At 38.6% G+C, this 144,179-nt stretch overlaps 5 protein-coding genes and 1 non-coding gene across 10 annotated transcripts in view; 4 read left to right on the forward strand and 2 right to left on the reverse strand.

Annotated features, from left to right (window-relative positions):
* ncl (nucleolin) overlaps positions 1-2,507 on the forward strand; it is an 8,399-nt gene extending 5,892 nt beyond the window's left edge. For both annotated transcript variants that reach the window (XM_023279722.3, XM_055016097.1), the window contains exons 13-16: positions 34-176; positions 404-530; positions 894-1,183; positions 1,757-2,507. In XM_023279722.3, the coding sequence (XP_023135490.2) occupies positions 34-176; positions 404-530; positions 894-1,183; positions 1,757-1,818 (622 nt within the window). In that variant the 3' untranslated portion in view covers positions 1,819-2,507. The remainder of the gene's footprint in view (positions 1-33; positions 177-403; positions 531-893; positions 1,184-1,756) is intronic.
* Positions 567-693, forward strand: LOC111574904 (small nucleolar RNA SNORA75). Its single transcript, XR_002746676.1, has one exon. It is a non-coding gene; the product is annotated as a small nucleolar RNA SNORA75 (small nucleolar RNA).
* Positions 2,508-23,489: 20,982 nt separating the features above from the next.
* On the reverse strand, positions 23,490-40,137 carry b3gnt7 (UDP-GlcNAc:betaGal beta-1,3-N-acetylglucosaminyltransferase 7). 2 transcript variants are annotated; one of them, XM_055016103.1, is made up of 2 exons: positions 39,997-40,137; positions 23,490-26,117 (listed from the first exon to the last, which is right to left on the reverse strand). In XM_055016103.1, the coding sequence occupies exon 2, from the start codon at positions 26,114-26,116 to the stop codon at positions 24,863-24,865; it is 1,254 nt and encodes a 417-aa protein (XP_054872078.1). In that variant the 5' UTR covers position 26,117; positions 39,997-40,137; the 3' UTR covers positions 23,490-24,862. The 2 variants fall into 2 exon arrangements, with proteins under 2 accessions (XP_054872078.1, XP_023135488.1); XM_023279720.3 differs by lacking the exon at positions 39,997-40,137 and adding an exon at positions 27,623-28,147.
* Positions 25,987-63,439, reverse strand: LOC111574896 (lisH domain-containing protein ARMC9). Of its 3 annotated transcripts, none has more exons than XM_023279717.3 (26): positions 63,219-63,439; positions 62,712-62,866; positions 62,347-62,472; positions 61,707-61,877; positions 61,158-61,313; positions 60,934-61,026; positions 59,733-59,757; positions 58,840-58,997; positions 58,384-58,482; positions 57,603-57,638; positions 55,458-55,492; positions 55,241-55,352; positions 54,484-54,576; positions 52,243-52,333; positions 51,454-51,577; positions 50,895-51,034; positions 50,020-50,096; positions 49,288-49,362; positions 48,690-48,780; positions 48,269-48,321; positions 47,143-47,241; positions 46,039-46,154; positions 45,056-45,225; positions 44,382-44,487; positions 39,997-40,181; positions 25,987-26,117 (listed from the first exon to the last, which is right to left on the reverse strand). In XM_023279717.3, the coding sequence occupies exons 2-26, from the start codon at positions 62,784-62,786 to the stop codon at positions 26,113-26,115; spliced, it is 2,511 nt and encodes an 836-aa protein (XP_023135485.2). In that variant the 5' UTR covers positions 62,787-62,866; positions 63,219-63,439; the 3' UTR covers positions 25,987-26,112. The 3 variants fall into 3 exon arrangements, with proteins under 3 accessions (XP_023135485.2, XP_023135484.2, XP_023135486.2); XM_023279716.3 differs by lacking the exon at positions 25,987-26,117 and adding an exon at positions 36,265-37,465 and having other exon boundaries at positions 63,219-63,434; XM_023279718.3 differs by lacking the exons at positions 25,987-26,117; positions 57,603-57,638 and adding an exon at positions 36,265-37,465 and having other exon boundaries at positions 63,219-63,434.
* Positions 63,440-63,626: 187 nt separating this feature from the next.
* polr2h (RNA polymerase II, I and III subunit H) lies at positions 63,627-66,035 on the forward strand. Its single transcript, XM_023279726.3, has 6 exons — positions 63,627-63,819; positions 64,296-64,388; positions 64,918-65,001; positions 65,144-65,237; positions 65,386-65,469; positions 65,667-66,035. The coding sequence occupies exons 2-6, from the start codon at positions 64,316-64,318 to the stop codon at positions 65,782-65,784; spliced, it is 453 nt and encodes a 150-aa protein (XP_023135494.1). The 5' UTR covers positions 63,627-63,819; positions 64,296-64,315; the 3' UTR covers positions 65,785-66,035.
* Positions 66,036-69,497: 3,462 nt separating this feature from the next.
* mfsd8l1 (major facilitator superfamily domain containing 8-like 1) lies at positions 69,498-79,691 on the forward strand. The gene is made up of 12 exons (XM_023279725.3): positions 69,498-69,857; positions 71,291-71,476; positions 71,675-71,737; positions 72,048-72,167; positions 72,337-72,416; positions 72,529-72,877; positions 73,456-73,529; positions 74,682-74,895; positions 75,127-75,249; positions 75,455-75,585; positions 77,110-77,229; positions 78,255-79,691. Exons 1-11 carry the CDS (start codon positions 69,782-69,784, stop codon positions 77,218-77,220), a joined length of 1,527 nt encoding a protein of 508 aa, XP_023135493.1. The 5' UTR covers positions 69,498-69,781; the 3' UTR covers positions 77,221-77,229; positions 78,255-79,691.
* The last annotated feature ends 64,488 nt before the right edge of the window (positions 79,692-144,179 follow it).

Below are 144,179 nucleotides of genomic sequence, written 5' to 3' on the forward strand. Positions count from 1 at the left end.
AGTATGTTGACAATGTTATGCTTCTGTCCTTAGTTTTGCTTTTATAGAGTTTGAGAGCAACGATGATGCTAAGGAAGCTCTGGAAAACCTCAATAACACAGAAATTGAAGGCCGGTCAATCCGACTGGAGTACAGCCAGAACAGCGGTGGAAGAGATGGGGGCAGGGGAAACTCGGGTATGTCTGTAAACGAGGTTGATGTGAAACCGATTAGTTGTGTTATCTGAAATTCACTTAACCAGATGTGATGAAAATTTGACTTCCTGACACTCTGTGACGATTCAAAGATAGTCAAGTCCTGATCTGGTCTAAGCATGAGGCTTCAGCGTGCTGAAGCATTTCTACTTATAATGATCATTAGATAAGATATTACATTTTATTGATGGTTTTTCTTTTCATACCAGGTCCAACAAAAACCCTCTTTGTCAAGGGTCTGTCTGAGGACACTACAGATCAGACCCTTAAGGATTCCTTTGAGGGTGCTGTAGCAGCCAGGATAGTTACAGACAGAGACACAGGGTCCTCAAAAGGGTAAGTTTCGAGAGGTGCAAATACTCCTCTTGTTAAGTCTTCTCGTGAGCACCGCTCTGTCTAACAGTGACAGTGTATGGATTCGCATGAGAAGTAGAGCAAACTCGCAGTTAAACAGGCAGCTACCTTAGTGGGAGTTGCCCATGTCTGATGTGAAACACAATAATATGGAATGAGCTTAAATTTTGTAGAAATATATTGATACTGACTCAGTTTACATATCAAAGGTTTTACGATGATAGTTTGACAATTTTGGCTGCAGGACCTAGTACTGATGGGGGAAATTCAGATGTTTAGGTGTTAAAAATCAATTGTTTCCATGATTCTTTAAGTGAGGTATAATTAACCCGTGTTGCTCTGCAGCTTTGGCTTTGTGGACTTTGACAATGAGGATGACTGCAAGGCAGCGAAGGAGGCAATGGAGGATGGCGAGATCGATGGCAGCAAAGTGACCCTGGACTATGCCAAGCCCAAGGGTGAAGGCGGCTTCCGTGGAGGTCGTGGTGGCGGCTTTGGAGGCGGCTTTGGTGGCCGTGGTGGTGGCAGAGGAGGCCGGGGCGGTTTCGGAGGCCGTGGTGGCTTCGGCGGAAGAGGAGGCGGAAGGGGCGGTCCTCGTGGAGGTGGACGCGGAGGTGGACGTGGTGGTTTTGGAGGTAAGGATTTATCTAGTTAGAAAAAAGTTTTAACCGTGCTGTAATGGTGTAATAAAATGTTTAGAACATGCCATGAATGAAATAAGCAAGTCAGTGCCATGACTAACCAGTATTTTTCTTCAGAATCTGTTTTGATTGCACATATTTATGGTTGAATTACTAAAATGTTACAACATGCTGTTGTGTAGTAAAGAGTATTGTTAGTGCTTCAGTTGAAGGCAAGTAGGCATGTTGAAGCTGCAGGCAGTGGAAATGGAATTGAAGACCAATTTGCATAATTGTAGATCTGTGCATACTAAAGTATGCAAATATGTAGAATTACACTGAAGCAGTTGAAAGCTTAAGTAATTATATTCATGGCAAAACCTCTGAATATCAAATTTTTATAAACAGGTGAGTTTAGGGGGTTAATTAATGCTAGAAACAGGAGTTTAACTGCATGGTGTGTTTGAGCAGTAAGAAATAAGATTTTGGACTAATGAGAACTTGGCAATACCTGGACAAAGTGAGGGTTGGTAAAATAAATGTGATAATGCTAACCAGTAAACTAAGCTGCTTTTTTTTCCATTTAAGGTGGAAGAGGTGGAGGATTTGGAGCCAAACCCCAGGGGAAGAAAATTAAGTTTGATGACTAAAGCCTTAGTCTATTTTATTTTTTTGAATGGACTCTGGTTTCATCAATTTTCAGAGCTTTTGGACATTCCAGAAAGCGTCATTGGTATATATTTAACTGTTAATGGGCATTTTAGCCCTTTATTTAGACCCCTCAAACCTTCCACATCCTTCTGTGCCAGAATGGTACTTTGACCTTTTCAGCTTAAGTGCTACGTGTGAGTAATGAATGTCCCGAATGCAAACCTGCACCTCTTGCCCTTGACAGCTTACTTGCTTTTCTGAAGGAGAAAAATGGAATGGGTCTGGCAAACAAGTTTGCTGTGAAAATATGCTCGTCTTGTCAGATACATTGTGTAAATTTAAAACAGTTTGTATGATTCATTTTACCTTTTGTAAAAAAAAAAAATACACCTGTATCCATGTTTTTGTTTTTACTTTGTCATTTAGTTTGCTTTAGATGCCAAGTTTTACTGTAATGTGCAAAGCATATTTTGATAGATTTGAGCCCATGCTCAAACGAGTTGGGTGTTTAGGATTATGGCAAATATGTTTGTGTCTGTTTGTTCGGTAGGACACAGTCAATCTTTAAGTTCAGGATGGAAGACCTCTAATCTATGTAACATAAAATATTTGTAGTGCATTGACTAATTTTTCTCCCATCAAGATTTTCACGTGAATAAATAAAACCTTGTAGGTGGTGATTTTTAAATGTCTGTCCTGATTATACTTAATCAGTCTGAGGCATTGATAAGAATCAGCAGAGTCCCACTGGCTTGAAGTATGATATGGAACTGTCAGGGAACAGTTCAAACAAAGAAGACATTTTGATAAGTTCTTATTGCTTTTGAAACATTACAACATCCCCACCATGAAGTCTACTGATATGCAACTTGTTGAAGTCTACTTTTATGTTGAAAGTAGTTTGTAATGGTGTTCAGGTCAGTGGCCTTGGATTGGAATGGACAGATTTTTAAAAACCTGCCATAAAATTTCTTAAACTTATAAATTCTGGAATAGATGGAAGATTTTCATTTTAGCCAGAAACTGAAGTATAACCAGAACCTAGTAACTATGCCAATTCTTCAAAATGACATTGGATTGGCTCAAGATGATGCATTCTGGAGTAGCAGTTCTCTGTTTGGGAATATATAATGCAATATAGGCTACTAGCCATGTAAGTAACAGAACAGCCAATGGAAAGAGAGAGGAATAAGTCTAATTGAAATTACATGAAACATTCCCTTATTTTTTCCCGTCTCACCAACCGTGAGTCCTGATTTGACAAATACATCACTGTTATTTCGAATGCGTCCTACATCATAAAAAGGCAGAATGTTCAAAGCTTTCAGTGTGTTTTTTGGAGGGACTAATGTTTTGAAACTGCTTTTAGGAGGAAGATTTTAAGTCTGGGTTTTCTAGGATATTGCCGCTGATATTGGTATTTATAGTTTGGAGGATTCTATTTTTTCCTTTTTTTTCCTTAATTGAAAGGCTTAACAGAGAGCCTGATATCTATATTAACTAACAATTAGGTGAAAAGTAAAATTTCTAACATTTACTATATCACACACATTGCATTGTTAGACCAATTTTACAGCCTTATTACATTTTATTACTTAAATCCACCCCTCGGCTAGAATCAAAATAATCCCTAATAATGCTTTATTTGAATCACAAAGTTTTGACTTGCACACATTTGGGGATTGATCCAGATCGAAGCCACGAATGGATTCATGATCTAAACTGGTTACAGAATCATTTTTTCTTGTTTGAAAAACAACCTATTTTTCTGATCCAATCCAATAGCTGAGATCTGATCAGGTTACTTGTTACTAATAGGGACCTTGTTTTGGTTCATGAAAAGGCTTCATCACTCTTACATAAACTGAAATAACTTATGGATGGCAAACCCTGTTTTCCACCTGGGGGCAGTCTTCATCAGGCTGCCTTTTTGTGGGAAGACAATGACCTCTGTTCTCCAAGACTCCAGACTTCACTGTTCACTTTCAGAGACTAGACAGGCGCATGTATGAGAAGTTGCTGAGGGCTGTCTACAAGGGAGCGGGGTTCATATTTCACGTTATGAATAAGAATGTCTAAGGGCAAAGGTTGTCTTTTTTTTGTCTATCTGGTGTGAAGAATCTCAACTGAGGAGTTTATTTGTGTCCTGTATGGCAGCTTACATAAAAGGATTTATTTTTTTGTGCATTCTTACTGTTATGTAATGCAGCAGACCTGCCAGCTGCCATTATCGATACCATATTAAAGTGTTGAGTTACAGGGATAGGGAAGTTTAATTCAGCTCTATTGAATCACTTGAAGTCTTTTACATGTCATTATGTGTTTCATCCCCTGAATCCTCACAAATCTTGGTGATAATACATAGTCCAGTGAAGCTCAAGTCCTGAGGTGGCCAGTGACATTTGGATGCCACCTGAACAGGGAGCTCTGCTTACTAAGGCCTACCTGTAAGCAATTGATGATACTCACACTGCAGCGATCATTAGATAAGCTCCTAACTGTCATTATGACTTTACAAAGCAATCTCCCAGGGCAGACTGTTCATAAAAATGAGATCCTTACCTCAGAAATGCAGGTTTTCCTATTCATGTCTCGCAACTCTCACAGGAAAATTGTGCAAGCATAGGTGTCAACTATAACTGCATTAAATGTCACATAAGAGCTCTCTCATAGACCTTAAAATACATCTGTCTTTAATAATGAACTACAGGCAGCTGAGAGAATTTTCTTTTCAACCGTGCCTGACTCAGTAGCTCAGTTTGTTGATGGGCGAAGCAACTCAAGCGTTTCATGACAGAGCTGCAACACTCAAGTGTGTCTTTAAACCTTGTCAATTTATTTTAACCTATTTCATATTGAGCTGGTGAGAATTTATTTCACTAACATCACCTGAGAGCCTGTAGCACCTGTCTGCGTGTGCTGCTACTAACACAATTTTTACTATGGGAGACATTTTTGTAATAATAAAATGACAGTAAAATTTGTAGTTAATAAAATTGTATATTTAAAATGCATGGATAATATATTTGAATAGCAATGGACTACAAAGCGGAGATAACACAAGGCAAAATATGACTGCTTGTACCATTTTTTCAGTTACAATGGTTACTAATGTTAACAATGTTGGTCTAGCATCTTGGAAAGCAAACCTTTACTGACACTAATTAGTACTGACATACACTGATGTTGATGGGAATGGGATGTTTTGGAGTAAAACAAAGTAGTACACACTGTATTTTGGCCTCATGATGGCGCTAAAGACAGAAAATCAAAATCACCACAATTCATCCTCCGAGGACCATTTCACAACAATCCCCCTAGTAGTCATTAAATAACTAATATATCGACCTCATGGTGGCGCTGGAGGAAAAGTCAACTGTGACGCTAATGATGCAGATCAAGTGTGATGAATTTGCTCTTGGTGCTAAAATAGATAAATGTGACCATCAATCATATCAGCACCTTAAAAATAATTCTCACCATCAGCTTAACTGGTCAAATTTGCTTTGGCATACAAGGAAATGAAGTCCAGTAGTTTACACTTACACTGAGTGCCATTGATAAATGTACAGAAACCAAGGAAAACAAAGCAAGCATTTAGCAGTTATGTTCCGACAAGTAGATCTAAAATGATATTAATGCTATAATATAATATGTAACGAACAAACTGTTAGTGTAAACTGTGATGTGGTGTTGACACACTTAGTCTGATCCTAAACTGAGTCTGAACTCTTCCTGCTGTCTGATTTGTCACTCGTAGGAGGACGCTGTGCGATCTGATAAACGCCGACCCTGAATCTGGACAGGTCTGTGTTGTCAGTGACACCAGTGGACAGGGGACAGCAGTATGTTGTCATCTGACGTCTCTGCTAGCTGAACAGGGATCTTTGTTCGTGAAGGTGCCTGGGCGGGAGGCACTGATGATGGCACCACTGAATACCTCCATTTAGAGATTTGTTGCCCCCCGCCTTGAACAGTGGCAGAGGTCATGCCAGCTTGTCTCTGCGGCGTTATGTCAGCCGTCTCGAATGACCTGCGTGCCTCTTTTTCTGGGTTCACCTTTGAGTGGTGATTTCATGTAGACGTAGCATTTTTTTCCTCCTGCTTTCTTGCTGTTTTTGAAGGAGAAGACAATGAAGAAGTTCTAAAAGGATATACATTTAATAGCATGGTAATGGTTAATACAGGAAGCAATGGAGGAGAGCTGATATCTTACCCCCAACTTCCATGTTTTTGACTTGTAAATATCAAACTACAAAGCTTGATGCTGAATAAATAGGGCTTTGTGAAGAGGAGAGAGGACAGCGACTGATACCTATCTCATTTGCTTGGTAGCTGAGCTAAATAGGGCCCTCTTTACATGGGAGTATACTGCTCAGAGTCCCCGTTCACAGAGGATCTTTGTCATTGTCATGTGCAGGGTGTACTATAGCACAGATGTACTGTGGAGGCACAATGGCACGGGTTTTGTTCGAGTGTGATATGGGGAGTCTTGGACAACACTGTCCTTTTGCTGAGTGGACGTATGAGTAGAAATTTATCATCTATACGTTTCCTGGATGTTCATAATGGTTAACCCACTCCACTTAGTTCCATCAATGCCAGACTACAATGCATGTTACACCCTTACACAAACACTTTGGTTAAGTCCAGGCTCATGGATTATATGGGAACAGATAGCTCATGTCTGAAGAGCATTAGATCTGAACTGTTAATTGTTTGTAGTGTACAACTGTGGAATAGCAGGAAGTTTTACTGTGATGTTAACATTTGTATGCATAATGTGAGCACCAGTGGCAAGATCATTTATTTGTGGTTCACGTATGTTTCAGGAAGTTACATGTACACATACTCTGTTCAGGTTCAAATAGAATTTACTGTTAGACTATTTAACCCTCCTATTATCTTTTGGGTTAATTTGACCCCATTCAATGTTTAACATCTCTAAATAAATGATTGACATAATTTTTTTTCTTCATACTTAATGACTTTTCCTAATTTAATGGGGACAACTGGGTGAATATAAAATTAATATGATGATATGTTTTAAATGTCCTGTACACATATTTTACACATCAGTGTTTTTTGGGGTCAATTTGACCTTAGTAGTAGAAAACATATAAGAAATATCAACATTGTACACAATTTTGTTTTGGCTGTTTTGGATGATACTGAGTCACTATAACATGCAATTTTATAATCTTCAAAAAACTTCAGGGCCCTAAACTTTTTTGAAATTGTGTTCATTTTTCCTGAGGTCAAATTGACCCCAAATATGTTGCTATTCTTGATAACAGAAATTGTTTTTCATACCAAATGTTATAGATAACAAAAATATGTACTTTGAAATAATTTAAAGCCACTGAAACACCAAAACGATATATCTCTCTCCAATTTTAGGTCAGTCAGTGAGATTTTATTCTGATCTATATAGTTATGTAATAGGTATTCTGGATGTATGAAGGCAGTGGGTGGGAGTTGTTTTATTGAAAGGGCTATTTAGGGAGTCAACAAAAAGACATAAAGTACCTGACACATAGACATTGGGAACAATTTTAATTCTAATAATTTTCTGGAGGTTCAAATTGCTGGACTCAAACTGACCCCAACGATAAAAAGATGTTAGTAAATTTGAAGTTAATAGGAGGGTTAATATTTTTTAACAGGATGAGTTCATTTCAGTCAAATATGTGTATATCTTGTAGTATCTCACTAGACACAAAATCTATTGGTATTAAGATGTATTGTGTTATATTTTGTCACCTTCAGCCAAGATGATTAATAGTATTGTTCAGCTATTTTTTTTCACTTTCGTGACAGTTTTCTGATTGACTGATTTGCTTTCTTGCTGAGAGATAAAAGTATTGCTTCCATTTGCATGTCTGAGGTAAATATGTGGCTAGATAAATCTGTGGCTAGATAGCTCAGAAAATTAAAAACGAGGGAAAAAACTAAATGAGCTTTTGGTAAAGTTAAATACTGAGCTGTACAGGTGCATGAAGGAGATTTTAGCTTAATGCTAAGCTAGGTGGAAGCTTGGCTTTATGCTAAGCTAAGTGGCTACTGACTGCAGCTTCATTACTTGCAACCAAACGTCACAGTGGTATTGGCCTTCTCTGCTAACTCTTGGCAACATATGCGTCTGTTTTTTGTTTTTTTCGCTCTTAGCACGGTGGTAACATTAAGTTTGTTGTTCAACATAATTCTGTACAATGGGCATGCTGCTGTCATTGAGTTATTTCAGTTTCTGTAGAGTACTAGAGCAGACGGTGAGGCTGAGTCAAGTGGTGTCTTCACAGTTAGATGCTAGTTTGTTATGGAGTCACAGGAGTGCCACAATAAAATATAAATAAAGAAATAAATGTGGAAATATAAAGAGAAATAGATAAATAAATCAATGTGGAAATATAAAGAGAAATAAATAAATAATGTGGCAATATAAAGAGAAATAAATAAATAAATGTGGAAATATAAAGAGAAATAAATAAATAATGTGGAAATATAAAGAGAAATAAATAATGTGGAAATATAAAGAGAAATAAATAAAAAGGAAAATTTTGTCTTTGCTTTTCCCTTTTCGCTGTTTTTCCTTTTATTTTTCCATTTTATCATTGTCTTTTCCGTTTTGTATTTGCTTTTTCATTTTGTCATTCCTCAGTCCACCAAGTAAAAGCAAAGACAAAAGCCTTTGCTTTTAATTGGTGGACTGAGCTGTCAATCAAATGGCTCTGGGCGGGGTTTTCTGTCCAGGGTGGGTAGTTGTACACATAGATATACAGACCCTTTCCAAAAAATTTGAATACCATGGAAAAGTTTATTTATTTCCATAATTCAGTTTGGTTCAATTGTCTCAGTTTGGTTCAATATGGGGAAGACTGCAGACTTGACAACTGGCCAGAAGACCATCATTGATACCCTCCATACCCCCCAAATTACGTAAAAATAAACAAATAAATACTTGAAATCAATTAAATTGTGGGCCCTGAATCTATAATCTTTGAAAGTTTAACTTTTTGAATGGAATTATGGAAATAAATACATTTTTCCATGGTATTCTAATTTTTTGGAAAGGGTCTGTATATAGAAGACTAGATACGCTAGCGCGCTGTAGCAGCCGGCTAAGCTATGTGCCTACGTGGTGGCCATCTTGGAGGGGGCAACATTCCCATTAAAAGCAGTCTATGTACATTGAAAATAAATCATAATTTGCTCTTTTCTCAACCGATTTTCATGTGGTTTACTTTATTGTCAATGTCAAAACATGTGCTATTAATACAGAACATTTGATTTAAAAAACGGAAAGTCTTTACATTCAGTCATTACATACATAAATGTAAAATTTACATTGTAAATAATTAGATATATAGCTATATGAACAAAAAAAGAAAGATAAAAAATATACATATATAGAAAATATGTTTTTAGATCAAAAGATTTAATAGTAAAGGTAATCAAATAATAATTTATATTTATTTATCTATCTATCTATCTCTACAGCTATAGGCTGTTATATACATGGAGATAGAATAGAACAGAATAGAGTTTATTGCCATTTACAAGAAACAGGTACATTGAACTGAATCATTAAGCATGACAAAAATAATTTAAAATACTTAGACATATACACAATTGACATATAAATGCTAATAGCATGAAAGCAGGAATACAAGCAGATAAGTATTATTTATTTAGATACAAACACAAGTAGGGTGAATAATAAGTGTGCATTGGGTCACAGTAGGTTTTCTATAAAGAAACAGTAAAAGTGTAAATTTTCATGAAAATAATAAAACTCAATAAAACTGAGTTGCTGCATCCTTGTCAATGATGCACCTACTCTTCCAAGATGAGCCAGGAAGTTTGAGTCCTAATCTATGCCTGTGTGTTTTCTTCTTTACACCGCTGTTAACAGTTTAGGCTGTTAGATTGTTCCAGATAAGACAAGTAAAAGATTCTTCAGAGCCGTTCTACCACGAGCCTGACAGGAAGAACTCCAACAGCTACTGAATGTTCCTGTGGTCCCCTCAAGGTTACAGGAGGAGTCCTACGAGGACGAGCCGGTCCACCTGATGGCGGCCAGTCACTGTGGTTCAAAGCCAACACCGACTACGTGGACTTCTACTGGACCACACGGAGGCCTTTAAACTGGACCAACAAGTTCACCGACTCCCCGACTCGTGGGTCTGAGGACGCCGCCGAGCCTCGGTCCAGCCGGCCTCCTGTCTGTGGGTGTTTGAGTGCTGAGAGGTTTGTGGAGGCATGTGAACATGTCTGTGTTGAAACAGCAGCTTTGGACTCAGTAACGCCAGGAAAAACCAAGAGCTCCTTTATTTGTGACTTCCACTAAAAAACTGATGAAAATAAGTTTGCCAGGGTTCTGACTGATCACAGATTATTAAATAATGAAAATAATAGTTTAAATATTCCTTTAAACAATCCTTTTAGGTCTACATTTCCTTTACACTGACTTCTTGGTGTATGTACAAGTATTTTGGGTGGAATATACCAATAAGCCCAATGTTTAAGGGTTCTTCTGGGAATATACCATTAAACCAACCTTTTAGGTCTACATTGGAAGATTTTAGAGTAGAATATTACTCCAAACCATCCTTTAGGTCTACATTTAAGGTGGAATACTCCTTTACACCAAGATTTTTTGGTCTACATTGAAGAATTTTAGGTGGAATATTCCTTTGAATGAACTTTTTAGGTCTACATTGGAGTATTTTAGGTGGAATGTTCTTCTAAACCCTCTTTTAGTCTACATGTAAGGATGTTTAGGATGGTATATTCTTCCAAACCAACTTCTCAGGTCTACATTTCAAGTGGAATATTCCTCCATACTAACTTTTTTGGTCTACATTGAAGGATTTTTTCTAAACCACCCTTTCGGGTCTATATTTGAGGTTTTAGGTGGAATATTCCTTTTAACCAGCCCCTCAGGTCTCTTTGAGGATTTTGGATGGAATACTCGGTTAAACCAACATTTTAGGTGCATGGCTAAGGATTTTTGGTGGAATGTTCCTTTAAGGTGGATGTGTGAGGACCTTGTAGGTGGAATACTTCCTGAAACCAACCTTTTAGGTCAACATTCAAAGATTTAAGGTGGAATATTCCTTTAAATCAACCTAAATTTCATGTTTTTGATCATTATCGAGGGAGAAACCTCAATCCAGACTCCTCATAATGACGTTTGAGATTTATGCTGCTGTTATTTGTTTAGTCCAGACTAAATGACAGAAATCCACAACTGTAATTTTATTTCAGGACTCGGTTATTAAATGTCAAAACAATCCATGTGACTCTAAAAACTCAACAGCTTTACAAACTCTACGATTAAACTCTCCACAAGGGTCCAAAATAAGTTGGACTTCTACATGAGAGCTTTAATTATTCTTGATCTACTTCCTGAAATGTTTGGTCAATAAAAAAGACAAAAACTAATATTTTCAACTGAACTAAAGACAGACTTTGTGATTTTTCTGCTCACATGTTGTGTTGTTGTAAACTTACTCTTTCAAATAAATATCCTCCTAACCCCCTGGAAACCAGCGTTTGTCCTGTTTTTGTGTTGCTCCCCTGCGACCCTAGACAGCCGGGTCCTAATGTTTTTTGAGCAACACACCATACTATGACGTTTTTACAATGATGGTTCTACTATGGAACCAGTTTGACATGTTCAGGTGTTCTTTGTATGAAAACTCAGAGATTTCAGGTATCAGAAGGTGGTTTTCAACTTTCTTTGTTAACTTTCTGCTTCAACTTTAAACTAAATTTACTTCAGTAACCCAGCCCTCTGGACTCCCAGTAAGCTGTGATCCTATTGGCTGTCCAGGTGACTGCTTGGTATTATCAGGAACACCTGAGCAGCTCAGTGTCTTCCTGCTTTATGTGGCTGCAGACAAACATTTCCTCTGCTTCCTTCACCACTGAACCGGGTTTAGCTCCATTGCTTTAGTTTGTTTTTTAGGCGTTGGCTTGCAGCTTCCAGCAGTAAAATCGTCTTTAATGTGTTTCTTGGTGTGTTTTAGGGCTTTGTACTGGATAGTTGTCTTGGTGAATGTGGTTCTTTAGCCACAGTTAGCACATGGTGCTAATGCGTGCAGTAATTAGTGGATTTGCTGCAGCTGAGTTGTGTCTTTATCTTGGCTGTAGTGAGTCTTTAGAGGTTTTTGGTCAGACACATTCTGTATTCTTTTTTGTGAACCAACGTTGGTTGTCCAGAAGGTAAGAGTTCCTGTCCTGATTCTCTGTTTAAAGAGGTTCTCTGGTAGGCTGCAGGAGACTTTAGCATTTGGGTTGTGCTAGTTTGGTTTTTGTACGGTTTCATTTGGACGACTATCTTGAGGCCCCTCCATGTGGTTTAGTGAGGTTTTCTGGAACAGTTCTACAAAGCAACCTGCAGCAGAAGAGACTTTGAGAGTTTTTAGGAAGTTCTGGAGACCAGACTTTAGAGCAGCAGAAACATTTGTCAGCAGTTTGAGAAGGTGAGCTTCAGAGTAGAAATGAGATGGACACCTTCTTGACCCGTGTGGTGAGGTCCTGTACCAAGAGTTTGAGCAGGTTGTGAAGAGTCTGTAGTTCTTTGGTCTGAAAGCACAAGACGAGTCGACTCATGAAAGGAGAAAACAGGAGATATTGTTGGTTCTTCTGTCGCTCTGCAGTTCCCAGTTTACTTAGACTGAATATCAAGTTTATATTTTAAGTGATTTCCCATGTGAGCCCAAGAAGACTTCAATAAACTCCCTCCATCCCCTGGACACAACATATTTTATTATCATGTTAATTTTTTTTTTTTTTTTAATGTTTTTGAGTTTTAATCATAGTTTTAGCAGTTTTTTCTCTTTGCTTGTTTAGTTTTGTCATCTGTGTAAAAGGTGCTCAACAAATAAAGTTGAATTGATAAACTGAATAATTGACTAACTCATGACTGTGACAACAGAAGTATTTTCATTGTGATTTAAGGGTTTATTTCATTTTTAAGGTTGGGGTTAAAATCTTGACAGAAAAAGAAGATTAAAGAAATAAACTACATAACAAAAAGCAATTAAATCAAAGGGAAAAAATGTAATACAATAAAACTGTGTGCATGTTTTGTATCTTGTTTAATTATCTCATTGAATATTTTGTCTGTTTAATATATTAAACATTAAATACAATTACATTATAGTAAACAGACAAAATATTCAATGAGATAATTAAACAAGATACAAAACATGCAATCATGAAATTAAATAAAATTTTGACAATAAAAATATTAAAAATTACAGATAAAATATTTTAGATAGTTAAACATTTAAAAAATACAATTACACAAGAATATTAAACATTAAAAAATGCAAAACATTTAATTAGATTATTAAACCTTTAAAAAGACAAAATATTTAATTAAAAAATGAAATGTTTAATTAGAAAATTAAATCTTAAAGACAATAAAACTTTAAATAGGAATTAAACAGAAAATACAATGAAGCATTAAAAAGAAAATTAAACATTAAAAGGTGGTAAAACATTTAAAAAGAAAAACCCTAAAGATTTAATCTAAAAATTAAATACTGGGAAAGAAAAAAAAAATTTCAAACAAGCCAATAAAACATTTGAAAAACAATTAAACATTAAAAAGACAAAACATTTCTAAATCAAATCAGACATTAGAAAAGAATAAAAGGTGAGAAAAGAGCAAAACTAAATGTTTAAGAAGAATCAAACTAAAGACGAAACATTTCAAAAGACACCAGTTAGACTTTTAAAGATCAAATTAAACAGAAGAGACAATAAAACAATCAAAAAGAGCAAAAACAGATAAAGGTCTAAAGTGTTTTCTAGTCTGAAACGAAAACATCAAGTTGTTTCTTCAAACATTTCCTCTTTCTATGTTTTTGGTTTGATTGTGGACAGATTTACTAAGAACTCATTTCAGAAAACTGCTTTCCAGATAAAGTCTACTAGTAGTTGAAGGCATTTATCAAACTAATGTTACCTTCTGATCTCCACAAACTTTACTGTTCAGTGAAGAGAATCAAAGTTTGTTGAGGATTTCTAAAAAACCCACAGGTGAAGGTCTGAGAAGAACTCAGATGGATGGTCTAAATGTGAAATCAAGACTCATGGTCACAAGTTTTAAGGCTTCTGTTAACCAGAAAGTTCAAACTAACAGAGAAGTACTGAGAAACTTTTAAGATTTCAGTCCTCAGACTGTCTGAAGGTTCAAACTAACAGAGAACTACTCAAGAACCTTTAGGTTTTCAGTCCTCAGACTGTCTGAAGGTTCAAATTAACAGAGAAGTACTGAGAAACTTTTAAAACTTCAGCCGTCAGACTGTCTAAAGGTTCAAACTAACAGAGAACTGCTCAAGAACTTCGAAGCTATCAGTCCTTGGACTGTCTGAAAGTTAAATCTAACAGAGAACTACTGGGGGACTTAGAAAACTTCAGCCCTCAGACTGTCTGAAGGTTCAAACTAACAGAGAACTACTGAGGAACTTGGAAGATATCAGTCCTTGGACTGTGTGAAAGTTCAATCTAACAGAGAACTACTGTGGGACTTAGAAAATTTCAGCCCTCAGACTGTGTGAAAGCTCAGGTCCTGAGGACTCGGGAGGTGTGGAGGCTTGGAAAGTCTTGAAACTGAAGGTTCAACCCTCCAGCACAAAGGCCGAAGTCCAACCCCCATGAGAAAAACGGTCGAGTCGAGACTCGAGTTAAAAAAAACCTCGAAAACGACAAAAAATAGATGATAAATGCGCAAAAAAAAGAAGAATTAGTATCTGAGCGGATAGCTCAGGGGATAAGAAGAGTGACTACAGAGTGGAAGGTCGCAGGTTCAAGACCCACCACCGGCAATTTTCTTTGTTTGTCTTTGTCAGGATTTTGAGAAAATTTAAGAAGTGTCTGGTCTTGAACCAGCGACCTGCAGCTCCATAGGCAAATCCTTAACTCACTGAGCTACAGATCAGATGAAAAGAAATAATTTCGTCGGCCCTTTGGCATCGTAGTTCCTCAAGTGACCCATGGGTGGAGCTGAGGCGGAGTCTGGGTGGAGTCAGGGCGGAGAGAAGGCGGGGAGGTGGGTGGCGGCCTCCCCCCTCTACTCCCCCACCTCTCCCCACCACCCACCACACCTTCCCCCGCCCCACGAGTTCTTCGAGTCGCCACGAGTTCTTCGAGTCTCCACGGGTTTTCCCCAGTTTCTGGAGTTTCCACCAGGTCCGAGGCACAACAACTCGTCATGAAGAGGTGTTGAAGTCAGCCAGGATGGACTGACTTTTTACAGCCACTGGAAGGAAGACCACTAGAAGAGCAGGTCTTTAACCACCATCCAGAAAATCCATGGAGTTGGTCAACTTTTATCAACCTCCATCCACATGTTCAACTTCATATCTTTGAGATTTTTAGCACCACAAACCTTTAGTATCACACTTTATTATCAATTATTAGGACTTTAATGGAATACACCAGCAGATTTACTTTTTCTTCACAAACTTTATTCTTGTCGTCGTGGGACTGCAGTATTTAAAACTCTTCCTTCTATTTGACCTCATGTTTATTAGTTTTAGTGGAGAAACTTGTTTTAATTGTCCATTAGTCTCTTGAAAACCAAATAATAAATTTGATTAGTAAAGATGTTTAAATTTCTTACTTTGTCATATTTTAAATATGACAAAAAAATATAAAAACAAAGCGTCTTGAGACAATTTGACCTGTAACTGGTGTTATATAAATAAAATTGAATTAAAACTGTATGTATCTTGTAATGTTGGAGTAATTCAGCCATATATGTTGGAAAACACATTTTCTTTGTCCATTAATCTGTTGATTGTTTTCTCCACTAATTCATTTCTTGTTTTGGTTTATAAAATGTCAAACCCAAATATATTCAGTTTACTGTCATAAAAACCAAACAGATTTACATTCATGATGCAGGAATCAGGCAGTTTTTCACTTTTTATCTTAGTTTAGTCAGAAAGATAGTTGATAATGTGTGAATTGTTGCAGCTTGTGAGCAGTAAAAGGTTTTAATCTTTGGGGCCAAGTGTCAGAAAACATTTAGAAACCAACATCAACAAAACATTCAACAAAGATTTGAACATCATTAAAGGGAAATCCAACTTTTGCATGACAATGTCTAATTAAAGGACATTTATTTCCAACGTAAATGTGTGATATTCATCCTCTGGAGCTTTCTCTTCACATCGTCTTCCACCTGGACTGGTTTGGTCAGGAGCATGTGCAACAAACATTTGAAGAACTGCACTTTAACATCAATGAATGACACTGAAGTTTAATCTCTACATAAATGAGACTGAGTCTGGATGTGCTGCTCTGTCATTAACTCCTAAGTTTAGGGAAAGTTCAAACAAAAGAGGACAGTTCAGATCAGACTTGAGAATGAGCTGATTTTGAACAAACATCTCAGACTTTCTGAGCTTCAGCACCTCTAGAAAGATATTTTCACAACAAGCAACTCAAGAGATCCAGAAGTTGGAGAGAGTTAGCTTTAGCTGAGCCAAAGAACATGGGGGACGCTAACCTAGCAAACATTTCAGACTTTTCTCTGTGAATTCTGAGAAATAATTTCCTATTTAATGACAGAGCTGCACATCTTAACTCAGTCTCATTAAAACAGACTCTAATTCAGTGTCATCCATCCATATTAAAGTGCACTTACCCAAAATGTTTGTTGCATGAGCTCCAACAAAACCTGTGCAGGTAGAAGGCCACTTTGACAAACAGGAAGTGGAAGATTCCAAGCAGATTTATAGAAGGGGGAACTGGACTGTACTAAGTGTGGTGGAGTATAGAGGGCTGTTTTGTGGGTTTCTGACAATTTATAGGCCATTACCATATAAATCAGAGAAGGTTGGTAAATTCCACCTCAACCATCACTTTGCTGGGTGATATACACACTAAGAATAAGAACACTAAGAATAAATAATAATAATAATAATAATAATAATAAGAATAATAATAAGAATAAAAACACTAAGATTTTTAGTGAAACATTTGGAGTAGATATTCATTTGCAGTAAATGAAAGGATTTAAAACCTTGGAGTTAAACTGAACACAAACTCTAACAGAAAACTTTGTTGATACGTTTTGTTTTTGGCGCAAAAAAACGCCATAGTATACTGTCGAAAAATGTCATTTTTCACCATGTTGTGAAAACGTGCCATATGATGAAATAATGTAAAGGAGGCCGTGAAAAACACTCCAGAAAGGTTTTCTTTGAAAAAAAAATCATCATGAATTTTGGCGCAAAAAAAACACCTTACTATACTATGTCGAAAAATTTCATTTTTCAACATGTTGTAAAAACGTGCCATATGATGAAATAATGTAAAGGAGGCTGTGAAAAACACTATGGTAAGGATTTCTTTGAAAAAAAAATCATCATGAATTTTGGCGCAAAAAAAAGGTCATAGTATACTATGTCGAAAAAAAATGCGATTTTTCAACATGTTGTAAAAACCTGACATATGATGAAATAATGTATAGGAGGCTGTGAGAAACACTCCAGAAAGGTTTTCTTTGAAAAAAAATCATCATGAATTTTGGCGATATTTGGCGAAAAAAAAAAACGCCATAGGTGGAATATTCCTCCATGCTAACTTTTTTGGTCTACATTGAAGGATTTTTTTCTAAACCACCCTTTCGGGTCTATATTTGAGGTTTTAGGTGGAATATTCCTTTTAACCAGCCCCTCAGGTCTCTGAGGACTTTGGATGGAATACTCAGTTAAACCAACATTTTAGGTGCATGTCTAAGGATTTTTGGTGGAATGTTCCTTTAAAGTGGATGTTTGAGGACCTTGTAGGTGGAATACTTCCTGAAACCAACCTTTTAGGTCAACATTCAAAGATTTAAGGTGGAATATTCCTTTAAACCGACCTAAATTTCATGTTTTGATCATTATCAAGAGAGAAACCTCAATCCAGACTCCTCATAATGACGTTTGAGATTTATGCTGCTGTTATTTGTTTAGTCAAGACTAAATGACAGAAATCCACAACTGTAATTTTATTTCAGGACTCGGGTTATTAAATGTCAAAACAATCCATGTGACTCTAAAAACTCAACAGCTTTACAAACTCTAAGATTAAACTCTCCACAAGGATCCAAAATAAGTTGGACTTCTACATGAGAGCTTTAATTATTCTTCATCTACTTCCTGAAATGTTTGGTCAATAAAAAAGACAAAAAACTAATATTTTCAGCTGAACTAAAGACAGACTTTGTGATTTTTCTGCTCACATGTTGTGTTGTTGTAAACTTACTCTTTCAAATAAATATCCTCCTAACCCCCTGGAAACCAGCATTTGTCCTGTTTTTGTGTTGCTCCTCGGCGACCCTAGACAGCCGGGTCCTAATGTTTTTTGAGCAACACACCATACTATGACATTTTTACAATGATGGTTCTACTATGAAGCCAGTTTGACATGTTCAAGTGTTCTTTGTGTGAAAACTCAGAGATTTCAGGTATCAGAAGGTGGTTTTCAGCTTTCTTTGTTAACTTTCTACTTCAACTTTAAATTTACTTCACTACGTCACATTAGTTTTTTTGTTGTTTTTTAGCAACATATAAGAATTTGAACAGTTTTAAAAATTACAATACTTTTACTTGTGCAATGAAATATTATTCTATGGCATTTTTTAGACAACATATTATACTCTGATGTTTTCTTGAATAACATACTATTTTGACAATATACTGCACTATGACATTTTTGAACCACATCACATCACATGACAATTTTAGCACTTTTTGAACCACATAGTAATCTATGGGGTTTTTTTTGCCGACATGCTACACTATGAACTACAGGCCATACTATGTTATTCTTGAGTAAAGTATACTATACTTTGACATTTTCTGAACTACATCCTATACTATGGCATTACACACAGAGTGCTTTGGTCACATGTTGATTTATAATCTAGATTTTTTTCTGTTTTGTTTTTTGACAGGATTACCACAGACCTGACCATGAACACTGTCGACACCCACCTCAGGGAGACGCTGCCTAAGATCTCAAGGCTACTTGGTCGTGGTCTTTCTGGCACGTACTCTTCCAAGATGAGCCGGGAAGTTAAACACTGATGGAATGACACCAGGTCTAAGCCGACAAACCTGCCCAGCCCTGTCAAACTCACAGGTTTAAAATGATCACTGCAGAGCACCCACTCATCATTTGCAGCAAACCCCTGTCTCCTCAGAGCTACTTCCCACGTCCTCGTCAGCCCATAGTCTTTGGGAAACCTACATGGAGTTAAAAAAAGTAGACAGAGAAGTAAATAAGTCTGTACACAACATATTTAAAAATAAATCATGCTAATAAATTAAGTACAAAGAACCAAATTAGCCAATATACTGAAGACCAGTGTTATTTAATTTGATAAGTATAACCTTGTTTAGTAATATTTCAATAATTTGAGAGCAGTCCTAAAGAATTGTCTGTAATCCCAATTATACAATGGGTTTGGAGGAAGAGCATAGATGGTAATCTGGATATATATGAATCAGGCTTTTTAACTACTATTAGTAGTACTGGTGGTAGTAATAGTAATGCGACTACTACTAGTAGTAGTGATAGTACACCAACTACAGCTGCTGTTACTGGCACTGCTACTACAACTTGTAATACTATTACAAATGCTGATACTACTTCTACAACTCGAACAGCTATTTATACTACTACTGCTGCTTGTACTTTTAGTATTACTACTACTGCTTGTACAACTATACTACAGCTACTATTAATCGTCTGGTATTTGGTTGTCAAGCTGCTAGCTCGCGTTAGTGTTTTGCTAGGGGATAACTAGTTAGCTCTCATAGACTGGAAGCTCTCAACAAGATTTAATACTGAAAAAAGAGCCAAAAACTATTCTTACCTATGAAAAGTCATTCCAGGTTTACTTGTCTCAATCTTACGGCGCAGTGTGCAATTGTATGCAGCACAGTGAGAAGGCATACTTGCTATTTCCTTTACCACGCTGTCAACATCAACTGAATGCACTGAAACTTTGCCCCCACTAGCTTAGCCTCACTGCAGGCAGGCAGCTCAAAGGGGCGTGTCCTATCTACTGATTCATATCTATGGGTATGACTACCCACCCTGGACAGAAAGCCCAACCCAGAGCCATTTGATTGACAGCTCAGTCCACCAATTAAAAGCAAAGGCTTTTGTCTTTGCTTTTATTTGGTGGACTGAGGAATGACAAAATGAAAAAGCAAATGCAAAACGGAAAAGACAATGATAAAATGGAAAAATAAAAGGAAAAAAGCGAAAAGGGAAAAGCGAAGACAAAATTTTCCATTTTATTTATTTATTTATTTAATTATTTATTAACTTATTTATTTATTTCTCTTTATATTTCCACATTTATTTATTTATTTCTCTTTATATTTCCACATTAATTAATTTATTTATTTCTCTTTATATTTCCACATTTATTTATTTATTTATATTTTATTGTGGCACTCCTGTGACTCCATAGTTTGTTGCCTGGAAAGTTAAAAAACAAACAAACAGTGGCCTCACAAATCCAATCTCAGGCTCTGCTAAATTCCATGTCTTGAAACCTGCTTTAATATTTGTGCAGTCCGTTGACTGAACTGTTCTGTATTTTGGGGTGTAAAATCACACTCTACAGTGTAAGAATTGTGTGTTTAGTTAAGTAGCTAGCAGTAATGTAAACCACAGTATACAGTACATGGTTTGGAAGAAGAGAGAGGCCTGTGAGAAGCCTCTAGGATGAGGAATATTATTTTTAATTTTAGCCGAAGCAATGACATTCCTATCTGTAACCATGCCAGTGATACTGCTCCAGAGTTCCTTTGAAGAAAATAGAGAGCTAGCGTGAAAGCTTACGTCTCCATCCAGCCGACCCACTGACCGCACTGACATCAAAAGCTTCCTCCAATTAGTGTCAGCAAATATGAAGCTCCTGGTCTGTAGGCAGGCTAGAAGGCTGGCTGTGTACTTGCATACAGCCAAATATCATCACTGCAGTGGGAAATTTACACTAGATTATAGTCAAATTTGGCTAATGGTTGATAAGTCCATTCTCCCAGCCACAAAGCCAGTGTTTTTCAATCTTGCCCCTTTGGCTGGGAAAAATTCAGAATGAGTGTTAAAAGTTCATCTGCTGTGTGAAGACAGAGCACAGATTGTTTGCGATCTCCTGACCATGTAGCTCCTTTCATCTTTTGTCTTTGGGTTTTAGGTTCCTCTCTACTTTGAGGTTTGACGATGACAGCTTTAAGGCAGGAGGTGAGAATCAATTGATGTTTTTTTATTGGGTAACCACTCCCTCTACCTCACATACGCACAGTACACACTTGAGTGATGGCCATTAAAAGTATGACTTCCCACCATAAAACTTAGTGCATCCTAATGTACACACATGGGAACTGCTTAAAGTTCAGTGAGTGCAAATTCAACTATACGTAGATAGTGAGGGATTTTTACATTTATTTTCATCCCAAATACACACCAAAACAATAATAAATATGTGTAACTCAGAAATATTTGTATAAAAAAAATTAATGATTTGAACTATGAAGAACAATGAATAAAATACCAACTTAGCAGTTCCTGTATGTGAAGGATAAGAAACCAATGTTTTTATGAGATAAACAAGATTATGAGACGTCTGTATTGGTGGAGACTGCTTTAAATGCTGCTTTAAAAACTACCCTACTCATGATTTGTTGATGAGACAATCCTTGTCATGTTTGCCATCTTAGTTTATTCTGTTTGCATGTTACCCTTTGCAAATAAGCACTAAACACAAAGTACAGTTCAGGCTGAGGGGAAAGTCACCCTGACAGCATTTCATGAACCTGGAGGTCATCGGCAGGTCTGTGGCACAATCTTGTCACGTGAAACCAGTTGAAATGACATGTAAAGCAGCTTTTGCAACATTGCAACATGACCTCTATTCAGATTTCATATTGGCGATATTTTTTTTTTTAAAGCTCATTTCATTTGGTTGAAATGTTTGCATTAGTTTTGCAGTCACTGGGTGAAAAAGCAAAGTTAGAGGCAAACAGGACCACAACTTATCCCAAGTGATCCTGGTGGCACCATAATTCGTACATACATTCCATGTAATAGGTTGTAGAATTATTTTTGTTCAAAGTCATGGACTGACAAGCTGATAATCCAGTTCTCAGAGCCATGCCACTAGTGTGGCGAAAAAGCAACGCAGGCAAAAGTATTTGAGAAGTGTACCAGATTGCGTTCTAAAACCACTAAGATATGAGGTTAATGCTTTCCTTGATCCCATGAATAATAACAATAACAACACTGCTTCTGAGTCCCTCTGGCCTAAATTCCAAGTAAGCTACATTTTTTCACTAAAAAGGCTGAGTTAAAAATCATTGGTTACACCTCAGCACCGCATCCGCTGGTATGAGCTTAACTACAATGGCACTGAACTCACAAGCTGGGTCTGCAGTTGCAGCGTGAAAGTAAGATTCAGTGCTTTTTCACACAGTAACATCCTGTTGTACCTTGTGTTTCTTGGAACATGGAACTGTAACTCACTTGTCATCCCCCATTAACACCCTCATATCAGCAGTGTCTGACCACTAATCCCAGCTCACATACAACAGTGGAAATCAAGGTGCTTATAACTGCTAAAAAAAAAGATCTTCATTAGGTTGTACTTTCTTCCTTTTTCTGCAATCTCTTGTTCCGTTCTGTCAGACGGTCTTGGCAATGCTCGACTTGAATAGAACCATTTGTAGTAAATGATGGTACATTCTTTGCCAGGTCGTGTTGAGTAAACCACACTGATAATTGATACAACAGTCCAACAATGGAGACTGTCGAGCTCGTTTTCTTCATAGACTTGACTTCATATCACTTCTACATTGTGCCTAACAAAGTGAACAGCTGAAAGAGATAAACCTTAAGCTGTGCTTCTATGTTGGCGAGTGTACCATTATGAAACACAATATAGAGACGATCCAGTTTCTGTGCGTCTCTCGTCTTTGTCCAGAGAGAGATCGTGAAGAACAAGAGGAAGGTATTTCTTTTGTTTTGCGATGCCCTCTTTGTGTTTTTGGGCCAACTCAAAGCTCCATATTGTACATTTACTGTTAAAGTACAGTATCAGTCTCAGCAGCTCTACTTGGTGAAAAGACACACAATATTTGACGGGGACACTTAACATAAACAGTGTGAAATGTCACACCAAGTCTGGAGTATTTGCAGTCGCTTTCTGAAAACAAATACAAAATAGACAGTGGGTGGGCAAAGTTACGTCGAAGTGGGAAAATTGTGTGGTTGTTTTGTTGGTCTTTTTGAAGATTCTTTCTGAGATTTCGAACTCATACATTAAATATTCTCTAGTAGCTGTAATCAAACAGCCTGTCATATTTAAATAGTGTATGAATAATGGAAATGACAGTTTGTTGATAACTTATCACGGGAAGACGCTATTGTTGAGAAAAATACTGTTATCAACTAAAACATCAGTAGTAGTTGAGTGTTTGTTTGGACATGTATGTTCTCTTTATTGTTCAGTTGCGTAACCGATACTCACATGTCAACACAGGACACTATTGTTGGGTGACCTGATGTAGGTTTTCACATAGATGTTCGATGCCGATAAGGCAAGACAAAAACAGCCCATCTAGGACAGATTTTTCAAAGACAACTGTATTGTCAAGGTGTTTATTTACAAATAACATTCTATGTACATATTGATTTTTACATATATTTACACCATCTACACATAATCATCACACACTACACCCACAGCGTTCAGATTTATAATCATTTAGCATTCCATTAATATGTTCATCTGTTGCTTTAAATTAAATGTAAGAACCCCAAATTTGCCCCCTTTTTACTGGGGGGCAGTTAAATTAACATGTCATATTCCAGTACCAGCAATAGTTTTAGTTCACAGTGTCATTGTAAACCCTCTACCAAATCCATGTCAAGTATATCAGCACATTCAAACTTACGGACAGCACATGCATATCAAGTGTGGGGTTTTTTTTTGCTTTTTTCCAGTAGTGTATATGCAGTAGACGTCCAGATCAAGTCAGACACATTTCAAAACAATGAGTGCAAGGACCTCTACAATACAGAAATAGTGATTTAAATGTTACTTTAGCAAAATGTACTGCTTATGTAAAAATAACGATATTGTAGTTCGAATGGTGATCAATGAATGATAAAATTAGAAGTTTCTGCCCAAATCGCTGAGGTAGAGAGAGTTGTTTCTTTCTCCAGCTTGAAGCCATTTGAAGCCATTGCAGCATACTGGTCCCAGTGCAGTGGCTTTCAAACCCAAGCTTCTGGGGCACTCACTAATACTAACTGCTCTTATATTTTCAATATCGATCTAAACCAAATATTATTTCCCTCTGATCTATCTGAAAGCACAATATGTTACAGCAGATAAAACTAATTTATGATTTAATTAACCACCTGTCCTGGTAATAAATTTTACCTTAAATATTCAAAGTGTATTCACATTTATGGGCTCACTATCATTGGTGATTCGGTGACAGGTCTCTGCCACGAGGATCTTGGTTCCTGATTCTCAACCATATAAAAGCAGAAGGAAGAGGAAGAATAGGTGTTGGCCACAGAGGGTGGGAGGACTCTTTTCAAACATTTGCATCACATTAGAATATTATGCAGAATAAGACTCCTTTAAGTGTAGAACAAGCAATTGTCCTCCTTAGCTGACATCTAGATCAATGCAGCAGCTCCACTAGGTTGTCGTCACTGAATCTGCATGCTGACAGTGTGAGTCCTTCAGAATGCCAATATAAATACGTAGTTCTAAGTCAATCCTTAAAAAATCTTTATATAATTTACTAGACTTTAGAAGAAGGTCCTCCGAAAATTGCATAAATGTTCAGGAAAAGCATATTCAAATATTATCCTGGCACCTCTCCACATAAAGGAGAAATGGGGAAGTCTGCCTCTCATGTAATGTGCTGTACTTCCTATTGGCATTCACCGAGGTAAAGCTCAGCCAGTTGGTGCCGGCCTTACCTTGGTGTTCTCGTCAAGCTATAGGATCTCCACTTTCTGCGAGCACACCAGGTCGCTGTTGACCAGATTCCACATGTGCATGAGGTCCGACGGGAGCAGCTTGTGCACCACAATCATGCTCTTAAAGAAACAAGGTTCTCGGTTCAACTTACTGGTCTTATTTTTCACCAAGCCAAACGTCTTAAAGGCATTGTGTTTCACAGGAGTCACCTGGAGCACCTCAAGACACATGCCCAAGAAAACATCGTCGATAGGGTAGAGCTCCAGGGTGTCTGCAGCCCAGTAAAGCCTCCTCGCCAGGGTCCCATCCATCAGGAAACCCCCTCCCCCTGCGTATGGAGGGTAAAGCGTCTTATTGTACATAGCCTGGGGGATGTAGTATTTGTTTTCCTTTCTACGAATGGGCCTAGCTTTGAAAATCACATCCCCCACAAACAGGTTCTTATTGTGTTTGCTGCTATCTAGGAACTCAAAGATGTTGTCCACGCTGACAAACACGTCATCATCCCCCTTGAAGACGTAGTGCACGCCGGGGCAGTAAGTGTGGAACCACTTGAGGAAGTGGGTCTCCTTGAGCGTCAGGTTGAAGAAGCTATCTAAGAAGTCCCACTGGAGAATATCCCCATAGATGTAGTCTTCATACTCCACAAGTTTCTGATGGTTCGCTCTTTCCGCCTCATTGGAGGACTTACCGAGAAGGAAGAGGGTCTTTATCCTCTTGCCATCCACCACCTGCTCTTTGCCCCAGGTTTTCCGAATGACCTCCCTACGGTCATGCTGGGTAGCCACCGATTTAATTACCATGAGCAAATAGATCTCCCCCGTGCACTTCTCTGGATGGTTGAGTGTCATAGGAAAATACCGGCAGTGGCGATAAAGCATAAACTGCTTGAAATTGTCCTCCAGCCCCTTGAACCACTCCTGGCTCGAGAGGTTGTGGTTGGCGCTGCAGTTGGAGCTGGTCACATCCCAGGTTCTGGGGCTGCTGTCGTCGCTGATTTCAGGCTGCTTCGTGGCGGTCCGAGCTTTAGGCTGCGGTGGGTGTCTGCCAGCCTTCCAGAAGCCTTTCATTCCCAGGTACGAGTCGGCGTCCTCTTCCAGAGCAGCTCCGGGCTCGGCTCCCTGAGAGGCATGCATGCGAGCCTGCCTCTCCAGTTCAAAGGGAGCCCCCATACTGATGCTGCCTCTTTGCACAACAGTCAGCGCCACCCCGGCCAGGAAAAACATGACGCTTGCCCTCTTATACACCCTCCAGCGATCTCTGTTATTCATTCTGCGGGAAGACGAAGATCAGTCAGTCAGGCTGGACAAAATGATCTAATGTTGTTTAATAGAGGGAAAGCTAAACATTATATTGTATTTAATTCAATTCAATTCAATTTTATTTATATAGCGCCAATTACAGTCAAATTGTCTCGAGACGCTTTACAGAACCCATATGCCTGAACCCCCAGTCACCACAGTCTGCAGATTACACCCATATAGTGCATACTGGGAATCCCTCCAGGTCATTAAAAATATCAAACAATGAAACTTAATTAGAGTTGAAAGGCCTTGACTTGTTCATGTTTGAACCACAGCTATTTTAATTGTGATAGATCTAAGATTAAAAACAGCCTCACTAATGAAACCCTAAAGTTTTAGTTTTTCTATTACAAGATTTGCTAAATAAGTTGGAAAATATAGAGGCAGAAATTCACAAAAATCAAAAATGATTCCTTAGAGGTTAAACAGTATGTTTAAATTACCCACCTGGGGATATTTGCTGTTTGTGGGAAAACCAGTAAAACCAGAAGGAAAGACTGTTAACATAATAGATTTCCATGTGTTTGTATAACCTACAGGTACGTTTGCTGTTTTATGTGTACACAGCAAAACAAAGAACAGCCTCAGAAAATACTGTAATTCCTCATTAACTATTTTTTTGGCTACAGAACCTGTTACACAGAACAGTGAATGTAAAATGCTAGTATTTCCTCTCATTGTATTATGGTGACTTTATGACTCTAATTTACTCCAAAACAAATTACATTCAGCAGAAACATGTTGTTTCACTGTTAAAGAATCAGTCCTAAAACATTTCAGCTATTATTCAACCAGCATCAGTACTCCTGTGTTCTTGGAGGAACACGTGGAATGTACTTCAGATTCTCACATTTCCATCATGTCATGCCAGGGCTCGTTGAATTCACAACCACTGAGGAGACCCTCCCATGTGGGCCCCTGGGAGAGTTTTTTTTCCTCCCCCCAATAACCACCAACAAAGTGACCAGTTCTGGAGGCAAGTGAAACCAGCAGACAGGCACAAAATTCAGTTTTTAAATTAGACACAAGTGCACTTGTTGCCAATGAAAATTCAATTGACTTTTCTGCAATCACATTCTGAAACACTGACAGAATAAATGGCCACTTGATATAGTAAGAATGATCATTGTTTCATCTCCTTTTACTAAAATGCCAGTTTGAAGATCCACAACATTATCTCCAACTTTTGGATAAAATGTGAATTATTCTCACTTTTCTCCTTTACTGTTTCTTGTTCTTGTTTACCCCCTAAACAAGCTTTAATGTGGCTTAATATATTGTTTCCATTATTGCCAAAGGCATTCCATGCATTCCTGAAATTAAACTCTTGATGAAGGATTAAAAAAAAAAAAAAAAGATTAAATATATTGAATGGTCTCTAATATACAGTCAATCAAACAAATGAGAACTGTTTAAAAAGGCTGTGAAATTAATGATCTATACTTGAAATGTTAATTAAAATATGCCACTTACATTTTCTCTTATGTATGAGCCGATCGGTGATTGAAGTTGAGAAACACCTAAACCAGTGGTGCTGATTATCGAGACCAGAAAAAAAGTGGAATAACTTGACTTTTATGTCTCCTCGGATTTAAGACAAAGTGGTAAAATAATCCTTTCCATCGAAACAATCTCGAGGCAACAAGTGCTGTGAGAAACGAGAGGAGGAGTGCAGGTTTCTGCGCGCTGCGGGGCAGATGTTCGCTCTGCGATCTCCGCTGCGGAGGACTGATTTTACGCACAGACGTCCGCTTTTAAAGGCGCAGCCGCTGCTACGTAGCGCACAAACCACACACGTGGATCAGAGGCGCTGAGAGGATGTGAAGCTCTGGAGGCTGAGCCCAGCACGGAAATCTATATTTTACGCTGGAAACTGCAATATTTTCGAGATATTTCGACGGAAAATTAATATGAAATCTAGGATGCTGTGCTGTGGGCAAGGACCACTTTCTGTTTCACATTATATTACAGTGGTAGTTGCAATGGTTCTCAAACGGTGTGTCTTGGAATTAGTCTTGTTTATGTAATTGCGTTCAATGTAATAAATAAATAAATAATATAGTGTAAAATTCGGGATTTTAAACATCTTATAAATGTACATCATAATTAAAATACATTTATTTAACATTTATGTTTTAAAAAATCTGCAAATAACCCATTTAACAAATACATCAACGCAAAATATCTAATTTCAGAAATACATTTACACAATTAAACTTGATTTGAACAGTTTTGATGTATGTATTTAAACAAGAAAAATGTTTATGAAATAGAAATTAATATGTGAATGTATGTTAACTGTCTTTTTATGTTAAAAAATCATTTATTTTTTCAAAATTCACTGACATTTTAAATGTTATTCTACATTGTTCATGTAAAATCAGTCTGTGTGATTGTAGTGACATTTTTGCACTTTTTTTTACAGCACAGCTATAATCATATGCAAACATGTTTCTTGGAAATACTTGTTCACATAAATGCTGTGCTTTGTCACAAAAATATTTGAGAACCACTGAGCAAGACCCATTTTGTCAAGTTTTAGCCTGTGTGAAATTTGTGTATCCTACAGGTTTTTAACACTGTTTTTTTAAAAATTGTTTTTACTTATTTTATTGAATAGTAATTTGGGTGATCTACCCTTTGAAAAGTCCAGTAGATGAAATTCAGGTGTTCACCCAGAAGTCCTATAACCCAATACATAAAATAAATAGCCTAATTAATGATAATAATAATAATAATGATGATAATAATAATAATGATAATAACACCAAATGTTCTGTCCGCATTGCTGACAAAAACCAATGACATTCATGTCTATGTTTAGCCCAATGATAACATCTAACTGCAGCAACTCACAATCAAGGAGCAGAAAAGTGAAGCCAACAAACGAGTGCAAAAAACCCCGCAATTCCTTTAAATGGCCACTTGAGGCTGACTCGAAAGGTGAGTCAATCTCCATAAGCCTGCATGTTAAAATGACCAACTATATAGTAGAAATAAGTTTACAACCAGGTACAGAACACAGGTTTAGAGCTGATTTTCTCATTCATGACGACTGTACAGGAAGTGAGTTTTTATAGAACTCCCACATTTAAGTTGTGTTTAGGAAGCTGGGGAAAACCCACACATGCACAACGAGAACATGCCAACTCCACACAGAAAGATCCCAGGCCTAGGCCGGGACACGAACCGGGGATCTTCTAGCTGCAAGGCTAACCACCAAACCACTGTACAGCCCTAATAAAATGTCATAACACTGAAATACGAAGAAGACAAGTTGAGCATACCAAAGCAAAACAGAACAATCTTCAGTCTTTTTATTCAGTGAACCAGTGCTTAAAAAGGCCTTTGAAAAACCAGAAAAAATCATTTGTCAAGGTTCAGTTTCCACTTATGTAATTTTATTGAAATGCCCAAGATATCATATATCAAACTCAAGTCACAAAGACCATAAAACAACTGCACCCCTGTGGCTGTCTACTACGATTACCTGGTTTTACAACTCATGCTGACATTCATCTCCTTTTACTATGATTTTAGATATTTTTATTTTATATTATATTAATTTTAGATAGATAGATAAATAGATAGATAGATAGATAGATAGATAGATAGATAGATAGATAGATAGATAGATAGATAGATAGATAGATAGATAGATAGATAGATAGATAGATAGATAGATAGATAGATAGATAGATAGATAGATAGATAGATAGATAGATAGATAGATCAAAAACGGGGCAACTTGGAGACCAACATTCATCTGATTGTCAGCAATGTGAATCAAGAAGAATGATGATGTTGCTCAGTGTGCTTTGGATGGTCAGTTGGACAATAGTTTGGTAGCACTTTACCTGTAACTGGGAATATGATGAAGCCTACCCATTTGTTAACTTGATTTGATTTTCTTTTTGTGTTTTTTTTGCATTCTGGTGGCCACAATTCAAAAAACAGCTTTAAGTGAAGGTAAATCGAAACAAATCATTTTAAATCAAAGGTTATAGGAAATGTTTTACACATATAAATGATACAATATGGAAGATATTTTCAACAACTAATTAAAGATGGCGATAGAAATTTGAGGAAATGGAGTAAATTCCTCAGGCTTATAAACCTTGTGTAATAATGGCCTTCAGAACAGCTTAAATGATTGGCTAAAGTGTCGTAGTATCATTTTCCCGTAAGCCACTGACGTCAACAAGAGGTCCAGCGTTAATGAGTCGTCACAGAGCAAACTGGATGGTCTTTATCAGCTCTCTGGCCTTTCACAGCCATTATGTGGCTAAGGATTTCATATGCTTTACAACCTATAAAAGTGACAACAACATGTCACAGTCTAGTGTTGGAAACAGTTCACATGGAAGGTTAGCTTGCTTTTGATGCACGTATTCCTCCAGCATGACTCCCAAATCTCACCGACAGCTACTGAATGTCAAGAATGTTTCCTCATAAGTGATACAATAAGAGAAATCACAAAGACGCTACTCATGCACCACGAGATGGCATGTTTTCTTATCATTTATGGAGGTAAAACAAGGTTTAATGGCAAGAAAAATGAGTTGATGGTCACTTTTAAATATCTCTCCAACTTGAAAACAAAATAAGACCTGTGTTTGCTGAAATGCTGGTTGCATAGCTGTCACCACCGCAACAGCACTTGACCCTTGCTGTGGCAAACCGTGCCCTTCCGCCTCTTTATGGTCTGGGGAAAGAACAACTAAATGTCTCTCCGCGCTTCAAAACAGGAATTTTTCAATCCGAAACGCAGCTGTGATCCAAAATCTCTCCTTCCTCTCCTTCTCTCTCCATTTCCTGGATCCAACCAGTCATCCTTCTCAGGGCCATGTGCATCCTGTTGCCTACTGGTCCTGTTTTTTCCCGTTTTGATTCCCCCCCCCTCTGTGGATTTGGTCTCTGCAAGTTCTGGAGAGGCGTGAAGTGGTGACGGACATCACAGTATCTCGCACTTGGCTGAAAGACAACATTTGTCACTGAGGTCTGACAGAAGCTGGAGCCAGTGAGAAAAAGTGTAACTCACTATAATGTGATTAGTGTCAGTATATGACTGTTGTTACTGCAGTTGTGTTTACTTTCACTTCTAATTTAAACATAATCTTGTACAAGTTGTGTCTGCTGAAAAACAAGCTTCAAATTACAGTGTTTGCAGCAACAACAGCAACATTAACGCTGCACTGAGCAAAATTTTTATTTCAACAATGGAACATATAACTACGTATATGAAAAATATCGCTTGTAGTGATGAACCGACAGAGAATTATCAACTGTGCCAAGATATTAGAGATTAATAAACTATTTAATCTACTGAAACAACAAGGGAAGAGGCAACATGATCATGCTTTAAAATCTAATTTAATAATAATCGTACTGAATTAGTTTTTGATTGCTCCTTCGTGCCAAAACGCCCACTGCATTCTTTTCCATGTATGATCAAGTTAATAAAAGTTTGCTGAGAGGATAATAGAGTGAGTCAGACAATGAATATTAATCACAAGATCGGTATTGTTCTCCGAGTCCAAGCATTCAGATAAGGATAATGCAGGTTAATAATTACAGAAGCTGACAGATTTGTTTCCACAGCTGATGCAATTTTACAGTGTTACAATAAATGAGCACCTCTGGGCCAGGAAATGGAAACAGAGTGGTGAAATCTTTGTCCCCAGGTGGTGAAATTACACAATTTAACTGACATCTGTCCCCCACAGTACAACGTCTGTGTTAATTTTCTACTCAACAGCTTCTTTTCAACTTTTGTTGTAGTTTATTCTGGAAAGTCAAGGTGAGTTGAACGGCTGCAGAGTTGAAGTGGTAAGAAAAATAAGACTGTTAATCAGAAATGGAAAAAAAAAAAAAAAGCTGCCACTGCTTTTGGCACAGAGGAAGCTTGTGCTAATCCCATGTTGGGTTTAACACACCTGAGGGACTTGAAGGAGGATTACCTTTGGTCTGTTTGACTTTTGTCAGCTGACTGACTGAAAAAACTCCCTCCTTCTTTGAATAAGCGTGAGGCCGTAGCTGCAAGCTCCTCGGTTACTGTGAAAGAATTTACTGCTCAAGAAGTTTAAAAAAAAAGTGGCTCGAGGGGATATTTCCCCCTCCTTTTCCACTCAGCCATCGACTGAGGATCTTTCCCTCTGGAAAGGCAGATAGAACAAAGGAGGTGTGATCAAGCCGTGTTATGAATCCCCCTGTAAGGTGAGGCTATAGGCAAACACTGGCCTCTTTTCTAAACCAGCCAGTGATCTAAAGGTTTGGTAAACACATGTAAGGTCACCAGCACCTTCCTCTCACTCAAAAATACACTTTCTTCATGCTTTGCTGATTTCGCCGACCAAAGTTTCCGGTAAGACTATGGTAGTGCTGACACACCTTCCTGTTTTGTTTCGAATACATGACTGAGTTTGTCCTTCTGAAGTGTCCCACAAGCAAAGTTGTGTAATTAATATTAATGATTTACTTGATGTTATTTTGGGAACCCTGCTGTGTCCATTATGTGATTAACCTACCGAAGCATCAAAACAACAGAAGTAGAACTTGACAACCACTTATGTAGGTTTTGACCCCACTAGCATCCACTAGATCCAACAATGACCCTAAACTTCAACAAGGGGTGAAAATGTGAGATTAAGCTTTGTTAAAAGTGCTGTCAGTCAAGTCCTAAAAGTGCTCACACTAGTGGAAAATGTGAACATCCACAGTTCCATCATCACTGAGCAAATTCCATCTGACACGGTCAAAAGCTCCAGAACAAGCAAATAATTAACCCTTGAGTTGAGACTTTTTTTTTTTGTCTTTAAAGGACTGTTAAGCTCAAAACCAGAAATGCTGCGGTCATCTGACAGATAAATCAGCTGGAGTGCCTGCAGAAAAGCATCTCTCACTGCAAAAGTGATGCAGAGTTCATCTGTGACAGTGATTTATGTTTTATCGCGTTGCTGTTCAACCATCTGCAACCTTCGACCAACATCACGGCGTCCCCTCAAACCTCCCAACCCACAGCTGGGATCTGTTCTGGTGTACACACAGGAAAAAGTGTAAGTGCTTTCATGCTGAAGGTTAATAGGTAGTTTGCGAGGACATTCCTGAGAAGGTCAGAAATGTAAAAGGCGAATTCCAAATAAGCTTCGTCTGCTTGATGAGAGGCCTCTTTGACCTTTAACATTATAATGTTTTTGAAAACATCCAGAGCTTTGACAGGAATCCTTCTGTCAATATGTAGTGTGTGTGTGTTGTTTTTTTTTTTATTCTTCCCCTTTATATGGTGCATGCATCAAAACTGAATGCCATGGTGTGAAAGGAAAGATGGAACAGTATGACAAAATGTGGGGGTTGACTTGGACCTATTTGTTCAAAGGGACTAGACAAGAGGAAACAGGAGGTTGGGGAGACAGACACTGAGACATTGTCTCTTCTTGGTTGGCGTCACCTTTTATCAGCAGTGCACATGGCTGTCTACTGATAAAGACATGGGTGCCAGTGATTCTCATGACACGTTGGGCTCCTCAGTAGTGTCCCTGCTTTGCAAAACATTTCTTTTTAGCTCTGCAAGCACAAAACTGAAATAATTAGTCTTAAAACAGATTTTGACGGGGACCCAGTTCAAGACAGAGCCTCAAGATGATGTAGTGAGAAATGTACGTAACTTTCAATTAAATTAGCCAGAATCTTTTTTAATAAGTTTGTGGTCTTGTGGGATCCCGCAGAAGCTGCCACAAGAACAGTTCGATAGTTTTCCATATCAGTAAGCTCCATCCCTAGTCTTTATCCACATTTGTGTTTTGATAGAAAGCAGCAGCTTCCTCTCTGTCGCCGTTACAGCTGGACTGCTCCAGCGTGGCTCGAGCTCAGGGTTAAATGGCCACCTGGCTGCAAGTGCGTCAGTCTGTCATGTGTGGCCTGTTTCCTCACATTGTGCTGCTCCATGCTGGCAGCGTCCACAACATTAATTGCGGAATATGTCATTCCTCTGGGGACGCCATGTGAGAGTTAGTAAGACTTACTCAGCCAAAACTATCAATATCCCTCTCGTAGCCTTTTTTTCTATATTTACACTGACTGACCATCTGCTTGTTGTCATGCAATGTCCTTCCTGCGTGTTACCCAGTATTTTATGGGCCTGACATCTTGATCTGAAGGACTTAATTTGTAGTTACTAGTGACATACAACAGATGTTTAAGTAGAGATTCTGGTAGATTGGGGCATGCAAACGAAGACATAAGATCTTTTTCATAACATATTTGTAATAGTAGGAAAAGCACAGGTGCAATAACATTATTGATGGCTGTGTTGCATTCAAGGGCCCCCGTAAGCCATGACAACAGTGTAGCAGTGAGCCAGCATGCATAATACCAGGGGGCTGAAACCAAAGCAGCAGCTAGTGTGAACTGGTCACAGTCCTGAACTGACCCGAATACGCAGAAGAACAGGACGTCACACACAGCAGGCTATTGTACAGATGTAAACAGGCCAGTGAAACCAGCCTTTATGGCTTCATTTACAGGCTGATATGCAAAAATATTTAGATAAAAATGTATATAGTGCCCACGCAGCTACTTAGGGGGTCTGTCTTGCCGCTGACTGTTGTAGCCATTCTCCATGGTTGCAATCACCAAGTGCGATGTGTCCGGCTAGCACAGGGTTGTGACCAAAGTTGATCTAGTGATGTAAACGTTACAGGACCTCTGACATGACTGTTCGTACAGGGGTTGCTCTGGATCTGATTTTGTACCACATATGAAGATGGCCCAAATCAGAATCAAAGAGGTCAGATTATAAGTGGTATGTTACATTTGGGCTGTTCACAGTTATGGGATGGGGAAAAAGTAACCAAGAAAGGATCTGAGTCACATACAAGCAAAAAGATAAAACTTTGACCACTTTTGCCTGTGGTCTGATTTAGGCCCAAGACTGCCCTCATATAAGAACAAATTCTCAGATGCCTTCCTCCCAGGTCATGAAGACATTATGCACTCACGAGGGAAACCAAAGTTCTTATAAGCAAGTTTCTAATACAACAGCCCTATGATAATTCATGCATTCATTCATGAAAATTTTACAGCCAGTTTCCCAGACGTGGAATGAGCCTACTCCTACTTCACTGAAATAAACTTAGAATCTAGGATTAAACTTTACGTTTTGTTGTCATAAATGGAATTGTCTAAAATGAAGCAGTGCTTACTGAAGAAGGTGACTTACTTGACCCCGATTATGCAACTGGATACTTAAATGAAGTCTAGTTTTGACAGGCAGCCAAGATCATTTGGAAAGCATTTCGGCAATGCAGGCTCTCGTGCGGAGAAGTGTGAGCCATCAACACTATGTACTGTAGTTCCTTCAGAGTACATTTCAGATCGTTACACTCCCTTCAGTGTTCATATTAATAGATTTTTCACACCAGACCTCTTATCATAGCAGTAAAAGCACAGGCATTAATGATAGCTGCAATCCGATTAAGGGAGGAGCCATTCTGTTGCAATCTTCCCCACCTACTTCACAATGCTGACTGCTTTTGAGAAAAAAAAAACAGCTTTACAATATCAGACATAAAACTGCCAAAATACTGACACCTGACCTTTTCAGTCTCAAAAACAGAGTCATCACATGCACAGCACACACCCTAGCATACGACACCGATCACCCCATCAATCAACACCTCACGTTACTTAGGTCTGGCCACTGATACAAGACTTAAAAATAGATGAGAGTGTGGTGAGGAGGACAGAGCAGGAAATAGTGACTAAGTATCTTCCAGTAATGAGTAACAAAAATGATCTTGAATGCTAATGCCAATCATTCAGGAAGATTTAAATGAGGACTTCATTATGCATCCTCTGCAAAGGTGCACATTTCAGGTAAGGTGGCCAGGGTAATGTAAATTTTAGTTTACAATATGAGAGCAGAAATCTTCCTGCTGTGAGACACAATATGCCAACTATGGGTTGTAAAATATGTAAGGGAAGGTGATTTATGATTCAAGACTTACCAGGTGCCTACGGAGATATAGCCTGGATCTAAACACCCATAAGAACTGGAAAAATTAGCAACAGTATTATAGCAGTTAATAGGACAAGGAAACAGAATACCAACAAAGAAGTGACACGTCACACATGTATTTAAAAACATATAAAAAGTATCATCTATCAAAATGCATTACAACAAAGAATGGAGCATTTACCATAAATACACATCACCACATCAGGAAACATTGCAAATGTACAATGCAAACAATGCAGAATTTAAGACATTCACACAAATTCAAGTCTTTTGCCAGATGTTGTGTCCATGTAAGTGTATCAAAAACAATAAGAGACGCATGCACTAGCGTGACAAAGTCATACCAGGACCTGTGCATTTCCTGAAGCATCAGTTAAGCAGAAGCAGCTACTCTGATATGAGTGAAGTGTTTGTAGAATGGTACAATCATTTATTTATTTATGCGGAAAGATATATTCCACCCTATGGAAAACTCAATACATACTGTACATTGTGAAATCCAGGATATTGATTTGTACAATCAATATGAGAACTTTGAAAAATCCCTTTTGTATCACTCTTTCTTTAATGGCATTTTATTAAATGCAGTTAGTTCAAAGATAAATTAAGTCCTATAAAAAGTCCTGCTGTATTGATAAACTCTAAATCCTCCATTTACATTTAGTAAAACCCTGACTATGCTAAAGTCTGAAACCTTAAGCTCATGTTCACACTTATGCAGACACAGTGAGGATAAACGCACAAAAAGGAGCATCTCTGGAAATCTATTCATCCCTACCAAGGAAAAGACAATGACAATGTAACAGGAAGAATGAAGAAAAAATGAAGAGGAAGGTGATATAATATTTTATCTTGGGGTGCCCTAACTAAGATCAATGCTTCTGACTCAAAATAGTTGCATTTTGTTGCACATACATTTTTCCATAGCTGGAGGACTTTCCACACATGTAAGTGTGCCAAGTATCACCTTGCGGAAGGACTGCAGAAATTCAAGGCTAAATGAGGCTACGAGGGGCATAGGACTGCATGGCTTGGGGGTTGTGATTACTGTCTGACTTCATATTGTGTTACAGAAGTCGTCTGTGCTGAAGCCGAAGAGGGGGGGAAATGCAGAACCACAATCCTGCACATTGTTCCACACACTCCTGCTCCTCCTCTCGCTGCTGATCCTCAACCATCTCTGCTGCCCTGACCCTGATCACAACCTGGGAGGATGATGTTACAGGAAGCCTGATGCTCCTGGGGAGATAGTGCTACCCCATGGTGACAGCTCCCTCTTCACCTCCTCTTTGACTGCCTGCCTGAAGACAGAGAGAGAAGAGCGAGGGATGAAGGGAGGGGCGTTTGGGTGGGTGATAAAGGGGATTATTGGAAAAGGGAAAGTAGGGGAGAGTCAGATTTCAACTTATCAATTAAAAAATAAATTCAAAAAACTTTACCCCAGTCATGTTTTGGTATTTAAACACCTAAAAATACCGAGCATGAAACAGTACTTTATGTCAAATGTTGTTTTTTCCACACAAAAAAAGTTAATTTACCTTGCTAAAAACTTAACATTTACTCGCTGTCCTTCACAGTAAAATGCTGAATCTATTAATATGTTGATTCCAAAGATTTTGAATGAAAGGCCTATTCTTTGTGTTTGGGCACCGCAGCCTTCAAGTTCCAAGTTCACAGTGTATGAAAAGGAAAGTGTACTTCCCGGCCTATTAAAGAGGGAAGCAAAAATCAGATTTCCTCATCACAGTTATCACTGAAGACCAGATCGTCAGTCCTAGGAGACACTGCTGCACTTCCTCCGCCTTCTCTGGTTGCACAGCAACATAACGGAGATCTGTCATCACATGAAGTCAGCGTGCTCGACTGGACTTGGGTAGGATAATGCAGTGTTTCCATCCTTCCAATATGGCAGGGCAGCAGTGGCTCCCGTCTTTGTTTGTCCTGGCTGAGTGGGTGGTCCAGTCAGCCACACAAATGCCTCTTCTATCTCTCCTTAGTTAAAGCGAGCGTCTCTGTCAGTTACACCGGATGTGTGAACCAAAAGTGGGCCTGAGTGGAATCTTGCCTCAGTATGTGGCTGGTGTTCCCTGCCTGCAAGCCAAACTCCACCAAGCAGCAAATATTAGAGCTAATAGCACTTGACAGGCAGCAGAAGCTCCACTCAAGTCTAAATAAATTGAAAAGAGAGTAGCTCAAGAAAAAAAAAATACTGAAAAAAGAGCCAGCCTGGAACATGCCATTAAAAGCGATCAAAGCTCACAGTAAAGCTGCAAAACTTACATTGCTTGCGATGCCATGTGTGTCTGCTTATTGCCCTTTCAGCTAAGTTATGTCAGACACTTGCAGACCTCAAAATTACAAAACACTCACAGGATGATGTGGTGACTTTGAGTGACCATTAGCTGCCATTACAAGCTTCATGGTAAGGGCACCCGATGTAAAAGCCGGAGGCAATCGCTCATCAAATGCAATTAAGATGCATGAGAGCATGGAAAGATGTTATCATCCAACTAAGAGCACCAGAGCTTCTCTGCAGGGACTCAAGTTGTGTGTAAGATTTAAAGTTGACAGGAAATAAATATGGACTGATATCTACCATATAAGACTATCCATTCAGCTGAAGGGCACTGGAACCAGCCTCATTCTTACAACTGCTGCAACATTTTTTTGCTTGTACAGTTAGAAAACACACTATTCAGGTGTGGGAGAAGTTTGATATCTTGTCTTTGGCTCTGCCAACTGTGAGCGACTGAATGAACGGAATCAATGACATGCTACTTTTTGTTGCCTGTACTCAAGTGTCATCAGTGGCAAAACACAATTCCGTAAACACATAGTTCTGCAGAAGTCTGGAAACAAAGTAATGGCAGATTTTGTTACATATTTCCCGTTAAAACTCTTGACATTATAACGAGTAACTCAAGATGTGAGCTCAAGGAACTGGAGCATGATTTGTCACCTTCCAGTGGTGTTACCACCATGTCTGGTTTTATTTTGAGACAACCACTAGAGCGGACAGGTATGGTAAAATTTATAAAAATAAATGTTTGCAAACACCAGAAAAACATAAAACAGGTGGGAGAAAGAGAAGAAGACTGACTCCACAAGCACTCACACCTCTATAGCAATTTATGAAGTAGTACGTGGCATACACTCCTCAATTCCAACTAAGAGCAGGGTTACACAGGTAAATTTACATAGAGCACTCCAACACATGACATTTGCCTGGTGGAGGTAGTTAGTTTGGTGATCCTGCTTCAGCTGTTTGCTGTGGTTGGGTGACACATGACAAGATCTGTATACTCCAAAGATTTTTCTATACTCTATACCTCTGGTTGTTTTAGGTCATTGTGAACAATGTGCCTATTCCATGAGCATGTCTGCTTATGGTCATTTTGCACTTGGAGGACTCTCTTTCATCATTTAGAAGAGCTATCCTTATTTTTCAGGAATTTAATGCATTGGATTAGGCAAAATTAGCCACATCTTTCTTAATTAAGTTGCCAGTGAAGTTTATAGATTCATTATATCACAGTATTTGTATACTCCATATATTCTACTATTTATTTTTCATGTAAAATTAAAAATTCAAGCTGCAAAATAGATTAAAGACCAAAAAAAAAAAAACACATAAAAGTTGTCTTTTGTCAACTCAAACTGCCCAGTTCATCTTAAACTACAACTGCGGGCTTCTGAGCCAACTTGATTTTCTCCCCCAAATCATGGTTGGCTATCTTCCAAAGTGCCTAGCAGGGCAGATCAAGTAACCAGCTGGTGCCAGAATTTGCCAACACTGTCTGATGTTGAGTTCCCACTCTTAGTATGTGCCTACCTCCACTTCCCACTCCTCCGGTGGAGTTGGCAGAGCCAGGCCGGCTGTTCTGCTGTGGCTCAGACTGTGAAAACTGGGGCGCCAGCGCCGAGCCTCGACTCCGGTGAGCACTGTTCTGGTTGGCTGGCGTGTCAGGTGTGCGGGGAATCTTCGGCTGGCTGGCAAATTCAGGAATGTAATCAACACTGATGACAAGAGGAAGCAGAGGAAAAAAATAAGGATGAGTTTTAACGCTATTAAAATCAATACCACTAAATAAACACCACGATACAAAGAGGTACTGCGAAAACAAACAACTTGTCAAAAATCCCAATAATAAAAGCAGTTAGACAAACACAGTTTACCAGTTAAACTAGGTGCAGATCGTCTACAAATTAATATTCAGGCTATATTGACTAACTTCTGCTAATGGGGGGACAGAGCCTTGTCCATATCTGCCCCCACACTCTGGAACTCCCCGCGACAGCACAGACCTGACCACCTTCAAATCACTCCTCAAGACCCACTTGTTCAGAACTGCTTTTAACACAAACTTCTTTTTATGATATATTTTATGACTTCTTTTATGATGTTCCTTTATTTTTAATGTTTGCTGATTTTACATGTAAAGTGTCTGAGTGTTCTAAAAGCGCTATACAAATAAAATGTATTATTATTATTATTATTATTATTATTATTATTATTATTATTATTATTATTATTATTATCATCATTATTATCATTATTATTATTATTATTATCATTATTATCATTATTATCATTATCATTATTAATATAGCCTTTTGAGAAATAACAATTTTCATTTGTACATTTTGCTACAATTATTCTGATGGGTTATTTGCTCATGGTTAGAAGAATCATTCAGGAAGAGGTCATCTTTTTATCTGATAAGCTATTCAGTCGTCATGACATGCTACAGCCATGAACAGATCTAATTTCACAACGATTTTCTAGGCAAAGAAATCATGGCTGCCCTGTACAAGATCAACCTTGCACAAGCCTCTTGCCCTTGACATTAAATAGCGTCCATTTCACTTGATACCCTTCATTTCTGGTAACAGGGTGCCAGACTACACTATCAATACTTTCAAGAATGACAAGTTTCTATTGTTTTCAGTGATGGTTTTACATTGACTTATTATCATTTAAACACAGCTTGGAAATTCATAAAGGGCACAAGCTTGAACTTGTGTATCACTATCTTTTCTGAATGCAATTCCTTTCTGTTCATCCTTCACACACTGCTTTGAAAACAGCAGAAAAGTAAGAATCATTTTTTTCTTAAGACTATAATAGGCATGAATACAAGTAAGTAAAAAGAAGGCAATACTTCATTACTGTCAGTCACACTGTGATATTATGCATAAATGTACTAGTATAATGTAAGTGTGGTAAAACTGTTCAGTAACTCTATTCACGCAGAGCATTTCACACATGATAAGAATAGTTTCTATTTCCACTTTATAGTTCTATCCTCAGTGTAAGTTCTTTGCATCTAATTTACATCAGCTGACACAATTGTTTGCATCTATGGTGCCACCAAAACCACAGAGGTGGAAATTTGTCATCATGTCTCTGTGAGCCCAAGAAACAGGATCATAATGAATAAATGGCTCTTTTGCATCTAGTCACATTGATAGTTCAAACTCTGCTAATGCCCTTATCAGGCAGGAGCCAAATGACCTACATCATGTCGAGCAATCGTATACCATATCAAATGGATGGATTTCATTCTTGTTTCTGCTCAGGACAGCCCACTGGCTCGACAATCCCTGCTATCATCTGGTATAAACTGACTGTCACAAACTGTAATTGTATTTCTGTGAACTTTGGTGGTGGCACTATACTTGCATGCTATCCCCGCGGAACAGCAAAGTGAAATTTGCGTACACGTTGCAGAAATCCAGAAACCACAGCAGGGGTGGGGTGACAAGAATGTAATCTTTAAACACTGATGTCTGAATAATGTCTGAATGGGAAACAGCCTGACTGCCCCCCAGGTGTTACCTTGTGTAAGTCAATGAGTCTGAATCAGAGCTTTGTTTAAAAAGAGAAAAATGTGTTCATTAGCTGAAAAACAATAATAAAAATATACATCTGTTCACTTGACATTTGCCAAATTGCTGTGTTGCTAAGATTCTATTCACCTCAATATGAATGCCCATTTCATCTCACTATAAAAGCTGTCGTCCAAACTGGGGTGAAATGAGGCTACTGAAGTCAGACTCAGCCAGGTTGTATTGTAGAGGTGTTTTACGTTCCTGGGGGATGGGGGGGGGAGGGACAAGTGAAGCAGTTGCCTGGGACTCATTACTGTTGGCGGGATTGAGGAGTCAAGTTCCTCTGGGATTTAAAGGAGAGGAGAAGCAGGGGAGGTTTGATTGAATGGGTTTCTTTGTGGGCACTGCTCGTTTAAACGCATGTCACAGTCTCACAGACCAGCTTGGCAGTGCTGAGTCACCCATCGGTGTCCAGCAACACTCTTGCCAGCTCTCCGCATAGACACACACACACACACACACACACACCGGCACACATCTCTGGACTTTACAGTGATGCTGTTTATTTTTATTTGCATTGCTCCTTAACAGCCGCAATTCTAATCCAGTTCCTGACCAAATCAAGTAGCAACTATAGCGGTTCAAGGGTGTAACCAGTGTGGAAGTATATTAAACTGCAATACCACCCACAGCTGTTAGACGCTGGCTCTGAAAAAAAAAATAAACAATGCTCCAATTGACTCCCATTCAAAAAATGTCCCTGTTTCTCAATAGAAACTCTGCGTCTGTAGTTTTTCCAAAATGCCATAATAGTCTCTATATCTAAATTCTTAGTGGTTTTTGCTGATCAGACTATTGGAGCAGTCTTATTTGTGCAACACCATTTTCACAGTATCTTTTAACAAACCACTTTATAATATACATACAATATAAAATCTAATTACAGAGTACCTCTATGTGCTGTCCATTACATTAACTTAATCAATTAATCTAAATCTGTCCAAATAACTCTTTTCATGCTGTTTAGACATGTATGTTTATGCTTTCTCAAGTTGCAATCTGATTTATTTATTACAGTAGATATTTGTTTAAAACTGTGCTAAATGTGTTCTTCTATTGATTAAATACCAGTTTATCTAATGTTTAATGAAATAACATTATACATCATGGATCATGAATGCTTTTTGATACCTCAACTGTCCAAATATTTTATAAGCCCACGGTATCTCCTCTCATTTTCTTATCCCACTTTTCACCCTGACTGATTGCAGAGGTTCTGATAGAAAGACTGTTTGCTACAGAATGAGTCTGTAGCAAAGGGAGACAAAAACATATGATGCTGCTGAGGAATTGCTCAGATTGATTTCACACTGGCCTTACTTTACAACCACCAATAGGCTTGTCCACACTTCTGCTGAGCAGTGAACTGAAAATTTGCATTTAGAACAGACCACTTTCAGCATGGGCTATATATATAGCCACTGTACCGTAACTTATCACCCAGCTTCTTTCAGCAAATGAAAGTAACTGAACCAGCCTGCGGTCAGGATAAGCATTCTCTCCTGTTTAGAAGTGTCCATGTCTTTGTTGCCACGGCACTCTTACATCAGCAGATTCCCGTTCCAGCTGCGATGCCTGTTCAAACATACATCTGCCGGAGGAGTTCTATGTGTACAGTAAATTTAACGTTATGTGTGGGAGATAATTGGAGCACTGAACTGAAATGCACTATTGATGCATGTGACATGAAACATGGGAGTATTTTTTGGTTGAGGAGCTTCACTTCTCCATATGCCACTATAGTGCACTTCAGAACAGGCAAACGGCTCACATAGAAGGACTGTCAGCTGGTCTAGTTCATCCAGGCCTCACAGGATATAAAAGCTGGCCCATGTGCTCTATGTCTTTCCCCTCCTAAAGCTGACATACACTGAATTAATCCAAACATTGCACTTGAAGAAATTTTGTGGCTTGGGCTTTTGGTTTGGCGCTATTTTTTTTTTAAGTTAGTTTTTTGGCCTTTTAGGCTTTATATAAGACAGTGAAGAGACACAGAAAACGTGGGGAGAAGAACAGGGGAAGGGCCTGCAGCAAAAGGCCATGGCAGGATTCGAACCCATGACCGCTGCTTGGCGCGACTTTTTAAATTAATCTTATATCCATACGACTACAACTGTATAATTAAGTTCAGCAACCCCTTTGTGACTGTGATTGTGTGTAAGGTCTCAAACTCATCTAAATCTACGTAATAAAATACATGAATTTAATAAACTAATCAGGGAATGTTGTAATTGAACCACTAAACTGAAGCAACAATGTGAAAACACACATTATGCAGCATTACGTGCGTGTGTATGTGCAGTTAGCAGCTGCGTGTCGGTTTACCTGGCAGAGTGTCCATTGTGTTCCTCCTGGGAACGGCCTTTCCTGGCTCTACCTTCGTATGGCTTGTCCAACTCAGACTCCTGGGACAGTCGCCCACACTCTGAGTCTGAATGTGTGTGTGACAGAGCGCACGGTAAGAGATTCATGACACTAATTTGGAATTTCACCAAAATGTCTGGCATTCAAATTTAAAGTAAAATCAAATCTATATACATATATATCCCAAACAAAACACTATGTACCAGTACAGTTACACATTTTGTCACAAACACATGAGCACAACCTGATGCCACGCTGACAGTATTTTTATGGGAAATCAAAATAGGTTATTCGTCATTTGGTGCTCATTTCTGAAGAGTTTTTATTCCTTATGCTTTTTCAGGAAGTTGCTGGGCCTTCCTTGCCTGGAAGTGCCTTGTGTTCCTTGTTGACACTGGGCATCACATCAAATAGATCCAGTACAAACCAAATAAAGGACAGCCGGTGGAAGGGAAATTAGATTGTTCCACATAAATGCAGCTGATTTTCAATCTGCACAGAATGTATTAAGTATGAGTAATATGAATGGAAATGCTTGATGAACAGTCACATCATTGAGATGCGTTCAAAGATTCAGTATTTTGCTCGTAAATCATTTCTGAAAAACACCAGAAATGTAACTGATAGCCACCCACCGATGCTGTGACGTAGGGAGTCTGCAGTACTGGGGCGACTGCCAGAGCGTGTCGGAGGTCGGGAGTTGTACCGGGAAGGAGGTAGACTTCCTTCCCCACTCTTCTGTCTGCTCAGAGGGTATTCCCTGTCCCTGCTGCTCTCACCTCCTTCAGTGTTGGCTCGATAATCCCTGCACAAACACAAACAATACATCTCAGATTTCTTACTAAGAACTTCCTCGAGAAGTATATATATCTCTGTGGTTTTACTGAGCTTCATCAGGACTTTTTTTCATAGTCATACAATAATCTTTAAATTTATATTCAAATGTGATATATAAATAAAGGTTAGTAACACTATTGTCTACTGTTAGTCATAAAACTGAAGCAACAATTACTTGCTGCGAGTCTCTTATTTCCAGGGCCTGGTAGGACACCTCAAAGCTGTCGTACTCATTACTCTAAAATAATCCCTGTTCTTTTATTCTTGCTGTCTAACTTACAGTTTTCATTGACAATGGTCTACTTTCAGCATTAAGTGATTCCAGTTCTAGTCTACTAGTACTGGCTCATTCTTTTACAAATCAGGCTTTGTGATCATTAATGACAAAATGTATTTGTACCCATTCTTGTGTTCACCTACTGAACTAGTTCTACTGTCTGTAGATGGCTGTATCCATGTGGATGAACAAAGGGGGCAGCATGATCACTGTCAAAATGACCTATAGGTCAGACTACAAGCTATGTGTGCTGCTGTAAACTGATCGGCCTTGAGAGAAAAGAGTCCAGATCTCAGGTGTCTTTATCTAAATATAGATGTCTCTGGTAGCCTACAAATCATTTGGAAATGACTGTCTAGTGGACAGTGCACAAGTCAAGGAAAAAAGGAAAACTATGTCTTGCAGACTTCCTGATACACTGACACTCGACACCTTGAAGAATGTTGTAACTTAAGAGCAAACTCCAACTTGGACTTCATGACATTGTGTGTGAAATTAACTTACCCTACGCTGGTATTACGATGAGAACTAGGGGTGACTGGCCGCTGTAGGGGCTCATCAACACTTGGCTGTGGCAGAGGGGTTGATTTCCTCTTCACTTTTGCCATGTTGGTCATAATCTACACAAGCACACACACAAGATTAGTAGCATGTAGCACCTGAGATCATGGTAACACTCATGTAAAACAGGGTAGGTGACTGGCAAGAGCTTGACAAGCAACACAGAATAACTATTTGAAACAGGGATATCAAGAGTCATTAATCCTGATGTTAAAGTAGCCCAGTGTTTTAGGCTGAACGCAAGTCTTGGGCAGAGTAATTATGACACCACTAATGATGTATCACAGTGACTCACTGTGATATGGGAGTATTTTGTTATTCACATCTATGAACCTTGCATTCAATTCAAGCTGACTTTATAGAACGCATCAAGTAAAAAAAATCTATAGTTACTTCCTAAATCAGTGGCAGTGGACAAGTCCCACTTGACATCTGTCTTAATGATTTAACTTCCAATCTATGATTTGCAGATGCTGATGCTCTTCAAAACTGTTGGCACTGCATAATATACATTACACTGTAGGACACTCCCTTTAATGTAGGGACCTGTGTAACAAAAGTGGCCGCTTTAACTAGCATACTTTATACTCAAAGGGACCAAGAAGCAAAGATATGTGCTGGATCTTATTGAACCATTTGTTAAAAATATCTTCCATGCTAGTATTAAGAAGCACAATGACATAAAATCTTCCAACTCTCTAGGGGCTCAAATTGAGTGTCTAATATCCCTGCATTACGCACACACACACACGCACGCACGCACGCACGCACGCACGCACGCACGCACGCACGCACGCACACACACAGAGCAGTGCAAACATTCTCTGTTCTCCTTGTCTCAAGCATTGTTTCCTTTTGTGGCTGCATGCTTAACTAGCTAGAAGTGTACATCAGACACAATAATCAGACTCCAACAATAAATAGTAAGCAGTGAGCTTGTCTACAGTATTAGTAAAAAACAGCTTTTTTTGTGCTTAGTTGATCTTGCAGAGAATTTGTTGTCTGCTCAGCTTCCAGCAGCATTTTATTTCAGTGTATTTTGCTTACTCCCAGGTACTCAGTGGTGAGTAGACTCTCTCCAGACAGCTCCCTGTGCTGTGGTTGGAGAACTTCTTCTTTATCAAGGTCCGTCTCCATTAAATCCTCCTGACAGGAGATAATGATCACAAATGAGCTAAAATTACATAATTTGTGCTTGACAAAGTGTACTTCAGAAAAATCTCAACCATAATGGTAGTATCATTATCAGTACTTCGAGGACGTTCTATTCAAATGGTTGAGCAGTCTGGCTTTGGTGACAGCACGCATTCAAATAACAAAGTCAACACAGCTGTGACATTATGACCTCTGCCTTGTTTCTGCAACTCTTCTAAAACTCTTTCAAAACAAAGCACCATTATATAAAACGCTTTTGAGATGTGCTGATTGCTGTGTCTGTGGTGACTCTGGTGGTATGTTATTTGCCGAGCCATAGTGAAAATGTACTTGTTCCCATTAAGCATTGGTGTGAGTATACAAGTAGGTTAAACACTAATACAGTGCTTGGCACCAATTCACAAGGTTCTGACAAGAGACCAGTGTAGCCTGCACGTTTGGGACTCACTTTCAGCAGTGGGGAACATACTGTATATCAGCTCACCATTATCAGCATGGTAAATGGATATCGGCTACAAAAAACTCAAAGATCACAGGCAATGGAACAAGGGCACCCACACTCAAGGAAGTGTTGAGGGGAATAGGGTACTCACATACTGTACACATACTGTAGGTATACACACACACACCTAGGAGACTCCAGTCATTCACACTTGAACTTACCACTGTATACCTTATCTTGATAACCCACTTTCCCACAAAACACAATCTTTCAAGCCCATGACTCCTTGAAAAGCGCACATGCAATACAGACATGTGAAAGACATCTAATATCCGTGTCATGGTGAGATTGCCATCTGCAGGTTTGGGACACGTGTCAAATATCAGGTGTTCCTTTTGGTCGCTCTTCCTCCTCTCACTGTCATTTTTGATTTTTTCTTCTTATTTGTTAGTTTGATCTATCTTGATTAAAATATTCCCACAGCTACATTGAATAAATGTGGAGATGGGAAGAATATAATATGATAATGAAAAATCTCAATATATTGATGTCTAACGGGCTGAGAGGCAGCCTTACGTCATTGTCATCCTCTTCCTCTTCATCATCTGACTCTGGTCCCTCCTCCTCAGCTGAGTGGAAAACAGTAGAAGGATTATAAAGTCTGGAAAAGCTTGTTGAATAACAGAAGCAACATTTTCAAGAACCAAAAAACAGCAGTCCAGTTGCCTTTGTTTTGAAGCCCTTAGGATCAAAAAAATCTGTAAATCTGTCCTAAATCACCATGCTTTGCAAGAAAAGCCATCACATACTGTACTTCTATAACCTAGTATGGAATATAATTATGAAGACTCACATAACGCCTGGTAACATGCAGTGATTTGATTTAAGAAGCATCACTGTTACATGTAAGTATAGTTATTCAGTAAAGTAAAGCATTTACTTTTGGATTACCAGGACAGTATCTGTTTATTGTACCAGAAAATTTGACTTCACTAACCTGAGTTTAACTGTTTAATGATGAACTCAAACTGTCTGTTGAGGTCTGGGTTCTCCTCTCTGCTATAGCAGCGAAGAATCTCCTCTACACTCTGCACACATGAGGGAAACACAATTACACCAGGTTACAGCTTAATGGCAAAGATAAACACAAAGTTTATAGTTAGTGTCCAAATCAAGAATTACATGTTAAATGTTCAAAAGAAGTATGCACTGCAACTATATTTGGAGGTCAATCATGCTCATTTAGAGACATGCTGGTACAAATATTCAAATACATTTAAATTGTAAATAAAATAGGGGTTGCTAGCATCAGGGATATCTGGTGAAATGCAGAACACATTCAACTCCATGAATACTCTCCAACTCCACATGTTATGGTAAAAGGGGGCTATTATATTTCCAATTCCAGTCTATATGAAGCTCTAACACAAATGCAACCCACAGGCTCACCAGTATCTGTGAGCAAAGTTTGTGTGTCTCATGACTGAACACCTGTCGTTTCCGCTCCAAACACTGGCTGTGTGCTGACATAAAGGAAGCCAAAACAAACTGCGTCTGTTTCCTACAAGCAGGTGAAGACATTTCTGTTATCTCACCATCTCTTTGGCTTCCTGTCGCACAGAGGGGATACACAGGATACTGTACAGGGCTCCATTCACATATGGTCGAATCTGAGGAAAGCAAAGTGACAAAGACACCACACGGCCTCTGTCTTTATGATCTCAAATCAAATAGTAACAGCTTGTATGAACATGCAGCAATTACAAAATCTGGATACAAAGAGTAAAGAATGTTTATACACTGGATCTCAAACAATAGCGAGGAAGCTGTAGACAAGTCATGATAAAAATGGTGTAAACATAGATAGTGTCATAGTGTATTTCTGTCAAGACTGTCGAATGTTCAGGAAGGCTTCACTTAACTTGGCTTTATAACAAGCCTGGATGCAACTGTTTGGGTTATTCTGGTATAGACATTTGAATTCAACAGATCAACCAGTAGAAAAGCTGTATTCATGTAATGCTAATAATTAATAGACAGTGTAGTATTGTCCACTTCAGTTCACAATGTCAGTTTGGCACTTAGAAATGTTGCCCATTCTCTTCTGTGGGTTTTTTTTTTTCGTTTTTGAGGACAAGAAGATTTTGTTCTCTCTATACTGTATTAACAATAATTCTACACATATTTTATTTTCTGAGTGTTTACATATGTACTTCTACTCCATTTGTCAGTATATATTTCAACCTATATGAATGTGTTCTGTGAGCACATTACATGCGTTGTGCATATAACATCTGTGTCCATGGGCTGACAGATGCATGTATCACCTCGTGGTTTTCATGTCCAAGGAGGTCGGTCAGAACCTTTAGCACATGCTTGCCGTTCTCTGCACACTTCCTTTTTCCTGTACAAAGACAGTCATTCAACACACATACACAGACTTAAATTTAGCAATGCAAAAGTCCTTTTTGAGCGAGACAAACTGACTCTTTTGTTTGTTTTAATGCGTCACTCAGATAATCGGTAATTATTGGTTCCCTCCAGCTTATTCATTCTGCTTACTTCTGTTAAAGTTTTGTCTTCTTGTGTCTCAAATAAAACAATCACTAATAAATCCAATATGTGACAGTATTTTAGTCTGATACTGTATAAAAAGCGATCTGAGACAAAAATAAGAAAGGTCTTGAGAAAGACAGAGTGCATCATTGCTCACTGTGTATGTGCGCTAAAGGGAGCTGACAAAGATCCACTCCAGATATGATGATACGCATTGTTTGCAGAAGAGGCTGTAGAAGATAAAACTTTGAATTGAAGGCCCACCCAGAAAGTAATTGCCTTTAGTCTATCCATAATGAAATCATCCAAGAGGAACAACGTTAGACAGAGAGCCTATTTGTCTTTAAAAGAGATAAAACTGATTTGCATGACATCATGGACTATTTAGAAACTCAGATTTTCTTCTATGAGAGACATTTTGGCCTCTACCAGGGTTGGAAATCTTCCAGTATAAAACTTTGTATACTGAAGAAGCTGTTCTATTTTTTTTTACTGATCAGTGTGAACAAATCCATCTTCAATGTACTCTGAATCTGTGTTGTAACACAATAAAACATCCAGAAGGAAGGACAGGGGGTCTTAAAGGGGCATCCTACTATTTTTTTGTGTGTGCATTTGACTTCTATATCTGTTTTGCTTTGCTTACCTTTCGTTCGCAAACAAAGGTTCATGAGCAGAGCTGCAGAGTACTCCAGGGTGTTGTCACTAAGGCAGTCTGAGTCCTGCAGTTCATCCACCAGCCATCCAATCAGATCATCTGCGATCATGGCTGTCTGCTGGCTCCTCCTAAGAAGACATGTTTATAAATGATGGATGTACACTTGATTCTAGACCATTTTTAAGTTGAAATAATGAGAAATCCATTTGTTGAGATCATAGTTGTTTCATGAATTAAAATACCACCATAGTAACATATGGGAAAGTGAGGATATCTGTTCTTTGACAGTGTAAAAACAATCACACTCAATTGAAAACATGTAAATGTAGCTTAAAAAAGCCTCTTCATTCATGTGAACTTGCATAGGCTGTGTCCAGTTGCCTTAAAGCTGCCTCTTAGGGGGCAATATTGTTTGCATAAACTTGTTTGCAATCTGGTAAATAAACATGAAATTTAAGCTTAGGCTTTAACATAGATTAGGGGTGATGACTCTGAAGAAAATGCAAAAGTAAAGATTCATAAAAGCCCTGGTGATGTTGAAATCCACCTGAGGCTGAGTTTCTGCAGAGCCACTAGCACATTTTCTCTGGTCAGGGACTCTTTATCCTCCTTCCTGAGCACCTCTGTCAGGAGTTTCAAAAGAATGGGAATCTGGGAGAGGTAAGCGCGACCTATAAGCATCAACACAACATGGAAAGAAAAATCAAAGAGGACACAGGCATTTTAAAGTTGGACTTAGCAACACAAACAACACAAAAATACACCTGTTTTGTCTAAGTTATAAATAGTGTCTTTAAAAAGGAAAAACTATACATTTTCCAACAAATTTTAGGCACACCTCGTGATTGTAGCTACACTCATAAAGGTATAAGGCAGTATAATGCAACATGTAAGAATTATGAAGTGTATCTCCTTAAAACCAAAAGCTGACTGAACCCATAAGTGATGGGTAAATCAAAAGCAGAAATATTTCTACCATCTCAGTCCCTACCTGTGACTGAAAGGTAACTCCAGGAGCACATTTATCAGCTTCATATTGATACAACTGCTTACATTTTGCTTTGTTGTTGAGAATGAAGTAACTCCTGTCTGTAACATTAGCATTTGTGCCATCACAAACAATGTTTGGCTTTACAGCACTGTCTCCATACAAGCTGCCCTCCATAGTTACAGGCATACTGATGTGGAGCATCATTAGCGGTTTTATTCCTAAAAGAAAAGCCACTGAAAAGTCCTTCTATCAATCTACTTTCTCAAGTGCATCCAGTCAGACAATGACTCATCTTAGAGAGAAATAATGATGCTTGAACATATTTAATGGCTTCTGAGAACTCACCCTCTGCAAGGGAAGCAAATGCATTGATGAGACGAGCCATGTATTGGCGGACGATCTCGTTTGTTGATCTTAGCAAATGAAGCACGATTTTCTATGACAAGACAAAATATAGGGCAGATTAAAATGAAATCTACTGCTTTCAGGTACAATAGATTATAGACAATAGATTACAGATAACAGATTTTGAACAAAACATAAATAAAATTACTTATAAGCAGCAAGTGTTACTGATACTTGTGCTAATGTCAGTGTTTGTGAAGGTACTTTTCCTGAACTATCCACAGATTATACCATATTGAAATGGTTTCTACAAGCCATTTCGATATTGTAGCATCTGACAGGTGGAGGAAGAATATAAAAACTGATGCACTGTTAGAATTATGTATGTTAGACAGCTAAGCAACGTGTACGGCTGCAAAGGTTGCCACATTTCCAATGCTTTCTTCTAATTTTATGAATCCTGTCATCTTGTTACTGTGCCACTTTGTTTTAACAAAACCTTTAAAATAACAGTAGAAGTAGTGTAGAAGCAGAACAAAGCCACAAGCTACCAAGCAGTCTGGGAAAACTCACGTATTGTCATTTACGTTTTTTTGCCATTGTCAAAGACAGAAAATTTTTGTTTTTGATTTCATTACGAGAAACTGACACCATTCCACTATTATTGCGTCTTTTCACAGCAAACAACTTCATTGTCATTTACAGGTGGCTTGGAGCACTGTCAAGGCAAGTACATAGACAAATGAAACCAGCTCTGAGGAGATCATTTTCTCTCTTGTATAAAGATTGTCTATAACATAGCGCCTGCAGCTAAAAGTGAAGGGAATGTGAATAGAAAAAAGCAGAAGAAAACAAAAAAAATCTATAAATTGCATAAAAAAGTCTCTTGAGAGGGGAATGCTTGGAATACAATCTGAGTTTCCTGGCCTTGCCTTTGTTAAGTAGAAACTAGAAATTGCTAGAGAATGTTACTTAATCCTGGCTAGGACCATTTTATAATGTACCTACAGTCAGATTAAAATGAAATTATCAAAATTAATTATTTTAAGTACTTAAATAGATACGATTTTGAGAAGTTATGTTTCAGCTCACAAGAACTATCAAGACAATATTTGATGCTTTACTATAAATATACAGTATATGACTCAATTATAACATCCATCCATCCATCCATTATCTATACACCACTTAATCCTCATTAGGATCATGGGGGGGCTGGAGTCTATCCCAGCTTACTTGGGGCGAAGGCAGGGGACACCCTGGACAGTACGCCAGTCTGTCGCAGGGCTACATATACAAACAATCACACTCACATTCACACCTACGGGCAATGTTTTTGGACTGTGGGAGGAACCGGAGTACCTGGAGAAAACCCACACATGCACAGGGAGAACATGCAAACTCCATGCAGAAAGATCCCGAGAAAGTCGGGACACGAACCGAGGATCTTCTAGCTGCAACGCAAAAGTGCTAACCATTATGCCACTGTGCAGTCCACTATAACATATATATTCTATCAAATCAATTTGTCCTATCAGCCTTTTCCAGTTCATTGAAATTTCAGAATATGCCAATGGCAAAGACATTGCTTGGAAGCTAAATGTTGCAAAATGTAGTGAAATTGAAAACAGAGTAATATAATGTCTTATTACTTCAATGCTCGCTGTTGATAACTCTATTGAAATCAAATAATGTATATCTGATTGAGTAAACGTGTTTACTATTTGTATACTATATTTATATGCAGGTTTTTGTAATTAAACAAAAAACATTTATCTAAATGAGACCGACCCTAGCTCGAAGTTGTTCATTCTCAGCTTTGTGGAGCACATTGACGGACCAATGATAATAATTAGACAACAGCCAGATAGCAAAGCTAAAAGAGATAGGATGTGGATTACGAAACATCTGAGAAGCAGTGTCCACTTTGTCCACAGTCAATGCTCTTCACCCACTTTGCAGCATTAAGGAAACAGTGTGAAAAAAACTGTGTGCACCTGGCAGATGTGCCAATTCATCAGCTACAACCCGCCTGAACATAAAGTCTTGGGATTAATAAGGCAGTGTGGAAATAAGACATCAAGTTCTTTTTCTTTGTCTATAATAGTTAAAAGAACAAAAACAAATTTACTGTCATAATTCAGATCATTAGTCATTCTTTAATTACTAGTCTACCTTAACAAGTGCTTTGTAGTGTCAATACAAAACGCAATACAATTACAGTCAAAGCTATAGACCCACCTGTTTAGTACTGTAGCGCTCCAGCAGATCATTGCTGATGTAGGCCTGAAGTACAGTGTCTCTCTGTTCACCAGGGAGTGAGCGTGTGAGTCTCTAAAAAAATTGGAAACAGAGCCAACCATTAGGACTCAAAAGTCGAAACATGCAATGTGAATCTAAACTGTATGCTTCTTTTCATCATGCTCACAAATTGCTGCACTTATGAATATGCCCCAAAATAAAACCGAATCATTATTCTCACCACAACGCTCTAGTGAAACTCCAAAATTGAAGACTACAGATATTTTGGTCTGCTGTGTAATAAATGACTTTTCTAAGCTGATTTTAAAATGTAACGCTAAGCACACAGTATAGCGTATATGAAAGTAGCCTTTCTATACTTTCTACAGTAATAGTAGTTGTAATAAGGGTACAGTCCCAACAGATAATAATAGGTAACACTATTTTGCTTTCAAGACCGGGGATGATTCACAAAGGCTTGTTGAGTATTGCATGGCCCTTAGTATCCGCAATGCAGTTATCCTGTAATGCTAATTTAGGAGGTCAGACACTGTGATACAGATGTAAGATTATACTTTAATCAGCTCTCAGTGGGAGCGGGCGTTTACTTTAGCAGCAGACAATGGCAAGCAAGATAAAATGAAAAAGCAAGGGCTACAGTTAAAGGCAAAGACTATCAAGAAAAAGTGCATTTGAGCCAATCATGATCAAACTAAATATGACTCAGGACATCTGTAAGGGGACATAATATTCTCACCCAGCGCAGCGCCTGAAGCAGCAGTGACTTGAGTCTGTCTGCGCCGTCAGCCAGGTCTTTCTTTAGCTTCTCATAGTCTAATGAGGGCAACATTGGTACGTCCTTAGGTCTCCTGGAGATTAATAAAAAGAAAAAATGGCATGTCATTTCTGTAGTATCATGCCAATAGCCAAACTGTTGGGATTAACTGAAAAAGTTCTTCAAATTTAAGACTTACTGTGGTGCGATGGAAAATCGCAGCATGGAAGAGGCCTACAACAGAAAGAACAATCAATGGAGAAGACAATTAGGAGTAGAGTATATTTTAAAGATTATTTCAGATGACATTTACCACATCCTTACTTTGAGCTGTACAAAACATAACCCATGCAACCGTTCAAGTAAATCCCATATTATTTAATCATTCCTTTTATTATCATCATTCTTTTATGGTCTCTCTTCTTAGCAGGAGGGTCCTCCATCTACAACAATCACGCTATCTACTGTCTAATACGTCATTATTGATCTTTTAGTCATGCATTCATCATGCCTTTGTTTACATGCTGAACACTGGGACATACAGTGCAGTACGTTTGGTAATATCACCCATGCAGTAAATAACAAGTTGGCTAAGAACCGGTATCAGAAAAGGTGGGTTAGTATCTCTGCATTTGTTACACCTCAGTGCACCTCTACTATGGGCCTGTATGCTGTTATTTGAGACAAAAGGAAATAGAGGCCTCTGAACAGAGAAACACATCAATGAGGTAGTGGTGTTGTGTGTGTATGTGTGTGCAGAGGAAGGGTAAAACTTATTATTAAGGTTTTTAACCAGTGAAAGGGGATTTTAGACTCTGAAATCCAATCTAAAACTTGGGAGGTGGTTTTACCTATAGTGGGGGCAGCCTAAGGTCAGGAGAGTGATCCGTGTCGTCTGAGGTATCGGTTGGTCTGGCCACATATTTGCTTTGGTGTGCAGCAGGTAATAGGCAAAAAGAGAACAGTGATTGGATTCTTTCCCAAATTCCTTTCTCTCTAAACATTTGTTGCCCCGAGGAATGGTAAAGGACATGGGGACATGTTTTCTTGTAACATTTGACACTGGAAGGATTGGATGTTGGAAGGCCTCATGAAAGGTGACATCCAACTGAGCACTGACACACATATACTGTTTATTACACAGAGGCAATAATTATCAAGAATAGTTGGATTCAAACAAAAAATACTTTTCTGCAGCAATGGCAGAAGAATTTCTTTTTTTTTTCACTAAACTAAAAGGCCACATTTATTCTCAGATTTCAGCTGAGCACTGACACAAAGCAAGGACTTGACCCGAATTCCCTGACAATATGCAGTTTACATAAGAAATTTCTTTACTCTTTTTACCTGTTTAGTGTGTCAACTAAAGATCATCTATTGTTGATGTTATTGTCTAACTTGCGAGCTCTACTCCCTTGGCTCATCCACCTTTACCCCAGAGATCAAGATAAATCATAATGGATTAGGCAAAAACAAAAAACAATTAAGATCTTTAGGAGGCATACAGGGCATAAAGACTGATAATTATGGTTAGTTATGTTGTTGTGATGAGTGAAAGGTTGCTTCATAATACTTGCCTGAAAACAAATATAGTCCTGACAAATATTTTATCCAGGTTATCAGGAACATAGTGTACCAGCTCTTGGTAATGAAAAAGCAATTAACCATTAGCCACCATTAAAACGCAGGTAAATTCTGCTGTGGGTGCTGCATGCAACGTATCTAAATTATAACAATTATATGTTTAGCGTGAGCACCTGCTATTAATACTGTTAAGAACAATCACGATTATATAAAGTGTTCTGGCTGCGTCATTTCACATGGCTGTAACACAATCTCCTGTTTGACAACCTCAGCGTGGGAGAAATGTTTGTATATCAAAGCGCCTTGTGTTGGCTATACTTGTCCTGTAATGGAGTCTAGCTAAATCATTTAAAAGCTGTACCAATAAACATAAGGGAAGAAAACAGAAACTGACAAATAGCTGTAAAAACACAGATAGTCAATAAGGAGAATTGAGAGGCAGAACTACGACTCTGGTCTTTGGGAGCAAGTGAATTTAATAATGAGTTGTGCCCTGAAAGACGCTCTTGTTCGGCTTAATAATTGGCCAAACAAAAGAGGTCATTCTTACTAGAAGTGAAGCCAAACATCCTTTTAGAATAGGACAGTCGAGTACGAACTAGAAAAAAGAGCAGGCATAATAGACTGAAAACAATATCAGGTGGGGAAATGCATATATGATATGTTGGGGAGGGGGGGAACCTAAAAACAATGTGAGACATGGTGAGGCACAAGCAAGATGACAAGTGGAGAAATAAAGATGAAAACATATGAAACTTACATAGCCATCATCATAGGGACTCATAGAGTAATATCCCTTTGTGGACAAAAGCATCACACGCAAAAACACAGACACACAAGAAAAAAAGTTGTTCAGTTCAAAACAGAAGGAAACAAGATTTCACAGGCCAGAGTTGAACACCACAATGAAGGCCACTGGCAGCAAGCATGATTGTCAAACTGTGGACAGCTTTGTATCAGTTTAGTGTATTTCTAAAGTCTCTTGATTATCTGTGCCACAGAGTAACGCTGTAACAGTAATGACACAGTAGCAACAAGGATATTAAACTTTTTCCCATTAACCACCAGGATTATTATAATCATTATAAATAGAGTTACATTTCAAAGGTGGTTGATTGTGTGAGCCACTGTGATTGCTTACTCTGAAACTGTTTGATTTCTGTGTTTAGAGTTGTGTAATGTGTATTTAACTTTCCACCAAGCCTTCCACAAGAGTGCGTATATATGCAACACCAGGATGTAGTCACCTGCTTCCAGGATATACACTGCAGAATACTTGGGCTACAACTGACTGCATAGTTTACAAAGGACAAAGCAATACTTGGCAGAGAAATCGTCTATCTTTAATATATCCTTTTCAAACACAGTTTCAGTTTGACCAACCGTAAGTGCAGTTTCCCCCTGACTATGGCTCCTATCAGCAGCCCCTCACTTGACAATTTCCATGCTTTTACTGAAATCACACTGACTTGAGGTCTTGTGTTGCTATTCTTCTGTCAGTGAGGTGTGAAGGAGAGAGAGGGTTGTGTGCTTTGACTCACAGTGCCAGGCCTGGTGAAGTCAGTGCTCTGCACCACGCTCTGCCTCGTCTGGCTGCTGAACAGGCGAACATATACACTCTGCAGGTACTCAGGGGAGATCTGCAAAAACACAACGTGCCTCTTGAGCTTTAAGACACTCTGTGTGGGAAGAGCAGGGTTATCATTTGGGTGTCTGTTTAACAGCTGTGTTATTAAATGGAAAGAGTGCCCGTGAGCAAATATTAAACTTGCTCCAGTCAGTTTTGAAACTATACTGTGTATACCGTATCCAGTTTTGTTCACGTTTGCATGTACACTTGTTAAGGCTAATGAAAGCCCATTTGTTTGTCTGTCTAGTGTTTGTGTCACCACTCATTAGCTTGCTCATGTTAGTGTGCACTCTGCTCATCTACTGTATGTAGTGTGTACCTGTAGCTTGTCTGTTGGAACTGATGTTTGTTCGGTAGCCTAACCTACCATTTTTCCGCTGACAGTGGCCTCCAATGAGTCGACCAGCTCAGCAGTGATTCCAATCAGGTTCTGGTAGTCGGCCTGCATCTTGCTGAACTTCCGCACATAGCTTGTTATGCGGCGGTCTGATTCAACCAGCTGGAGCTGTAACTGCTGCATAGCCTCTGTACAGCAACACAAACACACGCAGACCAAGGTTACAGAAATAATGACTGACATCATTTATACCATTAACATAAAATGTTTGTCACAACACCTAAAATACTTATTTAAAAGTAATTTATTTATAAAAATTAGCAGATGGATGTTTATAATTGTAATTGAAAAATATTGTTCATTTTAACTTTGCAAATTAAAATGTCAGTTGATTCTATCTATAATGGAACATTAAATAAGTATTTATCTTTATAAACTTCTGTTTGCAATCATTTGTAATATGGATGGAACTTTACTCCAGGGCAAATCCTTGGGAAAGCCTAATGTAATCTAGTTTGTCCATTACATAATATTTATACATTAATCATAACAAATTGTATTTATTACAGAAAATCCAAATTATGTATGCAATTACACAACAGACATAAGATAATTAGAGTTTGTAATTTGTATTTGTGCCTAGATAAAGAGTTTTCTGGAATATTTGTCCACCACTGATGAGCAATGAAGTCATGTGGTTGCTTGAGTTTGAAACTTTTGCTACTTTCAGAATTATGGATTGAAGAGTCAGTTTAAAGACAAAAATTACAACCAGCACTGGAACAGTTAACTGGTACTGACATGTTGCGCAGGCAGTCTGCAGCTGGTATCTGTATTTTCACAGTAGAAGTAGTTTAATGGATGGACAGTTTTGACAACTGCAATACAATGTAAAAGATAAATTCTTTGATTGGAATATTTACCTTTAGTGCTCCTCCCACCCTCCTTCTGCATGACGCCTGTTAAAGAATGAACTCAAATCAAACATTTTAACTGTATTTGTTCCATTAGCTGGAAGGTTCATCTAGAGTTGCATACAATGAAACAATATAGGGAGATAATATGTCAAAAGGATATTAGACAAACACACAATATGTTTAACATCCTGCTTGTAAGTGGACAAATTCGTCACAGCCATTTGTTTAGCATTTAGCCAGTCCACTTCATTGTATATAATGTGATCTAAGAGTTGGGATAGCATTAATGCTTGTTTGTTTTAAAGGGAGGGATCGATACATTTCAAAAAAAGACAAACTGACCAACACCCTTGTGCTGGCAAACAGTGCTGTCATTCATTGTGCCTACATGCACTTAAGTACATAGGATACAGTAGAACTGTTGCTCTCTCTAATGTCATCTGAACAGCTGTATATGGACACTTCACCAGGAGTTAATTTTCATGTGGATATGATGCGAGCTGTCAAAAGTTACTTATTAAAGTGGTTTCAAATTGAAAGATTACGTGTTAAATAACCTTGATAAACCCTTCAGATAATAGTTGCTATGTGTACTTTGACCATTTGCTTGTAGGGATGGGGCTTAGTTTCATGAATGTGCCTTTCTGTGCTTAAAGGGTTAGGGTGAGATTAGGTGCTGCCATGCTCAAACACTGGCATTTAGAAATGCAAATCAGATGGGATTTGTCAGCAGCATTTGAAAGAATCAGGCCTGGGCAACAGTCTGATCATCAATGAATTCTTTAGTTCCATACAGAAGGGATTTTTATTTGAGATTCAAATGTGTAGCTCAGCAACAGAAAGAAACAGAAACCACATTTGAAGCCAATTTCTAGAGGCATTTGTCTCCTCTGACTAACCCCAATAATTTTTTACTTTTTGTTAGGGACGTTTGTAAGTCATCCCAGTGAGGGGTGTCCATTAAATGTCTAATTCAGTGACAGTGTAAGAATTTAAATTGAGCATTTCTTGACAAAACCTATTTTTACACCACAGCTATCAGCTGTGGTGGAAGTTTAATGTGACTTTTGTGACATTTAGATTTGCTATTCAGACAATGTAGCTGAGATCAGAACAAGACAGGAACAAACTGTTTGTACATCTGTACTCTGATTATTTCATGATCTTCTCAGCAATTACTCCTAAGGGAGGCATAATAAAAGGATACATATAAGGTCATCAGCCTCGGGGTGTTGGATGGCTTCAATGTCACAGAGAGGAACTGCTCCAGCTTATCTCTCAACTCTGGTATCCAGGAATCCTACATACACATAACGTACATTGGGAAAAAAATGGAAATGATTATTATCCGCACTGTCACAGTAGTCCATGGTAATGCTTTTGACACATGTAATAACTTGTAGGCAAAAACCAAAGTAATTTTCTGAGCACCTGAAAAAGATTTTTGAAGGAAGGGTGGGCGGTGGGATTGGGAACAAACGGCAAAGCATAGTAAGACAAAAACTCTGTGGTCTGGCTCAGTGCTGCTCCCCGAGTTTCCAGGTACTGTTTGAAGTAGGAAATCCTCTCCTCAAATTCAGCTCGGTCCTGGAGGCACATTGAGGTTTTCCAGTGAAATTATTCATTTTACATTAATGACAAATTGGCATTATCATTTAAAACACATGAGTTCTCCTGTATTATTTGATTGTCTCTTGGCCTGCTACCACCACTACACGCTAAAGAAGCTTCTACTTTGAAAAATAAATAAATAAATAAATAAATAAATAAATAAATAAATAAATAAATAAATAAAAATTTAAAACTTTACATACATAGATTATTTACTTGAACTGCTGTGGTATACATAATGCAAGGGATATCATGCTATAGAGGTTAGAAAAGACTATAGCGCAGCTTAGTGGACATTCTGCAAAACAGCACATATTTTTTTGTAGCTTTTCAAAAAATGAATAAATGAAGAAACTTGGATTTACATACGTGTCTACCAGGGTGCCTCCTCAGTGGGTAGATGGTAAAATGAATGTGAAGGTAGAACTCCAGGCTCAGGGCCTCAGCATCTGTGTCTTTCACCTCTGAAGGAATATTCTCTGTCCACAATTCAAAGAACACCTTGTGATCGCCATCATCAAAAGAGCTAAGGAGGTCTTTCTAAAAAAAAAAAAAAAAAAAAAAAAAAAAAAAAGTCACATTAAAGAAGGAGTGAGCTGGGGAAAAACAAGAACTCTGGGGAGACATCATTCACTAACAATAACAATTGGCCAGTATTTCTGAATACTACACAGTATCTGTAAATTACACAATGATAACTGATGTCCAATAACATCTGCATGACTGTTAAAAGATCTTACAATCTCTGTAGACAAAATAGATCAGAAATACAGAAAATTGCAAACAAATATGCATACATGTTTTGAAAACAAATGAGTTTGCCATTCTTGACTCCCAACATTCAAGTACATTACTAACTTACTGGACCACAAAGGAACTTGATTTGTTTCACAATATCAAAGCTTAAAACCTCCCTCCCACTCTTTCTGCCCATCCCTAGCTGCAACCTTCACAAATAAACGACACACCTATCTGCAGGAACATCAGATTTTAAAAGTGAATCATTTACCTGAATAACACGAGTCTTTGAGTCTCTGAGAGCACTTCCTCGAGGCTTTGAGACAAGCTTCCCTTTGCTTTGGCACTCCTTGTCAAAACTGTGAACTGTCTCTTCAAATTCCTCAAACTTGAGATACTACATGAGAAACAAACAAGTGCAAATGACATTACGTCCACCTTAAGCAGAGCGAGATGCGGTTATGTTTTAAGTCTTACACATTAAACAAGCTTGTCTTAACAATTTCCCAAATATCATGCAAGTACACTTTATTAGAGAAAAGTTGCACATTTTGTTTGATTTTTATTGAATTCTACTGATGCCCTCTTAAATTTACACATTGCTGCATGTGCATTCTCAAAATTTGAATGTTTCACCTCTTTAATCATCCCAAGAAGATCGGCCTCTGTTGCCAAGATGTCCCCCATCTTGGCTGCCTCCCTGGAGTTCATGCGAGTGTCTAAAATGTTCACCTACTGACAGCAAAGACTTCTGCTCTCATTCAATAACGTTTGTACTTCGAGGGAGCATTCTGCAAGAACAAGAAAGCGTATGGTATCAATAAATGGTCACACGAAACACCCAAAAAACCTTAATACAAAGGAATTCCTTTTCACTGGGGTGCAATTAATTCTGCAATTTCAGTATTTTTAAATGCATTTAGTTACTTTTAGAGTCTAAGATGGAGTTGCAATACAGGTTACTCTTTTTTGGCCAAATGACACGTAATTTTACTGGCGTTCTAAAGCTATGAAAACATATTTTCGACAGTCGACTTCAGCCACAGTAAAAATGTAAGCACAAATGGGGCAAGCTAGTACTAGCTGGTAAGCTAGCTAATCGGGTAACGTTTTCTGACGGTGGGACAACAAAATTATTATTACCTCAATCCCTCATCGTTTACTCTGTGAATACGGGCTTACGGACATGTCGAGACGTTCATCCGCAGCTAAAATTTATAGAATCCATTTTCAGTATGACTTGTGGTTTTAATTACACTTTATATCCGTTAGGTAGCCATTAGCTAGCAACCGTGCACAGATAGGACGCTAAAAACACCTAGCAACCGAATAGCTGTAAAATGAGTGCTGGAAAGTTAAAGGAGATGTCGTAAATACAGACAAGCGATAAAGCGACAAATAAACTGCTATATTGTTGACTTTTCTCGGAACACTATTTATTTTTTCAAGTATAGGTAGTAATAGTTCGCCCATATATATTTTTTTATATGTATATTTCTGAATAACAAACAGTAGCTCGTTTTGTACACTGACTGTATACAGTTTTGAACCGGAAGCAGTTCTCATATCAAAGGTTGAGCACATTGTTTCTGCGCGGTAGTCTGTTTCAGAAAATAATGAAGGAAGCTTTACTCAAATCAGAAATTTAGCGTAAACTTTACACAGTTGTTCTCTAAGAGCGAAACGTACTGAAAGCGACTCCACGGTCTTCACAATATAATAGAGGAAGTCCATCTTATTTGAGGTAAGCTTGAGCAATTGTCTGGATAACACGCTAAAGCTAGCTGCTAACCTGACCAGGAGACAGCAGAAGTTGCAGTTAATGCAGTGACAGGACCCCATAACGTTGGCTAATTCTGAAACAGTCATGCTTACCAGGCTTGTTGTATTAATGCTGTGTAGGCTGGAGATGCACTGAACATTCACTAAGCTATGAAGCTTACTGCAGGTGGAAAACAGTTTCAGGGAAAATCCCAGATACTGCTAACTTTCTTTCTATATTGCTTGACTCAACATGCATAGATTTGGCCAAAATGAAGTGAAATAACCAACAACAAGCGAACATTTTCGTTATTTATTTATTTATTTATATCAGCACCTCCAAGTTTAGTGTAATTTCTAGTTTGTTCAGGTTATCCTACACAGTGTCGGTTCTTACCATATGACAGTCCCTTGAGTCATACTGGCATTTTTGTTTTTGTTCCTCTTTTTTCCTTACAGGTGCATAGACTGGGACAGAGATGGCAGGAATTCTGTTTGAGGATATCTTTGATGTAAAAGATATTGATCCTGATGGCAAGAAATTTGACAGAGGTAAGTGAAATGTGATTGTACAACAAGCGTAAAAAAGGTGGAAAGTTTTAACACCAGACACTGGCAAAATACTTCTATGTTGTAATTGTTTCTGGTCACTACTTTTTTATTGGTAATGCCATCAATCACCTTATTCCTTTTTTGTTTTTGTTTTTTTAAAATGTGGCAATATTTTTTAAATGATCAAGCTTAGTATCTATCAAGCTAAACACTCATGCATTTTTTATTGGTGAAAATCTAAACAGATGTAAAGGAGGAGTGAAAATTGCACTTTATTTATTTATTTATTTATAAGACGTGGCACCAAATTAATACCAGTGTTGCTCGTGGTTTGTCATTAATCCATTTAGTGCAGCCTCAGTTATCTGGGTTTTAGTTGTTGCTGATCTTTCTTCTTTTATTTGTGAGTTATATTTTTATTTACATTTAGTTATTAAATATTCCGAGTGGTTTTCAATTAATGCCCTTCAATTTTAAAGTGTAAAATAACTAATACAAACTCTGCTATGAATTATTTTTTTCCCTGCAGTATCTCGCCTTCATTGTGAAAGTGAGTCTTTCAAAATGGACCTCATCTTGGATGTGAACATTCAGATCTATCCTGTCGATCTTGGTAAGAAAACAATGTTTTTGTACTTGTGTATCTTTGTTTATTTTAAGTTAAATATTAATTACTTGTCATTAATGGATGATTTTTTTGATATCACAAACGATGATATGATGAGCCCAATGTATTTTTATTTAATTTCATTAAGGTGACAAGTTCAGGCTGGTTATTGCCAGCACGTTATATGAAGATGGAACACCAGATGATGGAGAGTACAATCCTCAGGATGATCGGCCTTCTAGGTACTTTTTCTTTTAAGTGCATATAACCTTGCTAATAACTGCTTTCTGTTAGATGTATTTATTAAATGATACACCACCATTGTGAGAACACTGTATTTTTTCGCTGATTGAGATTTGTCTTCTCATTTCACTTTATTTAAACTTTCAGAGCAGACCAGTTTGATTATGTGATGTATGGAAAAGTGTACAAGATTGAGGGTGATGAGACTTCAACGGAGGCTGCCACACGTCTGTAAGTGAATTGTCTTACCGCACAGTTTTCTACAAATAATCACATGCATCATGTATTACACAAATGGAAAGTCATCAGCTGCTGGAAAAAAACTGTGTGTCAATGTTTGTAACACAGAAGAGGGAAAGCACATGAAAATAAGATGGCATTCTAAAATAGCATAATCATCAGTTCAATGTATGTGCTCCTTCTTTCAGTTCTGCCTATGTGTCTTATGGAGGCCTTCTTATGAGGCTGCAGGGAGATGCCAACAACCTTCACGGCTTTGAGGTGGACTCCAGAGTCTACCTCCTCATGAAGAAGCTGGCCTTCTGAAACCAACTCTGCACACTCACCCATCTGTTACTGCCACAGCCTTAAAGTCCTATTGAACTGGGTGCTGGAAACATTCAAATTCCCAAGTGTGGAGCACATAGATAAAACACATGGAATCTGTAGAATACATATTTTGTTTTTTATTCTTATTGATTCATAGTGATTCCTCTGAGGAGAAGGACTGAAGACTGTGACATGTAAGAACTGCTGCAACTTCAACTGTAAATAAAGATTTCTTTTATACAAAGTGATTCTTAGATGGGCAGTCACCTTGGATCATATTTTTATTACGTTGTGTTTTGGCATGTTTTTTCTTCTGAAGATTTGTTTTGACCACATACCTTAACTGCTGCTTAGCTGAGCTTTCCCACATGCCGAATTAAGTTTTATTGTACAGCACTTGGTATCAGCAAGAATGGGGAGTCTGTTTAACGTTATTACACAGGAACACTGTGTGCTGTAGTTAAGAAGGTCAGATAAGGTTTTAGAAAGAAGCTGATGTTAACTAGGTCATAAAACTCACTGGACAATGTTTCTGGTCTCAGGTGTCCAATTAAAGTTCCAATGAACACAAGTGAGGATGGTTGGTTCAGAATAATTGGAACACAATGTTATGCAAAGTGCTGCTTGACTTTTATGTGTAGTTATTGAAGTAGCTGACCGAGTAAGCTTAACCTCATTTGATCTTAACCTCTACTCTTCTTTTTAGCTTCTTTTTCTATAGTTCCACAGCGTACTTTAGCTAACCCTAAGCCCAGCTTTTAGGAAATTTTGATATTTTAATCCCAGCTCAGATGGAACTTTGTTATCTGGAATGCAGTCAGCAACTGTTAGATAGATGGCAGCAAACTAAAATATGGACACTTGGGACAGAAAATTGAATTAAGGGCAAAGAGGCAGCATTTGTACAGAAAACAGGGTCCCTCTGTCAGTGGTAATGGATGTCACAGGATGGAGAAGAACACTGCTGGTGACTCAGACCCCTGATTTGCATTTGGAAAGCCTTAAATGCACTTGAGTCTAGTGGCGCTCTAGATAAGCTTGTAGCTTTATGGCATTTAACAAAGTTATTTTAGGAATATTTATTTCTATAGTCCTACTGGAGAGACATGAGGTTTGAATAGTAAGCTGTGTGTTTTTCATAAATCAATAGTGTTGCTTTTGTAAAACAACTAATACTTTTTTGCTAATGATCAGTTATTTAAAATGTAATACACGTTATTCAAAACACTCAGTGTTTTGCATTAGTTTGTGCTTATCTTTGTAAACCATTTCCAGAGTGACTGGACCTTGTGTAATTTGCATTTATGCCTCTGACACAGTATAAACAGTTGGGACTTGGGGTTTTTTCTTCCATGTCCATCAGATTAATGGTCAGGGTGTACAATTTTGAGCAGTACCCATTAATGTCTTTAACAGTGGCAGCTCATCTATTATGGCATCATCTTGAATGCAAATGGGATATGAGATGTGACTTAATTTCCAAGTGACAAGGTGCAACTGTAGATTGCACATTAGTTGTGCCATAATAATGGAGCAAACTTATTTGGTGGTGTCCTTATGGCACACTGCTATAAGATTTGCTGGCATTCATTCTGGACCTTATGTAACCTAAGCTGCTTATTTTAGGTGTTTTCTGTGCAACATGTTACACAGTCTATTAAAAAAAAACAGATTGTTGTAGGCCTGACATTACTTGTTAGGATTTATTAACTCACAAAGGCACTGCTAGTTGAACACTGAAATTGTTGCCACATATAAATATTACAATGAGATTTGGCTTTGCTTCACAGAATATCCCTATTTCCTTGTAAGGTAACAACTAACTGCACTGAAACTGGTAACTCAAGGCTGTTTAAGGGTGGAAACCATAGTAATCCTCCATATGAGACACTTGCATCTTCCCTATGAGATACCACCAGAAGCTGCATCCCATCACAGCTAACAAAGGAATTGATTGACAGAGTGTGAAGAGGGTGTTAGGAGGGTTGTTTTTTACAGGTTGCTGTTCTTGGAGATTGGATGAATCATGTGCCAAAAGATATGGACACATCTGTGCACCAACTAAAGGGAGAACTAAGTGTAAACGCGGTTTATCCCCACCTTCATCCAATCACATTTCAATATTTGAATTATATGTTTGTGTTCTATAACCAATCACACTTCAGCATACTAAATAAAATGTTATGTTCATATCAGACTATATCCTTTTCTGGGAGGCTGTTCCAAACAGAAAAGGTCCTTGTTCAAGATTTTTGAGACACTGATATTAGAGAATAAACAGCCTAATTGGAGGGAAGTAGTTTGTCTTCTATCTCGAACAACGAACACTCGTTCTCACAGTCTTCAACGCAAAACTAAAGTGTACAACAAAGTTTTCTCTACATTTTACTCTCAGGTATGAAGAAATTTACCCAAAGTCCTCATGTAAAGTCTGCTGTAGTGAGGTGTTTATCAGTATTCCAGGACAGGGTGGGCGTACCAACACGGAGCGTGAGTCTCTGAAGGTAAGCTGACCCAGAAGATTTACAGAGTCAGACATTTTATACAGCTGTTCCAACAGTTGGGAGGGGACACTGTAAATACAGAAAAGAAAAGTGGTCAGTTTGTATATAGTTGTGAATCAATCACATTGATGGAATCAAGGGGTCTCATACACAAAAAGTAAGAGAACAACCACTAATAACAAAAGTGACTGAATCAACTGGACTGACAGACCACAAATGGTGAGAGAGTTATCAATGGCAATGGTTATGAATAGAGTGATACTAGGGGTAGGGGTATCTGTAGCAAAAAGGATGTGCTATTTTCTTCATCAATGGTTAGAGAATGAAAGATACATACTTTAATCAACTTTGACTCCATGAATCTTGACCCATCAACACATATGGGGACACAACACCAGAGCAGACAGAAGACATTGCTCAGTAGGATACATAGCTATGTGCAGCCTACCCAAGTAATAACTGAAAGTGCATCTAACTAATAGTAAACATAATGGTAATACTAATAATAAAAAAACATTCATAGGTGTGCGAAAAATTAAATAAACGTTAAGCCTGATGCAAAAGTCACTTTGAGATTTCCATCCTGCAGCACAACCTTCCTACTTTACCACAGCTTGTTTTAGGCTCCAGTTTAAAAATGACTGTTTCAGATAGTGAAGATGAAAAGATTGCCAGTGATCTTTGCTCCAGTCTGACTCACAAGCATTACCTTTGACACCAAAACACTCCCTATAAAAGCCTGATTAAACAATAGGTGTGTCCAACTACAAACAGACCTAACATAATAAAATGCACAATGAGGAGGAATCTAGGACAAACCTCAGCATGAGTGTTCCAATAACAATAACGTGGAGAGTACACAGACTAAACTGAGGCAACTGTCTGGTTAAAAAAAAACTTCTTAAGAATCAAAATAATCTTTTTTTATAATTTCCTTTTTTAAATTCCCTTTAATTTAAAAATAAATAAAATTCAGATTTGATACTGATTATAATTGCCTTTTTCAAAATGTTATTATAACTAAATTAAATTAAAAAGTCCAGTATGACCCGTGTTTGTGTGTGTGTGTGTGTGTGTGTGTGTGTGTGTGTGTGTGTGTGTGTGTGTGTGTGTGTGTGTGTGCGTGTATGAGGGCTGTTTAAAGGGCTGTACCAAGATGTATGTATAGACGAGCGGAAGTGATGTAGTCCGGCTTAAATAGCGCAGCAGCACACTGCTCACGGCTGCCGTAGCACAGATTGTTTGCTACAGCAGACGTTACCTGCACGGAAAGGCGACTGACTTCATTCCCACTGTTCAGATACGTGGAATAACATGCACTGTTTTATATTTTAAACGTTTTCTCCAGCCGGTCGCTGACAGTCCTGTTAATGTTCCCGTATTCGGCTTTAATTGGAGGCAGCGCACTCGGAATTATACCAGCGGTGAGAATGGAAATGTGAGGCATGAACGTATAGAAAGTATATAAAGATTTCAGGAGCCAAACAAAGATGGATAATCGACGGAAAAAGAGGCTGACATACTTCACAACTGGACTCATTTTCCTCCTGAGCGGTGTGGAATACGGTGAGATTTCTGTTAGTGACTCTTATTAGTCACATAAATTGTTCCATTAACCCTTAAATTCATTCATCAACAGTACAGGCACATTTCATTGCATTGGAAATGATACATGGCGACAATTAATGCCAGATAGTGAGTTTACTGTTGACTGTCACACTAAGTTGTGGAGATCTGACTTCTTGCACACACTGAGCTGCAACTTAGTGCTTTGACAAGTTGATGCATGCTGGAGCTTCCTGTATTTTCTTACTTCTCAGTAAATAAATTAGTTCTTTGTGTTACAATGCGGGAAAGAATAAATTAAATCTGACTCAGACTGTAGTCAGGATTCCTCTCGTTGATAGATACTCAAAAAGACATCTGATGAAATTCGTGAAACTTCTTTTTAGGTTGTTCAGCTTCCAAAATACCCAACAAAGTAACCTCACAATCAGGCTACAGTTAACTGAAAAAAGAGTAGAGAGCAAGTTGTTAAGTTCTTGACGCAAAACACAACTAGATTTGATATCTGATTTAGCAATGTATTCTTAACACTGTTCACCAAATATGTTGCAGTGCAATGTGATAAACAATCCTGCAGAGATACATGTAGATGAAATGATTCATTCTGTAGGGAATCAAGCTTACATTTTTACATTTTTGAAAGTCATACTTTACCAATATGATTCAAAAAGATGGTATTAATTACAGAATGGCTGTATATGGCTAGAATACATGATTATACAGAGGTTTTTCCTCCCTAAAGTGTCCTAAAAGTTGTGACAAAGAAGCCAGATTCAGTTTTCTAACATTTAGTTTTATCACTTCCATACACAACTATTCCCACAGATGACATGAGAATTTGAACCATCCTTCCCTCTGGAATTCCCTAAGAGTATGCTTCATTGTGTGTCAGCTGACTAAGTTATTGAATTTGGATTGTATTTAGTCAGCACTATCCTTTGTCTAAAAAAGATGGAAGTGTTGATAGGGAGAACCAAGGCAGCCAAAGGTAAACTTGTTTGGATTTTAGCAGCTCTCTTTGCATTACTTAAATTATGACATTTAAGTCGCACTTTGAATTACAACACAGTGATATCAGATAATCTTTCAAATCATCACTCTTTGTTAGCCATATATAGACCAGATGATTCCATCACTGAGTTACAAAGAGGTGACTTCCTTACAACAGACAATTGTCACACCATATTTGTGTATTCAAGGTGGACATACAAGGTTTTTGTTTTCACCTAGGACTATATCTGGGAATTAATAATGCATCTGTTAAGGTGACAGTTCATATTATAGTGTTGTGTATTTGATTTATAGCACATTTTTTGTCTTGAATGTGGTTTCACTATGATAAACTGTTTTCCAAGCACTTACTGAAGGACAATGCTGTTTCAGGAAAAGAAAAATAAGCATTATATGGTTTCTCCTCACTTTTATCTCCTCAGCTGTGATTTTACCCACCATATGGAGGTACTTGCAGACTCTAGATGCAGAACCTTACTTCTTGGGTTTGACGTTGTCAGCATTCAGTCTGAGTGGGCTCCTATCAGGACCCCTGTTCGGCCACTGGTCTGACAGGACTCTAGCCATCAAGAAGATAATCTTGTTTGGCAACCTTTTTGAAATAGTCGGTGAGTCCACAAGTCTCACATATTTTCTTCTTCCCATTACAGTTGCCTACAAATAGGATTCCTATGAGTTTGAACCCCATTTATATTGAGCGCTTGACTTCTCTTGACAAAAACAAAAACACCATTTGAAATTTCTATTTGAATGTTATGTATATGACCATTAGCACCTTATTTCTTACTTTCATTTTTACTCCTCAGGTAATTTAATGTACTTTATGGGCTACTCCAAGTGGCTGTTACTGTCAAGCAGATTTGTAGCAGGTAAGTCTGTGTACAGTAATTTTGGCTGATAGTCATTTTGTCGATTGGGTTTCAAGAATATGTTTGTCATACTGAAGAATATGCTTGGGCATGTATATAAAAGGACAAATGTAGGAATTGCAATCCTTTAGTTAGTACCAATGAATTATTAGCTTTTAACTCATCATTACTGTTTTGAAATGTATTTTTGATCTTGCATTTATCAAGGACAGGCTAAGTATGGTGTGACACTGTATAAATAATGATTTTGCATCCTGTCTAAGTAGGATTCAGAGGTTTTAACTTCAGGTAAAGAATTTTTTTCCCCCAGGTATTGGTGCAGGAATCGGCTCGTCCATCTTTGGTGCTCTAACCAGGTGCACTGCCCCAGAGGACCGTGCAACTGTATTTGCTGCTGTGATGGCATGTCGACAAGCTGGCCTTCTGATTGGTCAGTGGTCCTCTGCGATGTGATAGGAAATAATGAAAACTGCCTGATGTTCTTTTGTGTTTATTTACTATGAATCATGGTGTTTTAGCTCAGTTTTATCTGCTCTTTACCCAAGTTATGTAGCAGAATTGGACATGATTTAGAGGTTTTAACTTTGTGTTTCTCAAAGGTCCAGCATTTAACATCTTTTTGAGGCTTTGTGACTTCCACGTTGGTCCCTTTCTGGTCGATAAATATACTTCACCAGGGGTAAGGATGGACATATGCCAGTGTGTGCACACTAAGATGTCCCAACTTTTTGATACATTCTTTGCCTCTCCAAAGAAAATCTGTAACACTCATCTTCCACCCCTCTTTGCAGCTGTTTATGTGTCTGATGTGGACTCTTCTTCAACCAGTGGTGGTCTTCATGTACTGGGATCTACCACCGATTGAGAATGTCAAGGCTAAGAATAGGTCGATGAACAGCAATGAGGAGAAGACCGAGCAAGAGCTTGTGAAAGATGAGGAAGAGAACAATGAAGAGGAAAAGCCGCTGATGTCGTCCCAGGAGATAGTGGGGTCTTATGGTTCAGTAGTGACATCCAGCCCACTCAAGAATCACACCTCTGCTGCCTCCAATGGCATGCTGAATCATATTTCTACACCTCCCTCTCCTGTGACACCAGAAACCAGAAAGTCCGGTTTCTTCACTTGCAGCATGATGCGAGGTAGGTGACTCACAATATCTGTGTGAGATGGTTGGTTTGGCTTGATGTTTTCCCTCTTTAAGCAACTTTCATTAGCTAAATGTGTCATTTTTCTTCTTAAATGATGGAACCAGTTTGTTCACAAGCTTCATCTTTATAACTATAAACCGTCTGTAATTTACCTTTTGACTAGCACCGAACCATTTTTAAATGCAGGCTGTACAGTTTTTTTTATTTCCCTGTAATGCCAGACATCCAACGGATTCTGCAAAGACTATATTTAACTTTAAAAAATCCCAAAAAACCAAGTAGCATGATTTGCCAAGTTATTTGCTGTCATGCAAATTCCAGATAATTTGTGTCAAACCGACTACAACATGCAAACGTTTATTCTCAATTTCTTAAAATTGCTTAAATTTTGAGATTTTAAGGAGCACTGGAGGTCATGAATGTACCTTTGCGTAATGGACAGATGCAAAAATGGTGGATATCTATATGTTGACAATGTTTTCAATTTTCACTTTCTCTCTACACCGACTTGACTATTGATCTCAGACTATTTCTTTGTCTAACAAAATCTGTTGCTTTCTTTGTGTCAGAGTTCCTAAGAGAAGAAGTAGTTGTGCTGCTGGCTGCTCAGTTCATCACCCTCTTCAATCAGACAGCACTGGAGGTGCGCTAAAGGCACACAGACAAAAACATGCTTGCATCCATACAGACACATACACTATTCATTCAGTGCTTTTTATTTCATTATTTTCTACATTGTAGATTAATGCTGAAGACATCAAAACTATTAAAAAAAATACATATGGAGTTATGTTGTAAACAAAAAAGTGTTAATCTTCAGTATTAATCTAGAATGTAGAAAATAACACAAATAAATACAAAGCATTGAATGAGAAGGTGTGTCCAAACTTTTGACTGGTGGTGTATATATTGTCTGACTGAATAAGAAAACAAGTTTTCTTTTTACTTCTTTCATTAGGCTGATTGCTCTTGTTGTCAGTAAATTTGAAACTGTTAAAACCATAGTGGAGTAAGGATTACACAGTGTATACAAATGTATTCTCTTTTATTACTTTTCAAAGTAGAATCATGGTTGAAAGGCTTTTTTTTTTTTTTTTTTTTACAAGAATTCACAAAAAAATACACACTCACATCAAAGTAAAAACAGATTTCAACCATGTAATTAGTTCAAAATATAAAACATAAAGTAAGTGATTGTATTTGTATTTACTCCTTTCAAAGTGACTTGACTAATTCAACACAGGTCCAGCCAATTGGTGCGAGAAGTCACGGAATTAGTGAAATGGAGATCATCTGAGTGGTCAGGTCCAGGTCATGGAAAACTTGTCAAGGTAGAGAGTACAATGAATGCAGCAGTATTGGACTTTGTAGCTGGACGTGAAAAGAGCTGTTCACCTACGATCCATGTGCTCTGACAAGAGCTTGAGTAGTTTTGCAATAAAGAATAAAGTAAAATTGCAGTGTCCAGATGTGGAAGGCTGATTTAGACCTATCCACAAAAGCTCAATACTGAAATTACAGCCAAAGCTGCCTCTTCCAAATACTGACTTGAAAGGGAAGAATACTTGTTTCGTATTTTATGCTTTTGACTAACTTACATTATTTTGCTGAAATCTGTTTTTACTTTGACATGAAAGAGTCTTTGTGTCTTGTAAATTCCTTACAAAAACACTAAATAATATTGTGAACGCTTTTTAGAGGCACTGTAGCTCCACTAGCAGACATTTTTACTCATGAAGACATGTTTATATGGCATTCATGTGCGATGCTGAATTTTCAACTATTCTCTCCTCAGACCATGGTCACTCCGCTGACCCAGAAGTATTTCAACTTTGGCGAGCTGGAGAATAGTGTGATGTACTGCCTGGCCGGTGGGGTGGTGGTCACTGGCTTCCTGTTTGTGCGCTGGCTGAGCCGTCATGTAGCGGAGCGGGTGGTTCTTGTCATTGGTCTGAGCATCGCCAACATCTCCTGCATTTGGTGCCTCATCTTCCTGGCTAACCCACAAGGTAGGACTGAACTTGAAAAGTCCTTTGTTCTTGCATAACCAGATCTTCAAGAACAGCGTCTGACGCTGCCTCATAGAGAACCCAACCCGGATCTCCCATAGAGACACAGCTGAAGTTTAAGAAGTGGATTGCTTAGAAATATGTGGCAGTGACTTTAGACCCTGTTCCATAAAGGAGGTTAACAGTATTGTTTTTGTTTTTCTCTCCTGTTGCACTTTGTGATTTCTGTAGGAGATTATCCCTGGCAGCTGACAGAGTTCATCATTGGAATATTTCTGCAGGTTGTGGGTTTGCCGTTCGTAGCAGTATCCCAGGTTTCACTGTTTTCCAAAATTACTTCTGAGAAAACACAAGGTGAGAAACGGCTTCATCTAGTGGTCATCTACGGTGTCACATGCTGGGTGATTTTGCTTTTTTTCTCGCAACTTATTCAGGGTTTTCATCAGAATTGACTGTTGCTGATATACACTGCAAATTTTAAACATGTAACTTTAGCATGTACGTCTTCCATCCTGTGATGTTTTGCGTGTTGAGCTGCTGTCTGTCATTGCTACTGCAGGTTTCAGTCAGGGAGTTCGTCGCTCAGTGGGAGGCCTGGCTACCATCCTGGGCCCTCTGTGGGCTGGTGGTCTCACTGAGAGCATGTATATCATGATGGGGGTCATGATGGGACTGCTGGTAATGTTATCGGTAAGCAAAAAGGAATGAGACTGAGAAAGTAAAAGCATCTGTCGTTGAGTAGAGGAGATGGGCCCTTGTTGTTTACACAACTACTTGAAGGGTTTTATCATATCCAAATTCAATCAAGTCTAAATGGGTGGAGCTACAAAAACAATCCCCGGCTCTGTTTATCTGTCAAATTAAACAAATTAAAGAAAATACGAAAATGAATGACGTTTTATTTAACAATTACTCATTCAATAAATTTAGCCAATTACAGGACATGTATTTCCCTTTAGTATCTCCACAAATGTAACTTCATTTTCCAGAGGAACATTGTTTACATCTGGCATCATATTTGTGCTCTGGTGTAATATTACTTGCACTTATTTCTTCTCTCTTGAGTACTGATTTTCATTTATTAGGTATGAGTAATGTGCTTTACTGAGGACATGATGATTAATACCACACCCTCTTTTCGTCCAACCCTTTTGCATTGTACTTACATAGATAAAAATGGCGCACAAGCTCTTTTATTTGCCCTCATTGCTCCAGACTCAGAACTTAGTGGTTAAAATTGGTGCCCCATAATTTGTGGAAATGTGCATCTCATTTCTGTGCCAAGGAAAATTCCAATTGCAAAGTGTTTTTTTTTTTTTTTTTTTAAGAATCTAATTGGAAGAATCAGAAACAAACAAACCACAGAAAATTGTTCAAAGTTAGGGGACGGAGATGCAAGTTGACATTTATTGCCAGCAGCTCCTTTTGGATTAGGGAACAAACAAGCATAACAAAATGTTTGTAATGCTTGTAACGAAGCGTGGACAAACCAGAGCTCAGCAACCAAATGTTTCCACTAACAGTGACAAACTGGAGAACAAAGCCTGAGTATGTGCTCTTTGAGAAAAGGCTCGGGGTGTGTACTTCTAAACAGGTGAAAAGAAGTCTAGCTTGCACTTCTGTCTTCTAGATTAGTTTGAACAAAAACTCCTTTCACAGCTTTTCTGTTCTTTCTTTCCTTTCCTGTCCTCTGAAGTAGGGCTTCAGTGCTCATAGCATCAGACATTTCACGCGCAAAAATATTTGAAATATTACTACGCTCCAAATCAGTTTTCAGGATTCACTTAGCAACTGTGTAAAAAGTAGTGCTTTGTCCTATTTTCCTACTTTTCCATTAAATTAAATTGCTGCTTTGTCCTTAAAAATATATTTGATGGGAAAATAGGTCACCAATGGTACAGCCATGAGACATTTGATTTGATATTTTACATGTTTTCATGTGATTTTTTTTTCTTGGATGAACACTTTCTTTATATTCATTTTTTTTCCAAATACTTTTTAAATGTGTGGATGTTTTCAGTGTCACATCCCTGAATGATGGCAACCTTGCATTCCTAGAGGGAGGGAAAAAAGCTTTTATTGACTTACCAGAAAATCAGAAAATACAAGTCATGTAGAAAAGACTCCAACATTTATTTGGCTTGCCTTTCAGAGCACATCACATTTCATGTTATCATATTAATTCTGATCAGACTGTATCTGCATCTAAAACAGATCATGGTGGCCTTCTCCTATCACCAGCTGGTGGAACCTGCTGTAGAGGAAGAGCTGGGCTATTCGGAAAACGGGGATTCAACCTGCAGGCAGTCGACAGAGGAACAGTAATTGCAGAAGGTATGGTAGTTTTTAAAATGTATGTATTTCTTTTCTTATTTTAAAACACAATGCATATGGTACAGGTTGACTATAGTCATACAAGATAATTGTGGTGCTTACACAAATGCAAAATATTGATAAGTGACGTTCAAAATGTACTGGTAATGAAAGCATTTTTTTTTGCACTTAATTATTGGCAAAATACTAAATTTATGTCCACTTGCAATCACTTTAATTTGATGACATTATTTTTTGGCAAATGTCAGTTTACTAGCTATTAATCTATGGTTCAGAACAAAGGTGTCAAACTCATTTTAGTTCAGGGGCCAAATGTAGCCCAATTTGATTGAGATGGGTCAGAGCAGTAGAATCAGAGCATAATAACCTATAAATAACGACAGCTTCAAATAATTTCATTTGTTTAGTGCAAAAACAATTTCACGTTTAATGAATTTTCTTCTTTTTGCATAACGTTATGAACAAACTGAAATTTCTTAAGAAAAATAAGTTAAATTTCAACAATATTATGCCTCAGTTTATCTTTTCCACATATGCATTACAACTTGCATATCACAGTGTATCTACAAAGGCACAAAGCATTTAGTCACAGGTATCTGGAACTGAACAATATACCGGTATTATTTTACTTTATGATCAAAACAGCTTGTCAAGATAAAAAAGTATATTTTAAATTTGCATTAATTTCCACATCTGTGTAGTAACTCAAACCATCACACCATACAAACTAAAGTGGAAACTATTAAGGAAGAAGGTTGAGTTATTCCCCTGCTTTGTAAATGTATAAAATGTATACATAAAAAATACATAAAAATTGGGCAGTATAGTGGACAAATTTAAAATAGCAGTTACTTTCACTGAAAAATTGCACTTATTGTCTTCTCTGTAATTTTTAGACTTTTGAAAACTCATTCCGCGGGCCGGATTCAGCTCTTGGGCGTTCCGGTTTGGCCCATGGGCCGTATGCTTGACACCCCTGGTCTAGAAGGTCAATGACCATGTTCTTTCTCTTACTTTTCACACAGTGGGAGCTCCCTGTCCTGCATGTTCAGTCCGTCCAGAGTCTCACTGTCTGCAGTTGGATCAGCCTACAGGGTGATGAAATACACACCACCAGCCTGGACCTGTCTGTTCTCTGTGCAGAGGTTGGTCAAACGACTGATACAGTGAATACAGTATATTTCCTATGGAAATATAGAATCCTGCTGACAATGCATATGCAAGCGTTGGATGAAAAATGTTGCCCTAAGGTGAATTGCACCTTCTGCCTGTGTTTCACCACATGCAACATAACCCTTATAAATAAATTAAGCAACATGCTAAATGGTTGTGGATTTAGCTGAATTCTGTCCTGCTGCTGTGGGAGAATAAAATAAATGCTTAGCCTTGACATTTAGACCTAATGTCTAAGTATTTAGCATTGGGTTGATTAAAAAAAAAAAAAATGTGTATTTGTTTATCAAATTCAAAACCAAGGTTCATTGTAAGTGAAAAGTTCAAATGTTTGACCAAAAATTTAGTTTGCAGATATATGAAAAGGATTTTGATCTGGATGAAACAACCTTTCAATCCAACTTCGTTATTCACTTTCATGTCATCTACATGAGACATACAGAATTTTTCTCCCTGGACAGAGCAAAATATTTGCAAAGATTGTACATTTCACTTTCTTTGCAAGTCATATGTATTCATTTAAACATAGCTTTGTAAATGAATATCGTCACAGTGGCTGAATCGGTGTGTGGCGTCACTGTCTAAAAGACCTGCTAACACTAACACAAAAAGATTAGAATGTGAGTTTGTTGTACTGAAGTGATGACAATGCAGTTACAGTGGCATATTCAACATGTCGGCAATAAAATTGTCAAGGAATCACAAATAATGATTGTTAGTGTGAAAATTGTCACATTTTAAAATATTACATTTTGGTAGTTTCATTTATCAGCAAATTAATTCTACAAATCTTAAAATTCTGTGAAATCATGCAGGTATCTGACAGACGTGAAGTGAAGGTGAATGTTGGAATTTCTGGTAAAAAAACAAAAATCTGAAGTACACATTTCTGATACTGGTGCAATATATATTTGTAACACTAGTGGGCGCTCTTAGTCTTTGTTCTGAAGTACATTTTCCTCATTCCTACTGAGGCCAGTCGAATGCACTGTTGAAAAAATACATTTGAGGAACATCAGCACAAGTTTGTTCCACAAAAAAAATCCTAGTTGTTTTTGAAGGCAGTACTGAAATGAATCTGTCTCTTACTTGTTTTTCAACGAAAGGGTTTAGATGTGTTGCATCTTTTTTTGATTATGTTCTCAAACAACCAAAACCAAAAGACGTTATGAACTTAGACTTATTTATTATGCATCTATTTATTGCATCTTTTTGGGGGGCACCAAACATTTACTTTAACTTATTTTGTGTTGTTTGTCTGTAAACATAAAAGACCAATTTCCACTGTACTTCATCGATTTGTGTTTCATTATTCTCTCAAATGCAATGGGAATGTGTGTGTGTGTGTGTGTACAGTAATTAAGAAACCAAAGCAAACAATGCGACTGTAATAATACAGTACTTGCATATAGTTAAAATATAATAATTTTTAAAACATATGTTGGCATTACATTTTTATATATATGTTTATTAATTTCATGCTTTTTAGCAGTGTGCATGTTATCACCTTGAAGGAAAAAATAAAGCCAACTGACTTCAGACAAATTTATCTGAAATAGATCTGAACTTAACTAACACAGCTCATAATAATTTTTTATTTTTTTTTAAGGGAAATGCTTGTGGTAACTTTAAGTCCTGTTAAAAAATCATTAAGAAAAAAACTTCCTTTTACTGTTTGATGCAGTACATGTTAAATATTATTGTAGAATGTATGTAAAATGGCATAAATAGGATTTTAATGTTTTCATTAATTTTAATTTATTATTTAAGGATTTTGTGAATTAATTTCATGATCAAACAATCATTTAATTTATAGGAGACTTTCTACCAAATTATGTCAGTGTAGATCTGAATTTGCAATTTAATGTTTGTTCAAAATCCTATATCCAGTGCTAAAATATTAGTGCTATTTAAAAATAATAATAATATTCAGTGTGACTGTTTGAATGTTATTTTTTGCATGAAAAAAGAAATAAAAATACTGAAATCTTGGACTGGATCATGTCTTATAAAGTAAATCAACCAAATATATTTAACTTCACTTGCCTCACATCACAATATTAAATGCACAGACAAATAAAATAATTTTACCAATAAATATAATAAAAATAAAAATACCAATTTTACCAGTACATTATTAGTAATTTTAAATAGATATTGTTTAATAAAGTCTATAAATACAGTTAGGTATTAATGTGAATAAAATGAAATTATAATCAAATTAAATGTTAAATTTTGAACATCAAATAGCAAAGTACAGCACATATAGATATTTGTAAAAAAAATATATATACATTTTAAGATTAGGAATATGCAATATTAAAATATTACAGTTTTTTTTCCAATTTATTTTCTTGTTTCACCACATTAGGAGTATTGTTTAATGTGACACAGAATGTGCAACATGAAAAAAAAGTGAACATTGTCAAATTTGTATTTTGCTTTACACATTTTAGAACAGAGTTGTTTTTTTTTTGCAGCTATACTTTCAAAATAAATTGCTGCAGTTCATGGAAAATTAAAATAAAAAGGCAACATTTAGCTGTTGACAGTAATTGATAATGATTCGTATGTATGAAAAATGTCTAAGCTGGTGAAGGAATTTATCTGCAGAAACTGCCAACAGGCCTTTTTTCTCTCTCTGGTTCACTTTAAACCCAGTCAGAACACTTTTGAGGCTGTAGTTTGTAATTTATATCAAGTGGACGTACCCCGCTGGGGGTCGCTGTGACTCTGCCAGCATGGACAGAAATGAGGTTGTAGGTGAGCTTTTTCTTCTGATGACGAAACATCGTCTGCCTGGTGACGTGTTGGCGAGGGGCGGGGCCTCTGCTGTGAACTTTAGTTGAACCCATTTAGAAGCGGGCGGGGCCGGCTCAGAAATGTTACGACACAGCGTTGGTAACGGAGATATTTTGGGTTTTTGCTTTTTTTTTTTTTCCATCTCAACTGGGTTCCATCACACACACAATCTCTAAACACAGTTGGCCTGCAGCGGTAGTCTGACCGAACAGCGACCCCGTGTATCAGGGTCAGAAGTGTAGAACACGCCGTGTGTCATATCAACGATTGTCGGAGTAAATTTGGCAAACTCGCTCCTCCCTTTTTCCTCACCAATCAAAGACTTCCAGCCAAATTCAGCGATGATGACATGCGTGAACTTTTGGTGAACTCTATTTTCCCTCCACTAGATAGGCCAACAAGGCCAAGTGGAGTTTAGTAGGTCTTTAATGCTTGTTGTTTTTTTTGTTTTTTTTATTTTGTCAATCTCATTTCCCAGGCCTGATCACCGATTGACCCTCACAAACTGGGTTGGGACGCTGCAGAAATGAAGAGCTGTGACTCTAGTGGCTTGAGGGACATCGTAGCTCAATCTAACATACATATTTTACATGCGAGAGTGCGGACCAAGCACACTACAAGCATCAGCTACCACTTTTCCAATATGACTACTTTTTCTTGTCCTTTCACGTGCACTTTATAAGACTCTTTCCCCTTCTTGGGACAGCTTATTATTTCAAGAATAATACATTCCATGTGATTTTGAAGACTTTTATGAACCCTGTTGAGATGGGTAATAAGTGGAGAGAAGTGCTCTCCAGCTAAAACTTCGGAGCCTTTGACTTGCCAAGTGCATTAAATATTTAGTATATGCACTAGTATCACGGGTTCCTAATGTTTGTGCAAAAAACTGTTCCAGCCGCAGTCAAATCAAAATGGTGGCAGCGACAGAAACCTGTGAAAGTCTCTGAGTGTCCCTGCAGGGATGCCACTTGAATCCCTTGTTAATAATACATGTGTCACTCGGAAGAGGTGCGACTTTGCAAACGGTTATGGAAAAAAAATGGTAAAAGCAGAGTGGTTGAGCTGCGAGAGAGAGGAAAAAAGATGCCATAAGAAAGAGTTAAATCCAAGACAATCTCATGCCAAAGTTGGACTTTAGCCTAGTTTTTTGAGTTCAGAAGGTCATGTAAAGTCTAGTTTCTTTGGATTTTGTAAGAACTCTTACAGAAAACTGAGCTCCGTTTCTGTCACCCAGGGGTGTTTTTAGTCTTCATGGGTCCTATCAGGAAACCACGGTTGTGTAATGCCTCTTCTAACTGAACGAATAATTAAGTCTGCGTAGCCTATAGCCGGGGCACCCGGGGGTTTGTTGTGCAAGTTAGCCAGCTGCTATTGCACAGAGTTCCGTCTTTCCAAATGGGTCACGCTTCAGTCATCCACAGCGCTGGAAGTTTTATTCTAACAACCTCCTCTGCCCTCGCTTTGATCTTAAAACATCATACACTTACTCTGGATTTGTAATTCCTGTGGTCTGCTTGACCTTTGACATCACACTAATCTTGACCTAAAGATACTTACATTTTACACCTTTGCAGAATGTTTAATTCAGCTGGTATTCAAAGTCAATGTAAGGAATACTAATTTCACCTTGGTATTGCAACACTGTTCTCTTTTCTTCTCTTTCTATGATGCACCTTGAGTCTTCACAGACAAATTTTAATTTTACATTTATTTTTTTAGACAGTGCTGCTCTGGAGGCAAATAAATAAGCTAATTTGTTGAGAGGAGAAACTGCTTGTAAAGGTTGTTTTTAAGGCAAAGCTCAATGGCCCAGAAATGAATAGACGAGATAAATTTGGAGCTACCCAACACTGAGAACACGAGCAAAGCATATAGTGTCAAACAATCTTTTGTTTTAATTAAATTTTAGAAAGCTGGCTTCCATTATTACAAAGGTTATCATCTGTTCAGATTTAATTCCATTCCATTCCTCTGCTTTCAGGAAATTTCGCAGTACCTTACAGTCTCAAAATCTTACCATTTTTATCTCAAACTTTGCCTGTGTCACTATTTAATTGCGCTCTGACCACAACTGCCCCTCACCCCCAGCCACCCAGCCATCTACCTCCACCCTCATGTGTCCCCTCTGCTCTCAGAAGAGAGAGATTACTAGCCCATCTGTATCACCAGAGCCGAGGCCACGCTAAGCCGATGGGAGCCCTGCTCAGCAAGGCACCGCCGCAATTGTTAACCCTGATTAACTTGATGTGGCGTTCAGTAGAGGGAACAGTGTGAAAATCAAGCCAGTGCCGTGACCCAGTGCCCTGCCGCTGAACCGAGGGGATATTGGGTAAACTTAGGGGAGGGTGGGATGAGAACTGGAGCCAGGAAAAAGAAAGGAGTGAAAACGGCATCAGATGAGAGGCACGGTGATGGTAGAGAGATTAAAGTATCTCAAAGCCTCAAAGAGAGTTCAGGATGGAATAAATATGCAAACATAAATATCCGTATCTGTTTTAGTGCAGTTGGGTGTCAGTTACAATATAAACTCTGGCAGTAAAACATGAATTGGTATGACTCTCTGCGCCCCTCTGATGGACTTTTGCAGAGCCACTGAGTGAAACAGAGGACATTAAAGATTCTGTTCAGTTCTAACCACTGTAAATTATTATTGCACATAGAGAAGGCAGTGCAGATGTTTGCTTCATAGCATGAACTGGGGCATAGTTTAAATATGGGAACATATGGATACATACACTGTAAACTTTTCTCCATAAATTACTTTATTCATGTCTCTCCCCCAAGGCACAACAGAGCTGAACTTATTCTTGACTTGTACCATAGTAGCAAATTCACATGAAGCCTTTTCTTGAGAAACAGTGCTAAAGTCATCCTCTATTTATCTTTGTTTTTGTATACATTGTTCAATAATTAAATGCAACCAGATTCCTTGTCAGATTGTATTTAAACCTTTATATTCGCAAAGACTTTGCATTTGTTGTTTAGTCATGGATAATAATGCTGTAATATGTGCTTTTCAGCTCAGTAGGTTTTGGAGAATTATTCATAAATGAGCCTGACATGTTTACTTGTTTGCACATCAGGATGCATTTGCAAACCTAGTTCTGTAGATTACTGTAGTAGTAGTTAGAAATGCATCACTGCCAATGCCTCAGTTTGAACGGTCAACACAAATTCAATAGTGGACATTTAAAGCAGAATTTCATTGTAAATGACACATAGTATAATTAATTCAGGGCAATATGCAAAATTATAAAATAACATCTATGAATTTAAGCACTCAGGAATTGTATAATTTTATGGAACCTATTCTGAGAATTTTTTAAGTTATTTATCTATTTTTAATACATTTTAAAAAAATTAATTTACCAAAAGACTGACATTTTTTGCTTTGTTTGGCAAAATGACACTGACAGTGGAATTACGATTTTTAATTTGAAGTAAAGTTACATTTGCATTCATTCGAAAACAGCTGAAATTGCACAGCTTTCATCTCTTTGTGCTAGAATATTCATATAAAACCTATAAATAATAGAAATGCCAAAGGGATAAACAAAAATAGACTTGGAATAAATAAGTTATTTAGCTGCATTGTGTAAAATGAGAGGTGAAAAGTGTTGCACTGTGGTACGGTCATGCTATTATGGATTAGGGTGATTTTAAGAAAATAATGCCTTTGTGTACTTGCAATGACAACCCCAAACAAATGCGTGGATAATGACGTGTTTAACCCTGTAACAACCTCACCGACCTCCCCCCTAGCAGCTCTCTGCTCTTTCTCCTTTGACCTAATAATTAAGCTGCTTTCGGCATTTTAAGTTGAGAAGCAGCTTTGCCAACCTGCAGTGACAAATCTCTCTCAATTGAAGCACTGCTTTATGGAGGCCGCCACAGTTCTTCTTGCAATGCATGGATGCTCCCAAGTCCCTTGATTTAACTCCACAATCTTCTACCACACAAAACAGGAGTTCTCCTCAATTGTAACTTCGTGAGAATGAGAACAGAAACAAACAGCAAAGTTGTGCGAATGCTTTATGTACTCACTTTTTTGTTTTGGTGCCATAAACGTGACAAAATTTAATGGGGAAAATTTGCAGCTTTGGCAACCTCTTTGAGAGAGAAACAGTCGCGCTGTGCACCGGGGGTCATTAAAAATGAAGTAATGGCTGAAGGTAGAAATATGGACACAACCTAATAGTTAGATGGTAGGTGTAATTTCACAACATTCTGCATTTAAGCATCTATTTGTGATTATGGGACAATGTAGGGGATTTAGCTTATTGGAACCCATTTTCTTCAGCTCAGATATTCGTCATATTACAGCGGAAGCTTGTGCAAACTGAGCTGTGTTGTTTTAAAATTTCATTTCATTTTCTATTTTCAGTGGCGTCTGGTTATTTTGCACACTGCTGAAGACAGCTGAAATATAAAATGTTAAAGTACCAGCACCACAAAATCTGAACAGCTGCCTTAAAAGCAATAGTGTTGTTTGTTAGGATGGAGTGAAGAATCTACATTTACTATATAAGAAACTGAATTAAATGCTGGTAGAATTTAAAATGGATCAAGCACACAGTGAATTAAGGGAAATCTGAGTTATTGCTCCTGTTAGGCTATGTTTGCATTTATTCTAAAATACGTAGGAGTTTTTTGACAGGGTAGTGTAATATAGAATAGAATATTTATAATGTCATTGGAATTCTTTGTGCATTTCTCAAAGACAGCTTTGTCAATAAAAGGTAAAGAATAAAAGTAAGAGCAGCAGCAAGAGAGAAACTGTGTACAAATATACATTATAAAAATAGTTACACATTATTTAAAGCACTCTATATAAAAGTATGAAAATAATAGATACCTTGAGTAGGTATTGCACATATGTGTGTATCACATGTCGGTCTCTAAACATTGGTGAAATGACCAAAGTCGTATTGCACACTGATTTTGAAAGTGTGGCCATTAAGCGAAAGAGGCAGGAGGCTGATGCAGAATGTGTGATGCAGGAGCCAAGCAAGAATGCTGGAGTTGTCCTGCAGAAAGGAGGCTCCTGAAACATGCTGGCATTAGAAAGGACACCCAGGATTAAGGCGGCAGACAGTAGCAGTTTGATTCGATTGGGCATTGCTGTGCTGTTAAATTGCTCATTAAATCCAATTAGGGGGAGGTAGCTGGAGACAGATTTGGGGTGTGTAGGGGGGTGGCGGACCTTTAGTCTTGCTCTTCAAGAGGAGGGATTGCGTGCCAAGCCAAGCAGGTGACAAACTCCAGCACTGAACTCCTGACCTAACCGTGGGACTCCCGCCTTCTTCTTCACTGCCCCCCACCTTCCTACCCCCCCCAGGGTGCCCACTCTCGGCTCTCACCTGCGACCCCTCCGCCTTTGTGGCGCTACAATGAGGTGTGAGGCCGCCGGACACTCCGTGACCCAGCTGCCGTGTCAGAGAGCTGGTCCGTCCAAGCAGCTTTACATGCCCGATTCGCTGTCGAGCCAATTAATGTCTCATCAAATTAAACCAAACTGCAGCCTGAGTGTTGCTCTCATGCGGTGCCGAAACGCCGCAGTCACAGTGTAATTGTGTGGCATTTGTCTTGGCACTGCTCCAGTGCCAAGACAAATGCCACACAATTACACTGCATAACACCGCCGGGCTGTGGCCTCTCAACAACCTCTCCCTAAACTTTCACACAGAAAAAAATTAAACACGGACAAACCCTGCTGGGTTTAATAATCCATCCCCCGACTCTCCATTGCACTTTCTTCCCAACGTAATCTTTTTCCACGGTTTTCATGGTCTATAATGTTTTTGTCTCAGGAACTGAGTGCAATGGTTTGAGGCACGAACAAACAAGGGTGGATCATGAGAGACTTTGACAACTTATTCATTCTTCTCATGAAGTCTCATTAGGTTTGGTGATCTGTGAGTTCAGTCTTGTTTGCTTCCCAGACTGTCACAACACGGCTGTTCTAATGCACATCGTTTTTCCAGCTCCTTCTCCACTGGTTGTCCCCTATCTGTGATTCATACACCACATCTCTGGATTGCCTGTCCTTTCTAATCCAAATCTTCTTCCCCTTTGTCAAAGGTATTTTATTTAATCTTTGGAAGATGTCAGTTTGAAAAATACTGTCTGAGTGGACCTGCTTGTATAACTGAATTAATAATGAGTAAAATATTAAACATAAATGTCTTCTTTTAATTTTTTTGTTACATAGTGATGACTTTTAGATCCAAGGATGATGACATGAATGTGTTCAGGAAAGTTCGTTCAAACTTTTTAATTGCCTCTGAATGTAATCAAACAAAGTCTGGTTATTTGTGATGATGATAGACTGTACAGTTGATTTTGGCAGTTTACTGTCGGAATGTTTGAGAAAATCTCCTTTGTATCGAGGTTGGAGTCACTATTCCCATAATTTTGAGGCCTAAAAGTGTTGAACTTTCTATTAAACAAGACATGTTTCCATGTTTAGAATGCCTAATAATTGTCGTTTTCATCACAGACTATAAATATTAAAAATGGTATCTGTGAAATTTGACATTTATATATCAAATACTTTTAGGGAAAAAAAATTCCCATGTTTTTCCCCGCATTGAAATTTGAAGTTTTGTTTGAACAAATATCTCAATTTTCACTGTTGTTTTTTGATCGTGTCACTGATTTGGAATCTGCAATATTGGACAAGTAGGTCAAATGATCTTTGTTTACGGGTGAATTCAAATATGAAAAAAGTGAAGCTGTCGTGAAAGTCTATCTTTGAGCAAACATTACCCAAACATTATTAAAGTAGAAGCCAACCAGTAATATTTAGTTTTAACCACATGCAGTTTCATGTCACAATAATACAAAACAACCAACTACTTGTGGTTCAGAAAATGGCACTGGTTGAATTTTACATTATCAATTATTTTGTTAATGTGTGCTCAAAGATGGGATTTTTCTTGACAGCTTTATGTTTTATTTTTTTCCTATTTCAACTCACCCTTAATCAGAGATTGTTCGATCTACTTCTCAGTCAATAGCATTATGAGAAATCATAGTAAATCATAGTGGCTTTTTATCTTTGGTGATTCCTGAGGTGTGGTTGTTCAAACATGGATGGAGTTACAGTTGCATAAGTTCAGGGGACTAGGGGAGGAACCTTGGGGAACATCTCTGCACCGTATGGCTTCACATTCCCCAAGGAGCTATTTGTAAATGAAAGTGCATTTCTTACAGCCCTTATTCATCCAGGTTCCTGGAGGAAATACGGTTCTGTCAGTCACTTAAATATTTTCTTCTTGGGCAGTTTTGCAAAGATTGGTAAACAGGGACTTTTGTCAGATGTCAGATTTTCTTTACATCAATTAAATGGAGTGGAACAAGGCCAAGATCCAAAGCAAGGCGGTGGTGAGGTGAACGATTTAACTGTCAAGATGTTTACAAGCTCAGGTTGTGGTAAGGAAAGAAAAAAAAATGGCCCAAAGAACTTTCTGTGACACAAGCACACAAATATTACAATGGACTTACAGACAATATATTTATTTCATCCAAACTGCAGCTTGAACTGAAGTGTTTTGCTTGTAACTTTGCCTTTGTAATGCAATGATGTATTGTATTATATTATATTATATTATATTATATTATATTATATTATATTATATTATATTATATTATATTATATTATATTATATTATATTATATTATATTATATTAAAAATGCACAACATTTTACTGTATCTGTTTTCATTCAGATGCTAAACATATTATTGATTTTTTTTCATAACAATATTCTCTTTTGATAAGTCCTAAATGCACATTTGTAAACTTGGAAAACTGACCATGATGTGTGTTTACAGATATATGCACAGTATGTATTTGCTTTCATGTTTAACTTGCTGCAGTTTCTTCTATGTTATCCACATTTCCATCTTGGTGTTCCTGCTATGTTAATACGAGGCTGTAAAAAAGCTGATTCTGGTTTTTGCCTTTGGTTCTTTTTGTCCTTACTTGTGGACATTTGCTGGGTCTTTCTGTGCCTGTATGCAGATTGTGAGGGCTCTTCTATCTTTTAAATCCTTGGTTGAAATAGCTTTTTCTGGCCTTAGGAGCTGCTCTGGTTATCTGTCCCCTCCCCAGGTCAGACTGTACTGCTGCTGCCAGAAATGCTTTTAGGTTCTCTCCATCCTCTCTACAAGCAGCAGCAACGTTATTTAGAACTGAAACTTGGTAGATTTAAACAGACACTATTTTTAAAAAAGCATTTTCTTTTAATATTTCATTTTCTAACTACTTTAAGCCTAGCGGTTAGATTTTATTGTAACGTGTAGATGAAATTTAAAAAATTTAAATAAACCACTCAGTATATTTTGGTAATACAAATCACTGAAAAAAGTGTCTTTTAAATATGTTTAGAATTATTAAAAATGATTTGTACATGTTAAGCTTCAGAATTGGTAATATTTGAGGCCATATTTAATGCAAATTATTGCACAACAGCAGTGACAATAAAGGCAGGCTACATTTAGTAGAACACGACATGTATTGTTTTATTGTTTGTTTATTTTTGCATGAACAACTACATAACTAATATAAGTGATGTCATGAGCTGAAAGTTATCAGTAAGTTTCAGTAATAGTATTAATACAGGGCTTTGTGCTTTGGTGCATTTTATTTGACCTTGTTTTTTGCTTTACTAAAGACGTGCAGTTAAAATTTGCAAATTAGCAGTGAGATGGCATCAAAACAGCACTTTTTAAAAGAAAAAAAATATTTTATATAATATTAGTTTAACATATGTGTACTTGCTACATGTGGCAGTGTTTCTATCTTACTAATTCACTCACTTTTATTATTATCCCAGTTGGCAATGAATGCAATAAATCTTAGGATTCTTACTACAGGCATACATACCATGATTTAAACATAGAAGTTATAATATTGTGTCCCTATTTTAACAGCAATCACAACACAAGTAGTGACTCAAACAAAACTGAGAAACTGCGTTTCCTCCGATGCAGTGCCCTTCACGTGGTTCCTGCCCATTTAACCGCAAAGTTTTCAAAACTAAGTCCTGCAGCCAGTAAGTCAAGTGTTCCCACCCTTAAACTAACATCCTCAAACAGGACTTTGTGCCTCCCCTATAATCTTACTGGGTGGCTCCTAGCACACCTCCATGCACTCTCGCTGCACATCTTGAGTTTTACTGCATGTGCTCACTTATGACACCAACTCAGAAGCTATTTTAAGTGTTTATGCAGCCTCAGAATTAACATTTAACCTAATCAACATGGAGGAGTAGGTCTACAGCACCAAAGTTGCGCATCTTCACGAAGCATTAGTATAAACGCAGCGAGCGAGGACCTCAGATTACACATGCTGAATGAACTTTTCACCATGCGTTTGCAATGTTAGCGGTTAAGTCGTCCTCTGTAGATTGCCGCAAGCATTTTGAGCCCAGGCGATCCGTGGAGGTCTAGCATCACTTGGCAGCGGGGCCAAGGTGGAAGTAGTGACTTATGCACAAGCAGCGAGTCACAGCTCACTGTGCCTCTAATGCATGACTCTGTGCCCTAGTTACATTGGGACGTGCATCTTTGTACGCCCACAGAGGAAGTCCTCCAGGCCTTCGGAGTCACAATAGAAGTCGTCAGAGCCTCGGCAACCTTTTCTTGACCTCTGCCATTCTGTGCTCTGCTCGCTGGGCTCTTGATCTTCAGCCCCACTGTCTCTGACTTTTTCCAGCCCAGAATGCAGACAGACATCATATCTGACAAACTCCTCTTCATGTGTAACATCACAAATGGCCTAGAGAGTGGTTTCACAGTGGCACATTCACAGTACTGTCTTGCCTTCTTTTCCTGAATATGTATCAGGATGGCTGAGGGGGACAGTTATGCCAAATCTCTTTGTCAATCCCTCAAGAAAAGCAGAGAGATCTTCCCTAACAGGCTCTTTGTCCCAGAATAGATGACAACTTTGACACTGATGTATCATGTCTCAGTAGTTCAGACGTGGAAGGCGGCCTGCCTGGGCTTGATGTGGTGCAGGCAGTAAGCCAACAGAGGTACAAGAGGAACGTAGGAGGGGGGGACCTATTTAAAAACAATCCTATCTGTGGATCCACTGTGGGCTAAACAAAGGATTGGGCCTCATTAAGATAAGAGTGTCCACGAAAGCAGACCAGTTGTTATGTGAACATGCTGTCAGGGAGGCCGCCGAGAGGCAATGGCCCATTTTTTTCCTCTCTTTCTCCCTCTAAATAGCTGTGTGCCTTTCCACTACATCATGTCTTTGCTAGTACCAAGCATGCTCGTCAGCGTCTCCCCTCCATTCCCCTCCATCACATCCGCATTGCTGCCGGTCATATGTGTATGTCAGGAATAAGAAAACAATGATAAACATTGACAAACAGGCTGCCTGTTTTCCTGATGTGCCACAGAGCAGAAGTAACACAGTGAAGCTGGATAGAACACAGTATTCACAAAAAACACTTGTTTCCTGGAAATAGAAGAATAAGAATATAGTTTTTGGGGTCAGCTCACTCATTAAAGCGTTATGAGGAAAAAATGTACCAGATCACAATGTGCCTAATTTGTTTCTTCCACAACCTCCATGTACTTTTCTTTGTTTTCCTTCTTTTTTAATTTTGAGTGTCTTATTTGTCCTCAATAGATTTTGCCTGGTTTAAAATGAAAACAAACAGCAAGATATATGTTATTCACTAAAACTCTGATGTGTTGTATTGTATTGCATTGCTTTAAAAATATATTTTAAAAAGCAGACAACAAAACACAAAGCATATTTTTCAACACATACTTTGACATTAGTAATAATGTCAAAAATCTTTATTACAATATAAAATATTACAAATCAAAGAATGCATGTGTTAATTGTATATTTAAGTGTGGTGAAAATTAAATTAGTAAAGTCAATAATTAAAAGCAATCTAAATTTATATCTTGTTTTCTACTACTGAATACTGAATAACAAATACTCTTTCAAAATAAAGTTACCTTCTTTGAGTTTAGAATGTAATGCATATTAAAGTCTAAACAAAGAACACAAAAACAAACAACATTGAGAAATACAAAAATCTCTAAAAGTGCTAACCCAAAGAACTCTTGTTAAAACCAGCACTGCTTTGATTTGCTTTACTTGGCCCTGATGGATTTTAAATTCTTGTCGATTTGGAGCCATAGGACAAAGTCTGATGTCTAGACTTGCTAATTAAAGTTGCCTAAAGGGATTTAGAGGGAGAAATTGCTCTGTAGGAAATGATAAAATAATACACGACTTTCAGCAGAAATCTGTGTCGTCCAGGATTATAAAAATATATGTTGAGGTACGTTCCTTAAAAGTGCGCTCAGTCTTCTTTCTGGTAATTTATTCAAGCTGACAGCTACATTTTGACACACTGAGTCTTTAAGCAGTTTAAAGCGAGTGATACCAAACTGGCCACAGGATCTTTGGAAATGATCAGTTTTTCCCCATATTTTCACAGGCCTGTTCAGATTCTCTGTTGTGGAATGTTTTGTCTCCCTTTTTTGCATCTCATAATAATTTAACGGGAAAGAAAGGGGGAAATTCTGCTTTTCAAAAAATAAAACTGTAGATGAAACATGTTCCAAGAAGTATTCTATCCATTTTTTTTAAAAGCCCTGAAATATCACCACTGTTAACAGGCGGTTATTGAATTTTTGGGTTTCTCTCTATGAAAAGGACCTTACTATGAACTTATTGTGGAAGGTGCCTTGAGATTACTTATTTTGTGAATTGCTGCTATATTTTAAAAAAAAGAAGAGAAAGTAAAGAATTTAATTGAATTAAACAGTAGAAATTCTACTACTACTACTAATAATAATAGCAATAATAATATTAATACAAAAATGGCCTTTAATTGTATATATATTATACCTATACATATATGAAAAAAAACTGTTCATTGCCTACTTTATAAAGTATCTCTGAGCTCTATATAGCTCTCTATAAATATTGTATATGTAGTGTTCATATTATTATTAAAATAAATATATAAAAAGAAAATAAATACTGTATAATTCTACACAAATAAAAGCTCTTCCAATCTCTGCATAAAATACATCTACCGCATATACAAGTTCACTAATATCCATGCCTTTATTAATTTATTTGTACTACAATTAGTAGCTCAAAACCATAAATAACTAGAAGCAAAACTAGACTTTACAACACCAACTCTCATATTTCCTTTACAGGATTTTGCATCGAATTTTGTATAAACCTGTGAAAGCAAGGAGTGTCTTAGTTTTGCACGTACAGTATATAAACTGGAAAATTAAAATGTTCTGTTGGTTGCTGGAAATAAAGAACACACAGAATGACCAGTGATGTTAGAAACTAGATACAGAACAGAAATTATTCATCAGTAGAAAAAAAAATCTAATTATATGGAAACATCTCCCGGCGCTCTAAGTTGTACATATATGCCATTCATACCTTGCAGCTCAGCCTGGGAGTCTGAAAACACTGTCCCCTGACATCATCACCAAAGGATGGGATGCTTCATACGAACAAACAAAAGCTCTCAATTCAATTAGAGTATCAGGCGTGTGTCTAAGCTTTATTATCAGAGAATAAAAAGAAGCTTAGCTGTTAACTCAGACATCGTGAACTCTGAATGACACAGGGTTCACTGAGAGGTTATGGGTTCAAATTAGCTGAAAGATTTGCAGAGCAAACTGATGTTATTTGTTATGTGACAGACTGGCTACACTAGGGGGCAGTATATTCCCTCCGTTTGGCAGAAGCTGCTGTGAAGAACAGAGCAATGGATGAATGAATGGAAAGAGAGAGTGGGAGAGATATGACCCTCTGATGAACCGCAAATCTGCGGGGAGCTCAGCAGGGCAATGCTGACTGGTTAAATGCCAACGTTCCACCTGCGAGAACAGAGCAATGACAATGATGCATCTGTGTGCGTGTGAGTGGCTGTAAGTCTGCGTCCATATGCGAGTGTATTTGCATTCGTCTGTTAGTGCTTACATGAGCATTTGGTGAGTTTTGGGTGTGGTTAATCATGCTAACATGTGGCCAGAAAACATAAAGTCTATTTCAGATATGTCCACTGTGTTATATCCCCACTCATTCCACCAGACGAAAGCCAGCAAACATTTTCCTCACAGATTAAATTGAGACTATTTAAGCCTTCTGCTGCCAGATCACTTCTCTAAACAATCCCCTGGCCTGTGTTTTCTCGCTGCACTTTCTAGACTTTAAAAAAACATTATATATATACTGTATCCCTCTCTCTTTTTTTTTTTTAACTCTCTCCCTTACTTTTCCTCCATCTCTTTATTTCATTTCTTAACAAAAGCCAGGACTGGGGGAGGCACATGATTAGGCCCCCACTAATTGGTATCAGATTCACAGGTCTGGATCAGCACCGTGTTGGCTGAAGCCAAAGCATTGCTCACATCTGCCCGGAGAGTGGGTCGCTGAAAACCCAGAGTATGTCGAGGTTTTTTGGCCCACCATCAGCTTCGGCTCACAGAGTCGTATTCCTGCCATCACGCACGCCGCTATGAGGCCAGATGAGCTCCGAGCGAACACACGTGTGACAGCTTTCATGTCCGAGCCAAACTCTGATCAGAGGACCTCTGTATTGACACCTTTCACGGTTTGTTAGCACCTTGACAGTGAAGAAGCAGGACAGCTGAGATGTCTGCGGTGTGACGGAAAGAACCAACCAGCACGGAGTTGCAGTTAACGGAGGTGGGGTGGACATGGGGATTAAGGAGCCGGGTCTGACATATTTCCTGCATTCGTGGCCTCCAGACACAAAAACTCACATGCACAGACTCATGTATAAAAATATAAACATAAAACTCACTCATTCTTGTCTTGTCTGCAAACGTGCTCTGCCAGTGAGCTGCTGCATGTTTTATGTGTGTTTTGTGAAATAAAAAAAAAAAAGATTGCTTGTGACACTGGATTTGGCAGTAGGTGGGATCAGGGTGGACTGGAATGCTGTGCAGAGATGATGGAAGTAGCAAGACAAACACTGAGTGAAAAAAAGAGACAAAAACCAAACAAGAAAAGTGTGGGGACACTTGTATGTTCACATTACACATCCTTCTCCCCTAAGGGACATCCCTGACCCAGAAAACAAGTAGCATGTTGTCAGTGGCGAAAGCATGGTCCGTAGCCATTAAGCTAGTAGAGAGATAGCATGCCCATCACGGCGCACAGACTTCGCCAGCAGCAAACATTTGGGAGGCTGCCATTGGATATGAGACAGCCACAAGGGGTTTCCTGCCAATGGTCCGTTGGTGCTCCACCGTCAAACTCTTGGCAGCTTCGGCGCACCCCTCTTTCAGTTAACCCGTTATTTAACCTGATAGGTTCACAGAGAACACATGTTGGTTTATGACGAGGGCCTGGGGAGAGGGGAGGAACACACAGATGTTCTATTATACCTGTGAGGCTCATTGTGCCACCAAATCCTACAATTTTGTGAGCAAGGAACTAGAAGGACATCCAGTGTAGGCCCATTGTGCATTGGCAGTAATTGACATTTCACAGGCAATATTCAAAAGCTTTGTTCACAAGTAAAATCACATTTTTCTTTCAGTGAATGTATCACACAGAGTTCTGTATGTGCCTGCATTTGTATTGCTTAAATGTAAGTCTATTGTTTTGGTGGCATGAAATAATAATTTAAACTGCCATAATTAATAGTCGAGGCAACAAAGGGCGCCTTAATTGTGTCAGAGACTTGTGCAGGTCGTTAAAAGTTCCACCACAGTTGCAATTCATACTAGCCAATAACAGTCATAAATAACTTAGCATTCATTTATGAGAGCAGCCTGCATTACTTATTCATACTGCAGCTCTTGTGGGTTGGTTGGATGAGTAGACCTGACAACTTTCTTGTTAACTATCTCATCGCAGACTTTTCTCATTACACCTCCCCCTGCTAGAGCTCTGCTGGAATCTTCCCACCAGTCTGAGGACCTCTTACTGCTTTTTGGGCATCTTTGCTGGTGCTTCATACTGGCGCTGTCTGCGTCACTCTCCTGCTGCTTCTCCACCAACCTCCCAACGCAGTTTTTAACTAGCTTCCTGTTGCTCCACCTCCACTTACTTATTGTTCCTCTGGCACTATAGGTGATGTCACCATGGGGAGCAGAAGATGAAATTATGAAGTTCCCTGTAATGAGAGAAGATTTGGGAGTGTCTTGCAGGTGAACTGAGGTTTAGAAGATGAACTGACATATGCTTATAGATGGATGTCAAATCTAGTGAGCAGAACCGTTTTTGGACAGGCAGAATGAAGAGTGCACACATCCAAAAAGTCTTGGATCAAAAATTTAAACTCAAGGCAGACAGCAGACAAAAGATCTGTGTTTGTTCTCAAGCCAAGTCATGTCACAGTCAGAAAGAAAAGAGATCTCTTTCTCTGTTAAATTTACTGGCACTACCAGTGCAGGTTTGGAATCTTTTGACAGATATTCTTGTTAGGCCTTCAGAAGGATTCCTTTGCCATTGCAGAAAAGTTTAGGACCAAAAAAACTACTTGTTTACATTTTAAATTGGGTTTTTCAGTACTGCAGTAGCTTGTCTAATTAATGTTATTTTGTTATTATTATTCTCACTAGTTTCCAGTGTAGCAGGTATTGACACCGCATACTTTTGATTAGTTGCATATAGAAACACCAGCAATTTGTTTTCAGATTTCATTTTAATCCTCATATTTGGCAAGCAAGCCTTCTTAAACAGCACCAGTGAGTACAAATATGAGGCATATGGTTACATACTCGCCCCAGACTGGTATTGGACACTCATTTGTTGACAGACTTTCATTCCAGTCCACCATCAGATAACAGAACAATACAAATCAAAAACTTTTATTGGAAGGGACATTTTCCCTACCCCATTTTTGTGTGGCAGGCGAATAAGGAGGGGGAAAAAACTCTCAAAATGTATCATTTCCATTTGTTTTGACTGACGTTCATCTTGCGTGCTCTTTAATTAAACCATAGTGAGGTCAGAAGGATCGCAGTGCCACTTTTTAAAAGCTTTCTGTGGAAACACAATCCCGTGGCCATTTTCTGCTAAGCTGGAGTCACCTTATCCTCGTTCTGTGCCCCATGGCAGCCTCCGCTCGCGCTCTGAACCTCTTCCAAGCACAACAACCAAAGTCTGTACACAGCATGAAGAAAAAAATGATATAACATGATCTTTCTTCTTTTTTCTTTTTTGTCACTTCTTCACTCCCATTGTAAGTCTCTCCCTGTTCCCTGCTAGCACATCCAATCAAATTAAAACTGGAGGAAGGAGAAGGGAACTGCTGTTATGGGGCCCAGTGTCCCTAAATTCATAGAAGAGAGCGAGCGGAGACGGGAGTTTATAGCCATCCCTTCACCCCCATTGCTTCTCGTAATCCCCGGTAGAAACCGAAGAGAGGAAGAAAGGCCAGCGTCCGCCTCCCAAAGTCGTTACAATAACAGAACGAAAACCAGCCGACCCCGTCCATAATCTTGACTACAGAGGGAGGCCTTTTGGAAGTGACACGACTGGTGTATGCATGCATCTGTGGACGTGGACAGCTCACCAGTTCCACTCATGGGTAACAGATGGTGCCTTATCATTGGCCTGGATCGGCCGTGCAGCACACATTCCTAGACATGCCAGTAATGCCTTTTGTGATGTTCAGTTAATGCTAACTTCACGTAGAATTACATACCAGATCGCAGTTGCAGTGTGCACATTTGCTATGTGCGTTATTTCATTTATATATGTATATTCCTGTAGTCTATATTGTGATTTCCTGAACAGTGCCTATTACAACTCATGCTACATGAAATATATGCACGTAAAATATTGATAATAAAAGCATCTTAATCTTAATCAGTGCTGACCTTGCTTGACAGCACACCGGTGAGGGGGAATTTGTTTAGATAATTGTTACCTAATCATTAAACAAGCTATTATACATTAATGCATGCTTTCTTTTTAATTATACGTCCACACCTCGGTGCCTACATACACTATTACCAGTGGGACTCATTTGCACCCATCATACAAACACACTTCCTCACCTGGCCTCCCTAAAAGCTGGCCTTTTAGCAGCCGCCTCCCCCCCCCTTCACCCTTTTAATAATGCCCTTTTATTCTTGAACACATTATTAAACACTGTCACTCAGGCTAAATACCAGGAATAGTTGGACAAGAGCCTAAACAAGGATGGGGGGAGCACTAAAGGGGGGATACAGGGTACATAAAGTACCACGAATGATGGATCTGTGAGTCCATAAATGCTTGTGTTGTGAATAGAGGGAGAAAGGTAAGAGCTGGGAGGCCGAAGGAAGGCTGGAGGGAGGCCAAGTGCATTATGGTCGGGGTGAGGAGTTCAGGCTGGAGTGCAGCAGGGGGGCCGGTATTCACTCCGGCTGCACACCGTGACGGCCGGTCAGCGAGGAAGATGATTGACACCTGGTATAACTGACTGAATGATTGACAAATGCGGTGGGCATGTTAAACTCTGTAGGGGGAGAAGATGGTGGTTGCGTCCTGGGCGTTTGTGTGTGAGTACAGCAGTGATGTCTACGTGAGCCTTTGTGAACATATGTTTGAGTATGTGTATTTGTCTCAGTGCATTCCCGAATGTGTGGCTCCGGCTTCTCCCGTACACATCTGGAATTATTTTAGAGAAATCTCAGGTAATATAACACATCCTCTGGCAACCAAAGTGGAGTTCTGCTTGATGCAATGATGATATTGAATGTTTGATGTCCGTCCTAACATAATTTCAGCAACATTTTTCTGTTTCTTTATTGGAGAAATAGATAAGTTTTTGGGAAATACATTTATTCACTTTCTTGCTGACAGTTAGATGAGAGGATCGATACTGCTTCTGTGGTTGTACATAAAATACGACGCTGGTTGTAAACTGAATATTTTAGTTTTGGACTGTTAGTGAAAGAAAACAAACTATGTGAATATGTTATCTTTGAGTGAATTAGGTTAAAACTTATTGTGGACGACCCTGGAGGTTTTTTTGGCATAGCACTCCAGCATCTTAAGCCTCATTGAGAAGTGTTTTATTTTTCTAACAGCACTTTGGCTGAAAAATGGCCTCACACACTTCTGAACATTATTTACAGTTGTTACTTTGTGAAATTCGTCAGCCAGCTCTCCTGTACCAGACTAAACTCTTAGCTTAACTGAACCATATCTTCACAAGGGCAAAGACAGTTTACTCAAATTTGGAAAACATCATGCTGTAAATTTAGACTGCGCCAAATACTGCAGCTAGGTAACAGTTGGTTAGACATTTATCAGTTGTATATAGCAATGATGCACTTGTAATATGTTAATTGATGACAGATGGACTGATGGCCGCAACAAAGTGGTCTTGTTTTGGTATTTAATAGCCCAAGTACCCCCCAGTGAGAGACAAAGGACATGATAAGGCTTAACCGAGGCTATGTCAGGCTTAGTCCACCGGGTACTGTGAGGAGTGACAGGCTGATGGGAAAATGAGTTTCCAAAGCATTGAGAGTGTAACCACAGTTTGCTGATGTCACCAGAGTGGGACTGGGAACACGAACCTACAGATGCACTCACACATAGACACACAAGGATCACCTGCCTGGAGACAGGGTGGATTATGGGGGAATTAGGAGGCACTGTGTGACTTGGCACTAAACTGGGGGTCCTGTTGTTGTCGGCACAGGATCTGATCTTCTGCCAAAATACACACATACATACACACACTGACACACTCTCGCAATGGAAAGCACACAGATGACTGAGGACACACTGATACAAGCATAAGGTGGACACAGACGTGCTTTTGCCCACGTGCATGCATATTGTGCACAGCAGACACACATAAACACTCTCACGCAGGCTGCCAGCAGTGCAAGTGTGTCCCTTCGCCGACAGTAGCAACTGTAACAATGACAAGGCTTAGCGGTGCAACAGTAGTCCCCCTGCAGATTGACATATGAGACCGCTGTTCATACAGTGCGACCATTCACAGCCTCAAAGCTTGATAACTCTCTTTTAGCCAACACTAACCCGCAGCTGTACACTGTTATAATTAACAGTGAGGCCTTTACATGAAATGTCAATCTTTATTCGGGCTTTTAGTGACAAAACATATCCAGCAGTAGACTTTGATGTAGCGTAGTGTGGGGAGGGTTTCATTTGAAGGAAAAAAGCTGTTGATTATGGCAAGATACAGTTTTAACTTGCCAAATTAGCAAATGTAGTATTCTAAGAGAATATATTAGGTCTTGAACTACATCAGCAAATTAGGTTAAAGCAAATTTACAAACAAAATAACCCAATGATTAAAATAGCATACAGAGATATATATACGTGTATGTATGTGATTACACTGCCCAACTAACCACAAATTATTCCATCATTATTACCTTCTTATGACTGAAGTGTAAAGTGGTACCAATTTTCTATACTAATTATAAACTTGAGGTCAACCATGTTTTTCCCATCTATTCTAAAATTACAGTTTCAATCTGTACAACACACACAGCATCCACAAGTACAGATTTGCACTCCAGTAATATGACAATGTAGCCAATTTACTGCTGGAAGTTAAACACTTATCATACACATTTGCACATATTCTTACACATGTAATGCCCATTCGTGTATAGATTAATTCGAATAACACATTAGCACTATAGACAGGTAGTATTCAGAACCAGGCAAAACCACCAAACACACTTACAGTACACACAGTCATGCATATCTCTTACACCCTCTGCCAGTTGTCAGTCATTGCCTTTGAGCGCGAGGCCTGAGGGACTAGATTAAATCCTTCTGGAGACAGGATGACGGCTACAGAGGCCTGCGTGGAACACACACACACACACACACACAGACACGCATACAGCCACGTAGAGTGAATGATTGCATGTCCGACGCTAAATATCTCCACGAAACTCAGTGTTCTTTGCTGCAATCTTTTCACATTTTTGCAAGAAGAAACAACTTTTTTCCTTATCAACTGAATCACCTGTCATTCCACTATCTCATTGTACAGACCCTTGTGTGTCTCTGTTAACTGAAATATCTTCACAGCTCCAAACTCTGTTTAATTCCTTAAGCTGTAACAAGAATCAAACAAGCTAGGATGTTTAAACTTTTAGTCAACTGTTACTGAAGCCAGGCAGGAAATGGAAAGCCCACCAGTAAATTGTTATGATTGCCTGCAAATAATAAGAGACAAAATAATGCGTGCTCATAAGCATTTCATTGCCTCCAGGGGTAATATAAACAAATGGATGATTTAGTCTTTATCTGTGTAATAAAACAACTCGCAGATTAAAGGCTTGATGTTGCCATGCTTGACAGACCCTTTCCATCCCTCAGTTAATGATTTACTGATAATAATTGAAGTAGTTTATGTATATTTTTCCAGCCACATTATATCTGCATGCGGTGAAAACAATTTGGAAGCTCAAAAGCTATGAATCAAAGTTGCAACAGTTTTGTCAGGTGATTTGAAAGGCTAAATACTTGAAATTGCCCATTTGCTGTGTTGTGATTCATGTAGTGTTCCTCCACTGGCTGTTGATGAAGTGTTGGCAGCTGCAGATGAGTTACTGGCATATTCTAGATGATACTTTGTTTTTGCTTGCTGCATCACAAAACGGCAGCAGCTAGGCAACGGCGGGTAAAAGCCTTCGTCTCCGGGCCTGAGAATGAAAGTTATGCAGAGGAAAAACAGATGGTGATGAGATGGTGACGTTTTTTGGCAAGGCACTTGCAATTTTTGATGCGCTCTTTTGTTGTTCTTGAACGCCGACATCAACTGTCTTCCCGGCTCTGCTTTGCGAGTGGCTGGAGCAGCTGAAATAATACTCTCAGTGACAGAATTGTGAAGAGTTTATGACCTAGTTCCTGCAGTGAAATGGACCGGTTATTGTAGGCTACGCAAGTCAAACCTGACTGTATGATTGCAATGTGGGCCTACACATTCACTTTTTTCCCATGCACTGGCAAAAATTGCTATATGTACACATGATACTGGTTGCTATCTTTTATCTCAACTTAAACAGCTGAAGGGGCCTATACATCATCACATACTCTTTGCATTATGGGTAAGGCATTTCAATCTGCTGAATACCGATGGTGCTGCTCGGTTGCTGTGGGAGCAAGAAAGTATTTTACTGACAGATGACATAACGTTATGGCTGCCCCCATCTCTTCTCTCAGATGAAAAATATGCTCTGGATTGATGGCTGCAACATCTGAAAAGTCCTCCATTTTCTCACCCAACAAGCATTAACTGAATTGCTCCCAAAAGAGGGAACTTGCTGTCAAAAACACTTATGGGCCAATATATTTATGGCACTTACGGCTGTATATGTATCTCCTGGGAAGGCAAAACAGTGCGAACATTTAAACTTTCATTTCTCTTCAACGCTGAATGTATAATTGCCATCTAGCTTCTAAGGAGACCTCCAGACATTACCCTGTCCTTGGGTTTGGAGCTCCAATGTGTGACTCCACCAACAGTATTATTATGTTTTTGATGAACAGGCCATGTGGGCACAGTCCAAACTCAAGGGCATAGCCCATCTATCTGCCATCTGTCAGCGACTTGTCATCTGGCTTTTGTAATTACACGAGCATAAATACGGCCGGGAGACAGCAGTTTGACAGCTGAATGAGATCTATGAGATCTATGTGGAGAGAATTCCTCGGTGTCTCTGAGTTAAAATCGAGACAAAACAAATAACAACAACAAAATCCTTCAGGATTTGAAGCTTTTCTCTCAAAGAAGTGGCCAAAGATTTTATGGGGCAGCTTGGAAGTGGCTCAGGCCTCTGACCTTCAACTCACTCTTCAGTGTAACTTACTGATTGGATGATGACTCAATTACAGGCAGGGATTCAAAACATGGACAAGTGGAGACAAACATAGTGTTAGTGCATATATATGTGTATGTGTGCGTTTCTTTGAGCGGGAATGTATTTTTACAACTATTTACTCACAGATTTCTTTCTTTTTTTCAGTCTCTTCTGCTGGTGCAAAAGTGTTACATCATTAAGGTAGGATGGTGGAATAACCAGGTCATGAAAAGATAATTTTCTTGTACATTTATTCATCCGAGGGAGGGTCGACTTTACAACGTTGTGGCCGATTTGCAGAAGTCTTCGAACAACACAAGCAAAAAAAACAAAAACAAAAACCCCTCTCTGTAGGTTTTGAGTGTCTACATCAGGGGTAGCCAACACGGTGCCCGCGGGCGCCTGGTTGCCCGCAGAGACCATGTGAGTTGCCCCCAACACATGTTCTAAAAATAACACTAGTCACCATGAAATTCCTTATAAAAATTATAGTTGCTGTTCTTTATAAATCGGAAATACTTACATTAATGCAGATTTTAAATTACAATATTTATTATATTTTTTTAAAAAAACAAAAACGTCTTCGGTGTAAATGAACTTTGACCGTCGGAGTCAAAGTTCACTGCGCATGTCAAACCACCACGTCACTCTGCGGAAGCGTCCGCATGCAGACACTTTGGGAAGATATAGATGTGGTTTTTACCCCCAAAACATGACAGAGAAGTGAAAGAGAAAACACTATTTTCACGATGACTGGGAGGAAGAGTTATTTTTCACGACAGTGAAAGATAAATGTATGTGTCCTATTTGCGGGGCGACTATTGCGACGGCAAAGCGGCACAATGTGGAGAGACTCTGCTGTAGCCGCTGTTCCACTTTGACAGGTGATCAGGTTAACTGGCGATAGTTTCCGTCTCCAGATGTTTCGTCCGCAGATTCGTCACGATCAGACCTGGATTTACGTGAAATAAAGATGCCAGATAAAGAAGAAAAACGTCGGCATCACTGCTTAATAAAGTCTATATCCATGTAAATATCATCTACAGACAGTAAAAAGAATTGTGCGGGCCGAAATAAAAAACACGTATTTTTCAAGTACGGTGAGAGGATTCGAAACCACGTAATCCAGCGATAAAATTATGAGACCACCGTTTTACTCATTGTGCTACCGACCAGCTCGACAAGCATTCCGCTTCATCCATATAGATCACTGTCATCCTGCCAGGTGTTTAACACCTGGTGATTGTTCAGGAAACACGTCCATGTCAACTGGGGATAATCACAACTTAACACAGGCTTCCTGGTTAAGAACGAGTCAGACAACTATTTATTGTCTCACCAATAAAACCCACAACATAGAAGCACGTCCACTGCTGTGTTGTGTGTTAGTTTGTGTGTTCAGTAGAACAGATCCAGAGCAGAACTTCAGGTTTAACTCGGGTTTGTTCTCAGAAACACTCAGACCCTCAGCAGCCTCCCATCAGAACAACACGCAGCACATCAGCTTGATTTGCTAAAATACATCGGAACAAACTGAGACCACCGTTGTTTAAACTATAGTCACTCAGAAAACAATAAAAACTCGTTCAGTCATCCATGTCCTAACCAAAGCAGGTTAACCGCTGACAATATATTTTTTTAAAGGAAGGGATCCGACCTGGTCAAAACAAACAATATATTTGTGTGATTTGTGTCTTCCCAAACACCCTGGCTGGTTTAGAAATGGCAGAAGATACTTTTAAAGATGTCGCAGAGGAAGACTAGAGTGAATTGTGGTGTTTGACAGCATTTGACTTAATGACATGTTCCTAATCCACCTTAGAGTACATATAGGCTAAATATACAAATATGGCAGCACAATATCTTCAGTGTCCAACAGGAATATCTGTAGCTGTAACGTTCAAATGTGACTGTAGTGTACCTCAATACCTTCTGCTTATGGCTCACTGTGTAGAGCGAATAAACCATTGTTTGTTTTGACCAGATCGAATCCCTTTACTTCCCTTCCCTTTTTTTATTTATTTATTTATTTTTAATATTGTCAGCGGTTAAAGTGCTCTGAAATGACGGTTAGGACGTGGATGACTGAACGAGTTTTTATTGTTTTCTGAGTGACTAGTTTAAACAACGTGGTCTCAGTTTGTTCCGATGCATTTTAGCAAATAAAGCTGATGTTGTGCTGCATGTTGTTCTGATGGGAGGCTGCTGAGGGTTTGAATGTTTCTGAGAACAAACCCGAGTTAAACCTGAAGTTCTGCTCTGGATCTGTTCCACTGAACACACAAACTAACACACAACACAGCAGTGGACGTGCTTCTATGTTGTGGGTTTTCTTGGTGAGACAATAAATAGTTTTGTGACTCGTTCTTAACCAGGCAGCCTGTGTTAAGTTGTGATTATCCCCAGTTGACATGGACGTGTTTCCTGAACAATCACCAGGTGTTAAACACCTGGCAGGATGACAGTAATCTATATGGATGAAGCGGAAAGCTTGTCGAGCTGATCGGTAGCACAATAAATAAAACGGTGGTCTCGTAATTTTATCGCTGGATTACGTGGGTTCGAATCCTCTCACCGTACTTAAAAAATACGTGTTTTTTATTTCGGCCCGCACGTTTCTTTTTACTGTCCGTAGATGATATTTACATGGATATAGACTTTGTTAAGTAGTGATGCCGGCGTTTTTCGGCGACGTCTTCTTTATCTGGCATCTTTATTTCACGTAAATCCAGGTCTGATTGTGACGAATCTGCGAACGAAACACCTGGAGACGGAAACTATCACCAGTTAACCTGATCACCTGTCAAACTGGAACACCGCCACAAAGCTTCCACGCTAACTATCCACCTGGTAGCGCACACAGACTGTATGCGCACTACCGACAGGAAAAGCCCGGGACTTAAAGGCAGCTTTGGCATCTGCTACTCGGCGAAAAGATTCTTCGTGGAGAAAAATGTACCATTAGAAAAGTTTATTTTAGTGAAGACGGATGGGGCTCCTCTATGACGGGTCGGCATGCAGGCTTCATTGTACGATGCAGAGGTGATCCAGACTTCCCAACATTCCTACATTACCACTGCATCATTCACCAGCAGGACATATGTATGTACAAAAGTGGCCGGATTTGATCATGTGATGACTCGTGTCGTGAAGATCATAAATGGCTCCAAAGCCAAACAACCAGGACATTGAAGGTGCTGCTGGAGGAGCTGTCAGCTGAACATGGTGACCTGTTACTGCACACAGAAACCCCATGGATCAGCAGGGGACCAGTTTTGCAGCGTTTTTTTGTCACTGTTGGCCGAAATCAAAGAGTTCATGCAATCCAAAGGTGAAGACACCTTGCTGCTTGAGGACACTGAGTGGATTCTTGGCCTTGCATTTTTAACGGACATCACTGGGAAACTGAACCATCTGAACTGTGAGCTGCAAGGTAAAGGTAAGACATGATAAGCTCTGCAATGCCAGGCTTCAAAGAAAGAGGTAACACATGTTGTCATTCAAAACGCCGTGCCATTACACAATGTGAAAAATAATTTGTTGAAAACATGTAATGATTTGTTGTTATGATCTGTTAAAATGTTGCAATGCTGGTGAAAAATGTTGGTGATTAGTACTAATGTGATAGGATTCATTTCAAAATGTGAAAGAGTTGATTTTTTTCTTACATAACCGATAATTTGTACAAACATGGGACAGAGTTCATGAATTGTTCAAAAATGTTACAAAGGTAGTGGTTTGCACAAATGAAGCATGGTTTGATGACCGTTAATGATTTCCTAAAAATGTTAGAAGTGACAATTTGCAGAGAAGTCTAACTGGTGTGATTTTGAACAAAATGCTGCAAATATGCTGATTCATACAAATATTGGAACAGATTTCCATATATATGTGTGTGTGTGTGTGTGTGTGTGTGTGTGTGTGTTTCCTACCATCATTGTTGTGGAAATCGTTGTTAATAATTATTGTAATGAATAATTAACATAAATGTGATCAGACAGTCTTTTTACATATTATTTTCATTATTATTATTATTGTTTAAAGATGATGGCACAAGTTTGCTATTGAAGAAGTTTGTATCAAACAAGGTGCCCTTCGTACTACTCAGTACCCTTGAAGTTGCTCTCAGGTTCAAAAAGGTTGGTGACTCCTGGTGTACATGATGCTGCAGGGCTCATTCTCCACGTCAAAGAGGAGTGCTTTTCTTTCACATTCCTATCTCAAAATCTAAAGATATTTTTTAGTGAAATGCTTGTTTCTTCAAATCCTGAATTACCACTGCCTTCCAACCCATGTGCTTGCAGCATCTTCTTTTAAAAAAAACAGACTTTACAGCATTTACAAGGTAACCAAATAGTAAGACAGCTGGTTAATAAAGATGAAGAGAGGACAGTTTTATGCATGAACATCTTTGATGGGGATAACCTATGGGAAACAATTTGCGGAAGCAATAAAAAAGGGCCTATAAAGCAGTTTAGGGAGATCAAGGAAACCGACATTTGACTGTGAGCCTCAGTAGGGAGGGTAAAACACCTTAAATCTTCCATCCTGAACACTCCATTTTAGACTACAGATAGATTCTATCTTTACGTGTCGGTAGTAGTAAAAGATTAAAGTTGTCTGCATGCAGTGTGGGTCAGCCTTAGGTGGTCTGACTTCACAGACCTCACAGACACCGAAGAATACTTATTCGTCTTTCTTGTAGAGAGAAGCTTTCGCAGTAGTAGCTTTGTTCAAATTATTGATTATTTTACACCATTGTGGCTCTTTGGCAGTTTAATATGAATTGATGTCAAAACCTGTGAAGGTTTAACTTTCAGGGAAGGTGCTAAATGTCTCCAGTCTGTTCTGTTATTCAGGGAATTTTTTTTTCATTTTATTTTTTGCAAGAATTAATGAAGAATTTCACCTTAGGATGACTGACATTTAAATGTAGACACATTACTGTCTTCTACTGTGATTAATCTTGTCAAGCATATCACCTTGATGCATGTGTATCAGTTTTTCAAGGTGAGGGATGAAACTAAGTTGTGTTCTCTGGAACAGAACACACATTTGAACACTGACTGACCGAGTATGATTGCCACTGCTGGTTCCTTGGGGAACATTTAGGACATAAGGCTGTATAGTTTTGATGCTGGCTGACAGGTGAACATCACACCTTCCCTCGTCTGAGGCCCTGATCGTCATGGTGCAGATAAAAGGGCCAACAGGGGGCAGGGTAACCAAAACAGGGGAGACGTTTTCACAAGGTTAGACATTTAATGCAGATAACAAAAGAGTTTTGTATTATCAGAGCAGTGTGTACAGAAAAACTAGAAGCTACTATATTTAACCTTGGCTAGCTACTGTAATCTAATTAGCTACAACTTAAAACACAACACAAGACATCTACACCCACCACTTAATTAAATGCTTGGTTGCAAAGTAAAAATTCAAATTGAACGATTTTAAATCCAAACAATCCCTGTTGGAAAGATGGTTTAAATAACATTGTTTATTGGGCCAACTTAATATTGTTAGGAATTTAAACTCAAATTTCTGCATTAATTGATTCATAACTAAATTCAGGTAGAAGTAACTTAATGAAATTGTCTTGATAACTATTTTTTTTTATCTTGAGGTTTGGATTTTAAGTCCTCTCTCCTGTGGATGGAGCAACTTAATTTTTGAAAGATTTGCCAGCTTTAAAGATTATGTTCATAATTTAACTTTTAAATGATGTGGAAATACTACTTGGAACATTTTAATTAATTAATTAATTAATTAATTAATTAATTAATTAATTAATTAATTAATTAATTAATTAATGAATGACTAATCAACGTAAACTTTGTGTTCATACTACAATCATTAGGTAAATGCTAAATTAAAATACTTTTCATTGAAGAGGAAAAGCGGATTCTTCAAACTCAGTGTGGTTTGTTGGTTGCACATAATTCATTAGAGGTTGTCATAATTCCAAAAGATTGAGGCAAACATGTTACATTGACTATTCTGTTCAGCCCAAACACTATTTTTTTGGAGTGTAGATTAGAGTGGACAATCTTTAGAAGGTAGTGCAGCAATGCAGCAAGAGTGTTGCCTCCTATTTCTATGTTTTCCACTACTTCACTTCTGATATTTTATTGTATATAATATATAAATTTTATTTACACTGTGTTGAATTACAACCATGCTGCACAGTGGCTCAGTGGTTAGCACTTTTGCCTTGCAGCTATTCCCAGTTCGTGTCCAGCCCTCCCGACCCTAATGTCTGTGAAGCGGTGTATAGATAATTATGGATGGATGGATGGATGGATGAATTACAACCAGACAGAATGTAATGTGATTGTGGCCATAACTGATAGAATTTTTTTCTATGAGAATTTTTTTTTACTAAAACTGGAACTCAAATCTTTATCCATTCAAATGAGAGCTTCTTCTTCCCTTTTTTTAATTTTTTAAAATTGTTCTGTTCTTTGTGCACAGGTTTGACCATCAGCTTTTTGCTTTACATTTGCATCAGCTTGACTGGGCATTTGCTTTAGCTAACATGCACTATGGGGTGATTTTTTTAACTTATATTTTGATTGCTACACAGCTTACTTTAAGCTACTGTGGCAACTTTTTAAGCATGGCCTAGCCTATGGACATTTCTAAATCCAGCAGATTTGGTGCAATATGGTGCATATTTTTATCAGGATACTCCTTTTGTCCTTTTATAAGCACATTGTGTTTCCTAAGCCGGAGGGAGAGCAAGTTTAACTCAGCTGTAACTGCAGAAGTCTGGTAGGTTCAGTACATGTTTGGATCACTTCTCTTGAAAAGGATAGTTTATGTCCAAAAAAACTTGACATAGTCTTAAACAACAACAAAAGAATCCCCACTTTCAGGACTGTCTCAGTTGCTGTGTTCATATCTGGTTTTGGCATGTGTCTTGGGTGATTCAATCAGAAGTGGACGACTCAGTAAACACCTTGAAATGCATCTCACATCCTCCTCGAGTGACCATTGTTTGACTGTCACTGCCATGCTCTAAATGGAAATGAATATGTAGAGATAAAAGAAATCAAACAGGAATCAAAAAGGAAGAAGTCCAAACACTAGACCCAGGCTAGATCTGTTCTTTGGCACGTTCCAGGGAAACCAAATCACCCAGAATGTTTGATGTACTGGTTAAGTATCTCTGTTGGCTTTTCAGAATATTCAGATACAATGAAAATAGGAAATCAGATGTCAGTTGGGTCCTTCAGTGTGGCCAAGAACACATTTCTGAATGTGGTCTGAACGATCAGATGTCATTGCCTTCTCAATGCATCTTGGGTCCATTTATGCTGTAAAATAAAAGACTTGTCACTCAACTAATTCTTTCAACATTTTCAACATCTCTGGCCCAGTTTAACCAACCTGGCAATGACTATCCAAATTCTATTTCACCTTCTCTGCAATTTGCCGCTCATTCAGTAGATGTACAAATAACCATTGACACTGACACATCCCCTGACACATCACCTACTTTCTTACTTGCACTTTTGTATTCTTCAAAGCTCTCAAACTCCAGTAAACAAATGCTGACTCATTAGTCGCTCGACTTCTCATTCTTTCTCCTCCCTCCTCGGCTGTCTCCTTCAGTTCACCTTCTCCCTCCTCTCCCACTGTGATTCCCACCTCACTTGCCCTTCTCCTCTTCCGAACCACTCACTCTTGAATACTCAAAATTTACCTCCTCTCACTTTTCCTCTCTCCACGAGCAGTCTGACTCTTCCCCCTCTCCCTCCTCCTGCACTTGTTTACCACTGAGTGCTGACTGCTGACCCAGCAGTCCTGCTGTCTCCCCACCACCTGCATTTTGAGCTGTGAGAGGCTAAGGACAGCAGGCAGGGGAACCTCAGAAGTCTTAACCTTAATCTGATGGAGTTTTCTTCCTTAGACAGCTTTTTACTGCTATTGTGTATCTGTTGCATTACTTATCTTGCCAATTTGAGCCCTTGATGGAAGGCTGGCGGGTCAAACTCATAAGCCCTGTCTGAACTGCAAATAGAAACCTGTGATCGGTGGAGTGTAATGAATTTTAAATGGCTTATTTGGAACTTTGGTTCCTCTGTGATAAATGGACATTTTATGGTGTTGCAGTGCCAGGTGTTTTCCTCATTTATCCCTTTGATAAAGCTCATAATGATGAGACACTAAATAGAAGTAGTTAAGAAAAAAAACAAGTCATACCTTTGTAGTAGCATGGGGTTATGTTTACTAGAAGAATTTGCAATCCTTATTAAAATAACATGATTTGAATTGCAGAAAGAAAAAGCTACTATTCAGCATTGTGCGTGCATGTTCGTATGTGTGTGTGCCAAAGAATTAAATGTGATAATAAACTGAACACATTTAAGGTACTTACAGATTTCTCTGCAGTCTCTATTGGCCTATCTGCGCACTTGCATGCGCACACACATAGACACGCACGCACACACACGCACACACACGCACACCATCTTTCCCTGTCTGTTTCCAAATGAACACAAACTCATCATAAAAAAAACAAAAGCTCCCACAGTGATTCCCTCTGAACAAAACAAGAGTTTTAAGAAGTGGACCACTGTAAGAAGAGAGGCCATGGCTCTGGGCCAAGCAGAGTGCCATAACAGTAAACCAAAGTGTAACAATAACAACACCCACAGCCCCTGAGAGCCTCCTTCTATCCTACCTGAATTATTTATGAGACCAATACAGTGAAAATAAATATTTATATTGGCTATATTGAAAGACAACAATGAAATGTGCTGGTGGTTTTTAAAAAGCCTCCTTTGCCTATCAAATATTCGCAGAACTTTAAGGAATTCATTATTCGGTGGAGAGGGCCTTGACAACAACAAATAGCGCACCTTGTGTCTGTAGTGTGGAGTGTTTTGATTTAAAGAACAGATGCACAGATGGCATGATTTTTTGTGTGTGATTTTAAGGAATGTTTTGCTTATGTATTTCAGGGAAAAAAAAGTTGTTGCTGTTCTTTAACCCTCTGAAACCCAAAATCTGTCATCAGGTTTGAAAGGTAGATTATCTTTTCAAAACAATGACAAAATTGTACCATTTATTGGAGATAGGAGCTGTAAAAAAAAAGAATTGGCGGATTCTCAACTTTCCAAAGGTCTTTGAACTCATCTGTGATGTGTGGATCCATCTGCATAATTAATTAAATCTGGGCTCAAGATTTAGATATTTTTTCAAAATAACTTTATTCTACATGTCTCATTTTAAATAACTGCCAGAAGTAAATCATTTTCACCAAGCAGATTCTATAATAAACAAAAAACACCCTGCACTCCTTTGCACATTCATAATGCTTTTAGTGGTTTAGCTGCGACTAGCAGTCACATGACAAAAATTCAGGGATGGAACTAGGCTGAAATGCAGGCTGCTTACACAGAGCAGAGATGAGACAATATGGAAATATATTAAAGATAAAAAATATCTATTGGAAGTAGAGTCACCATTTTCCCAGCACTGGTAGCACCTGAAGGCACTTGGAAAAATGTTATGTTTTTTCCCCCATTTTTTCTAAAATAAAAAATGAAATAAAAATAACTATAGTTTTACTTACATAGGACTCATGGCATACAAAAGTAAAATTACTGTGTCATACTGCATACTGTAGAGTTGTCTACTTCTAGCCATGGTTGTGCTGTTTCCATAGAGGTGCAGGACTGAGAAATGAGCCCACAGCGAGTAAAAATGTGACAGGAGCAAAAATTAAATAAATAAAAAATGCCCAGACACTACTTGGGGTTCGGAGGGTTAAGAAATGAAAACATTTAAAACAATCTTTCCCAATAAAAATGTCAAGGTGGTGCGTGTAATGTGAGTGTAGATTTTGATGCATTCTTTCCCACCCCTGACCGCTGCTATCTCTGGCCTGCGCTTGTTTAAATCAATGCTGCAAATCATGGCTGCCAGTTGCGTGCTGGAGAAAATTAATCTTTCTAATTGAATGAACATGTTGACTTTACTGTAGTCATTAAAAACTCCTGAACACTATATCTTTGTTTAGGTTTTTATAGACTTTTATAGACTCCAACATCCTGCTGCTGTGTGTGCAGAAAACATTTCGGATGGACAGCCAAGCCGCGACCAGCAGCTCGGGCTAATGAATTCTATTAAATCATTCCCTCTCTCTTATTAAGACCACATTAAAAGAGGCCAAAATCTGGAGCAAAGTACACAGAGAAGAGGAAAAACAAACCACTCAGCACAGAATGGATCAGTCCCCTTTTTTTATTTTTTGGTGGAACCAGAAACAGGCTGCTCTTTTATTGCCTTTCAGCTCCCACCCCACTGCAGCAGGCAAACAGAGAGATGAAAAGAAGGGTAGAGAGGGGGACATTTCAGTATTAAGGACTTAGAGAGGCTCATCCGGACGTCCTGGGTGAAGCATGAGAAAGAGAGCGACAGGGAAGACAGAGAGAGACCAGAAGAGGGACAGACAGAGAGAGAGACAGAGTGGGAAGGCTTTTGTTGCTTAAGTGTGCACATGTATGAAGAGGTTCTTTAAGTATGAGTGGGTGAGTGTGAAGCAATCTTCAAAGTGTGTGTTTACAGATGAGTCTCGGGAGGCAGCATTTGGAACGCTAAGCAGACCCACTATCATCAGTTTTCACCCAAACGTTGCCAGGAAATTTTAAGTGATAGCCTGTCTCTGTAGAACATTTCCCAGATTAGATATGAAAGACAATAAAATGCATTACTTTTAATGTTTCTGGACATGTGTATGTGCCGCACAACACTTTATCGTGGAGTTTCTGGCTGCGTCGTGCGGTTTTGTGCGTGCATGAGTTGTGATTTAGACTTTCACATACTTTTTCCCTCTGTGACTCAGTTCACACTCTTTCAGGAGGCAAGTAGAAGTGGGTGGTCAGCGCCAGAAACTTGTCATGCTTTAGTGCTGTGAAGATTTTTTATGGGTTGACAAGAAAATGCTGTGCTTCCATGTTTTTTTGGGTTTCACTTGAAGCCGGTTCAAAAGCAATTCTCCATCAAACTGAAAGCAATATTTTCTTTTCTCCTTACAGCTTATTCTGTGTGTAATTAGCTCATGTTTCCCTGTCTCTCTCTCTCTGAATTTCTTCACTTTGTTTTCTTAAGAATTGCTGTGCATTTCTGAGTCAGTCATCAGCCCACACATGACACGTCCCCATATGTTGGTGCCTGTACAGATGCTTTGGAGACTAGAGAAAACTCTAGTCTGGCTTTGTTGATTTTAACAATGACGCTGCTCGAAACAGGGAAAACGCTGCTAGTACAGTAGTTGATACATGTAAGTTCACAAAGGTGGTTTGTCAGCTGTGTGTAATGTGAAACAGAAAAACATCATTACTACTCAGTTCACTACAGTGTTTACTGCATGGGTGGGAGAACGGGTGAGCACTGACAAATTTTGGTACGGGAATGAAAAGAACTCAGTGTATTGAAACTGTCAGTTAAAAGCTTGTATTGAATGCTTGTGCACACGTACAATCTCGTTTATTCTGTGATTAAATTGATTTGGGTTTTGTCAAAATTTTCCCCCTTTTTGACTGTATTCCATTTGCGCAAAGTTGTTATAGTGGTTTGTATTTAAACCTAAAAATGGAACCAACACAAAAATGCCAAAGAATTGCAGTTCCTCAAATGTCCAATTGATGCTACTTCCAAAAGCGGGTCAGTCCCCATACACACCCGGGTTAAAATGTTCAACTTTACAGCAGAAATGAACATGTTTACAGCCTCGTGCAAAAAATATTTTGGTCTCTGTAACTTTTTAGTTTCCTGCTCATGACTACCATATGGACGTTGAATTTTCATATAAGCTCCCCTGTTTGAATTGTATTGAGGCTTAACTGTATGTACAATTAAGGGTGTGGCAACTTTGAGTGACAGGTGGGTGCTGACACAAGATGGTCAATGAACGCTGCTCATTTTTGGATAAGCTGGGAGTCACAAAAATTCAGACACTGCCAAGGTCAAGGTCAAGTTAATCTTTATTATCCCTGAGGGGCAATTTGTCCTACAGTCAGCAGTACACCACAGTGGTAAAAACAAACAATAGTCAATAAATAAGACAATAAAATAAAATTAATAAATTATATTAGAACAAATAAAACCACATTGTGCTGTTAAAAAGACAAAAAGGTGACAGATGGAGCTACCACACTGAGCTTCAAAATCTCTTTTAGGGGACCCTATGGGTGACATCATGGAGGGTTCATCCATCTTTATACACAGTCAGTGGTTTAAACAACACATGCAGCACATCAGAAATAATTTAAAGGACTAAAATCTGTGCAAATTTGCAAGGAACAGTGTTTGTGTGGCATACCCAGTCTTTGTAGGTTTCAGCTGCTAGTCTTCAGGTGTTTCATTATTGATTACATTGTCTATATTGTTTCAGCAGTGAAATGTAAGTATGCAGGGACCACATCTCACAATTACTGTATGCTATTCTTGTTTTCATGGCAAAATTGACATTTATGTCCTTATCATCTGCTCATATTTGTTAATCTTACATGGTTTAGTGTTTAAAATAACTAACATGCTGTGTTTCTTGAAATTTTCATTATATGTCACAATATAGGGCAGCATCAGTCCTCTGCAGTATCTCTTCATCACCACTTTCTTTCTTTCTCTTTCCATATTTTCCTCCCTTTATTTTAAAATGGCTGCAAGAGGAGACTGGAGGTGAGACACTTCATTACAGACTTTCTCTGCTGCTTGTTTTCTAATAAAAAGCAGGATGGAGCTGAGCTACAGTTCAGCCCCAAATCACTTCATTGATCTTCCTCTCTGTGAGCCTTACCATGCATTCGATCCGTGTATTAGCTGTAAAAGGTGCCTTCTCTTTCAGTTATGTTGCGCCTTCATCCTGACTTTCTATATTACCTTAAGACATATGGCAGACCTGTGTGTGCTTAGCTCTACAGATGGCCTGTAAGAAAGTAATTCCTTTCAGTGGCAAAGACTGAGTAATCAGGCTTACAAGCAGCCACAGAGAATGTGAAAACAGAGATTGTCCCCGTTCTGTTCAATTAACTTTCACCCCTGTCTTGTCTCAGCGTATCTCCTAAAACAGTTGTGATATCCTCCATATCTCTTGCTCTCTGTACTAAGCCCGCAATCTTCCTCACGTTCGTCGCCTCTCTTTCATTCTCTCTCTCCCTCACACGATAGGTCTCCTCAGCCCGGATCCTCTTTGATGTCGGACCCCAAACAGCCGACTCTCCTTTTTTCTGTTGCACTCGTTATTCCCCTTTAAAAATTCACTGTCTTGATTTATTTATTTCATTCCCGCAGAGGTTCACTCATCGCCTGCCTGTCTAAGCCTGTCCCCTCTCTGCCCTTTTTTCATGATAACGGGAGCCTGCTCTGGTCCATCACCACCTCCCACTCAGTCCTATGTGATTGACACAGACCGCTCTGACTTCCCAAATGCTCTGGAGCCCCTCCTTTATGATCTCACCCTGATCCTCTGTGCCTTTTTCCCTTCCCACAGTTCACTGTTGCCGTCTTTCCCACCCTACGGCCTCCTTCCATCCACTGATGGTTCGACATCATCTTCAAAAGGTTATCAAGGTTAATTATTAGTGACTCCCCACTTGTTGCAATTTCACAAACATCTTCAAAGTTGTAGTTGAAGCAATAGGACTCCTTAAAAAAATCTGTTCTGGTTTGGCATCCTTTTGAAGCCATGTTATCAAATATTTCTACATTGCTGCTTTCATATCATCTCGGCATGATATCTGCTGCTCCTTTTCTGGATACAGATCTGTCAGATGTATTGTACTCAAGCAAACAATTCTCCAGTGAACAAAGACTGTTTAATCTTGCACCAGGATTTAAAGGAAGCTTAACTGAATGGAGAAGAGCAAAAGGATCTCAAGCCAGACATCTCTGTTGTAGCGAGAGCTTGATACCACTTATTTTATTGTATGGTTACACAATGAGGTTGCTGATATATATATATATATTTTTAATTTTCAATATTGTCTCTAAAAAAACCTGTGAAAATTGGAAACGACCTATGCTTCTCTCACTTCAGCCTTTTATTAACCTTAATGTCTTCTCCAACCTTGACTAATTTGTTCTCACTAAAAATGGGTCATAAATTCATACTTTCCTTTTTCATTTAAGGCTAATCAATTTTAGCTGCTCGCTGTAGTTAAATATTACCTTTAAAAGAGTAAATTGTGCCTTTTTTTGGGGACTATTTTCAGCTAGCACAAATTTGGTATACCAGTGTCGACTTCTAGCACCAGGATGGTGTTTAAACTACAGTGGCCTTGCTGATTGTGAAGAAATAAGTCAGTCTGTGTAATTGAGTGGCTCAGTGATGGATTTTTAGTAGTTTTGGATGAAAATGGAGGACATCATGGAGTCATCAGACAATACTTGTTAGTAGGATCAGTTCAATGTTAGTTCTGGTTTGTTTGCTGAATTTGTTGACAATAACAAGAACTTACAGTATAACCAGATGTTTAGGGTAATGTTTTCTTGTCAGTTTCTGTACTGCAGATGTTCAGTAAATGCTGCACTTTTCCAGAAAAAAAATCTTCCACAACCAACAAAGAAAACATCCACCATTCCTCTGTACCTCAAAGCTTACTGTCTTACTGTTTTAGTGCTGCTCAGCTGCAACAAACCCGCATGTTTAAATTGTTTCCCTTCCTTCCCAACCCTTGGGTTGATCCCTTGGCCGGTTGGCTACACTGTGAGTGATGTGTTTACGGTGAGGGCTTTGGCCCAAAGCACTATAGAACACAGATATTAATTCCACTGACGGCTTTATCTGCTTTGGGACTCCATGTGTGCGCCGTGTGTATGAGTGTGTGCACATGTGTATGTCTTGCACGTGTCCCACTTTGTGAGTGCGTGTGCATGTGTACAAGCACTTCACTGCAGTCTGTGTTGCCATCTATCTTTCACCATACAGGCTACAACACACACCACTTGTCTCCATCAAATATCTATCTCGTGCCGATTGTCCACCTGTGCTGTGCTTATATAATGTGCATTTGTATGCGGCCTGAGATCATTTCGGTAATGGCCAGCCATTCCACGTAGATCAGCAGTGACAAGAGTAATCTGTCTGTATGGCAGCAGCTCCCACAGTGCACTGCACCCCATTTGCAGTCCATGGGCTCCTCAGTAGCAAAGGCTGCAATAGTAACACGCCAGAGCCAAGATGTTTTTATTTAATGTTTCTTCCTTGATAGACTTCTAATGACACCACTGTGCCGTTTTGGCGACATTTTGACCTCTGATAAAAACTAGCTGGGGCAGATGTGGAAATATATGTTGCAATATTAAATTTGAGATGGAGTGCTATAGGTAAATAAAAGCAGTGGATTGGTATGATATCACTCCATCACAGTGGAAGTGAATGCCTGCAGTCATCACTGAAGGAGAATCCCATTTTCCAAATGTTCCGACAGATTGCTGATTGAGCTGTTTGGCCATCAAAGATGGCACCACTTACAATATAAAATGTTTGAGTGCTTTCCCCCTCCTTCCTACATTCCCTCAGAAGAATTTCATATGCTGTCTGCTTTTGCTGCCTTGTAGGGGTCCGTGTCCCTTGGCTAAATGTTTCATTTAGTTTTGGATGACAGCGCCCATGCAGCTCTGGTTCTGAAGAGTTTGCAGCGTGTATCGACTTACCCGTAATGCAAAGAATATGTGGCGATGAAAACAGCCTTTCAATTGTTTTGTCTGGGGAAGAAGAAAACAAGAAAACGTGAAAGCAAAAAGTAATACACACACGCGTGCACACACACATATCCACATACTGACAAAACCGCCACCGCCCAGCTACACACCACTCCCAACAAAGCTATCTGGTAACACTCGGGAACGATAATGTCTCTTATTCAGGCTGGAGCTTTAGATCAGAGGAGACAGCTGCTCTCCCCCTAAATATTTTTGATATAGAAAAGTTGGAAAGGTCACAGATTTCTCTCTGCAGTGGTTGTCATCTCTGAGCTCTGATCATTATTCAGCTGCAGCATCTTCACTTCCTACGGATGACTGTCTCTTTCTCTTAACACCCATGGACATATACACACCCTCACAAACACATTTTGCACTGAAGGCAAAAAATAATCTCAGAGGTTGAGCCGGACCTCAGTGAACAAAAACAAAGCCACAGAGTTTCTGGCCAACTGACTACTTAATCAGATGTCTGTGTCAAAGTTCTTTTAACTTTTGTATCAGCTGCAAATTAATTACTATGTTTCTATTGTACTGTACGGCGCAATAACTCTTCAGTTGCTCATCAGAAAAAATGTTCCCCAATCGGTAGTGTTAAGTTAATTTGCAGGTGTTACTGATTGCTTTACTCGCTGTAAATTTAGGAAAGCTTTATAGATGAGTGAAAAAGACATTAGCACCGTAATGTATCCTCCCTCACTAGAACTTGGTCTTTCGCTTTAACTTGCTCTTTAATTCACCACATAGAAAGATTCCTCATGTGTTGTTCCACTGGCACATTTGAAATTTATTAAATAGGTATTCGAATAAAACGTCTTTCTGCACCGGAAAAGAAACCTTCTATTTTAAGTAGTAAAAGTGTTAGCTTTGTAGTTGTAATATTTTATCATTTCCTCAGCTGTTTCCTTGCAGTGACTCCCCTCTATGACTACTCCATTATGTCTGCACACCCAGTGTAACTGTGAAAGTAATTGTGAAGCAACTTCATCAATGTAGGGAGAAAGTGAAATAGTAGCAACAGTAGCATAAGCACTGCTGAACTGCAGTTTATAGGGTCAAATTTTAATATAATAATACACATTATAAATGCCGTCTCCCAAGTGTTAATGTAAATGATTATGTTCAAATAGATGTTATGTCCCAACAGGGTGATTTTTTTAGGCCCTAGTGGGAGACTATGACTTTAACTCCCCAAATCATAACATCAAGTCTTTACAAGTTTTCACTAAATAGGATAAGCTGCAATTTCTGCAATACATTGCATATACTGTACATAACTCTTTGACTCCTGATATACCATATTCACCTGAGCAGTTGATAAAGGACAGTCCTGTATCCTGCTTAACTGAACCTTAACTGTAAAGTATGAGGGTACGTCAAAAATTTCTCGGCCTCATCTATGAACATGGAGTTAGGTTTAAACTCCCATTTTGGGGTATAACTGTAAACTGTAAAGCCTTACATAACTGTCCACAAAGATGCAAATGTTTGAAGCAATCAAAGAAAAATGTAGAGGAAAACCTAGAGCTGACTGATGTTGCTCCAGGACAATGCGTCCGTCCACACAGCACAGGCGGCAGAAGCAGCCAAATGGGGCTTCAAACTCGTGCCCCATGAACCTTACTCACCCAACCTGCACCGCCTGACTTTTGTCCATTTCCCAAGTGGAAATCCCACTTGTGAGATCTTGAGTAATGATGAGATTGTGCATGCTGTTTAGGAGTACTTGGAGGCTTAAGATGTGGCTTGAAGGGATAGTGAAGCTTGAGCATCGGTGGACCAAGTGCATTTAAGGTAAAGGAGACTATGTTGAAAAATAATGCAGGAACAATCTTTTTACAACTACAACACTGCAAAGATGGCTTGGCTGCACCTCTGTCTGCTCTGGGGTTGCACATCTTGACTCATCCTGCACTCTAACCCCATCTTCCTAACAGAGTGGGATAAGCGGAGAACAGAATTTCACTATTCTGTAAAGTGTATGTGACAAATAAAGGCTTTTTCCTCCCTTAAGTGATTCATCAGGCTATCAACTGTACTGAGCAAGTGAGATGACTGGATAGCAGTATGAGCGAGTTTTCTCTGTAGCTGTGTCCACTATTAAAAGTGTGAATGAATGTGAAGTGTGAACCATAGACTTGTGTAATCCCTTTCAAATCTGTTTCTGTGAGGAGAATTAGGTTTGGTAGGGGCATTTGATAGACTCAGTTGACTGGGCCAAATGGTTTTAGAGTATGTAAAATTGTTAGTGGTGCACCTTCTTTTCTGTCCACACAATTATGTTCCTTCTCTGCTACTCAAAGTTTCGTTTATCAGCAAAGTTAGGTTATTTCTGGCTGTGAAAGCCACATTTCTTATTTCCACTGCCAGCTAGATCCCTACATCTGAAGATGCTTAACTAAAACTCAATCTGCTGGACATATGCATACACACAAATTGCCACGTGCACACACAAACCTGCAGTGCTTGCACATTCAGTCTGTCACACACAAAAACAGCCTGATACAAATCAGCAGACGAAGCAGATTGCCAAACAGAAACCTGTCACTTGTGAAGAACCTCACGGGCCAGGACAGACAGACAGAGAGCTAGACAGCGTAGATGACAGCATGCGTTTGTTTCCCAGTTTTCGACAAGCTCGATAGCTGTCGCCGCCAAGTTGGAACAAACGATTTTAAAACTCAAGAATGAACTGTCAGTAAACAACAGTGATGGATCGAGTTTTTAGTTTGAGACCATGAATTCAATGGCGTGTCTGTTTGGATTTGGGGATGGTAGAGAGAATAATAGGAAGTCTTTAGAAGTGGAAGACAAACTGATAAACATGATTCATTACAGTAACTTCTCATTTAACAGCCACATTAAGCCCTTCAGCAGCCATATGACACTCACTTTCCTCACATACTGTGTTGATTGGAGTCATACAGCATATTTGTACATGCCAATCGGGTTAGGAGTACATTTATTTAGTGGTGAAGCTGCTTGTTATTTAGGAAAGAAGAAAATGTCAGTTCTACAAAGATCTTGTGTGAATATAAAACTAAAATAACTGTGAAATTTGCTTAGCAACTACGCTTTATATCAAAGAATACCAACAGGACACATTTGTGAGTCCAGACTTTGTGTGAGCAGCCGATTTTCCTTTTTTAGAGGATAAGATGGATTTTGTAGAGAAGCTTTCACATCTGTGATCATACTAAGATAATTTCTAAAATTTCATTTAAGCAAAGAGACTAATCAAAAGCGTGTCAATTAGGGGGCAGGAGAGCCTCGTCTCTCTTGAGCCGTACTTTGAGATTGAAGCTGATAAGACAAGTATAATTTTACAAAGAGATCCTGGCAGCTCTAATTAGCCCACCTAATAATGGAATATTTTATTTTTACCTTTTATTTAAGCATTGTTAAAGCAGTGATGTTGAATTTTAGCCATTTTCTACTTTCTTAGACATTTTCCTGGTAATTGGTACGTTTGTTAGTGGCTACTTCAGGGCTCCAACTGATGACTAAACCTGAAATTACCAATAAACATTCTGCTTCTTCAAACAACAACAGGCCTCTTTGTTCTACCACTACTGATACAGTAGTGGCGCTCTAAGCAACCAACCAGGTAAAGTAAATGTTTAACTTAGCTGGACACAACTAAACTACATTTGTCAGAGAGAGGTGAGTAAATCAGGTTGGACTAACTTGTAAATCAATAATATATATATATATATTTTTTTTACCCCCTAGTACCTTCTAAATGAAAACACTGAGCAATGAAAGTAAATTCCTTTCATTTAAAGTCACCTGACCTCAAACAGGATGGTTTCACATGCTTCCACTTCACTAAATGCAGCCTGTTTCATTGCTTGGAAAAGAGGAAGTTTGATTCACATTGCTCTCATGTGTGAAGGTCGTGATATTGAAATGCATGCAAAAAGAAAGAAGAACCCTGGCGGAACTCTTTGAAAGCAGACTTCTTTTCTGTGACTTTTACATCAGTGTCCCTTGATTGGCCCACAAGAACTTTTAGCTATTGATTTTGATCATAAAATATATGTATATCAATAGTAAATCGGTTTTAGTATTAACACTTTGCCTGTGTTAATACTATTTTCTTGTTCTTATCCCCCTTGTTCTTATTCTATATGTTTTTAGGAGTACCTGGATTAATCTGTTACTTTTGTTTGTGTTCTTGTACTCTGTCTATCTCTAAAATCAGTAACTGTACCCAAGTATTATTTTCATCTCAAGTACTGTACTTTTTTATACTTAAATGTGCAGTGTGTGGCGTTCTAAACAAAAGGATGCCATAAAAACAAACTTTGTTTTCAACTTCTTTTGTTTTTGAGACAACAGCTGGACACTGAAGACAGCACTTTCACTTTGACAGTGTGGTGTAGGAGGTTGTTCTTGCTCTGTTTCAAAGCACAGGGATGGCCAACAGTTTCAATGGGAGGGACACACATGCACTCACATGCAGTTAGTTGCACTAACAAGCACTAATGGACTTGCTGCCAAAACACAGAACAGAGAAGCTGGGAAAACAACATGCACAGAACAGAAATTACTTTATTCTCTGATACTATTACCCCATTCTGTCTTTACACGGGACATCATTGTTTGCTGCTATGTTTAAAATCTTGCGTATTGGTCCTTGGAAGTGACAACTGTTACAGAATAAAAAAAAACAAGCACATGATGGGTTATGATAAATCTCATGAGAATGGAGCACAAGAAAAGAACAAAACCCACAGAGAAAAAGCAACTGCAAGAGGGCACTCAGCTGATATTATGTAAAGCATAAATGTTCTAAATGTTCACTGACTGGGTGTCTGGGAGAGCGAGGTGTGTGTGTCTGCACCTGAGCCAGGCCTAACAGCTTGAAAATCATACAAAAAAAATAGAGTAATATGGAGTGGAAAAATAATTAAGGTCACAATACAGTGGCATAGTTAAGAAACAGATTGCATCCACCTTAATTAATTACTGATTGAATACACCACCCAGAGAGCTCCCCAAGTGACCAAAATCAAACACTGCACAGCAAGACTGACAGGTGCATGCTGAATGAGGCTAAATACTAAAAGGGAAAAAAAAACTCACAGTAGAGTCTCCAGCTGCGCCTTTTACATTCACTTAGTAAGTTCAGCCTTCATGTAAGATATTTTTGCTGTTTCTGACAGTCCCTGTGGCTGCTAAATGCTCATTCAGCTCAGTGTTTGAAAGCTATTAGGATCACAGTGGGAAAAAAGAGCTGAATGAATTGTTTTCTAGCCCACCATCCTACCGTTAATAAAATATAATAAACCTTTATTTAGTGAGTATTTTAGTGAATTTCTAATTACTTTTAATACAAGTAATTTTACATCTGTGTGCATAAAATGTAATTTACAGAACGTCCACCTAAGTACAACTTTCCACTAGTCAGTTGGAATGGAAACGTCAACATAATTTTAGACAAAAGTAGTGTTGGTAATGCAGCTCCACTAAAAGCAAAATTATTACTTTAACCGTACAGATGAATATAGCCTAGAAACCTGTACCAATCTGTAAAGAGTTATATTTTTTGTGTGTTGAAAGTTTGCCTGCTGCTTCCTACTAGACCACTTCATTGTCCAGTGCCAAACTGCCTGTTCAAATTACATTCACTCTGCTTCTTGTTTCAGTCAATTTGTAGGATATCATGCACAGTTACGGTACATTAATTTTAGTGACTGACAGGATAAATTTGATATTAAATAAAGGCTCACAAATTACACCAGGAGACATTATTGGTTATTAAAGTTTTCCTTTAAAAAAAAAAAAAAAAAAAAAAACACATTCTGATCCTGGGAAAATTGATTTTCCTACACTCTGTCTCTCCTCTTCTACCTACACCTATACCACAGAAGAAAGCTCCTACCTTAAGATTTTCCATATGCCCCTGTTTACTTTCCAAATTCATCTTTCCTCTTGATATGGTTGGCATAGATTGAATCAAGGGCTTTAGTTGCTCTTGTTAATAATCTGCATGTGAAATTTCAGAAAACCACACTGACACTTTGTTTCAGTACAGTATATTAGCTGGTATAATAAGGAAAAAAGACAACAATATACGTGTTTTGTTGGATGATTTACAGTCATATATTGAGATCTAAACTTTGGCAATGCCACACTGTATTTGTTATTTCATAGACACCCCAAATATGTGTATATGTGTGTCTGTGTATGCCGAAGATGGAGGACCTAGAACCTGCAGCTAAAATAATTGGAGCCATTCATTAAGCCAGAACTGAAGCCAGATTGTGTCAGCTCCCTTGATCTGAATTTAATCAGGAAAAAAAACACCCTCCCTCTCCATTCATTCCACCGTCCAGCCGAGATCCAAGGACTTGCAATGAACCCTGCGTCGAGAGCCTCGCCTTAATTAGTCCATTGTTTCTGCGCGGCCCAGCATGCAACTCTCTCGGCAGAGAGCTTCATGGGAGTTTGTTCAAACTGTCACCTGGGGCAAACTTTACTTACTGGCACACCACCTCCCTCCTCCACTCTGCACACACATATTTCCATTTCTCCAGCTTTCTCCTTGCTGAAAGATATACATTCAGACGGACAGATGTATGGCGCTATCAAGGGCTCAATCTGCTTTTTCAGCATTGAGGGGGAGCAAAGGGAGGAGTGGGTAAGGGGGGAATCAATTCAGTTTTGATTGTTTTAGGCTGTGTTCACACACTGCTTAACTCATGCATAAGCCGTGCTTAACTCTAAACTGCTGTTTTGTTTGATTTTCTTTTTGATTTTTGTTCGTCCAAAGCTGTCCAATGCCAATATGATCTCACAGATCTGCTGAAAAGACACACGTGTGCACAAGCAATAACAAATAAACAAACAAGACCTAATCTGTTTCTGTACTTACACTTGTTTAGAAGAACTTGTGGTTATGTGCAGTATTTGTATTTAAACTGTAATTAAACCAAGGCATCACTATAGAACCCATCAAGCAGGCAATTTGCTTTTTTTTCCACCTCATTGTTGTTTATACTAAGGCACCATTATACAAAAAAAATCACAAGCTATCTCACTTTTAGGCAACAGTATTCACAATACACATAGTGTTTGTGCTCAGTTGCATGTCACAAGACTGTATATCTCATCTCATATCACTTATCTATGCGGCTGAAAGGTGAATTGAAAAAATGTGACTGCATTTTTATCCTGTTCAAACTGATTAGAAAGCGTCAGGTCCTGATCACATGTGAGTGAAAAATTGGGACAGTTGGAGCTTTGCTGTGAATGTAGCTCGAAGAGTGGCACTCATCTGCGCTTTCCAAAAATCAGGAGGAAAGGCCCAAAGGACAGAGCCACTCACACTGTGTCTATTGCTCTCTAGCTGTCAAGTGAGAGGCATCAACCTCTCCATTTTCACAGGGAAGAAACTGGCTGAACATCTTGAATGTGGGCATCGTTGGACAAAGGGATCTCGAGAGCGGGGGCACATGAGATTCAACTGTTAAGACAGAAAGGGTGCTTTTGTTTCATGAGACCAGTAATTATACTGGAGACTGAGGGATTTCCGCTGCTGTGTGATCCCTGTAAATTGATATAATTTTCCCCCATTGGAAGAAAGTGAATAACCTCAGATGTACTGTAGAATGAAGTCGTTTCTGATGACATTTGAGATTATGCATGCTTAATTACAGCCATGAATGCTTTAATGACATGTCCAGCACCACTCTGTTGACTGTGCCATTTAGGCAAAGTGCAGTGCGCAGATCTCGGATAAAGATTACCGCTTTGTAAGTGTCGAGTGTTGGTCATGTCTGGCTTCCTGGCTGTGGTATTCATTACAATGCAGAGCTGTGTTTGATAAAGCTAGGAAACTTTGATCTCCAGAAACTCCCACCTGATCCATGCCAATAGGGGGAGCTGCAGCATTTCTAATTGGACGGCGAACAGAGAGAGAGGGAGAATGAAATGGGGATGACCCCTTCAGCAAATTTCTGTATGCTTGAAATAGAGGGTTTATTGTAAATTATTTGTGAGTAAAAAAGGTAATATGTAATCGCTGCCTAAGCTGTTTTGCAAAATACAGTCTTTGCCTCATATTAGGATAAGTAGAGGCTATTTGTCTGAATAAAAGGATAATATCGCTTGATCCCTGTGTTTCACAAGACTTCAATTTATTTGAAAGCCATTCTCAATAATTCATATATTCTATAGGAAGAGGTGGTGTGGGGAAGTCCAAAAACTTAAGCTTATCAAAAAGACATTTAGGAACTTTCTACATCATTCAACCACCAGCATTTCCTTTGTGCGTACTGGCAGGATATATGGGCTGAAACTGGACTGCATAAAATTGGGTTTGATTAAATTAAATGAAATGTAGCTCATTCATTTATTACATCTTGATCACATTAATGGCAATGGACAGTTAAATTCTTAATCTCCCATCTTTTACATTATTAATGGGATGCATAGATCATCAAATCAATTAGTGATGATAACGATAACATTGCAAAATATGGCTTTTGATCAATTACAGAGTGGGCTGCGCAGATTAATGTAATGAATTAATGGTCAAAGGAGCTGGATGTGATGGCTGTTTCCAGCCACTAGAATGCTGTAAAGGTAAGTGAGGGAGACAAAGCGGGATGCTGGAACACGTGTTGAGGTTACTGCAGCAGATACAAAGACTGTTCAATTGCAGGAAGGTCACAAGTTCAATACTAGAAATAACGAACATGTGCGTGTCATCGGCCGTGTGACTTTCTAAAATTTTCTTGAATGAAACACTGAAACCCCTTGTTTACTCACTGTAAGTAGCTTATATAACATTATTATCTAAATGCTTGGGTCAGCCAGGCAGTTAAGTTGTTTCTCATTCAGTTGTTTCTCATTAATTCTTTAACATAGTTATTTAATTTGAAGTCTTTTCCCAGAAACTGATTTTCTCCTCTGTTAGGTAAATAGTGTTTTTCTAAATTTTATTTTAAAGCCTTTACTAGTGTCCTTTGACTGTTACTCTACTACCATAGAGTTTGAGACTATCTCAGAAAATCTCCAGGATTCCCTCATCGCTAAATAAACAAACAAACAAAAAAATCACATTAAAATACTATGTCTCCCACATTTAAAGCTCAATTGGATGTTCTATTGAAAAGTAAAATAAAAAAAAAAAAATAAGAAAAAAGTTTAGTCAATACTTTCAAAGTTTGAAAAGAAATTGGATTAAATTACAGTCCAGGAATCCACATGCTGTGTCTTGACCACATGTACCGAATAACTTACATCTGTCAATACTGTGTGGTAAATGTAGTGCCTGAGCCCAGGGCAAAAACACCTTGTCTCCCTGCCTGGCTGTGCAGGAAAGAAGTAGGTGAGAGGAGCCATGAAGGAGGAGATAACACAGACAAACAGAGCACCCGGAGCTGAAGGGCACGTGACACGGGTTTGTTTGAAACATTGTTTTCTGATTGGAAGCCAACTTTTTTTAAACTTAAAAGAGAGAGGATCTTCAGCTACAAGAGAGATATTTGTGGTGAGGAAGGTCTTCTGTGTTTTGTTGTACTGTTTCTTAAATATTGTATTACTTGTTGTTCAAAACTATTGTCTGCATCTTCTTCTTATTTGTTAAAGTGCACACCTTTTTCAGGTAATCTACAAATATGTCTGGCAACTTTTCACTTTTATGCCATTAATTTGCTCACACATAGAGCCAACTATAGCTTTGAGAATGTAGTCTGAAGAATTTTGTGAGAAGAACTTGGGAAAACAGAAATCACTGAAGTAGATGGATGGCTGTGAAATTGCAGCTATGCTCCTTTCAGTCAAAGAGTAGTATCTTTAAAATCTCTAAAAGAAGAAGAAGAAAGCATGACAAAGAACAATTCCATGACAATTTAGAGAAAGGCATAATATGTTTTGAAATTACCATAATTATTATCATGTTATCAAGACAAACTTACAACAAAACATTTGAGCAAACTAAGTTAAAATTGACAGGAAATCTCAATGTCAGCCTGGCACAGTTGAGCTTGCAAAACAAGCAGAGATATACTGAGATTGACATTTTTTTTATATATCTTTTCTTATTTTTAGTACAGACACATGTCCCCACCTACTTCTCATGCTGATAGTGGTGCTGGGGATTCTTCTCGTGCTTTCTCATCACCACAAACCTTTTTCCGTTTCAGTCTCTCTCTCTCAGTCTCACAGCTCTATTCCCTCAGTGCCACAATCTGTCACCTCACCACTAGACCTGTATCATAAATCTTTCCCACCCCCCACATCACCTCCTCAGCTGCCCATTTTACCTCCCCTACCACTCACTGCCAGCAAAAGCCCTATTAACCCCTTGCTAGGTTCTATATTGTTGTTGAATAATTGAAGGTGCCTCCAACCGCAGTGAAAAGGCACTTAAATAATGAATAAGACGGGGCGTCTTTTAAAGGTGGAAGAGCCATGTGAATAATTAAGCAGGCAAATCTGTAGTAAAAGACACCTGTTGCATAGAAAAAGATCTCTCAGACCAGCACTGCTGTTTATTGATGCACCGCAGCCCCGAACCTATACTGCAGGGGGGACTGTGCTTACCTTTTTTCTGCCTGGGGGAAATAAAACTCTAGATGCTTGGAAAGCAAAATGAATATGAATGAAAATTGAGCTTCATTCGATCTGTGTCTTTTGTGAGATACATGGCTATATTTGATACAACCAATGCATTATCCTCTAATAAAATCAGGCTTATTGCATTGGAGAAAAATATTTTATGTGAATGGATTTTAGGAATGTATTCTGGCCCTGTGATTGGCTTGCAATCTATCCAGGGTACATATCATGTCCTTCCCAGGGTCCCAAAAACCAGGGTGTCCTGGCGAGACTTCCATCCACAAGAATGAAATTTGCAACCCGCATTGGATCTTTTTTTTTTTCACTTGATGAAATTTTATTTGTTTATAAGTCTAATTTTCATGCCCCATTCACTTTTGTTTTCACATACCGTTTAGTTAATTTTATGCATCAAGGTTAGCAAAAGATCAGGATTTTAGGTTAAGATACACCCTTTGACAACATCATGTTACAAGGCAAACAGCGACAACAACAGCAGAGAACAAGAAGTCATAGCGTCTGTTTCTGATGTTCATAGATTTTTATTGAGCTGTTGGACCACCCTGGGCTTAGGGTTAGGGATAGGGTTGCTCCCGGACAGGACTTTAATTTAGATGGGACAGGAATTCAGTTAAAGATGTGGTATACTGTTTAAAGCAGTTGTCATCTTTAATTCTGGTCATATTCTACTGGTCCACACTGTCAGGAGCACAGTTGCAGTGTCTGTTCACGGGGTTATATATCAACCACTATAACCACTGATTTCTGAAAGTAGAGCATATTTTATGAAAATATTTAATGAACACTTTTTAATTGACTGTCCTCACACAGTGTTGACATTGGTGTCATTACAGAAAACAACAAAAATTTTCATAATTTCTTGACCACTTGGGTGCAAATGACGCAAGTTGAGAATCCAATATTGATATATAGTCATCTTTAAAGTGAGGCGTACCACAACTTTCCAGCCCCTGAGCCCTAAAATAATAATATCAAGGACTCAGCAGCAGATTCATTGATGATGTTTCTGTAAGTCTTTAATAAGCAGTGAGTCCTTCATTGTTTCTGTCAATTACAAATTTCCATTTGGATTTTTGCTCATTACTTTCATTTAAACTCACCAAATGAGATGGGTGGTCACAATGCTGGGACACAGCAAGTCAATGATGGGTATAATTTTGGAAACAGTCACTTGAAAATCATCATCTATAGTCCTGATCTGCATCTACTGATTGATTTGCTGATGTCTATAAATCATCCTGTGACCCCAACATGTGTCTCACTTTGGGAACCACTGTTTTAATCTGATATGGCAAGCTATGGTGATGATAGCAAACAGTCGCTTTTTTATGGCACAATGTCAGCACTGTGGGTTTTCAGAGCCTAAACTACTGAAAACAGCTGCCTGCAGAAGCCAAAAACAAGAGTGGTGAAATAAACAAAGAAAGTGAAGATGCACGTCTAAACAATTAACTTAAAGTCGCTGTCACATTGTTATTATCTAGGTTGTAATTATGAAGAAAAACACTGGTTATGGCTGTAATTTTCCATTTTACCACTGTGAGTCTGAAAGAAAGTACAGTAAGTTAAAAAAGTCTTTGAAACTTAAGTGCTAAAATTGGAAAAGAGCCTATCACCAGAAGAGGCGTTTCTGTCCAAGAAAGTTGATGAAGATAATAAGCGCAGTAGAGAGGACACATGAGAAAATAAATGTTCAGAGTAGCTTTGTCGTTGTATCCCCTGTGGTGCAGCAGACAGCAGATCTCGGTCTGGGGTCACAGCCACCACTGAGAGCACACCTGGCAGCACAGATACAGTCATTTCTCTAGCACAGAATGGAAGTGTGTGTGTGTGTGTGTGTGTGTGTGTGTGTGTGTGTGTGTGTGTGTGTGTTTGTGTCCTGGAAGGCGAGATAGTGACAAAGGAACAGAGGAAGTTATGTGTGTGTCAGTGTTGAGAGAAGGTGACAGAAAAGGCAAAAGAGTGGAGAAGATAGTGTGTATGTCTCTGTGTGTCTTCAGGTTGTGGGAATATAAATCTTAACAGAGACACTTTGTGATGACCTGAGAAAGTAGGTCCCTGTTCTGTAAATCATGAGATTTTAGGGTGAAGACGTGGTCTGAGATTAGGGTAAAGGTCATTTTAAAGTAAGAACGGTGTAGAGTTACGATTAGGAATGTTATCACAAGGTTTAAGCTACGTTATGTAGGTCCTTTTTGTTCTGACAAAACATCTCTGACTTATAGGGGAATAGACACAGGACCTCTGGTGTCATCCTTTTAGTGTCGGACCAAAGCAGTGGCTCCTTTGGGTCCTGTGGTTTGTGGGACCTCCGTGTACCAGGGTTGTTCCTGCATGGCCTAGTCAACGTCTTGAGCCGTGTAGTTTTCGCTGAAATGTTCCTGAGCAGAAGTGATCTCCACTGTCCTGCTGGGAGGGTGTGCTTGGTCTGGAATGATGCTTAGCTAGGTGGTATGTGTAAAAGTAACATCGACGTAAACCCTTGGACCCAAGGTTTGAATGAATGAATGACTGTTCGGACATGTGAGGGGAAAAAAAGCCACAAAATCAAATCTAAATATTCAAAACAACAAAACACAATAAAACACAACAAAATAAACATAACAAAACAAAGCAAAAAATAATAACCCAACATATTCGACAAGGAGTAGGATGAAGCAAAAGCTTATTTACTCCTACTCCTTCTCCATCTCAACCATCATGCACTCAATACCCCGCTCCCATAGTTATTTATGTACATATTTACGAACAAAAAATAGAAAATAAATAATATAAATAAACAAATATTAAATAATCAGTGATATACCCATGTCAAAGCTCCTCCTCCTCCTCCTTCCTGTACCTGCGGAACATTACATTTTAACAAGATGCTCATGTTATTCACTTCCTCTGTCAGTGTATTCCAATGTAATGTACTCTGAAGTGATAAGATGACTCTGTTGAATATACAAATGGACGGTGCACGGAAACTGGATTTTGTGAGCTAAGCTAATCACCTCCTGCTTCTTGTAGCTGATTTGACTACTTAACTAACTCACAACAAGCAAAGACTTGTATTTCCTAAATTGTGAATTGTTCCTTTATTATGACATTTGTTGGAATGTCACAGACACAAGTTACAGCAGTTTTTCAGTCAGTGCACTTTCTGACTTTTGACTTTGTCTACATGTTTTTTCTCCTTCGGTTTGCCCAGCCCTGTTCTAGCAGATCTAAATCAGGAAGCACTTAACTACAGTTGTCAGATTCATAGCTTACATCAAAGTGAGGCAAGTGCGAGAGGACCTGGTTCAGCACCTTGTGACACTCCACTGCCACCAGTCCCATTGCCAGGTCAGGCATTACAGATGTCACAGGACATTTTAATGGAAACAGGTAAATCATTCATAAAGAGACATTCTTGGAGCTTTGAGTGGTCCCTTTATCTGCAAATATGAATGTACACTGACAATACAAAACTGTGGCAGAGTTAAAGAGACACTAGATAGAAACTGACACCTTGACCTTTAATACCATTAAGCTAGTTCCTAATTGAGTGAGTAATAGTCCTCATTTAACAGATATGCAGAAATATCTATCATTCTTTGTAATGTTCAAAGCGACATGCAGATGGCATTGCGTTAAATCAAAATTTTTCAAACTTCGCAACAGTGCAGACGGTGACAAAAATGTGTCATCAGCTGTCTCACTGATTCTATTTGTCATGCTACCCAGTATTTTACCCGCACATTACAGCGAATGGAGAAATCTGTTCAGGGTTTTCTTAGCAGAACCGAGTGTGAGCCTGTCAGTTAAACTGAGGTTGGTGAGGCATGCCGGTTATCTGTGTGACCTGCATTGTTACAGCCACAGCCGTGTACTGTTTTGCAGCCCGTTTGGCGTCTTCACACTTGTTCTCATTCATAATGAATACCGACGGGGTTGCAATATTAATAAGCCTCAGTGCCTAGGGCGTTGGGTTTATTTAAGGATTCAGATTAAGAGGACAATGGAGGTGACAGGATCTCTGTGTTGTGTGTGTGTGTGTGTGTGCGTGCGTGCGTGCGTGCGTGCGTGTGTGAGGATGTAGTGTTTTCAAATTACATGTATTTATTTATTTTTTATGATGCAAGCAAAATGTCACAGGTTTGACACCCTAACAGGTTTGCTCCTGCTAAATGGCCTTGGGGAAAAATACCAAACACATACCTGCTCATTTACTCGCAGCCATTCACTTTCAATTCACAAACCTTTAAAAACAATTGCAACTAAGAAGGAGAAGCATTTTGGACCTTAGAACAATGCTAAAAGTGTTTGATGGGAAATTCTTTGAAATTTCCCTTCATCTGAAAACTTCAAATGACGTGAAGAATACTGCTTTTCTTGTTTCCATGGTAACGTACGTATAATGTGTTTTCCATCAATACTTTTAGAGTGAACAAAGGGCATTTTGCAACATGTAGGGGCATGATTTCATACATTTGGCTTGCTTGCTTGATTGCCTGATTTAGTGATTGACTGATTGATTAATTGATTGATTGCAAGTTTGGACCAACACACAAGACCATTAGAGGTTCCTGAGAATGTCACTCTACATTTGGCTTGAAAGTTCTCGTCAGAAACCATTTCTGCCTTTCCAGTTTGTAAGTTTCCAGCCAGATGTGACGCATTTCTGATAAATCATATTTGCAAGTGACTTTTGGAGCAGCTAGACAGTTTAGAATATGGAAGAGTGCATTATATTGATGTTGATGCAACTGATGTGTATACATGCGGCTGCACCTTTTATTCAGTCTTTTTTGAATGTGACTTATGTTGAGAAAATTTGAGGAAGGCAAGAAGCATTGCATAGAAAAACAAGTAAATAAGAGCTTTAATGAATAATCGCCCAGGCAAATCGCAGATAATTAGTGGGCATGAGGGTTCCAACTGATTACAAATACAAAATCTAGCATGTGATAGAGGAATAAATTTTAGCCTAGAATTTTTTTTCCTTTGTAAACCAGCAACACATGGGGTGCTTCTTTATAATACCCATAGTTGAGTATTTGTACCATTTTCGTAAAGTCCCTCATAAGCCTCTGTTCAACAAAAGGAGCTCTCTGAAGGAGAAGACCATGACATCAGCTCTGTTCACTGGCTAATCTCTGGAACCAATATTTGTCCCTGGGACGGCTGCTAGCTTTGGCTAGTTTGAATTAAATCAAGATTTGGGGTAAAAGGAAAGAATGAAAAGGGCTCAAACTCTTTTCAATACCTGCTGTTTTTTAGGAGAAATTGATCTGATAGTTGGCTGCATTCATTGGACTTGACATATCACCTTGAGGCTGACCATGATCTGTCTGAAAAGCGAAGAAATATGCTGGTCAAAAGTTCAGGTCTTTTGAGGACATAACCTAGAGATATTTAATACTGAGCGCTCACACCTAAATTATCACATTGCACAGCATTAAAATTTGAGGTTATTCTTATTAATGGTCTGCATGGATTGATGCAACATCTGTGTAAGTCCTGCTCATTCAAACTATCAACAAAAAAAATCTTACTCTGCAGTCTTCTGAAGTGCCATCCTTCTTTAATTCAAACAGTCAGAAATTTTCAATTCCTGTATACACGTTTTCTGTCAAAAGCAGCTTATTCTATATTTAGAATGTACACAAGAATATACCTAATAAGGGACACTTCTTACAGATTGCATTAACTGAGGAGACATGAATATCAATGTATGCATTATGCTAAAAAAGTGCTGATATGAATTCCTTGTCAGGCCTTGACCGTAACCCTGGGAATGACACGTGATAGACCAGAACAGAGGTTTTAAACGAGTGCCATGATGGGAGTAAATTTCCAGAAGCTTTTGACCTATGTAGCAAAGCCACATACAACCAGTAAATTTTCTGAAACATCCTGTCATTGACGAAATCCAGCACATGTCAAAGTACCACGGTTTTCTGTCCTGACAAGTACTCTTACAGGAGAAAATAATCTAAGGTAAAAACATCACTCAGAAATGTCCGCACCCTAATAACTTAAAGCACAACGTTAAAGCAACCTGCCTAATACTGTCATCCTCATGCTACCAAACAGTTCTGACCCATCAGTGCACGTACTTGGTAGGTCTCAGGATCCTTTCAAGGTCAGTGGATCCTTCGGGTCATGTGGGTTGCAGAATGAGGTCTCCTTTGATGCTCGATCAGATTGGGATCTGGGGCATTTGGGCAAGCTTAGTGAGCACCTTAGTCTCTTTGTTGTGTTCCTCAGGCCATTCCTGAACAGTTACCAGGGTTACCAGGTTTCCAGGGCTTTCATATCTTACAGTCTCTGCACTAGTGGTGGTAAGTAAGATGGGATGTAGAAACTTAAACAATTAGTCTGAAATTACAAAATACTGAAACCTTTACTTAAAGACTGATAACAAAGGACGGCAACAAAATGGTTTAAAGTGCCACTGTGATTAAAAACTCCTCAAGTGGTACACATTTTACTGTGCCAAGAAAACTGTACACTTGTAATGCTAAAGCTTGACCCTAACATAAATTGTCGTAGTGACTTGAAGGTCACAGCATTTATCAAAGACTAATGAATACCCTCAAGAATGTTGACTCGAGAGATGGGTCATTTAAGCATCAAAGGTCTATTGCCATTAATAGGCTGACTTAGATTATCTTGCAAAGAACAATTTCCCAGTGTTAAAGAAAACCCAATTTAATGTTTACAAATTCACCTGGAGATCTAAAGCAAACTATCCACTCATTCCCCTGAGCTCCTTCAAAGTGGATCTTTGATCCGGCGTCTCTTTCCTTGCAGATCGATTGCAGTTGAAGAGTTCATTATCCAAGACAAATCCATATGCTTCTCTGCCACGTCTTCAGCCGTTCTTCTCATCCTTTCTTTGCTCTGCCTTTTAATTGGCCTTCAGTCATCAGTCATCTTGGCTGCACTTGTTCCTTTACCCACTCTGTCGTTCCAGTCTAATGACACAAAGGCTAATTTTACACCCACCAGTCGTTCCATTTAATTACTGACTGTCCAGACTTCTCTAGTTCAATCAATAACAACCATACCAAGATGGGGATAAGCTTTGGGAAAAAATGTCCATGGGGCACTTGATATGGAGAAGGAAAGAAGATTCTTCGTTTCATTGCACAAGGATAGTTAACAGAGGCAAACAGCAGGTAGCTAATTGGTCATCAGGGATGATTTGTGCAATGTCTTTGGTGTACTGTATCATCCAAATCATACATTATCAAAGCTCACTATGCTTCAAGGTTTAGCACTGTGACATTGACAAAGTTTGACAGTGTGGAATTACTTTAAATTATTTAAAGTCTTCCAGTGGAGTGAGATAATTTCACTTATTTCACATGCAAATCGACCCCTATCTTGAATTTTATGAATGAAGAGCTAAAACTTGATGTTAATGGGTGACTGACTTAGTATTCATAATGTCACCTTCTCAGAAACTTCATGTACACACTAAAGTGTGTTGAGAATAAAATCTTTACAACCCACAGGTTTCCTACATTTGATTTGAAGAAAGATTTTAAAGATTCTTTCACATCCATATTTTTCTTCAGTTGGTCCTAACCAAGGGGAAAAAACCTTATTGCTCTTTATTGGTTGGTTTCATGTTCATGCTAATGAAAAAAAGGTGTTAATATAACATCATGTGAACTGACAGGTTAGTCATTTAGTTTCAGTGACAGTCATCCTGTGTTATCATCTTGGACCTGCAGGGCAAAATCTACTTTCAGATGCATAAAATGTACTATATATAAGGATGTGAAGGAACTTGCAAGCATTATCATTTTCTCACTGCCAACGTGTGAATGGATTGTGATGGAACTTAAAAATGACAGCCTTACCGACTTTTCCTAATTGCTTATAATAGTCAATGGTTTCTATGCAAAGCATTCAGGATGGAAAATACAACGAATGTGACATTTACGCTTACTTTTGCTTGCGTCCTTCGGTTAAACAGGAATGTGACTGATGTTGGGGACAGGCAAAGTTCAACATCGGCATTGCATTCGATGTATGGTGGAGCAAAAACGAGAAAGAAAGAAAATGTTAATCAAACTATAGTCTTGAATATGCAGACCAATCTCCACACTTTGTTTTAGGGCTGTGACAATGCTGAAGTTGCAAAAGATTTTTAAGACTTTTATCTTGCACCTTCTGCTATGTTTGCACTAAAAAGGAGAAGCTCTCTAATCTCGTTGTACACTGTATAATGACAATAAAGCACGTTCTATTTTCTATTCTAATCTAAATAAGAGTCCTCTAAGTTACATAGCAATTACTGCTTCTTGAAATTATAGCATCTGTCAGTTACACAGAGTTTAGTAAGTAGGATTTGAATAAAGGCATCAAAACTATGCTTAAGATTGGAAGTGGACCTGATATATCAGGGTCTTGTACCATATTCAGGATAGTATGGTTAGGATTGTTATACTGTCCATCATGTTGAAATGTAGTCGAAACTTCATTTTCCACTTTATTTTCACACCACTTCAGAACTATACTGAATTGAAACTGAATGAAGCTACAGCTGAGCGTTCACTCAACTCATTAAATTGAGTTTCTAAAGAAACATCATTAGCTGCATTTGCAGACACCCTGTCATGCATTTCTTTTCAGACTGAAAACTCTCAAGAGATCCCTCTGTTTTGTATTAATAGTAATGTAGAACCCCTTCTGTTGTTCATCTTAGCTGTAAACAGAATAGATGATTGACATTTGACACTAGGTTTGTAAAACATGTTTAAAGTGCCATTGTGATTCATTTAAATTCAAACCAAGGCTCCCAATTTAGCAAGGATGCTGTTATAGGATGCAAAAGTGAAATAAGGTTTACCCAACTCTCATACCCAGATGAGGTCCAAATAAGTCCAGAATGTTTCATTATTTACAGTTTTTGTGAATGCTATGGATCCCATGGAAGTTGACCTGCAGCCTCCTGAATGTACGCCCTTCTCTGTGCAAGGTGACACACCCATCAAGCCTCAAGGTTTATGGGCTCGAACCCGTCGGAGATAACCAATCAGCAAAGTCATTTGAAGATGCTCAGTTACTGGGGACCAATGGGAAATGCGGGCCAGGCGGAGCAAGGAACTGATGGTGGAACTGAGTGGCTGTGGCAGTGCTAATGGTAAGTGAGAGGTAATTAGGGAGAAAAGACTTGTGTGCAGCTCTCCATCCGGTGAACAGAGCAGGGAGCCGGCCTCCCCACCGCCTCATTTATCATCATCTGCTTAGCAGGCGGCTCAGAGTCAGGACAAACAGAACAAACCCCCTCCATCGTTCTCCTTCTCCCAGTGTCTCTCTTGTTTCTTCTTATCTTCTGTCCTTTTCATCCTTTGCTACTTATCCCATGTACGATACTTCCATCTCTTTCATTCTCTGTATCTAATCTTTTCTGTCCAGTCCATATCCTCTTTCATCTCTCCTGTCTTTACCACCTGTCACATATTTACCTTCTTAGTTCTTTTCCTTCTGTTTATGCTGTCTTTAACTTTTATTTTCCATTCTACGGTTCTATTTACCATTTTTCCTTTCACTTTCACATTAACTTACTGTGTTCCATCCTATTCCTGTCTTTTTGTCTCGCTCTGTCTATTTATTCAATATTGTTTGCCTTCATTGCTTTGGTGCCTTCCACTCTCCATTTCTGCTTTCCAATTTCCATCTTCTGTTTTCCATCTTTCCTGCCACCACCTCCCGTTGACCCTGGATGTTTTTCATTTTTCCTCTTTCTACTCCAATTTGTCTCTTCATTCTCTTCACTGATGTTATTCTTTACTGAATAGAACTGATCTCGTCTCCTCAATTCTGTATTTTTTTGGAGTTTAATCCCATTCTTTATTGTCTGTGCAATCAACAATGCATTAGATTTACCAAGAAGCAGGAAGTAGTTGTGACTTAAATCATTTTCTATCTGGATCATCACCATTAGTAGGACCACCCTGACTGCTGCTATCTTAAAAGAAGAGACAAACAAAAACAACAAAAAAGGATCAACAAAAGATACACAAGTTGCAGAATATAAACAGACAAGAACAAATGGGAAACAATATACTTGGACTAAACAAGTTGACGTCTGTAACCAACTAGATAAATGGATCGTTTAAGGCCGTTGGCAGCTTCACTGCTGTGCGGTGCATGAATATGCACCTGCTATGATTTCACAGCAAAAAACTAGACGTACGTTTTACATCCTCAGATGAGGTCATCTTTCTACTCACCAATGTATGATTGATGGGAAATTCAATGTCCATTTTTCTCAGGATGAGTCAGCAAAAAATAGCCATTATTCAGAGACTAACTCAAATTCATTAACGGTCACACCTCTCTCCTGTGTGCAGTTGTCATTAATTGATGCCTTCTCTTGTTGTAAGACTGTAACAACATGTCAGGACCCTGGCAGGGATACAGACAGCAACACAGCCAATATCGATAATTGGCTGCAACAGGTGACAGAGAGAAATGGAGTTGAACAAGAAGGAAAAAAATACAGAAGTACAAGAAGTACAAGGCATGGACATAACTCCAGGGTGTGACGTGCAAACAGAACTAATTTGTAGCAGAAAGTAATTTGTATCACTCCTGACTGGCGGCAGTTGTTGGAGAAACAGGGAACAGATACACTCAGGTACCATAATTTATCACTTCAATACTCGCTTCCTCCCTGTGTCACTTGGATATCTCACAGTGCCCCTGTTTCTATTCTGAGAGTGTAATGTGAGGCAAAAAATTACCGTGCCAATACAATTTTCATATTTCTTATAATCCTCCTCATCATTTTTCAGCTACCTGTGCTTGTTTAAAAATACCATTTGTTTTGCTCTCTGTTTTGATTTTGTTGTTCTGTTTTCATGCAGCAACATGACAAATGTTGTTTCTGTTTGGGGCCCAATAGATGCACATCCTTCATTCTTTTCCCATGGCTTGATAACATCACACTGTTTTCTTTGCTGGATCACATGAACATATCCTCAGCTAAATAGTATTTAATTATATAATTTCTATGAATGATAATATATTATTCACACAGCATGTCATTTACACAGCTACACATATGGTTAGTAAATTGTAGAATGATTCTATTTTCTATTTGAAATCTGAGTGAAAAATCTTTTCGAATTCATCAAATTGACTTTCTCTGCGCGCTTTGACTCATGCGCTTTTGTTTAAATGTCTGCAAATCTCTTGTGTGGTCTTGCTCAGCTGATCTTTGATTCCGCCCACACGCAAGGATGTTTTATGTTCAAAACATTAGCTCCAGTCTGAACGTTGGCGAAAGCTGTCCCTCCAGACTTTCCCCTCATTGCCACGATGGCAAGCTGCACTCAGCATTGATTAGTGCTACAGCTAGGTGAAGCCCTATGACAGGTCACCACTATGGCTGTCACCTCCCACATTCTGCACCACAATGAGAAGATAAAAATACATGGACACTTAGCCCTCACTGTTGACATTTCACATTGTGTGACTATCTGATTAAAATATTGTAATTGTGAATTTGCCTGTAATAACTACCTACTAAAACCTAAAACCCTGTGATGGTGGAGCCTCAAGAAGAAATCTACAAGAAGAGGCAAATGTACAAAAATCCTATTTGAGAGCAATGGATAAATGTCATGCATCTATGGGGGTACTTCCAATACATGGTCATCTTTGACATCAGTGGACGTCAGTGGTCCACTGATGTTCAAACTTCACTATCCCGTTGTGTGAAGAAAGACATACCTTGGACCCACAGATACTACTCAACAGCATGCATGAATTTATCACCATTCTGAAAATGGCGAAATCAGCTTTGAGAAACAAAACAGATGTGTGGATAAACACACTGTCCTGGATTAAAAACAGTAAACTTGAAGCTTTCCTCTTTATTTTTCTCTGATTGCTTCAAACATTCAAGTTTTTGTAGACAGTTCTGTAAGGCTTTATAGTGTACGGTTATGCCTCAAAATGCAAGTAATGTCCCTTGTTTCCAGATGAGGCCGAGAACTTTGTGAGGTACCCTTGTATTGCCTTTTTTATTAATTATGCTGTCTGGATTCAAAACAATAATTGTATTGTCTAAGTAAGGACGTATCCTACTTTTACATTAACTTAATTGCTATATTCATTGAAAATAAGTGCAGACACACTGAAGTCCTTCTTATATAACATACTGATTTACATATGTTACATTTTTAGATGTAGGAGAAATTTTTGTACTTTTACTGAAGCAATTGTTAGGTGCAATTTTAGGCTGTTTCAATGATGGGATTCATTGGACCATCTGTTTATAAAGTACCTCAGCAATAATACCACACGTATATTTTATAATTTTTTATTTTATTTTCCAGCAGAACACTTTACTTGTATTACTTGGAGCTAATTCTTGCTGCTTATAATTCTTTAATATTATTAAGGTATGGTTTTGACAGCAGGATTTTTTTACTGTGCTTTTAAATATTTGGTCTTAATAAATCTTCCACCACCTAGTTCTTCTTTTTTCTTGATATGGTTTTACTCCACAGTATACAGAACTGTTTATTTCCATCAGTAAACTAAACTAAACTAAACTAAACTAAACTAAACTAAACTAAACTAAACTAAACTAAACTAAACTAAACTAAACTAAACTAAACTAAACTAAACTAATGGCATGCAATAAAGCAACAGTATTGCTGGAAGCAACCACAACTGACATCAAACCTGTTTTCACACATGCACCACAGCTGTTAACTTATCTAGATAACACCTGAAGGAACTGTGTGTGAGAATGCAAATGTCTGAATCAGCAGGGCAGGACATTAAACGAACTTTACTCTGCCAGTGTGAGCCCATGTGTGAAAAGAGCAGGTAACTGTCCAGAGACTTCATTGCAATTGAGTGGGGGCATTGATGACATTTCATGAAACCAGAAGAATGTAAACATCAGAGTGTGAAGAAAAAGGGTAATTCACACAAAAAGATCAGAAGAATCACTAAAGTCTTTCATTAAGGGTAAACTCAGAAATCACTGGAAAAATTAAAGAAACTGCAAGAGATTTCTGAGATTATGACCAAATTACATTTTGTAATTTGGTTATCGCAGCGTACTTTTTGTCCGGCATCATTTCTAGTCAAGAGAACGCCTGTAATAGTCCCCTGTTAAGTGCAAAATATGTGAAAGTGCATTTTATAAGCAAAAATGAGGCCTGTCTCCCAAAAATGTCACTCCCATTTCACTAAACTACATTCTCAATATTTTGAGGCAAACATTTTTTTTTCAACTACTTTCATTTGTGATGTACGACAAATGTTTCTAATCAGCATGTTGTTGTCATTTACTGTATTGCTTGTAACTGTTGATCCTTTTCAGTCAACCAATCATATGCTAGATGAGGCAGGGTCCATCACATGGGTAACCCAGAAAAGAAAGGAGAAGCTTTAAACATGTATTTTTTCTCAAACCATAACATTCCTTCACGTATCCAAGAATTTTTTGAACCTAAATCGAACCAGTCTTCTAACATGTAGTCAACATCATCTAACTCAAAGCATGATATTTTCACAAACTTAACCAAGTAGTTATGGTATGAAACCCTTAAAACTTAAGTTTTAAATAATGATCAGACATGGCACATAAACCACAGCCACCTGAGTCAAAGTCCTGTACCAGACTTATGACACCGCGACCCCTCCAATCATCTAATATGGTTGTCTCAGAGTGGAAATATTTCTCAGTATGTCAAATTGTTACCTTACTGGGCGAAAGAATAATTGACATTATAGTTTGGTTGTGTAGGAACATACTTTGTGGCACACAGGGTTGGAGAAAAAAGCTCGTTACCACCTATTTGACATTCTGCACGTAGATTTGACAAGGCTTTGACAAGAACCGCAAAGAATAAATTCATCAAATTGCTGCATGTCAAATTCTATTTGTCTGAGAGGACCTCTCTTGCGCACACTTATCAGCTGCCCTATCATAGCCTAATAGCTACTGTAAATTTGCTCATATCAGATGGCAGGCATTCATTTGGAAAATGACTGTCTTAATCTATATTTTATCAACTGGACTGAAGATATTAATAGTAGATATTCTTATTAGGCCTTAAACCTCATCAAGACTCCTGATGTGAAACTCATGGTGAGAGCCTTAAATGATCCATGGAAAGTATTCTGTGATTCATTTCACCACATTCCCTTTTGTACTTGTACTTTGGCCTACAAACTATGTTCATATGGTGTGTAGTGTTTTCCGGCCTCCTCTTTCAGCCTTAACTGGGACAAATAAATAAAGCTATTAAGTTGTGGAAAGCTTATGAGACATGCATCTGCCTCATGAGTGAAGTAAGCACAGATGGCTCTCAGATCAAGGCCTTAAGGTACCATACTTCTGGATCCAAGAACAGCCAGTCGGTTCCAATCTGGCTGAAACTGATAAAGTCTTCAATGAGGAGAGTGACTTCATAGCCACACTGCAATGCTGCAGGAGTTTTTCTTCATCTATGCAATGTGCTACGGCTGAAGAATGATCCCACACTTAATTGTCAGTTAGATAAATTTAATGTTCCAGAAGATTTTTCCCAAGCGCAGAAAGGCTGCGAAGACCCCTACAAGAAACAGGAGTGAAGCCACATGGAGCGCTGTCACCATCAGTCAGGCTATGAGGAAATAGATTGCTATCAAACTCAGATAACAAATTTAATTTCTTAAATCAGACAAAACCGGCAAAGTTGGATCAGACAATGGGTGACTATGCAGAAAAATTTTCAAAACTCTCTTATCTGGTAGAGTCCGGTCTATCTCCCCCCCACCCCCGACCCTCCATCCCTCTTCTTTCCTGTTCTTTAGCCTCCCCTT

This window comes from Amphiprion ocellaris, chromosome 2 (genome assembly GCF_022539595.1).
Source record: "Amphiprion ocellaris isolate individual 3 ecotype Okinawa chromosome 2, ASM2253959v1, whole genome shotgun sequence".
Lineage (NCBI taxonomy): Eukaryota > Metazoa > Chordata > Actinopteri > Pomacentridae > Amphiprion > Amphiprion ocellaris.

Excerpts from the sequence above, each read along its gene's own strand:
- b3gnt7 (XM_055016103.1), bottom strand. The coding sequence starts at position 26,116 with ATGAATAACAGAGATCGCTGGAGGGTGTATAAGAGGGCAAGCGTCATG.
- LOC111574896 (XM_023279716.3), bottom strand. The coding sequence starts at position 62,786 with ATGAACTCCAGGGAGGCAGCCAAGATGGGGGACATCTTGGCAACAGAG. Across the intron at positions 48,781-49,287 it reads GACAGGAAGCCAAAGAGATG|AGTGTAGAGGAGATTCTTCG; the intron begins GTGAGATAACAG and ends TCATGTGTGCAG. Across the intron at positions 37,466-39,996 it reads CGGAGGAGTGGGAAGTGGAG|GCAGGCAGTCAAAGAGGAGG; the intron begins GTAGGCACATAC and ends CTCTGTCTTCAG.
- polr2h (XM_023279726.3), top strand. The coding sequence starts at position 64,316 with ATGGCAGGAATTCTGTTTGAGGATATCTTTGATGTAAAAGATATTGAT. Across the intron at positions 64,389-64,917 it reads TGGCAAGAAATTTGACAGAG|TATCTCGCCTTCATTGTGAA; the intron begins GTAAGTGAAATG and ends TTTTCCCTGCAG. Across the intron at positions 65,470-65,666 it reads ACGGAGGCTGCCACACGTCT|TTCTGCCTATGTGTCTTATG; the intron begins GTAAGTGAATTG and ends TCCTTCTTTCAG.
- mfsd8l1 (XM_023279725.3), top strand. The coding sequence starts at position 69,782 with ATGGATAATCGACGGAAAAAGAGGCTGACATACTTCACAACTGGACTC. Across the intron at positions 71,738-72,047 it reads GTCAAGCAGATTTGTAGCAG|GTATTGGTGCAGGAATCGGC; the intron begins GTAAGTCTGTGT and ends TTTTTCCCCCAG. Across the intron at positions 72,878-73,455 it reads CACTTGCAGCATGATGCGAG|AGTTCCTAAGAGAAGAAGTA; the intron begins GTAGGTGACTCA and ends TCTTTGTGTCAG.